This window comes from Nicotiana tabacum, chromosome 17, assembly GCF_000715075.1.
Source record: "Nicotiana tabacum cultivar K326 chromosome 17, ASM71507v2, whole genome shotgun sequence".
In the NCBI taxonomy this organism is placed as follows: Eukaryota; Viridiplantae; Streptophyta; class Magnoliopsida; order Solanales; family Solanaceae; genus Nicotiana; species Nicotiana tabacum.
Window position 1 is genome coordinate 1,372,459 of NC_134096.1, and position 144,179 is coordinate 1,516,637.

Sequence of the window (144,179 nt, forward strand, 5' to 3'; positions counted from 1 at the left end):
ACACCTCTCGCGTTCGCGATGCACACCCAGTCCACCCTTCGCGAACGCGTTTTTCTCTTCGCGAACGCGAAGAGCAAATACTGCCAGCCTCTTAGTTCCTCTTCGAGAACGCGAGGCTCCACTCGCGAACGCGATGAAGGAAACCAGATGGTGCATTAGAAAAATTCCAGCAGAGTTCCAAGTCTATAATCCAACCCGTTAACCATCCAAAACTTACCCGAGCCGCTCGGGACCTCAACCAATTATACCAACAAGTCTTAAAACATCATATGAACTTAGTCGAACCCTATAATCACCTAAAACAACGCTAAAACCATGAATTACACCCCAATTCAAGCCTAATGAACTTTGAATTTTCTAATTTCTACAAACGACTCCGGGACCTATCAAATCACATCCGATTGAACTTAAATTTTGCACACAAGTCATAAATGACCTAACAGAGGTATTCAAATTTTTAGAATCGGATTCTGACCTCGATATCAAAAAGTCAACCCCCCAGTCTAACTTTCCCAAAATTCAACTTTCGGCATTTCAAGCCTAATTCTGCTACGGGCCTCCAAATAATTTTTCGGACACGTTCCTAAGTCCAAAATCACCATATAGAGCTATTGGAATCATAAAAATTCAAATCCAAGGTCGTTTACACATAAGTCAATATCCGATCAACTATTTCAACTTAAGCTTCCAACATGAAAGTTCATTCTTCCAAGCTAACTCCAAAATACCTTAAAACCAAAATCGATAATTTACACAAGTCAGAATACCTCGTAGGAAGTTATTCAATACTTCAAATAGTTGAAAGGAGCGTAAAGGCTCAAAACAACCGGTCAGGTCGTTACAATCTCCCCCACTTAAACATACGTTCATCCTCGAACGTGCCAGGAGTTGTTTCTAAGCCACCACATTACTATTCCATCTTACCACGCACGTACCCGGGGGTAATCTCACGTCACCCTATTCTATATAGGCCTGACCACACAACATAACTGAAAATTATTAATTTAACCTTAGCCCAAAAACCATGGAGCCAAATTTCTAACATCCAAAATTCTTTTCAATACCCGAATCTCACATCTATACACTATATAAGTATGAACAAGCTGTATCCATCCATAACCATAGTCCCAGATAAAGTCACTTTCTATGCCGACCTTCAATATTATCCTCCCAATATACCGGAATCCAATATGATAGTATCCATTCTAGGTCCAATGACCTTATATTATTAAACAAAACTATCTTATTGACATGCCACACCAATACAACTCAATCCACAACTGCGTAACTTTGTACCCAAAAATGGGAAATGTCTCAAAGTAGAGATTCGTATTGTAAGTTCAACAAGCACCACCACAACTGTAATGCTATAATCTCATTATATATTTTACAATCGATAAAAAGATGTTTAATAACAGTAACCAGCTCTTTTAGAGCTCACATTAACATCACTCGCACGGACAACTCACGTTCCAATAACGTAATCTGCCAGGCATGGTCACAGGCCTCCAATCCAAGCATATCATAGAGGAGCAATCAAATAATTACACATGTACATGATAAATGAAATAAGATTCACATTCTCCTCGACTGGTATAAATAACACACCATAGCGTAAGCATGTGCAAAGTCTGGTGTCACACTTCAAATTAGCAAGTTAACGCAAAAATAGTAACTACCTTATTTATTCAGGGGAATTAACCTCTTTGAAAATTCAAATGTAGCCCAAATAGTTCTCAACAAAGGTACGAACACGTGAAACATTATAACTTTATGCTTAACAGTCAACTCTAGCCATATCATAGCCTAAGCATTCTTTTGAGTATGAGTACTTGCCCTAATGCCCGCACATTGGCTCAAACCTCATATATATGCACATTTATAGCGCGTATCTATCACAAATAATTAACGCAACTAGTGCCTCCACTGAGTAAAAACAAAATACTCACCTCAAACAGGCCGCAACCTGAAATAGTATACTTCTGAGGACTCCCAGCCTCCAAATTCATCAAACACACCGCTATGCTCAAATCTAAATTGTACCTCCCGAACAAGCTGAAGGACATGTACTCCTTTAACACAATCAACACTCAAATAAGTAACCCTATCTTAACACGACCAATCAATTTCATACTTCTTGTGCACTACACCCTTCAAAATAACAACCTACTCATTCCATAATTTTTATACTTTACTCGAGTCATCCCCGATCTCAACCTTTGCAAGTCATAACTAATCAACAAGTATGCCTCGGACCAAAACCAATACCACACCTAATCGTGCAATCAAATCGTAGATAGCAGACTTCCCCACTTAGCCCAAGGCCATATAACAAAACATCTGATATCTCACCATACCCAGTTAATATCTAAATTGACCATGCTTAGCAATAAAAGGCCAACTCAGGTCTAGTCCCCCATTAATTCCCGCACACGACCGATACACCCGGTACACAATTATAATATCGCCCCTCGGCGTAGATACATGAACATGTGAACTAAGGACTCACATGGCATATCCAGAAATGAACAAAATATGATGAAACCAGCGTCAAATAATATAGATGCCTCCCTGTGGCACACTGAGACAATACCTGTGATCACTGCATCTGAAGCAAAAACATCTGGCCTGGCAGGAAAAGCATATAATCATCCCTGACCACCACCTGATCGGCCTCCCCCTCTTGGGAGACCCCTAGCTGACTGAGCTCCACCCTCAGCTGGCGGAGCGGGTGGTGGAGCAACTGGTAGAGAAGTAGTAGCATGACTCCTCTGTTGACTGTACCTCGCGTATGGCGGGGACAATATTTCCTCACATGGCCCAGCTCTCCACACTCATAACACTCCATCTCGAAGAATGGTGGCGAGTCCTGAGGCGGACCTCGAGAACCAGAATAATTACCAAAAGGACCTGGTACATATGATCCTTGAACTGATGGTATACGGAGCGTACTCGGGGCTGGAAGTGCACTGAGAGATGACTGACTCTGAGGAGAACTGTATGAACCATGGTTAGATGATGCACCACTGTGAACTGAACGACTCGTCTGAGCGTGTCTGCAAGAACGAACCATACCGCGGTAAAACTGACCCCCTGAAGGAACACCGCTGTAATCACTTAGACCACGAGGCCTCTTAGCCTCTCTCTCTTCATGTTCCTGGCTATGAACCATCTTTATCTGCCGAGCAATGTCCACAACCTCATCAAAAGTAGCACCAGATACTCTCTTACTAGTCATAAGTAACTGCAACTGATATGTGAGGCCATCAATGAACCTCCTAATCCTTTCCCTATCGGTGGGAACCAACCAGATAGCGTGACGAGCCAACTTAGAAAATCTCATCTCGTACTGTGACACAGACATATCACCCTGGCGAAGCTGCTCAAACTATCTGCGCAGCTCCTCTCTGTGGGACTGAGGCACAAACTTCTCCAAAAAGACCACGGAGAACTGCTCCCAAGTAAGGGGTACTGCATCAATAGACCTATGCCTCTCGTAATTCTCCCACCATCTGAGTGCAGCCCCAGAAAACTGAAAAGTAGTGAATGAGACCCACTGGTCTCTAGAATACCCGCTGTCCAAAGCATCCGTTGACACCTATCCAGAAAATTCTAAGCATCTTCTGACTTAGTACCGCTAAATGGTGGAGGTCGAAGCCTTTCAAATCTCTAAAGTCTCCTCTGCTCATCATCTGCCATAACAGGAACTACTGGGGCCTGAACAACTGTAGCTGGTTAGGCTGGTAGTGCCCCCGGTATCTGGAGTCCCTATACTACCTGGTCTGGAGTACGAGCAATGGGGGTATGAGTACCTCCCCCGGCCTGAGAAGCGGCAGGTGCGGCCTGAGCCAAAACCACCTGAGCAAGACCAGTGCAAGCTGCCAATATCTGGGCCAAAGTCTACTGAACGCCTGGTATCTCAATGGGTATAGCTAGTGCCTGAGTTGATCCTGTCGGCTCAGCTATATTCAGAATCTGCTCCTGAGCTGGAGCAACTGGTGGTACTACAGGTGCTGATCCAACTATGGTACGAGCTACACCTCGACCTCTACCTCGGCCTCTACCACGGCCCCAACCTCTCACGGCCCTAGCTAGTGGCACTGGTGGCTGACCATTCGATACGGTAGTACGTGTCCTCACTATCTGTGAGAGAATAGAATAGCAGAAATTTAGTTTCCAGAATCAACAAATTCACACGACAGAATAAAAGAAAGTGAAATTTTCCTAAGGGTTCGGCAGCCTCTCGAAGATAAGTACAAATATCTCCGTACCGATCCGCAAGACTCTACTAAATTTGCTCATGACTCATGAGACCTAGGTCACCTAAAGCTCTGATACCAACTTGTCACGACCCAAAATCTCACCCGTCGTGATGGCGCCTATTTCAATACTAGGCAAGACAAAAATCTCAATAAAACACCATGTCTTTTTAATTTCAGCGGAAGAAATCTCACAATTTCAAATAAAATACTCCCAAAACCTGGTGTCATTGAGTACATGAGCATCTAATTGAATACAATGTCTGACTGATTAACATCACTGTCTGAAGTATAGAACAGTACGATAACTAAACAGGAAGGGAATCAAGTCTGCGGTCGTCAAGCAGCTACCTTGATACTCTGTAACAGAAATAACTCTGAATTCTAGCAGTCATCGTATCCGAGAACACCTGGATCTGCACACGAGGTACATAGTGTAGTATGAGTACAACTAACTCAATAAGTAGCAAGACTAATATCTGGGCTGAAAGAAATGATGAGCTTCGCAGGTACAGTCCAGTAAAAATAATGGTACAAAAATGTAGGCGTGCTTTCAAGTTCAACAGTTAAACTCGGCACAGATGAAATAGATCAATACTACATAATATGAGGCATATAACATCTTAGTAGAAAGACCTCGTGTAAATACTAGTCATAAATTATCCGGTCAATCGGTACTGTTTATGGACAATCCAGCCCAGGGGTGTTCCAACCTCATGTAAGTACACATCGACTGACAGTCAGTCACTCAGTACCGTATAAGGCCAACCCAGCCCTCGGAATAATTTATCCCTATATATAAATGATACTGACAAGATCCATGTCTAGATAACTCATTACAATACAAATAAGTAAGGCAAGTCCATGCCCTGGGAAAATCTATTCCAAATATATATATATATAAGCAGTAAGTATATAAGTAGTAAGTAAGGCAAGTCCATGCCCTGGGAAGTCCATCCCGAATATCAATGATCATCTACGCTCACTAGGGGTGTGTACAGACTCCGGAGGGGCTCCTTCAGCCCAAGCGTAATACAAAGCCAATATGGCCTACTGTAGGCGGGCAGTCCCAATCCGTATAATAACAAAGCCTATAAGGCCTGCTGCTGACGAGTAGCCCCGAACCATAAAATAGTAAAGCCAATAAGGACTGTTGCAGGCGAGCAGCCCCGATCCAGAACAATAATAATGTATAAAGTCATTCTGGCCTGCTGCAGGCGGGAAACCCCGATCCATTTAATAATAATATATATAAAGCCAAATGGCCTGCTGCATTGCGCAGCTCAATCCCGTAAATATCCTCACAATGGACAATTATTACTGGGTGTGAAATGTATTTTTAGAACAATTAATTCAACAGCATCACGACCCCATGAGTCCTAAAATATCGGCACATAGCCTAAATATGATCTTTATTACTATCCTCATCCTAATTCTTCTAACACGTACCACATGTTCAGATAATAACATGATTCTTTAATTTATTTACTTCACAGGATTTATTCAAGACACACTTTCTGTGGTGCACGTCTACATGTTCGTCACCTATCATGTGTGTCACTTCCAAACAATTCATATCATACCAAATTTGGGAATTCATACCCTCAGAACCAAGTTTGAAAGTGTTACTTACATCAAACCGTGTAATTCTTCACTCCGCTATGCCTTTACCTCGTGAATTAGCCTCCAAACGCCTCGAATTTAGCCAAAAATAATTTGTTTCAGTCAACAAAAATGATAGGAATTAATTCCATAAGAAAATATAAATTTTCCATCAAAATCCGAAATTTTACCCAAAAATCGCCCGTGGGGCCCACGTCTCGGAACCCGACAAAAGTTATGAAATCTGGAAGCCTATTGAATCACGAGTCTAACCATACTAAGTTTACCCAAATCCGACCCCAACTCGACCCTCAAATCTTCAGTTTAAACCAAGAGAGTTTTCAAACATTTCCAACTTAATTCACTAATTAAATGATAAAAACAACCATGGATTCAGGTAATTTAACCAATATTGAGTTAAGAACACTTGCCCCGTTGTTTTCCTTGAAAACCTCCCGAAAATCGCCTCAATCCGAGCTCCAAATCGTCAAAAACTAATTTTCTGAACTTAAACTCATTGCCCAGGCTTTTCTTCTTCGCGAACGCGGTCAGTGCCTCGCGTTCGCGAAGCACAAAATAGTTCCCATCCAAATTCCTCTTTAGCGAACGTGACATCACCCTCGCGTTCGCGAAGCACAAAATGCCTCTGCCTCAATGCCTTCTACGCGAACGCGTTCAACCAATCGCGAACGCGATACTTCGTTTCCCCCTCACTACGCGAACGCGACACCCCCTACGTGAACGCGTAGACCAAATGCCTGGGGTCCTCAGGTTTTTCCTCTCTTCTTCGCGAACGCGTAACACCTCTCACGTTCGCGATGCACACCCAGTCCATCCTTCGCGAACGCATTCTTTTCTTCGCTAACGCAAATAGCAAATACTGCCAACCTCTCAGTTCCTCTCCGTGAACGCGAGGCTCCACTTGCGAATGCAATGAAGGAAACCAGATGGTGCATCAGAAAAATTTCAGTAGAGTTTCAAGTCCATAATCCAACTGGTTAACCATCCAAAACTCACCCCGAGCCCCTTGGGACCTCAACCAATTATACCAACATGTCTTAAAACATCATACGAACTTAGTCGAACCCTCAAATCACCTAAAACAACGCTAAAACCATGAATTACACCCCAATTCAAGCCTAATGAATTTTGAAATTTCTAATTTCTACAAATGACTCTGGGACCCATCAAATCCCGTCCGATTGACCTCAAATTTTGCACACAAGTCATAAATGACCTAACAGAGGTATTCAAATTTTTAGAACCGGATTCCGACCTCGATATCAAAAACTCAACCCCCCGATCAAACTTCCCAAAAATTCAACTTTCGGCATTTCAAGCCTAATTCCACTACGAACCTCCAAATAATTTTTGGAACACGCTCCTAAGTCCAAAATCACCATACAGAGCTATTGGAATCATAAAACTTTAAATCCGAGGTCGTTTACACATAAGTCAATATATGGTCAACTATTTCAACTTAAGCTTCTAACAAGAAAGTTAATTCTTCCAAGCTAACTCCGAAATACCTTAAACCCAAAACCGATAATTTACACAAGTCATAATACCTCATAGGAAGTTATTCAATACTTTAAATAGTTGAAAGGAGCGTAAAGGCTCAAAACGACCAGTCGGGTCGTTACAAAGTTGTTTGAAAGATAATACACAGCTAATATAAGATAAAAGGGGACATCAGAACTATGGACGATGTGTAGTTATACCTCAAGTCTCCTCTAGGTAGCTGAATTCGAGCAAGTCTATGGTACACCGCTGAGACCAACTCCAAAATTTGCACAAGAAGTGCAGAGTGTAGTATGAGTACAACCGACCCGATGTACTCCGTAAGTGTCGAGCCTAACCTCGACGAAATAGTGACGAGGCTTTGACAAGACACGTACGTAAACAACCTGTACAAGAATATACAAATACGAAGCAACAATAACACAATAATTAACAATTATAAATTTGGGAAGGAACATGCGAAGGGGATGATATAATAATTTCAGCAGGAGAAGTGTCACGTAGCAGCTAATAAATTCATCAACAATAAAATGAGCAGCTGATAATATGAAAATGGCACGACATCACCCTTCGTGCTTTAGCTCTCTTTCTTCCCATAAATTGATAAATAAATAATAATAATTGGCACGACATCACCCTTCGTGCTTTAACTCTCTTCTGGCACGACATAACCTTTCGTGCTTTAACTCTCTTTGAAAATGGCATGACATCACCCTTCGTGCTTTTACACTCTTTCTCACCATGGCAAGGATAATATAAATAATATAAATGGCACGACATCACCCTTCGTGCTTTTACACTCTTCCTTACCATGAAAATAATAATATAAATTCGGAAGAGTATTTAAAGGGGGGGAAATATACTTATCAAACAATTCAATACCAAAATACCGACTTCACCTTCCAAAATATTCAACAATAATTAAACTAGCAGTAATCTCATGAAAATGATAAAATAAACAATAATAACTTAAGCAGGAATATCTTAATTAAATAGGCAATTATTCACAATAAAAAAACTCCACCCGCATGCTTTGACTCAACCACAACGCATAAGTACTCGTCACCTCACATATACGTTGTACCCGCACATTAAACCACGTAGCAAATAGACAAATAAGTCCCACTCCCTCAAGTCAAGGTTAACCACGACACTTACCTCGATTTGCAACCAACTCAAGATTCCAATAAACCTTTGCCTCGCGAATTGGTGTCCGAATGTCTCGAATCTAGTCACAAACAACTCAATATACTCAACACGAATTATAGAAATCAATTCTATATGAAAATACAAAATTTTCAAATTAAAATCCAAAATTTCACTCAAAACTTGCCCGTGGGTCCCACATTTCGGAACCCGACAAAAGTTATAAAATATGAACGCTCATTCAACCACGAGTCCAACCATACAAATTTTACCAAATTCCGACAACAACTCGCCCTTCAAATCCCCAAATCTTATTTTCAAATCCCTAGGCCCAAATCATCGAATTTCACCTCAAAAACACGTAATCTAGTTGGAATAATCGATGAAAATTCAATATTATTGACTAACAATGATCACAAGTGACTTACCTCAAGTTTTCCCATGAATTATCGCTCAAACATCTCCTCAACCCGTGTTGGAAATGACCAAAATGACAAAAATCTCGGAACCCCTCAGTTTTTAACACTGTCAGTGTTTCCGCATCTGCGATGCACTTGGCCGCATCTGCGGTCTCGCAGATGCGAGGGTGGAGGTCGCTTCTGCGGTTGGCTCGCTTCTGCCGACTCGCTTCTGCAAAGAAGCATCCGTTTCTGCGGTCCAAGAACCCCTTAGCCCAGGCCGCATCTGCGACCATTGCGTGACGCGCCTTTCGCTTCTGCGAGGCCTGGCTCGCTTCTGCGAGCTCGCACCTGCGGTCAAAAAGTCTGCAGGTGCGATTACACCAGAAGGCCAAAATTTTAGATTTTTCTTAAGTCCAAATTTTGATTTGTTAACCATCCGGAATCCACGTGAGGCCCCCGAGACCTCAACCAAATACACCAACAAGTCCTAAAACATCATACGAAATTAGTTGAAACCTCAAATCACATCAAACAACGCTAAAATCACGAATCATACCCCAATTCAAGCTTAAGGAACTTAACAATTTTCAACTTCTACATTCGATGCCGAAACCTATCAAATCAAGTCTGATTGACCTCAAATTTTGCACACAAGTCATAAATGACATAACGAACCTATGAAATTTTTTTAAACTGGATTCCGACCCCGATATCAATAGAAGTCAATTTGTGGTCAAACTTTGGAATCTATAAGCTTTCAAACTTCCAAATTTCAACAAATGGCGATAACTCAAGCTAGGGACCTCCAAATTTAAATTTCGGGTATACGTCCAAGTCCCAAATCACGATACGGACCTACCGGAATTGTCAAAGCACTGATCTGGGTCTGTTTGCTCAAAATGTTGACCGAATGCAACTCAAATGAGTTTTGAAGAACTATTTCACATTTTAATCAATTCTTCACATAAAAACTTTTCGGAAAATTTACGGACTATGCACGCAAATCTAGGAATCATCACATTCTCCACCTCTAAAACAAATATTCATCCTCGAACAGAATTAGAAAATTACCTGAGGTGGTGAAAAGGTGTGGATATCTACTCTTCATATCCAACTCGGACTCCCATGTAGATGCTTCAACCAGCTGATCTCTCCATTGTACCCGAACTGAAGGATAACTCTTAGAACTTAACTGTCGGACCTGTCGGGCTAGAATACCTACCGGTTTCTCCTCATAAGTCAAATCCTTGTCCAATTGGACTGAGCTGAAATCTAACACATGTGACGGATGACCATAATATTTCTGGATCATAGACACATGGAACACCGGATGAACTGTTGATAAACTAGGTGGTAGTGCAAGCATATAGGCTACTTCACCCACCCTTTCGAGAATTTCAAAGGGCCCGATATACCTAGGGCTCAACTTGACCTTCTTTCCGAACCTCATTACACCCTTCATATGTGAAACTTGGAGCAATACTCTTTCTCCAACCATGAATGCAATATCACGAACTTTACGGTCAGCATAAATCTTTTGCCTAGACTGAGCTGTATGAAGTCGATCTTGAATAACCTTGAACTTTTCCAAGGAATCCTGTACAAAATCGGTACCCAACAACCGAGCCTCTCCCGGTTCAAACTAGCTAACGGGCGAACGACATCGCCTCCCGTATAATGCTTCATATGGAGCCATCTGAATGCTTAACTGGTAGCTGTTATTATAGGCAAACTCTGCAATTGGCAAAAACTATTCCCAAGAACCTCCAAAGTCTATAACACAAGCGCGAAGCATATCTTCCAATATCTGAATAGTGCACTCGGACTGTCGGTCTGTCTATGGATGAAATGTTGTACTCAACTCAACCTGTGTGCCTAACTCACACTATACAGCCCTGCAAAAGTACGAGGTGAATTGCGTACCTCAATTAGAAATGATAGAAACGGGCACACCGTGAAGGCGTACAATCTCGCGGATATAAATCTCCGCTAATCACTCTGAAGAATAGGTAATTGCTACTGGAATGAAATGTGCTGACTTGGTCAATCTGTCCACAATGACTCATACTGCGTCAAACTTTCTCTGAGTCCGTGGGAGCCCAACAACAAAATCCATAGTGATACACTCCCACTTCTACTCAGGAATTTCTAACTTCTGAAGCAAATCACCAGGTCTCTGATGCTCGTACTTGACTTGCTGACAATTTAAACACCGAGCTACATATTCAACTATATCCTTCTTCATTCTCCTAACCTCATAAACTGATTAGCCAAAGTTTGAACATCTTCATCTAACGACCTTTAACCAACCGAAATATACGCAAGGCTGCCCATACTCACCGTCTTTCTACTCAATGTATCGGCCACCACATTGGCCTTTCCGGGGTGATACAAAATGGTGATATCATAGTCTTTCAATAACTCCAAGCATCTTCTCTGCCTCAAATTGAGATCTTTTTGTTTGAACAGATACTGTAGGCTACGATGATCAGTAAATACCTTACACGAGACATCGTAAAGGTAATGCCTCCAAAATTTTCAGCGCATGAACAATGGCTGTCAATTCTAAGTCATGAACATGATAATTCTTCTCGTGAACTTTCAACTGCCGCGATGCATATGCAATCACCCTACCATCTTGCATCAATACTGCACCAAGTCCAACGCGAGATGTATCATAATACAATGTATAAGATCCTAAACCTGTGGGTAATACCAACACTGGTGCCATAGTCAAAGCAGTTTTGAGGTTCTGAAAGCTCAACTCACACTCGTCTGACCATCTGAACGGGGCACCTTTCTGGATCAATTTGGTCAGTGGGGATGCTATGGATGAAAACCCCTCCACAAACTAGCGATAATAACCTACCAAACCCGGGAAACTCCGGATCTCTGTAGTTGAAGTAGGTCTAGGCCTATTCTGAACTGCCTTAATCTTCCTAGGATCCATTTTTATGCCTTCTACCGATATAACATGCCCCAAAAAGGCAACTGAGTCTAACCAAAATTCATATTTCAAAAATTTGGCATATAACTGATTATTTTTCAAAGTTTGAAGTATAATTTGAAGGTGCTACTCATGCTCCTCTCGACTATTGGAGTAAATCAAGATATCGTCAACGAATACAAACACAAAAGAATCCAAATAGGGTTTGAATACCCGATTCATTAAATCCATGAATGTTGCTGGGGCATTTGTTAGCCCAAATGACATCACTGGGAATTAGTAATGCCCAAACCGAGTCCGAAAAGTTGTCTTATGGACATCGGATTCCCTAATCTTCAACTGATGGTAACCATACCTCAAATCAATCTTTGAAAACACCTTGGAACCCTGGAGCTTATCTAATAAGTCATCAATTCTTGGCAGCGGATACTTGTTCTTGATAGTAGCCTTGTTCGACTGCCGATAATCTATACACATCTGCATTGAACAATCTTTCTTCTTTACAAATAACACGGGTGCACCCCAAGGCGAGACGCTAGGTCTAATGAATCCCTGATCAAGCAAGTCTTGTAACTACTCCTTCAATTCCTTCAGCTCCAGCGGGGCCATACGGTATGGTGGAATAGAAATGGGCTGGGTGCCAGAGCTAAATCAATACAGAAGTCAATATCTCTGTCGGGTGGCATCCTTGGTAAGTCTGCAGGAAATACATCTGGAAATTCATGAACGACTGGAACTGAATCCATAGAAGGAACATCCACACTAGAATCACGAATATGGGCCAAATAAGCTTGACAACCCTTCTCGACCATACGTCGAGCCTTCACATAAGAGATAACCCTGCTGGTGGAATAGCCAAGAGCCCCTTTCCACTCTATTCTAGGTAACCCCGATATGGCTAAGGTCACCGTTTTGGTGTGATAATCCAATATAGCATGATAAGGTGACAGCTAATCCATACCTAAGATGACATCAAAATCTACCATGCCAAGAAGTAGAAGATCCACGCTAGTCTCAAGACTCCTAATAGTAACCACACACGAACGATAGATATGATCCACCATAACAGAATCTCCCACTGGTGTGGACACACACACCGAAGCATTCAGAGAATTACGAGGCATAACCAAATATGAAGCAAAGTAGGAGGACACATAGGAATAAGTAGATCCTGGATAAAATAGAATTGAAGCATCTCTATGGAAAACTGGAAAAATACCCGTGATCATAGAATCGGATGACTCGGCCTCAGGCCTAGCTGGAAAAGCATTAAATCGGGGCTGGGCCCCACCACTTTGAACTGCGTTCCTGGGACGACCTCTAACTGGGTGGCCTCCACTTCTAACGGCCTGGCCTCCACCTCTAGCTGCCTGAACCCTGCCCCTAGCTGGATGGGCGGGTGGCGGAACAGCTGGTGCTGGAATCATAGCACGAGAACCCTGTTGTTGCATGCTACACTAAGACCTGGGGTAAAATCTTGCTATGTGCCTCGGATCACCACAAGTATAACCTCGGTTGTTGTGACTGCTGACCCTGGAACTGGCCATGTCGACCTGGATAACAACCCTAATGACTCTGGATTGGAGGTGCACTAATAGGAGCTGGTGGTGCACTGTAAGCTAGCTGGTCGGAATGAGGCATATGAGGGCCGGGACCACCTGAAGCATTGTGGGATGCCTGGAGAGGTGAATGAAAATGCCTGGGAGGATAGCCTCTACCAAAATTACCCCTGCCTTCAGACGAGGCACCACTGAACCCATTGATCTAACGAGGCCTCTTATCAGACCCATGCCCTCTCTCCTATGCAAGAACCATCTCGATCCTCCTAGCAACATTAGCAGCCGCCTGAAAGAGAATCCCACTTCCGGTCTCCTTGGACATATGAAGCCTGATAGGGTGAGTGAGTCCATCAATAAACCTCATCACTCTCTCTCCCTCAGTAGGAAGTAAAAGGAGAGCATGGTGGGCTAGATCCATAAAACAGGTCTCGTACTGAGTAACAGTCATACTACCCTGCTGGAGACACTCAAATTGTCTGCGGTAATGCTCTCTCAATGTGATAGCGAGGAACTTCTCTAGAAATAGTTGTGAGAACTGCTTCCAAGTCAATGCAGGCAACCAAGCCGGTCTGGTCAACATATAATCTATCCACTACCTCTTGGCGGAACCCGTCATCTGAAATACAGAAAAATCAACCCCATTGGTCTCGACTATACCCATATTCCACAACACCTCATGGCAGCGGTCAAGATAATCCTGTGGGTCCTCAGAAAGTGTACCACTAAAGTGAACTGGAAAGAGCTTAGAAACTTGTCCAACCTCAATAAAGCCTTAAAAGACATGGCGGGCCTATCACCGGCCTGTGCCGCAACAACTGGCTAAACTACCCCAATTGGCGGGGCTACTGGAGCCTTATACTGGGGAGCCATCTGCTCCGGAGAGGGAGTAGTGGTAGTCGGTGCTCCTCCCCCAGCATGTGAGACGGCTGGTGCCACCGGAAATGTACCATTCTTGCCCACGCCCTCCATAAGACTCACCAAACGGACTAGAGCGTCCTGAAGCACTGGAGTAGCTATGAATCCTTCCGGGACCTGAACTGGTCCAACAGGTACAGTTTGAGCTGGAACCTACGCTTCCAAATCCAACTGAGGTTCTACAACAGGTGTTGCTGCTCGAGCTCTAGACTGAGCTCTACCTCTGCCTCTACCTCGGCCTCTAGCATGACCTCGGCCTCGGCCTCTTCCCCTAGTCGTAGATGCCACCTGGGGCTCTGGTCCCTGTTCATCGGTAGATGTATTACGTGTTCTCGCCATCTGCGAGATAATAAGAATAGAATGGTTCAATCATTGATGATAAAATAAAATCGCACGACTGAATAAGAAAGAAGTGATATTGTTCCTCTAGAAGATAAGTACAGACGTCTCTGTGCCAATCCTTCAGACTCTACTAAGCTTGCTTATGACTCGTGAGACCTAAGTAACCTAGTATTCTGATACCAATATGTCACAACCCGAAATTCCCACCTTCAGGACCGTGATGGCGCCTAACATTTCACTCGCTAGGCAAGCCAACATTAAAATAATCATAACTAATTTTTTTTAAGCAAATCAAATTAAACGAAAGTTAATTACTAAAATAAAGTGTGGAAGACCATAACAACCAAATCATCCAAATACATCCTCGAATCTGGTGTCACAAGTGCACGAGCTACTAGAATAATACAAATATAGGTCTGAATAAAATTCAAGTTGTTTGAAAGATAATACACAGCTAAGATAAGATAGAAGGGGACTTCAAAACTGCGGACGTTGTGCATTTATACCTCAAGTCTCCTCTGGGTAGCTGAATCCGAGCAAGTCTATGGTACGCCGCTAGGACCAACTCCAAAATCTGCACAAGAAGTGCAGAGTGTAGTATGATTACAACCGACCACATGTACTCCGTAAGTGTCGAGCCTAACCTCGGCGAGGTAGTGATGAGGCTATGACAAGACACGTACATAAACAACCTGTACAAGCATATACAAATACGAAGCAACAATAACACAATAATTAACAATTATAAATTTGGGAAGGAACATGCGAAGGGGATGATATAATAATTTCAGCAAGAGAAGTGTCACGTAGCAGCTAATTAATTCATCAACAATAAAATGAGCAGCTAATGATATGAAAATGGTACGACATCACCCTTCGTGCTTTAGCTCTCTTTCTTCCCATAAATTGATAAATAAATAATAATAATTGGCACGACATCACCCTTCATGCTTTAACTCTCTTCTGGCACGACATCACCTTTCGTGCTTTAACTCTCTTTGAAAATGGCACGACATCACCCTTCGTGCGTTTACACTCTTTCTCACCATGGCAAGGATAATATAAATAATATAAATGGTACGGCATCACCTTTCATGCTTTTACACTCTTCCTTACCATGAAAATAATAATATAAATTCGGAAGAGTATTTAAATGCGGGGATATATACTTATCAATCAATTTAATACCAAAATACCGACTTCACCTTCCAAAATATTCAACAATAATTAAACTAGCAATAATCTCATGAAAATGATCAAATAAACAATAATATCTTGAGCAGGAATATCTTAATTAAATAGGCAATTATTCACAATAAACAAATTCCACCTGCATGCTTTGACTCAACCACAATGCATAAGTACTCGTCACCTCACATATACGTTGTACCCCGCACATTAAATCACATAGCAAATAGACAAATAAGTCCTACTCCCTCAAGTCAACGTTAACCACGACACTTACCTCGATTTGCAACCAACTCAAGATTCCAATAAACCTTTGCCTCGCGAATTGGTGTCTGAATGCCTCGAATCTAGTCACAAACAATTCAATATACTCAACATGAATTATAGAAATCAATTCTATATGAAAATACTAAATTTTCCAATTAAAATTCAAAATTTAACTCAAAAACCGCTCGTGGGGCCCACGTCTCGTAACCCGACAAAAGTTACAAAATATGAATGCTCGTTCAACCACGATTCCAACCATAAAAATTTTACCAAATTCCGACATCAACTCGACCTTCAAATCCCCAAATCTTATTTTCAAATCCCTAGGCCCAAATCCTTGAATTTCACCTCAACAACACGTAATCTAGTCGGAATAATCGATGATAATTCAATATTATTGACTAACAATGATCACAAGTGACTTACCTCAAGTTTTCCCATGAATTCTTGCTCAAAAATCATCTCAACCCGTGTTGGAAATGTCAAAAATGACAAAAATCTTGGAACCCCTCTGTTTTTTAACACTGTCAGTGTTTCTGCATCTACGATGCACTTGGCCGCATCTGCGGTCTCGCAGATGCGAGGGTGGAGGTCGCTTCTATGGTTGGCTCATTTCTGCGGTCCAAAGCCCTCTTAGCGTAGGCCGCATCTGCGTCCATTGCGTCACTTTTGCGACGTACCTTCCGCTTCTGCGAGGCCTGGCTCGCCTCTACGAGCTCGCACCTGCGGTCAAAACATTCGCAGGTGCGATTACACCAGAAGGCCAAAATTTCAGATTTTTTTTAAGTCCAAATTATGATCCGTTAACCATCCGGAATCCACTTGAGGCCCCCGGGGACCTCAACCAAATACACCAACAAGTCCTAAAACATCATACAAACTTAGTCGAAACCTCAAATCACATCAAACAATGCTAAAACCATGAATCATACCCCAATTCAAGCTTAAGGAACTTAAGAATTTTCAACTTCTACATTTGATGTCGAAACCTATCAAATCAAGTCTGATTGACCTCAAGTTTGCAAACAAGTCATAAATTACATAACGGACCTATGGAAATTTTCAGAACTGGATTCCGACATCGAGATCAATAGAAGTCAATTTGTGGTCAAACTTTGGAATCTATAAGCTTTCAAACTTCCAATTTTCAACAAATGGCGATATCTCAATCTAGGAACCTCCAAATTAAATTCCAGGCATACGCCTAAGTCCCAAATCACTATACGGACCTACCGGAACTGTCAAAACACTGATCCGGTTCTGTTTGCTCAAAACGTTGACCGAAGTCAACTCAAATGAGTTTTGAAGCACTATTTCACATTTTAATCAATTTTTCATATAAAAACTTTCTGAAAAATTTACGGACTGCACACGCAAGTCGAGGAAAGATGAATGGTGCTATTTGAGGTTTAAAAATATAGAAATAATTATTAAAGTTAAGGATGACCTATCGGGTTATCACAATAGTATACTGAGATTCTACAAAAATATTGTAAAATATTGGCCAAGATTTTTATTGCTATGAATAACTAGTGGCTAATACGTATGACTTTAATGAATGAATAATATATTGGCTATTATATAAACGGTCAATATAACTATGAATTTCAACGATATAATTAACATAGGTTATATGACTACAACCTTAGTCAATGGACTTATATGGTTGCTATGAATAACTAGTGGCCGATACGTATGACCTTAATGAACGAAATTATATATTGGCTAATATATATAAAACGTCAATTCAATATAACTATGAATCGCAACGATGTAATTAACACAGGTTATATGACTACAACCTTAGTCAATGGACTTATATGATTGCTATGAATAACTAGTGGCCGATATGTATGACCTTAATGAATAGAATTATATATTGGCTATTATATAAATGGTCAATATAACTATGAATCGCAACGATGTAATTAACATAGGTTATATGGCTACAACCTTAGTCAATGGACTTATATGGTTGCTATGAATAACTAGTGCCCGATACGTATGACCTTAATGAATGAAATTATATATGGGCTATTATATAGAAGGTCAATATAACTCTGAATCGCAACGATGTAATTAACATAGGTTATATGACTACAACCTTAGTCAATGGACTTATATGGTTGCTATGAATAACTAGTGGCCGTTACGTATGACCTTAATGAATGAAATTATATATTGGCTATTATATAAACGGTCAATATAACTATGAATCGCAATGATGTAACTAACATAGGTTATATGACTACAACCTTAGTTAGTGGACTTATATGGTAGCTATGAATAACTAGTGGACGATATATATGACCTTAATGAATAGAATTATATATTGGCTATTATATAAACGGTCAATATAACTATGAATCGCAAAGATGTAATTAACATAGGTTATATGACTACAACCTTAGTCAGTAGCTATTGATTATTAAAAAGGGACTAAATATGCAAAATATATAACTTAATTTATTAATATTTCATTATTAAAAATTCTACTTATGATTCAAATTTAGGATGAAAAAATGATGGAATTTGTCACGACCCAAAACCCTAACCTGTCGTGATGGCGCCTATCGATGGTACTAGGCAAGCCAATTTTTCAAAATACTTCAAATGTTTCACAAAATAAACCAAAAGCTTAATATGAAAGAGTTTTCATAAAAACAGGAGTTAAACTCAAAATACAACGCGGAAAAATAGCCCCAAACATCGGGGTGTCACCAAGTCATGAGCATCTAAACAACCAGTCTAAGAAACAATGTCTATAAGAGTATGTGTCTAAATACCAATACAGAAAAGAAAGATAACAAGAAAGGAGAGACAAGGACTGCGAACGCCGGCAACTACCTCGTGAATCTCCGATACTCAACCACGCACGAGATCAACGTCCTCCGTGACCAGATACACCTGGATCTGCACATGCAGTGCATAATGTAGCGTGAGTACAACCAACTTAGTAAGTAACAAAAATAAATAAGGAACTGAGAAGTAGTGATGAGCTATACAATTACCGTTCTTTTCAGAAATGTCATCAATGAAAGTAGACATGATTCAATTCCGGCAATATAAGTTCAGTTAGTTGTACATTTACTAAGTTCAGATAAATCGGATACAATATTTTCCAGACGTTCAGAACAATGACATAATTCAGCTAAGTGCAGCAATCAAGAAAACAAATGCAACCTCTCAGGGTAACAATCACTCAAGGTCTCAATAGCTCAAACACTCGTCTCTCAGCCCTCAATAATCACACTCAATAGGTACTTGCGCTCATTGGGGGTGGACAGATTCCGTAGGGGCTCCTACAGCCCAAGCGCTATAATTCGCACGGACAACTCACGTGCTGCTAGGGGTGGGCGTTCGGCCGGTTCGGTTCGGTTTTAAGAAATTCGGTTCGGTTATTTGATTTTCGGTTTTGTAAAAGTAGTAACCGAAACCGAGCTGAAATAAGTTCGGTTCAGTTCGGTTTTCTAATTTCGATTCGGTTTATTTCGGTTCGGTTTTCGGTTTTAACATTATCATATTGGGCTCTCTCTATGTAATAATTGGATTGACGAATTTGTTGGTTTTGTTTCAAAATTTTGGTAAATTAGACTGAAACCAACAGAAAATTAGTTGGTTTGCTAATAATTTGGTTTTTCGGTTAACGGAACCAAATAAACTAATAACCGAAAATCGAACCGAAACACTAAAATTTTAAAATTTTAAATCGAAACCGACCGAAATAACCGAATAACCGAAACCGAAATAAAAATATTTTCGGTTTGGTCGGTTTTTTTTGTTCGGACCGAAATATGCCCACCCCTACGTGCTGCACGGACAAATCACGTGCTATAGTATCATATCAAGATCTTCACGGACAACTCACATACTACATTATCATATTAGAATCCGCACAGACAACTCACGTGCTATAGTATAAATATCATGATCCGCACGGACAACTCACGAGCTATGGTATCAATACCTCACAAACAGGCCCTCGGCCTCACTCAGTCATCAACCTCTCTAATCTCACGGCCCTCAGTAATAAAGGGGAATCAGCCCAAACAGAATGATATAATGTATCAACAGGGAATAACAGAGACTGAGATATAATATGCAAGTAATACTACGATTGAGTACAAGTAACAATAAGCAGGGAGATTCAACAGGTATCACAACCACTGTGGGTCTCTACAACACCAACACATAGCCTAAGCATGATTTCTAACATGATTTACTGTCAAATTTCTATAACACAGGAAGGCACATAGCTAACGACAAGCTTATTCAACTTTTCAGTTTCACGGAATGGACCAAGTCTCAATTTCCACGGTGCAAGCCCACACGCATGTCACCTAGCATGTGCGTCACCTCCAAACAATCATTTAATACAAAATTCGGGGTTTTATACCCTCACGACTAGATTTAAAATTGTTACTTACCTCAATCCGCGCAAAACTCTACTCCAAAATGCCTTTGCCTCTCGAATCGGTCTCCAAATGTCCCGAATCTAGCCACAAGCAGTACAATACAATCAATATAGGCTAAAGAAATTAATTCCACAAGAAAAATACGAAATTATAGCCAAAATCTTAAATCGGCTCAAACCCGGCACCCGGGCCCACGTCTCGAAATCCGAAAAAATCACAAAACCCGAAAGTCCATTCACTCACGAGTCTAAACATGTCAAATTTATCAAAATCCGACACCATTTGGTCATCCAAATCCCCAAAATTCACTCTACAACTTCCCTAGTCCTAAACCCCCAAATTTCACCTCAAAAACTCACTAATTAGGTGAAAAATCAATGGGAAAATATCATTTTTGAAGATAAATGGACACAAGGAGCTTACCTCAGTAATCAATTCAAAATCCTTCTCAAAATCCTCCAAAATCTGAATTCAAAATAGTGAAAATGGTGAAAAAATCTCGAAGTCCCGTATTTATATGTTCTGCCCAGACCTTTCGCACCTGCGGCCTTATTTCCACACCTATAGATGCGGTCCTGCGCAAAAATACCCACACCTGCGGAACCAACTAAAAACACTGGGCTCACACCTGCGCTCCCGGTCTCGTACCTGCGGAGTCGCTTCTGCGGCCCTTCATCCGTTTTTGCGAAAATGCCCAAACTTTCCCTTTTCGCATCTACGGGCCATCCTCGCATCTGCGGGCTCCCAAATGCGCATCATTTCTCGCATCTGTGCCCCCTTCCCTTCATGGCCTTGCCCGCATCTGCGGCCTCCTCTTCGCCTCAGCGGGTCTGCACTTGCGGTCTCCTCACCGCAGATACGGAACACCAGAACACCAAAAAACTCAGCAATTACCTAAGTCCCAATTTCAACCCGTTAAGCATCTGAAACACACTCGAGACCCCCGGGACCTCAACCAAACATACCAACAAGTCTTATAACCTAATACGAACTTATTCAAACCCTCAAATCACCCCAAACAACATCAAAAATACGGATTACACCCGGATTCAAGCCTAATAAACTTCTAAACTTCCAAATTCCACAAACGACGTCGAAACCTATCAAACCACCTCCGATTGACCTCAAATTTTGCAACCAAGTCATATTCAACATTACAGACCTACTCCAACTTTATAAATTGGAATCCGACCCCGATATCAAAAAGTTCACTTCCGGTCAAATTTGCCAAAAATCCAACCTTCACCAATTCAAGCATAATTTTACTACAGACCTCCAAATCACATTCCGGACGCGCTCCTAAGTCCAAAATCCCCTAATAGGGCTAACAGAACCATCAAAATTCAAATCCGAGGCCGTTTATACATATGTCGACATCCGGTCGACTTTTCCAACTTAAGCTTCCAATTAAGGGACTAAGTTTCTCAATTCACTTCGACATCACTTCGGACCCGAACCAACCAATCTGGTAAATCATATAGCAGTTATAGATCACAATAGAAGCAGAAAATGGGAAAATGGGGCTACAACTCTCGAGACGACCGGCCGAGTCGTCACATAATTAGCATTAAAACACGATTTAACTAGCACTCAAACGATGGAATACAAAGCTATCAAAATTGAACAATAAAAAAACTTAAGAGGGAAAATTAGCTTTCAAAATTTTTGAGGAGGGTTTTTGAAATATTGTTTTGGACTAGGGTTTCCCCATATAGTCTCATATACTCAAACCCTAAAGACCTAAAACACACTCACCTAAAAACCCTAACTATGGACGCCTCTCCCTCTACCAAACGAGCCCTATCTCACTCTTCTACTGATGACAATGAAGAAGAGAATCATCCAACATTTGAAGTGGTTATGACTAATTCATACATCAACTACGACGATCTGATAAATTATTATGTCCTTTAAACTTTATTTCTTTGAATTTTACAATAACTTCTTGAGTTAATCCTAACTGATTTTTTTTAAGTAAAATACTTTTATTTCTTATATCTTAACTCCAGAAAAATATATGCATCAGTAGTGTATATATATTTTTTCTTGTTTCAGTTTCATATTTTCTGAAAAATTAATAGTAATGCTTTTTTTTTTACATAAAATACTTTTGTATTTTACATAAAATACTTTTGTTTTTTATACCTTAACTCCATAAAATATACATGCATTAGTATTGTATATATATTTTTCTTGTTTAAGTTTCATATTTTCCGAAAACTTAATAGTAATGCTTTTTTTTCTTTTTTCAGTTTATGCCAAGAAACATTTACAAGCATCTTCCTCCAACAGTAGAAACAACGCTTCTTCACTATTGTGGCAAAGAATGATTTGTATCTTTGAGTGTTGGTGATCGAAAACGGTTCAAAGTAAGCTGGAAACTTTTTGTTTTAGATAATTATGTTAAGCAAGGTTTTGTCGTCAAATTTGAGTTGGTTGATGTTGCACCACTGTATGTTGTCTTCAAAGTTAAAGTGAAGGGAGAAGGAACTTTTGATAATCCGGTTGAAATTGATTAGTTTCTAGGATGTGTTTATGTTGATTTATCCTTTTATTATCTTTTATTTTCATGTTGATTTAGTTATGATATTTGTGCTTATGATTTTCTGTTGAACTATTGATGTTATCAAATTTCAATCTTCATCACATTGGTCTTCTTTGCTATAACAGTTTTTTATATCATTTCAAAAGACTCTTTTTTTATGTATTCTCACCAGAAGACTTTGGACTAATTTTATACACTACTAAAACATTATTTAATTCAAAATAGGAACAGTAAATAAGAGGCGTAAATGCTCATTGAGAAGTTAAATAGTTGGTATGTGAATAGTTATGTTAGTAAAAAGGATTCAAAAATTGTAGTTATCAATACAATTTTGGTAACCGAAACAATTAATACAATTCAACTAACACCATTAATTTCGACAACAACTCTATTCAGACCAAACCAGATAGTCGCATCAGGAATAGGTTGTTCGATCACTGATAGGATTCTTTAGGCTAACTAAAATAAAGGATTCTTTAGGCTAACTAGAATGTAAATAATTTCAGTGGGTAAATTATTAGTGTAACGACCCAACCGGTCGTTTTGACTGTTAGAACCTCGTTCCCCTAAATAAAACTTTCCGTATGTATTTTTAATAATTTATGACTTGCGGGGATGGTTGGTTCGGGATATGAAAGTGTTCGGGTTGAAATCGGAACACTTGGTTCCTTAAGTTAGCCTTAAAAGGCTAAGTTTGACTTCAGTCAACCTTTTGAGAAAATGACATTGAATCGGGATTTAGTGGTTCCAATAGGTTCGTATGATGATTTCGGACTTACGCGTATGTTCGAATAGGGTTTTGGATAACTCGTAAGCGTTTTGGCGCTTAATAGTAAAAATCAACTATTTGAAGGTTTACAGTTCTTTAAAATTGGTTTGGAATAGGTTTTGGAGTAATCGAGGTCCGTTTGGAATTTCGAGTCTGAGAATAGCTCCGTATAGTGATTTAAGACTTGCACCCAAAATTTCGTGTCATTCCGAATAGTTTAAGTATGTTTTGGCGCATTGGAAGTAAATTAAAGAACTTGAAAATTTTAAGTTTGAATCAATTTTATTTGGGGTATGATTCTTAGATTTGATGTTGTTTTACACGTTCCGTGAGTTCGTGTGAGTATGTTTTATGATTTCAAACCTGTTGGTATGTTCGGGCAGGGCCCCGTGTTAACCGAATGAGGCTTAGATAAATTTTTGGAATTTTGAAGAAGAACTGAAGCCTTCTGTTTCTGGTACGTTCGCACCTGCGCTTAGACTGCCGAAGGTGCGACTCTCGCAGATGCGAGGTCTATGCGCAGAAGCGGAAAAAGGAAAGGGGAGGCCACCGCCACAGATACGGAATTTTGGCGCACCTGCGAACCCACAGGTGCGAGGCAGTACGCGCAGATGCGAGAGGGAGGCATGCGATTGAAACTCGCACCTGCGAGGATTTTCCGCAGGTGTGAAAGCCGCATGTTCGGTACCCCTTCCGCAGGTGCGAAACCACTACTTGGCAGAATGGTTATAAATCGGGGCTCACACATTTTGAGCCCATTTTTCCTCAATTTTCGGGCGATTTCAGAGCTTTTGAGAATGGAGTTCAACTAACAACTTGGAGGTAAGTTAATTCTACACCCCTTGAGTTAAATACATAGATTATAAATAGATTATAACGAGTGAATCTTAGAAATCAAAAGCTTAGATTAAAAACCTAGATTTTTATAAAAATAAGATTTTAAGCACGAAAATAGATATGGAACTAGGTAGAAATTATATATTTGAGTTCTTGAGATTTTGGGTAATGTTTTCATCCAAATATTTCTAGAATCCGGGCACGTGGGTGAATTTTAGGAATTTTACTATTTTGGTTAGGGTAATTTATTCAATTGCCTAAATTAGAATTTTTGAATATGTATTAATTATTTTGTAAAATATTTGGATACCTTCGGATTTTTCGGCACCGAATTCTGCATTTAACGCGATGTGGTAATCGGAAAGTAGACTTCGAGACAAGGTAAGTCTCTTGTGTAATCTTGTCAAGGGAAAATTATCCCATAGGGATTAAATTGAATAATTATTGCTAATTGCGGGGGCTACATACGCACGAGGTGATGAGAGTCCGTGGGTAGAAATTATAAATGCTAAAGTCCGGATAGTTTAGGACTCAAAGCATGAATTACTTGTGTAAATTGTATTATTTTTTTAATTAATATTAATTGATATACATGAATATATTGTGAATTGTTAGATAAATATACTAAAGGATGGAAATCTCATGTGCTTGATTTTCTGTTTAAATTAATTAATTGTTAAAAGAAATTATTCTTCCTCCCGAATTTATCTTATAATAAATATACTCTCCTTCCGGAGGTACATAAGAAAATGTCCTCCTTTCTTGTGGAGCTGGCCGAACGCCTCGGCAGGATAGATGCATCTATGGATCGTGCCGCACGTCCCTCGGCAGTATACACGACACAATGGATCGGGCCGAACGACCTCGGCAGAAATCGTGCTTAATAATAATAATCACACGATACCTTAATAGTTTATTGCAGCTTGTGAAGCTAATTGATAAATTGGAAATCTTTGGAATTTATTGAATTATTATTCCTGCTTGTTAAGGAATTATTGTTATTCCTGTAAATGAGACTAATTGATAAATTTGGGAATTTATTGGAATTGAAGGAATTAATTAATATATTGAGAATTACTGCATTTGAAGGAATTTAATTATTTCTACTGGTCAATAAAATTACTGTTAACTCTATGAATCACGTTGATATAAATATCTCTATTTCATGATTATTTAATATTATTGACCCATAGTGAGTGTCAAAGTCGGCCATCTCGTCTCTACCTGTTCGAGAATAGGCTTGATACTTACTGGGTACACGTTATTTTCGTATTCATACTGCACTTGGTGCACATTTTGTTGTGCAGGTACATATATGTCTAGTGGCCTTGTGGGCGCAGAGGTGTGGTTAATAATTGTGGGGACATATGTGAGCTGCATTTTATTTTACGATCCGCAGCCAACAAAGCCTCATTCAGGGTTATTATATTTTTCCTGTCTAATTTGTATTCTACACAGATGCTGTATTTTATTTTTAATTCCCTAATAAATGCTCATGCACTTATGACACAGGGTTTTGGGAATGGTTGTGAGTTGTTTAGAAGTTTAGTTGCTAAAACTATTTATCATTTACTCTATGAGTTTTATCTTTACAATTTCATTAAAGAAATATTTATTTCAAAAATACTAAAATGGGTAATTAAGTTTATTGATTATGGTTGGCTTGCCTGACAGTGGTGTCCGGCGCCATCATAGCCTTTTTTGGATTTTGGGGCGTGACAACATGGTATCAGAGCCCTGGTTCACTTAGGTCTCACGAGTCATGAGCGAGTCTAGTAGAGTCTTGCTGATAGGTACGGAGACGTCTGTGCTTATCTTCGAGAGGCTATAGGGCTGATAGGAATACTTCCCTTTTGTATTCCTCATCGTGCGATTCGATTCCTTTTAGGCTTATGCCTACATTTCCTTCCTATTCAATCTTATGCGAAGTGAAGCGCTTGTTAGGATCGAGGAAATTTTTAATGGTACTACATATGTAGTGTGGGATGCTTCTCCCTGTGTAATTAATTGGGCTATTGTCGTCGCCTTGCGGAAGGCTACTCTATCATTTCAGTTCAGTATCAATACTACCTAAGGTTTTGAGATTTGGCATTGATTGTTATGACGATTCATGCGTTGTTATTGCATAATGTTTATGTAATGGTAGAATGCCTGTCTATGTGTCAGGGCAGTAAATGACTTGAAAGAAGTTTTTTCTCAGTACATAATTCAGAGGTTCCATGTTTTAATTCCAGCAGAGAAAAGGCAACCGGACTATGAATGTTCAGGTTTGGGGTTGATGGAGTAACGAAGCTTAATATTTTCGAGTGTGGTAGAATTCTCAATTTTGATGTGGTGTCATCGCCTTGTAAAATGCGTTAAGGTTCACCGGTGTTATGGTTTTCTTCAACTCGCCTTCACGACAGGGTGTTAGGAATTTGTATAAGGGAAGTAGTCATTAGAGATCGCGGTGTGCAGTGATTCAGGATTGAAGCAGCATTCCTAGTATTGATGTCTCAAGACGGATGATCGTCAGAAAGGTTTAAAGCTGGTAATGAGCTATTGGTTTAAGTGCTACAGAGACGGATTTTTAGTAAGGCAACAACTGGGCAGCGAAGGATGAGAAAGGACATGTGGAAGGTGTCTTGTGGTGGTTAATTTCGTAGAAGGCCAAGTGTAAGAAAACAGAAGTCGAGTAGTTGCTTAAAGGAGAAGGGTTTGACCAAAGTGGGAGGGTGGCAAAGTAGCATATGGGTTACGTGGTAGGATAACTACATGTCCCGAGGAAAGTTTGAAGTGATTTGGGATTCATGGTGGACGGTGACTAAGTCTACGGGCTTAATTTGGAATATTGGCTGCTATATTGAGGAAGATTTGGTGTGACAGGAGAGAGTTGCTTGATATGAAGACGGATACAACATGACTTTGGATTGGAATGTATTGTCGCACCTTTAGATGATGTCCATGAGGAGTAAACGGGCTAGTGCAGCTGGTGAATGAGCTCGGACTCAGGATGATCTACTGATTTCGTAGTAATTGCACCCAGTGCAGCGACGCTGGAATATGTCAGCATGTAATTTCCACAGGTGGGTTATCTCCCGTGAGCAGGTTAGCGGTTGCGTGATATTGACAAAGCTTCTGCGAAGAATTCTACTGGCTACCCGATAAGAGATTTAATGTGTAAATGTGGCTAGTGATTCGGAGTATTTATTAAAGGTTAATAGAAAGATTTCGAGAAAATTTGGCGAGTTACGTGTGCAAGATCATGTCAACAATGAAGAAAGAATCTCGGTGGATTCCAAATTTGTAATTGTAGCTTCAAGCTAAGTGGGAGAGCCCCACCGTCTATGATTGGATTGTGTAGTGTCAACTTGTGCGGTTTCTGGTTATCGGTGTATTGGTGGGTCATTGCAACTAAGGAAAGAAAACATCAGTGGTAATTTGAGCAAAGTATTTGGGGAATGTGTGACATATTTGGCCTTATTAATTCATATTCAGGTTTTTTGAAGACTTAGAGTTTATGCTTCGTGTAGATGTAATGCACAGGAAAGTGAAATAGTCGGATGTTTCCTTGATAAAGTGTCCATGTGCTAGCAGGGACTTGGAATTGATCATGTTTGGGAACAAGTCAGAGCAAGTGACCCTCAATAACGGTCCTAGTGGATTCAAAAATTTAAAGTTTGGTGTCTAAGGATCTCGAGTCTGTAGTATGGTTGAGTATCGAGCTTTTGCAGTAGATTATGAAATGGGGCTTTGAGTACTCTGTGTTATCTTCAGGTTGCGGTGTAGCAATAGAGAAATGGAAGAAAAAAACTTCGGATTCATAAAAGAAGTATCAGAATGGGTGCACCAATTGAAGACGTGAAAGTGCGCACAAGAAGGGATATGAGATAATTAGTGGGTTTTGAAATAGCGTGGTCTTGGGAAATAAGGTCACTTGGGATGAGTGTGGATTTGAGTTTGTGATGTAATGAATGGAGCTATTATTATTTCTAAGGCAAGTTGAGAGTAAATTGAGAAAAAACGGATCGGCTAACAATGGTTGAATCGGCACGATGGTGGCAATGATCAGTTCATTCAGCGCATTGAATTATGCATGTGATTTGTGGCGGTACGTGCGAGATTTGACGCCCGCCGTAATTGATTTTATTTGGAGGAATTCAAGTATTACGACATGTTATGTGTAGAGGGATCCCAGAAGAGTTATGGTGGTTTAGACCACTACTTGAGGCCGGTATTTTCTGCGGATATGGGAAGTCAGTCAGGTGTTGCAATGGTTCTCTTGAAATAAGTTAAGTAAAAGTTTTCTATATAATGAAGTGTTTACCCTATTAGTGGTTCGGTAGTTATGATGGAATTCTTGTACTCCGACGCATTTGCGTGATTAAGTGCACTAAGTAGCATGGAATTCGAAAGTTGAGGATTCAAAGTTTTAGTTTGGTACTGACAAGGTTGTCATGAGCTAGGATGAGCAGGAAAAGGATTTAGATGTTTAAAGTAACATGGTATTTTTTTTGGCATCATCTAAGGTCAATGTCAGGTGTAAGAGACCTTGTGTATTGATTTTTGGATTCTTGATATGCTTTACAGCATTAGTGTAACCGGTAGCATGGATGTGCAGACTTGTTACCTGGTGCGGAAGGTCGTGGGAGCGTGTCTCACGGAAAGATTGTGTAAGAGTAACATGTAGTCACTTGATTGAGTGAAGATTGAAACCAAGTATAAAGATTGTGGTAATATCGCTGATTCGAGAATTTATGCCTGGAGGGCGCTCGGTTCATTTGGTTGTCGATTGTGGAAGTATTGTTCCAATTATGATGGCTATTCTTGTATGTTATGGGAAAAAAGGTTATTAGCCTAGTACGATGCGATCAGAATCGGCTTGAGATCTGTGGATGGATTTGAATATGAATATGGGCTCTATATCAGGTCGGATGTGTTCATTTCAGCATAACCGCTCCCTATGGAGGGGTATTCAGACGTTGGATGTCGTTTCGTCGTCGGTTATTTCATGTAATACTATATTTTCCCGTGTGAGTTGCGAAACGGCTTGGTAAATTTCTTATGTGTTGAGGTTCCGCATAGCGATGGTGTTATGTGAGCAGGATGGCTCTCGAGATTCAGATCATATATCGTACCTTAGTTGTGCTTAAGTTTTTTAACGTATGGTGTTGTCGGTCCTTCCAAGGATGGTATTATGCACTTAGCGTGCTTGTGTCCGATGTTCAGATATTTTGTAAGTAATGAGCATTCTAGCTCGGTAAGTATTTTCTTATAGATTCTTTTTGTGTGGATCGGGTTGCACACCGCAACAGTGTGATGTTGAGTACAGTTCCCTATATTCTATTTTGTATGTTTTTGTGTCCCATTTTCTGAGGGAGGTTCATGACACCTTTTCAGTTGTTTAATTAGTCACGTGGGTTGAGTAGTCCTTTCCATGGTCTATTTTCCTTATGTATCGCAATCGAGCCCGTAGCTTATTAGCTCATTGTAGCATCATATGAGACTTTTTGTCATGTCTGAGGTGGCTTATTGCCCGAGCAGCTTATACTAAGTGAGACGAGGTTATTGGATCCGGGATCAGTACGATCGGATTATATGAAGTATAATAAAGAGAAAATACCATTATTTGGTCCATAATGAGGCAATGGTTCTTGTCAGAAGGAGAAACTCAATAATTTGTTGACTCAGCAGTTGGTTATGAATTTCTACACATTTCTTCCATTGTGGAAGCAGCTCAAGAGTTGAAACAGGAATTATATGTATCATGAGGTGTGTTGTGCACATCAGATTCGTGGAATTTCGGCTATTGTTATCGGAGGATGATATTATGATCATGTGAATGGTGCGGTGCATGGTCTAAATTCAACCAAGGTATGCAACCATGTATTGGTTCATCGTGTAGTGATTGATATGGTGTTCGTAGGTTGTAAACAGGCATGGTGGAGAATTCTGGATGTTAGAATTGGGCTCTAAGGCTTAATCGCCTAAATAAAGGGGAGAATCTTCAGATTGGCTCGAGCTAAAGTGCTCAATTGGGTGTGGTAGCATGGGTAAGTGCTCGAAGTGTTAAAATGTGATTTTGGACAACTCCGGAACAGTCCTTAGTACGTTCGAGGACGAACGTATATTTAAGTAGGAGAGAATGTAACGACCCAACCGGTCGTTTTGACTATTAGAACCTCGTTCCCCTAAATAAAACTTCTCGTATGTGTTTTTAATGATTTATGACTTACGGGGATGGTTGGTTCGGGATTTGGAAGTGTTCGAGGTTGAAATCGGAACACTTGGTTCCTTAAGTTAGCCTTAAAAGGCCAAGTTTGACTTCAGTCAACATTTTGAGAAAACGACATCGGAATCAGGATTTGGAGGTTCCAATAGGTTCTTGTGATGATTTCGGACTTAGGCGTATGTTCGACTACAATTTTGGATAACCCGGGAGTGTTTTGGCGCTTAATAGTAAAAATCAACTATTTGAAGGTTTAAAGTTCTTTACAAGTGGTTTGGAATAGGTTTTGGAGTAATCGAGGTCCCTTTGGAATTTCGAGTCTGAGAATAGCTCCGTATAGTGATTTAAGACTTGCACGCAAAGCTTCGTGTCATTCCGAGTAGTTTAAGTATGTTTCGGTGCATTGAAAGTAAATTAAAGAACTTGAAAATTTTAAGTTTGAATCAATTTGGTTTGGGGTATGATTCTTAGATTTAATGTTATTTTACACGTTCCGTGAGTTCGAGCGAGTCCGTTTTATGATTTCAAACCTGTTGATATGTTCGGGCGGGGCCCCGGAGGCCCCGAATGTTAACCGGACGAGGCTCGGATCAAGTTTTGGAATTTTAAAGAAGAACTGAAGCCTCCTGTTTCTGGTACGTTCGCACCTGCGCTTGGACAGCCGCAGGTGCGACTCTCACAGATGCGAGGTCTATGCGCAGAAGCGGAAAAAGGGAAGGGGAGGCCACCGCCGAAGATGCGAAATTTTGGCGCACCTGCGAACACACAGGTGCGAGGCAGTGCGCGCAGATGTGAGAGGGGGGCATGCGATCGAAACTCGCACCTGCGAGGATTTTCCGCAGGTGCAAAAGCTGCAGGTGCAGTACCCCTTCCGTAGATGCGAAACCACTGCTTGGCAGAATGGTTAAAAATCGGGGACATTTTGAGCCCATTTTTCTTCCATTTTCGGGTGATTTCAGAGATTTTGAGAAGGGAGTTCAACTAACAACTTGGAGGTAAGTTAATTCTACACCCCTTGAGTTAAATACATAGATTATAAGTAGATTATAACTAGTAAATCTTAGAAATAAAAGGCTTAGATGAAAAACCTAGATTTTTATAAAAATGAGATTTTAACCACGAAAATAGTTATAGAATTGGGTAGAAATTATATATTTGAGTTATTAAGATTTTGGGTAATGGTTTCATCCAAATATTTCCAGAATCCGGGTAAAAGTGACCCTCAATTTTACTATTTTGGTTAGGGTAATTTATTCAATTGAATAAATTAGAATTTTTGAACATGTATTAATTATTTTGTATAATATTTGGATAGCTTCGGATTTTTCAGCACCGACGTGGTAATCGAAAAGTGAACTTCGAGACAAGGTAAGTCTCTTGTCTAATCTTGTGAGGGGAAAATTACCCCATAGGGATTAAATTGAATAATTGTTGTTAATTGCGGGGGCTACGTACGCACGAGGTGACGAGAGTCCGTGCGTAGAAACTATAAATGCTAAAGTCTGGGTGGTTTAGGACTCAAAGCATGAATTACTTGTATAAATTGTATTCTTTTTTTAATTAATATTAATTGATATACATGAATATATTGTGAATTGTTAGATAAATATATTAAAGGATGGAAATCTAATTTGCTTGATTTTCTGTTTAAATTAATTAATTGTTAAAAGAAATTGTTCTTCCTCCCGAATTTATCTTATAATAAATATACTCTCCTTCCGGAGGTACATAAGAAAATGTCCTCCTTTCTTGTGGAGCTGGCCGAACGCCTCGGCAGGATAGATGCATCTATGGATCGTGCCGCACGTCCCTCGGCAGTATACACGACACTCTGGATCGGGCCGAACGACCTCGGCAGAAATCGTGCTTAATAATAATAATCACACGATACCTTAATAGTTTATTGCAGCTTGTGAAGCTAATTGATAAATTGGAAATCTTTGGAATTTATTGAATTATTATTCCTGCTTGTTAATGAATTATTGTTATTCCTGTAAATGAGACTAATTGGTAAATTTGGAAATTTATTGGAATTGAAGGAATTAATTAATATATTGAGAATTACTGCATTTGAAGGAATTTAATTATTTCTACTGGTCAATAAAATTACTGTTAACTCTGTGAATCACGTTGATATAAATATCTCTATTTCATGATTATTTAATATTATTGACCCATAGTGAGTGTCAAAGTCGGCCATCTCGTCTCTACCTTTTCGAGAATATGCTTGATACTTACTGGGTACACGTTATTTTCATATTGATACTGCACTTGCTGCATATTTTGTTATGCAGGTACATATATGTCTAGTGGCCTTGTGGGCGCAGAGGTGTAGTTAATAATTGTGGGAACGTGTGTGAGCTGTATTCTGTATTACGATCCGCAGCCAACAGAGTCTCCTTCAGGGCTATTATATTTTTCCTGTCTAATTTCTATTCTAGAGACGTGCTGTATTTTATTTTTAATTCCCTAGTAAATGCTCATGCACTTGTGACACCGGGTTTTGGGAATGGTTTTGAATTGTTTAGAAATTAGTTGCTAAAAATATTTATCATTTACTCTATGAGTTTTATCTTTACAATTTCATTAAAGTAATTTTTATTTCAAAAATACTAAAATGGTTAATTAAGTTAATTGATTGTGGTTGGCTTGCCTGACAGTGGTGTCCGGCACCATCACGGCCTTTTTTGGATTTTGGGGCGTGACAACTAGGCTAATTAAGATTCTTTTTTTTTCAAATACTGGAAAAATTACTGCTAATCTTGATAGAGATTAAGCCTATTTGGATGGAATATTGGTGTTACTATGTCCCAAGAAAATTCATACGAGATGGTTGTATTGAATATTGGACTGTTTTGACGTGTTTCGGCACGAGTTTTAGAATTAAAATTTTCATAAATTCATTTAGTTCGAACCGAGGTGCGAATTGTAGTTTTGACGTTGTTTGATGTGATTTGAGGCCTCGACTAAGTTCGTATAATATTTTAGGACTTGTTGGTGTATTTGGTTGAGGTCCCGGGGGCCTCAGGTGGATTCCAGATGGTTAACAGATCAAAATTTGGACTTAAGAAAAATTTGAAATTTTGGCCTTCTGGTGCAATTGCACCTGCGGATTTTTGACCGCAGGTGCGAGCTCGCAAAAGCGAGCCTGGCATCGCAGAAGCGGACGAAACAACGCAGAAGCGTGACCGCAAATGCGACCTAGGCTAAGGGGGCACTGGACCGCAGATGCGGACGCTTGTTCGCAGAAGCGGACTCTTATCCGCATAAGCGATTAAGTGCCCAAAGGTGCGAAACCTCAAGACAGATTACAAAATAGAGGGGTTCCAACACTTATGTCTTTTTGAACATTTCCAACACGGGTTGAGGCGATTTTGGAGCGAGAATTCACGGAAAAACATAAGGTAAGCCACTTGTGATTATTGTTGGTCAATAATGTTGAATTATCATCGAGTATTTCAACTAGATTACGTATTTTTGAGGTGAAATTCGAGGATTTGGGCCTAGGGATTTGAAAATAAGATTTGGAGATTTGAAGGCCGAGTTGATGTCGGAATTTGATAAAATTTATATGGTTGGACTCGTAGTTGAATGGGCATTCACATTTTGTAACTTCTGTCGAGTTTCAAGACGTGGGCCCCACTATTATTTTTGAATTGAATTTCGGATTTTAATTGAAAAATTTAGTATTTTCATATAGAATTAGTTTCTATAATTCGTGTTGAGTATATTGAATTGTTTGACTAGATTCGAGGCATTCGAACACCAATTCGCGAGGCAAAGGTTTATTGGAATCTTGAGTTGGTTGCAACGGGAGGTAAGTGTCATGGTTAACCTTGACTTGAGGGAGTAGGACTTGTTTGTCTATTTTCTACATGATTTAATGAGCGGGTACAACGTATATGTGAGGTGACGAGTACTTATACGTTGTGGTCGAGTCAAAGCATGAGGGTGGAATTTGCTTATTTGATCATTTTTCAAGAAATTATTTCTAATTTAATTATTGATGAATATTTTGGAAGGTGAGGTCGGTATTCTGATAATGAATTGATTCATAAGTAAAGATCCCCGCATTTAAATACTCTTTCGAATTTATATTATCTGTAATGACCCAACCGATCATTTTAAGCTCTAGCGCATCGTTCGGCAGTTTGAGGCCTTGAGTAGTTTCACTTCAGGTATTATGACTTGTGCGCGTGGTCAGAATTGAATTTCGGGAAGTTCGGAGTTGATTTGGAAAGAAAACTCTCATTTCGGAAGCTTTAAGTTGGAAGAATTGACTAGGGTTTGATTTTTGAGTAAACGACCTTCGAATCAAGATTGGAAGGTTCCAACAGGTTCGTATGATAAATTTGGACTTGGGTGTATGTCCGAATTGGGTTTTGGATGACCCGGGAGCATTTTAACGCCTGTTGTGGAAAGTGGCATTTAGGAAGGATTTTTATAAATTTGGGTTGAAGTGTATTTTAATGATATCGATGTCTGTTTGGAATTTTGAGCCTGGGAATAGCTCTGTATTGTGATTCTGGTCTTAGGAGCGCGTCCGGATGTGGATTTGGAGGTCCGTAGGTCATTTGGCAAAAGTTGGAATTTGAAGAGTTTTTGAGAAGTTTGGCAGGCAGTGGACTTTTTGATATCGGGTTCGGATTCCGATTTCGAAAGTTGTAATAGGTCTGTAATGTCAAATGCGACTTGTGTGCAAAATTTGAGGTCAATCGAACGTGATTTGATAGTTTCGGCATCGAATGTAGAAGTTTGAAGTTCTAAAGTTCATTAAGTTTGACCTGGGGTACGATTCAGGATTTTGACGTTGTTTGATGTGATTTGAGGCCTCGAGCAAGTTCGTGTCATGTTTTAGGACACATTGGTGTGATTGGACGGGGCCTCGGGTGTGTTTCGGGGAGGTTTAGGATCAAATTTGGATGAAAAGTTGTTGCTGGTTTGCTGGTGCTGGTGTTGTCTTTCGCGAATGTGGGGGAAGGGGCGCGTTCGCGAAGAAGGATTCCTGGGCTGGTGATTTTTGCCTACGTGAGCGCAGTAAGGGTCCTGCAAACGCGTAGGTGGGCCTGGCAGTGCTTTGCGAACGCGGAGGCCCAACCGCGAACGCGAAGAGGAGATGAGGGAGCGGGGGCTGGAGTAGTTGGCCTTCGCGAACGCGGCTGGTGGAACGCTAACACGAAGGGTGGTGATCTCAAATGTTCGTGAACGTGACCTAGATAAAGCGAACGCGAATAGGAAATTGGAGGCATTGTTTCTTTGGCCTTCGCGATCGCGATGGTCTTTCCGCTATCGCGAAGAAGGGCAGACCTGGGCAGTGAAGTTTAAAACTGGAATTTGACCATCTTTCATTTCATTTCCTCCATGGGAGCCGATCTTGGAGCGATTGTGGAGCACTATTTCCAGCATCAATCACAAGGTAAGTGATTCCCACCTATTCCAAGTGAAAAACATGGTATTTGAATGGATTTAAACATGGAAATTAGTAGAAATTTGGGATTTTGAAGAAAAACTTAGAAATTTATATTTTTGGATATTGACCACATATTTGGGCATGGAATTGAGAGTAAATCATATATTTGAGTTTGTAATGTTATGGGTAATGTTTATGTTCGAAAATTTTCGGAATCCGGGCACGTGGGCCTGAGGGATGCTTTATCGACTTTTCGAGCGGAGTTGGGAATTTGTTTAAATTTATTTGTTATGAGTATTAGAGTACATTTTTATTGGTTTGCACATTGTTTGACTAGTTGTGGAGAGGCGGGCATTGGTTTGAGGTGCTAGAGGGGCTTTGGAGCCAGTTATGGAACTTTAGAGCGAGGTAAGTCTCTTGTCTAACTCTGTGAGGGGGAAACTCTCCCCTAGGTGTTGTAATTGACATTTGTTACTGGTTGTGGGGGCTACGTACGCACGAGGTGACGAGAGTCCGTACGTAGCTAGATTCATGTCATTGTCCTGGTAGACTTAGGTTCACACCATGCTATACTTGTATTATATGGGTAATCCTTGCTCGTCTAATTCTTTTATTTCACATTATGACTTGAGACTAGACATGCGTAGAGTGATGGAACTGCTATTGTAGAGTTTTCTCGAGTTTTATGATTTGCCACGGAAAAATGGTGTTCCTCTTACAGATTTCTCACGCGTTATGCGTTGCATCGAATAATTTTCCTTAAAAGTTATAACTCACATGTTCATTCATGAGTGGGGGTCAAGGACCCATTTAAACTTCTTATTCTAATGGGATCGGGTCGTTCGCCTCGGCGGGATTTATGTGCCACACTCTCATGGGAGCGGGCCGTTCGCCACGGTAGTTTAATAGATGTATCTATGGTTTGTGCCGTTCGATTCTCGGTAGTGCACAGTTTAATATTTATGTTGGAACGGGCTGTACGCCTCGGCATTTCTATAAAAAAAATATCCTCATGGAATCGTGCGTAATATTTGGCAAGAAGCCAGAGTATCTATGAGTCTTTCCCTGATTCGAATTATAACGACCTATTTGGTGAGGTCCACTATATATATATATATATATATATATATATATATGTGTGTGTGTGTGTGTGTGTGTGTGTGCGCGCGCGCGTGCTCCGGTTGAGGAGGAATTGCTAATTAAGAGCTTGAGTTTATTGTAAGGAGGAAAATTGTACCACAGATTTACACTTGTTTATTTTATTTATTTACTTTGCCTAATATTTGTTCACCTCCTTACTGTACCTGATATTATTGGACCATTAGTGAGTGTCGATATCTACCCCTCATCACTACTCCTCCGGGGTTAAGCTAGATACTTACTAGGTGCACGTGGATTTACGTACTCATACTACACTTGCTGCACATTTTTGTGCAGGTACTTTTAAGTCCGATGGTCCTTTGGGCACGGAGGCATGGATGATGCGGGGACTTGCCACGAGCTGTATTTTAGGTTATGATCCGCAGCCAGCAGAGTCTCCTCCAGGGTTATTTGTATTTTTCCTGTCTAATTTATATTTCGGACAGATACTGTATTTTATTTTACTTCCTAGTTGATGCTCATGCACTTCTGACACCGGGTTTTGTGGGTACTTATGAGTTGTTCAGTATTGTAATTTGGAAAATATTATCATTTACTCTGTAAATTCTATTTCTGATTATTTAATTGAAGGAAAATTTTGATTTCAAAGTACTAGAATGAATAATCGAGTTAATCAACTATTGTTGTCTTGCCTGGCAGCGGTGTTAGGCGCCATCACGACCATTAATGGATTTTGGGTCGTGACAACATGGTATCAGAGCACTAGGTTCACTTAGGTCTCACGAGTCATGGGCGAGTCTAGTAGAGTCTTGTGGATCGGTACAGAGATGTTTGTACTTATCTTCGAGAGGCTACAGGATGTTAGGAGCACTTTCCTTTCTTGATTCCTCATCGTGCGATTTGATTCCTTTGAGGCTTATGCCTTTATATCATTCATACTCATTCTTATACGATGTCCAACGCTCGTGTCAATTAAGCATCAAGGAGTTGTAGTGGTACTACAAATGTGGGCAGGATGTTTCTCTTATTCAAGCAAGTTATTATCGCCTTCTTGCGGAAGGATGTTCTGTCATTTCGGCTCAGTAGTTGTGTTTTCAATGGTTTTAAGGCTACGCGCAGATTACTATGATGTTCAAACGTTGTTATCGCACCGTGTTGGTGTACTGATAGGGTGTTTGTTTATGTGTTGAGGTAGTGAACGACTTGAAAGGAGGTTTTTCTCAGTGCATGATTCAGAGGTTCTGCATTCTATTTCCAGCGGAGGAAAGGCAATCAGACTATGAATGTTCAGGTTTGGGATAATGGAGTAACGATATTTGGTATTTTCGAGCGTGGTGGAATTCTTAATTGTGATGTGGTATCATCGTCCTTGTTGAACATGTTAAGGTTCGCCGGTGTTATGGTCTTCATCAATTTATCTTCGGGGCAGGGTAGTGTGAAATGGTGCCGGAGGAGCGGTTGTCAGAGATAGCGGAGTGTAGCAATTTCGGAATCAAATGGGTATTTCTAATGTTGATGGCTAGATAAGGATGATCTTCTAGGAGGCTTGGAGTTGGTGGCAATTTATTAGCTCAAGCATTACGGAGATGGATTCGGATTTGAGGCAACAATTAGGTAGCGAAGGACGAGAAAGGTCATTTGGGAGGTGTTTTGCGGTGGGTGAATTGCTATAAGGTCAAGTATGAAAAGCGAAAGTCAAGGAGTTTCTTAAAGGAGAGGGTTTAGCCAAAGTGGGAGAGTGGCAGAGTAACATATGGGTTCCGTGGTAGGATGGCCACATGCCTTGACGAAAGTTTGGAGCCATTTGGAAGTTCATGGCGGGCAGAGACTAGGTCCACTGATTTTATTTGGATGCAACATGACTTCAAGCTTGGAATGCATTGTTGGATTTTTAGCTGACGTCAATGGGGAAGAAGGGATCTCGGTAGGTCTCGGGGTTATATAATTGTAGCTTAAAGCTAAGTGGGGGAGCCCACCGTCTGCTATTGGATCGCGTGGTTGTCTGCTTGGGCGGATTCTGATTATCAGTGTGTTGGTGGGTTATTATGACTAAGGAAAGAAAAATATCAGTGGTAATTTGAGCAAAGAATTTAGGGAATGTGTGCTATATTTGGCCTTATCGATTCATGTTCAGGCTTTGGGAAGACTTAGAGGTTATGCTTCGTGTAGATGTGATGTACAAGGAAAGTTAGTCAGCCGGGTGCTTCTTTGAGAGGGTGTTCATGTGCTAGCAGGGCCTTGGAGTTTGATTATATTCGGTAACAAGTCAGAGTGGGCGACTCTCAACAACGGTCCTAGTGGGTTCAAAATTTAAGTGTGGTGTGGATTTCGAGCCCGTGGTATAGATAAGTATCGAGCTTTTGTAGTGGATTATGAAAAGGGGCTTAGAGTGTTCTATGTTACCATTAGTCTGCGGTGTTGCATTGGAGGAATGGGAGAAAATAACTTCGGATACTTAAAGGAAATATCAGAATGGGTGTACCAGTTGAAGATGCGAATGTGCGCACAAAGAGGGTATGAGATGGTTTGTGGGTTAACGTGGTCTCGTGAAATAGGGTCCTTCTGGATGAGTGCGGATTGGGTTCATTATATCTTGAATGGAGCTATTATTATTATTATTATTATTATTTCTAAGGCAAGTCCGGAGTAAATTAGAAGAAGTCGGATCGGTTAGCAATGGTTGAATTGGCATGATGATGGCAATGATCAGTTCCTTTAGCGTGTTAAGTTTTACAGGTGGTTGTGGCGGTACGTGCGAGGCTTGACGGTCGCCGTAATTGATTTTATTTGGAGGCATTCGAGTATTATGGCTTGTTATGTGTAGATGGATCTCGGAAGAATTATGGTGGTTTAAACAACTACTCGAGGTTTGTATTTTTTTTTCTACGGTTATGGGAATTCAGTCACGTGTTGCAATGGTTCTCCGGAAATGAGTTAAGTGAAAGGTTTCTATATGATGAAGTGTGTACCCTATTAGTGGTTCACGAGTTTTGATGAAATTCTTGTACTCGCGCGTATTGGCATGTTAGGTGCAGTGAGCGGCATGGGAATTGGAAGTTGAGGATCGAGGTTGCAGTTCGGTGTAGACAAGGATGTTACGAGCTTGGATGAGCAGGGAAGGATTCAGATGTTTAGAGTAAGCTGGTATTGTCTGTAGCGTCACCTGAGATCGATGTCCTATGTAAGAGGCTTTGTGTACTGATTTGCGGATTCTCGATTTGCTTTACAGCATTGTATGGCCAGTGGTATGGATGTGCAGACTTTGTTACCTGGTGCAGAAGGCCGTGGGAGCATATCCCTCGGGAAGATTGCATAGGTGTGGCATGCAGTCACTTGATTGATTAAAGATTGAAACCAAGTATGGAAATTATGGTACTATCGCTAAGGTGAGGGTTTAGGCCTGGAAGGCACTCTATTCATTTAGTTGTGAGCTGCGAAAGTTGTTTCGGATTCGATGGTTGTTCTTTTATGTCATGGGAAAAAGGTTATTGTGGATCCTTGATAGGTTATTGGCCTAGTATGGTACGATCAAAATCAGCTTGGGGTCCGTGGATGGATCTAAATGTGAGTGTGTGCTCTATATTGGGTCGGATGCACTCATTTCAGCATAGCATTGTTTACGGGGGAGTCGTCGGGCCTTGGATGTTATTTTTGTCGTCAGCTATTCCATGTGATCTATATTATGCAAGGTGGTTTGTGAGGTGGCTTGAGTATTTTCACATGTGTTGTGATCCCGTGTAGTTTGTGGTGTTATATGAGCGAGATGGCTCTCCAGATGAGAGTCATTTATTGCACCCTAGTTGTGCTTGGGTTTTGTAGCGTATGGCGCTATCCGTCTCCCCAGAGCTATATTTTTGCACTTGGTGTGTTGTGGTTGATATTCAGGTATTTCGTAGGTATGAGCATTTTAGCACGGTAAGTATTTCCTTATAGAGTATTATGTGTGGATCGGGTGGCACGTCACCACGGGTATGTTGTTTGGATCGGGTGGCACGCCGCCACGGGTATCATGGATGGATCGGGTTGCACGCCGCAACGGTATCATGTGTAGATCAGGTTGCACGCCGCACTAGTGTGATATTGAGTACAGTTTCCCATATCTATTATTGTGTGTTTTTCTTCTCATTTCTAGAGGAAGGTTCATAACATCTTTTCGGTTGTTTAAATTAGTTACATGGGTTGAGTAGATCTTTCCAGAGTTTGTTTTCTTATGTATCACATTCAAGTTTGTAGCTTGTTGGCACATTGTGGCATCATATGAGACTTTTGGCAGTACCTGAGGTGGCTTATTGCCTGAGCAGCTTGTACTGGGTGAGACGAGATTATTGGATCTGGGATCAGTGCGATCAGATTTATATGAGTTGTGATTCGACAGGTGGTTATGAGTTTCTACAAATCTCTTCTGTCGTGGTAGTATTGTGAGAGCTGGAACAGGACTTACATGCTTCATGATGTGTGTTGTGGGCATCAGATTCGTAGGATTTCGGCTACTGTTGTCAGGGGATGCCATTATAGTCATGTGAATAATGCGGTGCATGGTGTGAATTCGGTAAGAGTATACAATCATGTATTGGTACATCGTGTAGTGATGGATACGGTGTTCGTATGTTGGAAACAGACCTGGTAGAGAATTTCAGACGTTGGAATTTGGCTCTAAGGCTTATTTTACTAGATAAAAGGGAGGATTTTCAGGTTTTCTCGAGCTAATGTGCTCAACTGGGTTGTGGTAGCACGGGTAGGTGCACGAGGTGTTAAACAATGATTTCGGACAACTCCAGAGCAGTTCTTAGCGCGTTCGAGGATAAATGTATGTTTAGGTGGGAGAGAATGTAATGACCGGTTATCGTTCGGCAGTTTGAGTCCTTGAGTAGTTTCACTTTAGGTATTATGACTTATGTGCGTGGTCAGAATTGAATTTCGGGAAGTTCGGAGTTGATTTGGAAAGAAAACTCTCATTTCGGAAGCTTTAAGTTGGAAGAATTGACTAAGGTTTGATTTTTGAGTAAACGACCTCTGAATCGGGATTGGAAGGTTCCAACAGGTTCGTATGATGATTTTGGACTTGGGCGTATGTCTGGATCGGTTTTTGGATTACTCGGGAGCGTTTCGGCGCCTGTTATGGAAAGTGGCATTTAGGAAGGATTTTCATAAATTTGGGTTGAAGTGTATTTTAATGATATCGATGTCCGTTTGGAATTCTGAGCCTGGGAATAGCTCCGTATTGTGAGTTTGGTCTTAGGAGCGCGTCCGGATGTGGATTTGGAGGTACGTAGGTCATTTCGGGGTCATTTGGCGAAAGTTGGAATTTGAATGGTTTTTGAGAAGTTTGGCCGGTAGTGTACTTTTTTATATCGGGTTCGGCTTCCGATTCTGATTCCGGAAGTTGGAATAGGTCCGTAATGTCAAATTTGACTTGTGTGCAAAATTTGAGTTCAATCAGACGTGATTTGATAGGTTTCTGTATCGAATGTAGAAGTTTGAAGTTGTAAAGTTCATTAAGCTTGAGTTGGGGTACGATTCAGGGTTTTGACGTTGTTTGATATGATTTAAGGCCTCGAGAAGTTTGTGTCATGTGTTGGGATAGGTTTGTGTGATTGGACGGAGCCTCGGGTATGTTTCGGGGAGGATTCAGATCGAATTTGAATGAAAAGTTGTTGCTGGTGGTGGTGTTGTCTTTCGCGAACGCGGGGAAAGGGCGTGTTCACGAAGAAGGATTCCTAGCTGGTGATTTTTGCCCTACAAGAACACGGTGAGGGGCCTGCGAACGCGTAGGTGGGCCTGGCAGTGCTTCGCGACCGCGGAGGCCCAACCGCGAACGCGAAGAGGAGATGATGGAGTGGGGCCTGGAGCAGTTGGCCTTCGCGAACGCGGCTGGTGGAACGTGAACGCGAAGGGTGGTGGTCTCAAATGTTCGCGAACGCGACCAACATGATGCGAACGCGAAGAGGAAATTGGAGGCAGTGTTTCTTTGGCCTTCGCGATCGCGATGGTCTTTCCGTTTAATTGGAGGAAAGTGAAGGCGCTCCTAGGACCCATTTAAAATTCTTATTCTAATGGGATCGGGTCGTTCGCCTCGGCAGGATTTATGTACCACACTCTCATGGGAGCGCGTTGTTCGCCTCGGAAGTTTAATAGATGCATCTATGGTTCGTGCCGTTTGACCCTCGGCGGTGCACAGTTTAATATTTATGTTAAACTGGGCCGTATGCCTCGACATTTCTACAAAAAAAATATCCTCATGGAATCTTGTGTAATATTTGGCAAGAAGCTAGAGTATCTGTGAGTCTTTTCCTGATTCGAATTATAACAACCTATGTGTGTGTGTGCTCCGGTTGAGGAGGAATTGCTAATTAAGAGCTTGAGTTTATTGTAAGGAGGATAATTGTACCACAGATTTACACTTGTTTATTTCATTTATTTACTTTGCCTCATATTTGTTCACCTCTTTACTGTACCTGATATTATTAGACCACTAGTGAGTGTCGATGTCGACCCCTCGTCACTACTCCTCCGGGGTTAGGCTAAATATTTACTGCGTACACGTGGATTTACGTACTCATACTACACTTGCTGCACATTTTTGTGCAGGTACTTTTAAGTATGGTGGTCCTTTGGGCACGGAGGCACGGATGATGTAGCGACTTGCCGCGAGTTGCATTTTAGGTTACGATCCGCAGCTAGCAGAGTCTCCTCCAGGGTTATTTGTATTTTTTCTGTCTAATTTATATTCCGGACAGATGTTGTATTTTATTTTACTTCCTAGTTGATGCTCATGCACTTGTGACACCGGGTTTTGGGGTTACTTATGAGTTGTTTAGTATTGTAATTGGGAAAATATTATCATTTACTCTGTAAATTTTATTTCTGATTATTTAATTGAAGGAAAATTTTAATTTCAAAATACTAGAATGAATAATCGAGTTAATCAATTATTGTTAGCTTGTCTGACAGCGGTGTTAGGCGCCATCACGACCATTAATGGATTTTGGGTCATGACATTATCATTTCAGGGTAAGGAAGAGTGTAAAAGCACGAAGGGTGATGCCGTTCCATTTATACTATATATATTATTATCGTCATGGTGAGGAAGAGTGTAAAAGCACGAAGGGTGATGCCGTTCCATTTTCACATTTATTATTTATTGATTTATAAAGTGAGGAAGGGAGACAAATCACGAAGAGTGATGCTGTGCCATTTAAATTATCCATTCATCACACTGTGGCAAGAAAGAGAGTTAAAGCAAGAAGGGTGATGTCATGCCATTCATATTATTTATTTATCATTTCTTGGTAAGGACAAATGAGAGTAAAAGCACGAAGGGTGGTGTCGTGCCCTTTTATTATTTCAGCTACTTATTTTGTTGTTGGTGAATTATTTGGCAGCTACAGGACACTTCCCTGGCTGAAATTTTTATACCATATCCCTTCACATGTTCCGTCCCAAATTTGTAAAATTTGTTAATTACTGTGTTCAATATTTCTTCGTATATGTATATACTTGCACAGGTTGTTTACCTATGTGTCTTGTCATAGCCTCATCACTACTTCATCGAGGTTAGGCTCGGCACTTACGGAGTACATGGGTCGGTTGTACTCATACTACACTCTGCACTTCTTGTGCAGATTTTGGAGTTGGTCCCAGCGGCGTACCATAGACTTGCTCGGATTCAGCTACCCAGAGGAGACTTGAGGTATAAATTCAAAGCGTTTGCAGTTCTGAAGTCCCCTTCTACTTAATCTTAGTTGTGTATTATCTTTTAAACAGCTTGAATTTTATTCAGACCTTTGTTTGTATTATTCTAGTAGCTCATGCACTTATGATACCAGATTCGGGGATGTATTCGAATGATTCGGTTGTTATGGTCTTTCGCACTTTATTTCAGTAATTGACTTCCGTTTATTTCGATTTGTTTAAAAATGGTTAAGATTATTCTAACGCTGGATTGCCTAGCAAGTGAAATGTTAGGCGTCATCACGGTCCCGAAGGTGGAAATTTCGGGTCGTGACAAGTTGATATCAGAGCTCTAGGTTACATAGGTCTCACGAGTCACGAGAAATCTTAGTAGAGTCTGAAGGATTGGTACGGAGACGTATGTACTTATATTTCAGAGGCTATAAAGTTTAGGAACAATATCACTTCTTTCTTATTCTGTCGTACGATTTTATTCTATCATTAATGATTGAACCATTCTATTCTTGTTCTCTCGCAAATGGAGAGAACACGTACTATATCTACCGAACATGAGCCAGAGCCCCCCGTGGCAACTATGACCAGGGGTAGAGGTCGAGGCCGAGGCCGCGCCAGAGGCCGAGGATGAGGTCGCGCCAGAGGCCGAGGCCGAGGTCGCGCTAGAGGCCGAAGTAAAGGCAGAGGTAGAGATTAGTCTAGAGCTCGAGCAACAACACCAGTTGTAGAACCTTAGGTGGATTTGGAAGAGGAGGTTCTAGCTCAGACTGTACCAGTTGGACCAGTTCAGATCCTAGAAGGATTCATAGCTACTCCAGTGCTTCAGGATGCTCTAGTCCGTTTGGTGAGCCTTATAGAGGGTATGGCCCAAAATGGTACATTTCCAGTAGCACCAGCCGTCTCACAGGCTGGGGGAGGAGCGCAGACTCCCACTACTCCCGCTCCGGAGCAGATGGATCCTCAGTATCAAGCTCTAGCAGCCCCGCCAGTTGGGCTAATTCAGCCGGTGGGTGTGGCACAGGCCGGTGATAGGCTCGCCATGTCTTCTGAGGCTTTATTGAGGTTGGACAAGTTTACTAAGCTCTTTCCAGTTCACTTCAGTGGTGCACCTTTTGAAGACCCACATGATTATCTTGACCGCTTCCATGAGGTGTTACGGAACATGGGTATAGTCGAGACCAATGGGGTAGATTTTGCTGTGTTTCAGATGACGGGTTCCGCCAAGAGGTGGTGGAGAGATTTTATGTTGACCAGACTAGCTGGGTTGCCTACACTGACTTGGGAGCAGTTCTCACGGCTATTTCTAGAGAAGTTCCTCCCTATCACATTGAGAGAGGATTTGCGCAGGCAGTTTGAGTGTCTCTAGCAGGGCAGTATGACTAGCCTGCCATGCTACTATCTTGCTCCCTAATGAGAGGGAGAGAGAGAGGAGATTCATTGAGGGACTCAATTACCTTATCAGGCTTCATATGTCCAAGGAGACCGGGAGTGATATTTCCTTTCAGGCGGCTACAAATGTTGCTAGACGGATAGAGATGGTTCTTGCTTAGGAAAGGGGACAGGTGTCTGATAAGAGACCTCATTAGTTTGGTGGGTTCAGTGGTGCCTCGTCTGGAGGCAGGGGTAATTTTGGTAGAGGCCATCCTCCCAGGCCGTTTGAGTTAGCACTCTAGGCATCTCGTGGTGTTGCAGAGAGTTGTGGTCCTATTGTGTCTCATCCTGACCAGTTAGCTTACAGTGCACCACCAGCTCCTATAGTGCACCTCATATCCAGAGTCATCAAAGTGGTTATCTAGGTTGACATGGCCAATCCTAGGGTTAGCAGTCACAACAGCTGAGGGCTTGTTATACTTGTGGGGACCTTAGGCACGTTGCTAGATTTTGCCCCAGGTCTGAAGGCAGCATGCAGCACCAGGGTTCTCGTGCTATGATTCCAGCACCAGCTATTCTACCACCCACCAGCCAGCTAGGGGCAGGGGTCAGACAGCTAGAGGTGGAGGTTATGTCGTTAGAGGTGGAGGCCAGCCAATCAGAGGCCGTCCCAGAGATGTAGCTCCGAGTGGTGGGGCCTAGCTCTGATTTTATGCTTTTCCAGCTAGGCCTGAGGCCGAGTCATCTGATGCTGTAATCACAGGTATTGTTCCAGTTTTCCATAGATATGCTTCAGTTCTATTTGATCCGGGAACTACTTATTACTATATGTCCTCATATTTTGCTTCATATGTGGTTGTGCATCGTGATTCTCTAAGTGCTTTTGTGTGTGTGTCCACACCGGTGGGAGATTCTGTAGTGGTAGATCATATCTATCGTTCGTGTGTTGTTACTATCGGGAGTCTTGAGACCAGCATGGATCTTCTACTCCTTGATGTGGTAGATTTTGATGGCATCTTAGGTATGGATTGGCCGTCACCTTATCATGCTATATTGTATTGTCTGGCCAAAATGGTGACCTTAGCCATGACGGGGTTGCTTCAATTAGAGTGCAAAAGGATTCCTGGCCATTCTACCAGCAAGGTTATCTCTTATGTGTAGGCTCGACATATGGTCGAGAAGGGATGTGTATCTTATTTGGCTCATATTTGCGATTCTAGTGCGGATGTTCCGTCTATGGATTCAGTTCCAGTTGTTCGTGAGTTTCCAGATATATTTCCTATAGATTTTCTGGGGATGCCACCCGACAGAGATATTAACTTCTATATTGATTTGGCTCCGGGCACTCAGCCCATTTCTATTCCACCATACTGTATGGCCCCGCCGGAGCTAAAGGAATTGAAGGAGCAGTTACAAGACTTGCTTGATCATGGATTCACTAGACCTAGCGTCTCGCCCTGGGGTGCGCCAGCGTTATTTGTAAAGAAGAAAGATGGTTCAACGCGGATGTGTATAGATTATTTAAACAAGGCTACTATCAAGAACAAGTATCTTTTGCCAAGAATTGATGACTTATTCAATCAGCTTCAGGGTGCCAAGGTGTTTTCAAAGATCGATTTGAGGTATGGTTACCATCAGTTGAAGATTAGGGCATTCGATGTCCCTAAGACAGCTTTTCAAAATCGGTATGGGCATTACAAATTCCTAGTGATGTCATTTGGGCTGATAAATTCCTCCGCAGCATTTATGGATTTGATGAACCGGGTATTCAAGCCCTATTTGGATTCTTTTGTGGTTGTATTCATTGATGATATCTTGATTTACTCCAGCAGTCGAGATGAGCATGAGCATCATCTTCGGATTATGCTTCAGACTTTGAAGAATAATCAGTTATATGCCAAATTTTCAAAATGTGAATTTTAGTTAGACTCAGTTGCCTTTTTGGGGCATGTTGTATTGGCAGAAGGCATAAAAGTGGATCCTAAGAAGATTGAGGAAGTTCAGAATTGGCCTAGACCTACTTCAGCTACAGAGATCCATAGTTTCCTGGGTTTGGCAGGTTATTATCACCAGTTTGTGGAGGGGTTTTCATCTATAACATCTCCATTGACCAAATTGACCCAGAAGGGAGCCCCATTTAGATGGTCAGATGAGTGTGAGTTAAGCTTTCAAAAGCTCAAGACTTCTTTGACAACGGCGCCGGTGTTGGTATTGTCCATAGGTTCAGGATCTTATACAGTGTATTGTGATGCATATCGCATTAGGCTTTGTGAAGTATTAATGCAAGATGGTAGAGAAATTGCATATGTGTCACGGCAGTTGAAGGTTCATGAAAAGAATTACCATGTTCATGACTTAGAATTGGCAGCCATTGTTTATAAGCTGAAGATTTGGAGGCACTACCTTTACGGTGTCTCATGTGAGGTATTCACAGATCATCGTAGTCTAAAGTATCTATTCAAACAAAAAGATCTCAATTTGAGGCAGAGAAGATGGTTGGAGCTGTTGAAAGACTATGATATCACCATTTTGTATCATCCTGGAAAGGCCAATGTGGTGGCCGATGCTTTGAGTAAAAAGGCTGTGAGTATGGGCAGCCTAGTGTATATTCTGGTTGGTGAGAGGCCATTAGCTGCAGATGTTTAGACTTTGGCTAATCAGTTCGTGAGGTTAGATGTTTCAGAACTTAGTCGGGTTCTAGCTTGCACAATAACTCAGTCTTCTTTATATGAGCGTATCATAGAGCGACAGTATGATGATCCTCATTTGCGTGTCCTTAAGGACATGGTACGGCACGGTGGTGCCAAGCAGGTTGTTGTGGGAGATGATGAAGTTCTGCGGATGCAGGGTCATATTTGTGTGCATAATGTGGATGGACTTCGTGAACTAATTATTGAAGAGGCCCACAGTTCCCGGTATTCTATTCATCCGGATGCCGCCAAAATGTATCAACATTTGCGGCAACATTATTGGTGGAGGAGAATGAAGAAGGATATAGTTGCATATATGGCTCGGTGTTTAAATTGTCAGCAAGTCAAGTATGAGCATCAGAGACCTGGTGGTCCGCTTCAGAAGTTAGAAATTCCTGAGTGGAAGTGGGAGCGTATCACTATGGATTTTGTAGTTAGGCTTCCACGAACTCAGATAAAGTTTGACGTAGTATGGGCTATTGTGGATAGGTTGATCAAGTCAGCATATTTCATTCTAGTGGTAGTTACCTATTCTTCAGAACGGTTAGTGGAGATTTACATCTGCGAGATTGTCTGCCTTCACGGTGTGCCCATCTCTATTATGTTAGATCGAGGTACGCAGTTCACCTTGCACTTTTGGAGGTTGTACAATGTGAGTTAGGCACACGGGTTGAGTTGAGTACAACATTTCATCCACAGACAGACGGACAATCAGAGCGCACTATTCAGATATTGGAAGATATGCTTCGCGCTTGTGTTATAGACTTTGGAGATTCTTGGGATCAGTTCTTGCCACTTACTGAGTTTGCCTATAATAACAACTACCAGTCGAGCATTCAGATGGCTCCATATGAAGCATTATACGGGAGGCGATGTCGTTCGCCAGTTGGCTGGTTTGAATAGGGAGAGGCTCGGTTGTTGGGTACCGATTTGGTACAGGATGCCTTGGATAATGTCAAGGTTATTCAGGATTGACTTCGCACAGCTCAGTCTAGGCAAAAGAGTTATACCGACCGTAAAGTTCGTGATGTTGCATTCATGGTAGGAGAAAGAGTATTGCTCCGGGTTTCACCTATGAAAGGTGTAATGAAATTCGGAAAGAAGGTCAAGTTGAGCTCTAGGTATATCGGACCCTTTGAAATTCTTAAAAGGGTGGGTGAAGTATCCTACAGGCTTGCACTACCACCTAGTTTATCAACAGTTCATCCGGTGTTCCATATGTCTATGCTCTGAAAATATCATGGTGATCCGTCCTATGTGTTAGATTTCAGCTCAGTCCAATTGGACAAAGATTTGACTTATGAGGAGGAGCCGGTAGCTATTCCAGCCCAGCAGGTCCAACAGTTGAGGTTTAAGAGTTATCTATCAGTTCAAGTACAATGGAGAGGTCAGCCGGTAGAAGCATCTACCTGGGAGTCCGAGTCGGATATGCGGAGTAGATATCCATATCTTTTCACCAGCCCAGGTACAATATTTTCTAATTCCGTTCGAGAATGAATGTTTATTTTTAAGGTAGAGAATGGGATGACCCGAAAGGTCATCGTTAAATTTATTATTTATTTATGTGTTCTGAGACCTCGAATAGCACCATTTAGCATTTTTCGACTTGCATGTGCAGTCCGTATATTTTTCGGAAAGCTTTTATGTGAAAAATTGATAAAAATGAGAATTAGTGCTTTAAAAACTCACTTAAGTTGACTTTGGTCAATATTTTGAGCAAACGGATCTGGATCAGTATTTTGACGGTCCATGTGGGTCCATATCGTAATTTGGGACTTGGCCGTATGCCCGGAATTTAATTTGGAGGTCCCTAACTTGAGTTATCGCCATTTATTGAAAATTAGAAGTTTGAAAGCTTAAAGATTTCAAAGTTTGACCACAAATTGACTTTTATTTATATTGGCCTCGGATTTTGATTTCGAAAGTTGGAATAACTCTGTTATGTCGTTTAGGACTTACATGCAAAACATTAGGTCATTCCGGACTGTTTTGACGTGTTTCGGTGCAAGTTTTAGAATTGAAATTTTCATAAATTCATTAAGTTCGAATTGAGGCACGAATTGTAGTTTTGACGTTGTTTGATGTGATTTTACGCCTCGACTAAGTTCGTATGATGTTTTAAGACTTGTTGATGTATTTGGTTGAGGTCTCGGGAGCCTCGGGTGGATTCCGAATGGTTAACGGATCAAAATTTGGACTTAAGAAAAATCAGGAATTTTGGCCTTCTGGTGCAATCGCACCTACAGATTTTTGACCGCAGAAGAGAGCTTGGCATCGCAGAAGCGGGTTGTCCGCAGAAGTGGACGAAACATCGCAGAAGCGCGACCACAGAAGCAGCAACATGATCGCAGATGCGGCCTGGGCTAAGGGGCACTGGCTCGCATATGCGGACGATTCTTCGCAAAAGCGTGTCCGCAGAAGCGGACTCTTATCCACATAAGCGGTTGCACAGAAGCGATTAAGTGCTCGCAGATGCAAAACCTCTGGACAGATTACAAAACAGATTACGTGTTTTGAGGTGAAATTATTTTGACTAAATTACGTGTTTTGAGGTGAAATTCGAGGATTTGGGCCTAGGGATTTGAAAATAAGATTTGGGAATTTGAAGGCCGAGTTGATGTCGTAATTTGATAAAATTTGTATGGTTGGACTCGTGGTTGAATGGGCATGCACATTTTGTAACTTTTGTCGAGTTTCGAGACGTGGGCACCACTGTTGATTTTTGAATTGAATTTCGGATTTTAATTGGAAAATTTAGTATTTTCATATATAATTAGTTTCTATAATTCATGTTGAGTATATTGAATTGTTTGACTAGATTCGAGGCATTCGAACACCAATTCGCGAGGTAAAGGTTTATTGGAATCTTGAGTTGGTTGCAACGGGAGGTAAGTGTCGTGGTTAACCTTGACTTGAGGGAGTAGAACTTGTTTGTCTATTTGCTACATGATTTAATGTGCGGGTACAATGTATATGTGAGATGACGAGTACTTATGTGTTGTGGTTGAGTCAAAGCAGGCGGGTGGAATTTGTTCATTGTGAATAATTACCTATTTAACTAAGATTTTCCTGCTTAAGTTTATTATTTGCTTATTTGATCATTTTTTCATGAAATTATTGCTAATTTAATTATTGATGAATATTTTGAAAGGTGAGGTTGGTATTCTAGCATTGAATTGATTGATAAGTATAGATCCTTGCATTTAAATACTCTTCCGAATTTATAATATCATTTCCTGGTAAGGAAGAATGTAAAAGTACGAAGGGTGATGCCGTGCCATTTATACTATTTATATTATTATCGTCATAGTGAGGAAGAGTGTAAAAGCACAAAGGGTGATGCCGTGCCATTTTCACATTTATTATTTATTGATTTATAAAGTGAGGAAGAGAGTCAAAGCACGAAGGGTGATGTCGTGCCATTAAAATTATTCATTCATCATATTGTGGCAAGAAAGAGAGTTAAAGCACGAAGGGTGATACAGTGTCATTCATATTATTTATTTATCATTTCTTGGTAAGGAAGAATGAGAGTAAAAGCACGAAGGGTGGTGCCGTGCCATTTTATTATTTCAGCTACCTATTTTGTTGTCGGTGAATTATTTGGCTGCTACATGACACTTCCCTGGCTGAAATTTTTATACCATATCCCTTCATATGTTCCCTCCCAAATTTGTAAAATTTGTTAATTATTGTGTTCAATATTGCTTCATATATGTATATACTTGTACATGTTGTTTACGTATGTGTCTTGTCATAGCCTCGTCACTACTTCGTCGAGGTTAGGCTCGGTACTTACGGAGTACATGGGGTCGGTTGTACTCATACTACACTCTGCACTTCTTGTGCATATTTTGGAGTTGGTCCTAGCGGCGTACCATAGACTTGCTCGGATTCAGCTACCCAAAGAAGACTTGAGGTATAAATGCACAACGTCCGCAGTTCTGAAGTCCCTTTCTACTTTATCTTAGTTGTGTATTATCTTTCAAACAACTTAAATTTTATTCAGACCTTTGTTTATATTATTCTAGTAGCTCGTGCACTTGTGACACCAGATTCGGGGATGTATTGGAATGATTAGGTTGTTATGATCTTCCGCACTTTATTTCAATTATTGACTTCCGTTTAATTTGATTTATTAAAAATGATTAAAATTATTCTAACGTTGGCTTGCCTAGCAAGTGAAATGTTAGGCGATAACACAGTCGCGAAGGTGAAAATTTTGGTTCGTGAAATGGTTGTATTGAAAACCATATCTCAAACCAGATATTCTCACTGGTTGGATCAAGAGTTCATGAATAGAATTTTCGGTAGACGAAATGGACGAAATAGATACATTGATAATTGTAAAGACTTCTTTGAGGAGTGTAAAAGATTCATTATAAATTGGGATTAAAATTAAATTCAGGGGAACACAATTAATAAAACTCAAACCCTAACCCTAACCCTAACACTAAAGAAATTCAAACCCTAAATATAACTCTATAAATACAACTACATTATTAATCCCATCATCCAAATCATGTTACTCTATTTCAAATTCTGCGAATATAACAATGGAAAGAACTCTAATGAAGAAAATCATTGATGAACCTCTTCATGGTTCTCCAGTTAACCACAACATCATGTACCAAGATATAAGAAATCAATTGAAAAAGCTGAAGATAGAGGTGAACTTGCTGCTGCTTAGGATGACGCGTGAAATTGGCGTCAACTACGTAAAAAGACTTTTACTTGATTCATACCCTCTTACATGTTATTATGACATATTGGAGGAACTGCTCGCTGACCAAAATGAAGATATCAATAATCATGTTATCGTTATAAGCTGAGACACCGAAGCCGCCTCTAAGGCATCAAAATATGTCAATCAAAAGATAGAGTTGAGTTATTTTAAGAAGATTGGTATTTTAAGTCTTTTTGTTGTGCATGATATGTTTGTAGCATGGTATACTAAACTTATTTTATGTTAGGTGATTAACTTCCAAGTATTATTTGGAATATGTTAAAAAGTATCAATTAATCAATGAAAATTATGCTTATTTATTTCTTTATCCACTGCTTCCTTTACTTTTGGTTTTATTTTTTGCTACATGTTCAAAAATATTTTTGCTTCCTTTATTCCCTGGTTCCAAATATTATCGAGCCAAAAGCAATACACGCTTTTGATGTATAAATATAGTGAAGTTCTTTTACTTTTTCTCCCTCTCTCTCTTTCTTGAATCATTTAATAGGAACCTTTCCAATATCCCATATTACATTTATAACAAACAAACTAGTACTATTTGTGATTTTCCTTTGAAGATTTTATTGGTATAGGATATTGGATTTTAGCTTATGACAAATACAATGAATAAAAATAGTAGTGCTAATTGAATTAAAAGTTAAGAAATATTTTATTGTATCCCATTTGAAATACAATGCATGTACAACACTGGCGAAATACAAATTACAACAAAATGTACAAAATGCAAAAAAATTCCTTAGAATAATTTGCTTGAAACATGATCAAAATGCTAAAGAAGTCATAAAATTTGAACTTCATAAATAATTAACAAAGTAAACATGACATAATCATGGCCAACTTCATACAACAACAACAACAAACCTAGTAGTTTCCCACTAGTGAGATCTGGAGAGGGTAAGATGTACGCAACCTTACCCCTACCCCTGGAAGGGCAGAGAGGCCAACTTCATACAATACATGATATTCAAAAGGCAAAACAAAGTCTACAACTCTTGCACACCAACTCTTATAGCAAACACTTTTCTAATATAGGAGAAAATAAGAAATAAAATTGACATAATTAGTTTGCAATATTTTCTGATAACTTCATCCCAATAGATATTTCCGCTAACATAGCAGATGAAATAGTACTTGCTGCATTTTTATTTGTTACCACTTCTTCACTTTCTTCAACAGTCGAGCTTGAAGATGGCTCTTCATGTGAACAACTTGTTGTTTGAAATTTATTGAAGGCTTCTAAGGTTTCATCATAACATTGGAAAGTTTGAAAGTAGCTACCTTCGACTCCAATAATCATATTAACACACTCAGACCAACATTTGTATAATCCCAACTTCTTGCCACAAAATACAACAAAACCAATCGATTTGAGAATTTTTTTACCTTCAATTCATGATTTTTCAAATTCGTTGAACGCAGATATGGCCGCATCATGAAATTTGAAAGATTAGAAGATGCTATGCTTAACCCCGATAATCATAGAAGAACATTCACTCCATGAGTAGTATATTCCTAGCCTTTTACCAAAAAATACAACATATATTTTTGAAGCACTATTCTTCTTCGACTGCACCATTGTTAATTCCTTAATCTATTCACTCACACTTAGAAGAACATAAAAGAGTAAGAGATGAAGAAACAATCAAGTATTAGGTTTGTTTAAGTATTAGGATTTTGAAGAGAGATAAAATATACCTTAGGGTTATGTGTTCGGCCATCTAGTGTTGTTTAAATATTAGGGCTTTGAAGATCTTATTATACGAAAGACATACCAATTACACAATCACGTATATGTATATAGATGAATAAATTCGAAATATATACGTGTATACTATAAAAAATGAAAAAATACGTTTATGAAAAAGAGGGTTTGCATGCTTGATATTTTTCATGTATTGGGAAGACAAGCATTCAATGGATGAGAGAGAATCAAGGAGAGAAATTCAAACCCTAACGGGAAAGACAATTTTGGTATAAAGTTAGCGCAGAAACTCTAATTTGGATGTGATTTTATATTAATAATCTCATTTGGGCCATTGTGGCCAAAAAGAGTGGCAGAAAGGAATTTTCCCTTCTCTTTTATTTTACATTCTCAAGCTTAACTTTTCAGATTCTAGACGATTATTTTTGTGTAAGTCTTGAATTATAGTAAATGTAATTGTTTGATTGGCTTCATATTACTAAAGGGAATTGGAATCGGACTTCACACATGTTCATTTCTTTTGGACTCTGTATGTTTTTTGTTATCTAATTTTCTAGCTTGTACTAGATCTAGAGAAAGATCTTGAATTTTAAGAATATATTCATCCCACATTGAATACAATATAAACGTTAATTAACTCAAATTTTCGGTAATTGGGCAGGCCAGTAAAGAGAAGTGCAATAGATTTTCTTGTCCAATGTGAAATTAATTCAAAACTTTAAATGGTGGTCTCCTTAATTTCACCACAAAAAAAGTATCAGTAACTAGATAATACTACATGTTAATGACGCATGGTTTTGAAGGGAAATATGTTTCAGCTTTTTAAGAGAAGTGGAAAAATATGAAGAGTTTTTGGAAGACCAATTTGTCAAAAAGTGGTTCTTTTTCTGGGGATTTAAGAATTTCTTTCTTTATATTATTCTCAACAATCTGAGAGATTTTTTTATTTTATTTTTAAACTTTATTAGGTCTAAGTCTAAACTCTAACGATCTCAATGTACAACATTCAGTCTCTTCATCAAGAAAGACAGAACTAATAGATGACACCCCTTCGGATCGTGAGTACCATATTCCTCATTATAAGATTAATATATGTGAAAAATAATGTCAACTTATTGCTATATGCTTTTGAAGAAGGTTAAACCACTCAATCACCATGTTAAAGCTAAAGCAAAAGTTCTCAGTTATATATTTCTTGAACTACATAAAGAAATTTTCTTGTTAACGTTCTTTCAATACGAGGTAAAAAATGAACTGGCGCAAGAAAAGAAATTGGAGAAGAATAAAAAGCTGGTTCTTTTTGCTCATGTCAGGTGTAACTGATATGACCACACCGTCAGTTTGAAGCATCAATCAGATTTTTTCATTATTTAGACTAAGGGTGTGTTTGATACGAACCAAAATGTTTCCACGAAAAATGTTTTCCTAGAAAATGAGTGAGTTTATAAAAAATATTTTCCATCGGTACACTTAAAATAAATTTTTAACTTTTGTTGAACATACCGACGGATATCCATCGGAATATGAATTTATTCATATTTTAAATTTTTAAAATTTTAAATTACTAAATTAAAATTCTAAATATACCGATAGTATCCGTCGTTAAATTAAATTATTATTTTTAATTTACCGACGGATGTCCGTCGGTATTGATATTATTAATATTATATAATTTTATAATATACCGACGAATATCCGTCGGTACGTAAAATTATTTGACCAAATAATATCAGAAATATACCGATGGATTTTCGATGGGGTCCATCGGTAATTACCGCGGGAGTCCGTCGGTCGATTTTAACGAGGATAGATTTACCTACCAACCATTTACCGACAGACTTCCTTCGGGAAAGCCTTGTTACCGAAGGAAGTCCCTCGGTAATTTGCATCGGTAAACAACTATTTTTTAGTAGTGTGAAAAGAAAATATTCATTTGTTGAAATAAAAAAAAGTACTTTATCTATAACATGAAAAGAAAGTACTATTAATAATATTTGGTGGGGGTGGGGCGGGCTGGGGTTGGGTAGTGTGGGAGGGGGTGGTGAGGAGGAGGAATAGGGTAGAGAAGATTGAAAAAGAGTTTTGAAAAATATTTTCCTTTCTTTTGATAGGGAAAATATTTTTCTCCAATCGAATGAAAATAAGTTCATGAGAAAAATATTTTTCAAAATATTTAACTCAACCAAACATAAAAAATATATATATATATTTTCTTTCATACCAAACACACCCTAAATCTACTCATGTTTTACAAACGCAAGGGACAAAAGGTGCGCAGGGTTATATTCGAAGGATAATATTATACTTACCTCTAAACATAAGGCATTATTTTGGCTAAAAGTTCTAACTTCTTACATGCAGGTTATGATTGTCATTTCTCCTAGTTTCTAAAATTTCACAAATTCTTTCTGTTGTTTGTACTGAAAGCGGAAAAATTCAAATGCGTAACATTCTAAAAGACAAACATCTCCTTGAAACTGCAAAAGAATAATGAAAACTTTCCATTGGTAATGATGATCAATGCCCAGTATACACATTCCACAAGAACGGCAATGGTGTGCCCTGGACAACTTTGGCTTTGAACAATATTGACAAAATGTATAAACTTTTTTTATGTTTGACGGAGCCTACGTTGCTCGTACTCTTTAAAAATGTGTCAGATCTTCCAAAAACAACGTATATTTGGAGGATTCGATATGGGGCGGTAATATTTTAAAGAGTCCGTGCAACATTCACGGAGCACCAGCAGATCGAAATGCAGCAGCGCTAAACGCAGACAGGGTAGATATGGACAATGCTACAGCAATTATAGAGTGAGCACAACAGTATATTATTTTATAATATACGGATGTCCGTCGGTACGTAAAATTATTTGACCAAATAGTGTCAGAAATATACCGATGAATTTCCGATGGGGTCCATCGGTAATTACCGTGGGAGTCCGTCGGTCGATTTTACCGAGGAAAGATTTACCTACCAACCATTTACCGACGAGGGAAGTCCCTCGGTAATTTGCATCGGTAAACAACTGTTTTTTAGTAGTGTGAAAAGAAAAATACTCATTTGTTGAAATAAAAAAATAGTACTATATCTATAACATGAAAAGAAAGTACTATTAATAATATTTCGTGGGGGTGGGGCGGGCTGGGGTTGGGTAGTGGGGGAGGGGGTGGTGAGGAGGAGGAATAGGGTAGAGAAGGTTGAAAAAGAGTTTTGAAAAATGTTTTCATAAGTTTATGAGAAAAATATTTTTCAAAATATTTAAGTCAACCAAACATGAAAAAAATACCAAACACACCCTAAATCTACTCATGTTTTACAAACGCAAGGGACAAAAGGTGCGCAAGGTTATATTCGAAGGATATTATTATACTTACCCCTAAACATAAGGCATTATTTTGGCTAAAAGTTCTAACTTCTTACACGCAGGTTATGATTGTCATTTCTCCTAGTTTCTAAAATTTCACAAATTCTTTCTGTTGTTTGTACCGAAAGCGGATAAATTCAAATGCGTAACATTCTAAAAAACAAACATCTCCTTGAAACTGCAAAAGAATAATGAAAATTTTCCATTGGCAATGATGATCGATGCCCAGTATACACATTCCGCAATGGTGTGCCCTAGACAACTTTGGCTTTGAACAATATTGACAAAATGTATAATTCTCAAGGCCACCTTTTTATGTTTGACGGAGCCTACGTTGTTGCTCGTACTCTTTAAAAACATGTCAGATCTTTCAAAAGTAATGTATATTTGGAGGATTCGATACGGAGGCGGCAATATTTTAGAGAGTCCGTGCAACATTCACGGAGCACCAGCAGATCGAAATGCAGCAAGGCTAGACGCAGACAGGGTAGATATGGACAATGCTACCGCAATTAAAGAGTGAGCACAACAGCAGAAGTAACTGACAGAAAATACTATGGGGTAAAATGCCCAAACACCACCACCTGCACTACCCCAAAAACAAAAAGAATCATAACAGAAAGCTAAGTAAACTTAAGAGTATTAAATCCAGTAACACAATTGAGAGTAAAGCTACAACAAAGTATTAATGTATTTTAAATGCAACAAGGTACAAGAAGATATAATTAATATATAAATAGAAATGGATCAAAAATATCAAAATCTCTAATTAGCAGAATAATTCCATATTATGCTTTAAGAAGCAAGATTTAGATGCGTTCAATCATCAGACCGAGAAAAAGTAGAGGGCAATGCTGACGGGAACAAAGAGTATACCGAATCTAAGGGAGAGACACGATACAAACAACAAACACCTATACAGAGGTGTATAAAGCCGCTGCAGCAGAAAATTTTCGTACATGGTTACTATTTTATCACATGTATTACATGTGTATCGCTATGAGATATTAAAAATCCCGCCGTTCACATTACTACGTGGTGCCTTCGTGTCAGCAGTAGTCTGGCACTAAAGATTTGGAGAAGGATAAAATCCTTTAACTTTATAAATTACAATCTAAACATGATTACATGAAATAAATTCTTGATCTCATATTTTGAGCTTCCTTCAGAGTTCAGATAGTTGGCATGTGAGCTTTAAGTGATGAAGGCAAAAAAAAACTCTAGTCGTAACGATCCGACCGGTCGTTTCGAGAGTATTAGCCTTTAACCCCTATTTATTGCTCCATCTACTTCATTACTTGCCGGGAGGATTTATTTTTAATTTCGGAGTGAAATGGGTCACATAGTCCCTAAATGGAAGTTTAAGTCGTAGGAATCGACCGTAGTTCGAACTATGTGAAGACGACTCCGGAATGCAGTTTTGATGGTTCCAATAGCTCCGTAGGATGATTTTTATCTAAGGAACGTGTTCGGGTGTTGAATTGGAGGTCCGTAGGTCATTTTAGCGTCAATTGGCAAAAGTTGGAAAATTTGATGATTTTTGAAAAGAATTCCCGGGAGTGGACATTTTGATATCGGGGTCGAATTTCGATTTCGGAAGTTGGAGTAGGTCTGTAATGTCAATTATGACTTGTTTGCAAAATTTGAGATCAATCGGACTTGATTTGATAGTCGGATGTAGAAGTTTGAAGTTTTAAAGATCATTAGGCATGAATCGATGTGCAATTCGTATATTTAGCATTATTTGATGTGATCTAAAGGCTCAACTAGGTCCGTATGATGTTTTAGGACTTGTTGGTAAGTTTGGTTGAGGTCCCAGGGGCTTCGAGTGGATTCCAGATGGTTAACAGATCAAATTTGGACTTGGGAGAATGGTTGAAGGCACCAGCTCTGGTGTAATCGCACCTGCACAAGATTGACCGCAGCAGCAAGCATTTGGGTGCAGAAGCGGTCTGGAGCAGTGTGGGCAGAGGTCGTAGATGCGAGGGAAGTTCTGTATCTGCGAGATCGCAGATGCGAAGGAGGCAGCGCAGAAGCGGAAAGGACCTGGCATGAGGGCCTCCGCAGAAGCGGCCTTCGTCTCGCAGAAGCGAGTCCGCAGAAGCGAGTCCGCAGAAGCGGATTTAGGACCGCAGGAGCGGAAGGTCCGCAGGTGCGGAAAAGGAGACCGCATGAGCGAGTGAACCGCAGATGCAGGTATGTTGTCGCTTCTGCGACGCCGCATATGCGGCTAAGTGTCCGTAGAAGCGGAAGTTCTAGACAGAACACTTAGATATAAGGGTTCGCGATTTTGCCTCATTTTAAACATTTTGAGCTCGGGTTTTGGAAATTCTTGAGAGCATTTACGAGAGATATTTTTAGGTAAGTCTATTGTACTCATTTTTTTTCAATAACCTTGTTTCCCCATTGATTTTCCCACCTAGATTGTGTGTGTTTAAGGTGAAATTTGGGAGATTGAGGCTAGGAATTTAGAGAGTTTAAATTGGGGATTTGAGTGGCGATTTGGTGTCGGATTTTGGTAATTTTGGTATGGAAGAACTCGATATCGAATGGGTGTTCGTATTTTGTGACTTTTACCCAATCCGAAATGTGGGCTCGGGTCAATTTTTTGATTCTTTGCTAAAGTCGTAAATTTATTGATTAAATTAGTTTCTTATAGTTGTATTCATGTTATGTAATTTCTTCTGACTAGATTTGGGCCATTCAGAGTCGAAAAATCGAGGGAAAGGCATCCTTATCGATTAATTGAGCGAGATTTGAGGTAAGTGACTTGTCTAACCTTGTGTGAGGGAAATCCCCTTAGGTTTTGGTGTTATTGTAACAATTTGTGTTATGTGAGCGACGTGTACACGAGGTGACGAGTGCATACACGGGCTAATTGTTAAAAATTCGGTTCTTGCTGAGTTGTCTTCTTTTAAATTTCTTAACTGATAGCCTAGTATCGCATCTATACGTGCCTTAACTCTTACTTGCAATTTGTGCAACATGCTTAGTTGAATTACTTGCTTCCCTTGATTTGAATTAAATCTTTAACTGTAAGATTTCTTGCTTTAAATTTGTCGTTCCTTCGGTTATCTGCTGCATATTTACTTTGGGACTACGAGGCGATTCATCGGAAGATCCCCTTGTACTACATATTTACTTTGGGACTACGAGGCGTTTCCTCGGGAGATCCCCGTATACAACATATTTACTTTGGGACTATGAGGAGTTTACTCGGGAGATCCCATGTACTGCATATTTACTTTAGGTCTACGAGGCGTTTACTCGGGAGATCCCCTTGTACTGCATATTTACTTTTGGACTACGAGGCGCTTACTATGGAGATCCCCCCTATCTTACATATTTACATTTGGGACTACGAGCCGGTACCTCGGGAGTGCCCCTGTTGTTTACCTCTAATTACTGGACTGTTATTTTTCTGAAACTTCTTGTTGTTTAAATTCTCAGTCATTTCAAAATATTATTATATCTTGTGCGTGGATTTTCTTTTAAACCAATAGGGCCCTGACCTGACCTCGTCAATACTCTACCGAGGATAGACTTGGCACTTTTTGGGTACCGTTGTAGCGTACTCATACTACACTCTGCACATCTTTTTGTGCAGATCCAAGTTCTTCCTACCATGCCAGATTCTAGTGAGTCGGACTGTACGTGGAGACTTCAAGGTATATCTACCAGTGTCCACAGACCTCGGAGTCCCCCTCTATCCTTATTATGTTGTTTCCCTTATTCTCTTTAGACTTTGATGTATAGAGACACTTACTACTTTCTTTTAGAAGCTTGTGACTTATTTCTACCGGGTATTGGGAGTTGTAATTATGAATTTGCAGTTTTTATCTATATATCATGTGTTGAGATTGGAGTTCAGTTTATTATTCATTTATTTCGCAAATTGTTAGGCTTACCTAGACTTAGAGACTAGGAGCCATCAAGACATCCTATGGATAGAAATTGGGGTCGTGACAAGTTAGTATCACAGCACTAGGTTCATAGGTGTTATGAGTCACAAGTAGATTTTGTAGAGTCTCGCGGATCGGTACGAAGGCGTCTCTACTTATCTTCGGGAGACTATGGAACTGTTAGGAAAAGCTTCACTTCTTTGATTCCTTATCGTGCGAGATTTTGGTTCCGGATTCTAAAATTCTATCTTTCTATTCTCTCACAGATGGTGAGGACACATACAACTGGATCAGATGACCAGACACTCGCGCCCCCTACTAGAGCCGCGAGAGGCCGAGGACGTCCATGTGGTGCAGCCATAGCACCCGTATGAGCTGATACAGAGGAGAGACCAATAGCTCCAGTTGGAGTGCAGGCACCTGAGACGCCTGTTACTGCACCAGCCTTCCAGGAGACTCTAGCCCAGTTTCTGAGCATGTTCAGCACCTTGGCTCAGGCAGGATTGATACCACTTGCTCCTACTATATCTTAGGTCGGGGGAGGAGCACAGACTCCTGTTACCGGTACCCCAGAGCAGCGAGTCCAGGTTGACCAGGTTTCAGAGATCGTATCGATACAGCTGGAAGCCCAGTTCAACCCAAGGTTAGGGCAACAGCTTCTGAAGCGGAGCAGCTCAGGCTCGAGAGGTACAAAAAGTACCACCCTCCTACTTTCAGTTGCTTGACTTCATAGGATGCCCAGGGTTTTCTTGAGGAGTACCACCGTATCCTCCGTACTTTGGGTGTTGCGGAGACTAGTGGGGTTTCTTTTGCTATGTTCCAGCTTAGAGGAGCGGCCCTATCAGTGGTGGCATGCATACGAGTTGGATAGTCCGGCTGAAGCAGCTTCACTCTCTTGGACTCAATTCTCAGATATGTTCTTGAGGGAGTATGTTCCCTAGAGTCTCAGAGATGCATGGCGCGCATAGTTTGAGCAGTTGCGCCAGGGTTCTATCACCATATCAGAGTATACGGTCCGATTCAGTGATTTGGCTAGGCATGCACCAGCCTTGGTTGCTACTGTTCGAGAGTGGGTTCGTCGGTTTATTGAGGGGCTCAACCCCAATATCATATTAAGCATGGCCCGAGAGTAGGAGATGGATATTGCGTACTAGCAGGTAGTAGGGATAGCTAGGAGGTTGGAGGGTATGTTGACTCGGGATATAGAGGATAGAGAGTCCAAGAAGTCTCGAGTGTCTGGCACTTACAGTGGTACTCGTGCCCCGACAACAGCTTGTTAGGGCAGCGGTTATATGGGTTACCATGTTCATTCAGCACTTCCAGCCGCTAGCGGTGCTCCGGCCACTACTAGGCCCCAGGATCCTTATTACGTACCGCCAATGTCTAGTGTGCCTCATGTACGGGGTGCTTCCAATGGTCGGTCCAGTCGATTAGGCCCGAGCCAGTCGCAGCAGCCACATCCTCCGAGAGCTTGTTTTGAGTGTTGCGACACTCATCATGTGGTGAGGTATTACCCTATATTTAGGAGGGGTACGCCTCCACAGATTTCTCAGTCATCGCGTACTCCACCAGGTCCTCAGGCTATGGTTACAGCACCAGCTACCTCCCCACATGCACATCCAGTTAGAGGTGGAGGTCGGACAGGTAGAGGTCGCCCTAGAGGGGGAGGTCAGGCCAGATATTATGCCCCTTCTGCTAGGATAGAGATAGTTGCATCAAATTCTATTATCACAAGTATTGTTCCGGCCTGTCATAGAGATGCATCAGTCTTATTTGATCCAAACTCCACTTATTCCTATGTGTCATCTTATTTTGCCTCGTATTTGGGTGTATCACGTGATTCTCTAAGTTCACCTGTTTATGTATCTACACCCGTGGGTGATTCCATTGTTGTTGACCATGTGTATCGGTCGTGTTTGATTGTTCTTAGTGGTTTTGAGACCAGAGCCGATTTATTATTGCTCAGTATAGTGGATTTCGATGTTATTTTGGGCATGGACTTGTTGTCGCCCCATCACGCTATCCTTGATTGTCATTCCAAGATGGTGACATTGGCTATGCCAGGTCTACCGTGGCTGGAGTGGATAGGTACCTTAGATCGTGTTCCTAGTAGGGTTGTATCATTTATTAAAACTCAGGGATGGTTGTGAAGGGGTGTGATGCGTATCTGGCCTATGTGAGGGATGTTAGTGTTGATACTCCTACCGTCGAGTCTATTCCGATAGTGAGGGACTATTCGGATGTATTCCCGGTGGATCTTTTGGGCATGCCACAAGACAGGGATACTGAATTTGGCATTGATTTGTTACTGGGCACTCAACCCATTTCTATTCCACCTTATAGGATGGCCACAGAAGAGTAGAAAGAATTAAAGGAACAGTTGCAGAAGTTGCTCGATAAGGGCTTCATTCGGCCCAGTGTGTCTCCTTGGGGTGCTACTGTCTTATTTGTGAAGAAGAAGGATGGTTATATGTGAATGTGTATTGATTATCGCCAGTTGAACAAGGTTACAGTGAGTATTTCGCCCTGTTTTCTCCATTTCTGCTTATTTATGTGTCGTTCAGCTATGTTGAGTTGTATCGAGTTGGTAGGTTTGGGTTCGGAGTAGTTTTGGAGTGAAATGAACACTTAGTCTCTTAGTTAGAAAGCTAAGTTAGAAAAGTCAACCAGAATTTGACTTATGAGTAAACGAAGTCGGATTTGGATTTTTATGACTCAGTTAGCTTTGTTGGGTGATTTTAGACTTAAAAGTGTGTACGGAATGTAAATTGGAGGTCCGTGGTAGAATTAGGCTTGGATTGGCAAAAGTTAGAAATTTGGCAATTTTGGTCGGTAGTGAAAAATTAGGTATCAGGGTCGGAATGGAATTCCGGAAGTTGGAGTAGGCTCGTAGTGTCATTTTTGACGTCTGTGCAAAATTTGAGGTCATTCGGACGTGGTTTGATAGGTTTCGGCGTCGTTGGCAAATTTTGGAAGTTTAGTTCTTTGTCTTGAATCCGAGGTTGATTTGGTATTTTTGTGTTGTTTATGGTGTTCCGGAGGTTCAACTAGTTCATGTAGTGATATATGACTTGTTGGAATTATTGGTTGAAGTCTCTAGGGGCTTGAGATGAATTCGGATGGCTAACGTGAAGTTTGGAAGTTGGAAAATGCAGTTGAAGCTGCTGCTACTGTTATTTCCGCACCTGCTGAAGGAGGAGTCGCGGATGCAAGGTTGCTGGTGCGCAAGGGGAGTCTGTAGGAGAGGACAGTGAAGTCTACTGGTGTGGCTGCACCTGTGGATGGGGAGCCGTAGGTGGGATGATCGCATGTGCGTGGGAGGCTCATAGATGCGAAGATGGAGGCATGGGGCTTAGTCGCAGATCGGAAGAGAGTATCGCACCTGCGAGCCCGCAGGTGCGAAGCGTGGTCGGTTAAGTGGAATTCGCAGGTGCGCACCTAGGACCTTAGATGCGGCTGCGCAGGTGCGAAGAAGAGGGTCGCAGGTGCGGAACCTCTGGGGAAGAACATATATAAGTTGCACTTCGTGAAATTTTGCCCTTTTTCCACCATTGTTGAACGGTTTTGAGCTTTGGGGCAGTTTTTTTCAAGGGAGAATCACGAGATATCAGTAAGGTAATTCGCTTGGGTTTACTTACACGCGTTTATGATGTTTTTCAACTGATTAGCCATGAAATTAGTAAGAGTTTAGGGTGAAATTGAAGGAGTTAGGGTTTGAGTTTTGGAGAGTTTTAAGTGAGGATTTGACGGGACCAAACGGAGTCCGATTTTGACGAACTTTATATGGTTAGACTCGGGTGAGGATGAGGTTTATTACTCTGCCATTTTTGACTGGTTTCGAGATGTGGGCCCGGGGGCCGGAGTTTGGCCGATTTCGGACTTTTGGCCTATTTATATAGTTTTTATTGTGGAATTCGATTCTTAAGCCTATGTTGATAGTAGTATTCTGATTTCAGTTAGATTCAAAGCTTTTGGAGACCAAGTCCAGAGACGAGGGCATCCCGGAGTAGGATTTTACGTTGTTAAGGTAAGTAACAGTTTTAACTCTGGCTTTAAGGGTATAAACCCGGAGATTTGACATCACGTGATTGTTTGGAAGTGATACCCACGCTATGTGACGGGCGTGTGGGTGTGCACCGCGAATGAGACTCGGTCCATCCCGTGAGGAGTAATGGCCATTATCTGTGATTATTTGTTTATTTGTTGTTGAACTTGTTTGCCTTCATGTTAGAGATCATGCTTAGGCTTTATTCATGATCACATTATTTGCACTCAGTCATAGATATTATTGTACATGTTTACCTCAGTCGCTATTATTTTGTTGATATGTTGTGATACTTGATATGGGTTGTGTTTCCCTTGATGGTGAGGCTAGAGAGGTACATGACTTAGTGAGGCTGAGGGCCTATTGTGAGGTATTTGATTGAGTCACTTGAGTTATCCGTGCAACACGTGAGTTGTCCGTGCGGATCCAGGTAATGATACCATAGCGCGTGAGTTGTCCGCATAGTATGTGAGTTTACCGTGCGGATCCAGGGATTGATATTATGGCACGTGAGTTGTCCATGCTTAGCTCTTGGGCTTTGGGAGCCCCTCCGGAGTCTGTACACACCCCCCAGTGAGCGCAGGTACCTATTGAGTATTGAGTGTTGAGTGCCGAAAGTCGAGAGCCGAGAGTCGAGTGCTGAGTGTTGGAGTGACATTGCTGCGAGGTTTCATTGCTTTTGTTGTTGCTGCACTTTACATGTTAATTTCTTTGTAGCATTTATTGAGTTGATGGAATTTACCTGTTTATTTCTGTTTATTTTAAATTATGATAAAGAAATAATTGAATTGTTTTACTTAGCTCGTCACTACTACTCAGTTCCTTAGTTATTTCTGTTACTACTGAGTCGATTGTACTCACACTATACCCTGCACTTTATGTGCAGATCCAGGTGAGTTAGAGAGTAGCGATCGTTGAGTTCAGGCCGACTATCGTTGGAAACTGCAACGTAGCTTCTAGTGTCCGTAGGACCTTGTTACTCCTTTTATCATTTCATCTTTTGGACTGTATTGACAGTTAGACAGTTTTATTTCTTAGTTCATAGATTTAGACGCTCATGACTTAGTGACACCCCGATGTTTGGGGCTCGTTTCCGTATTTTCTATAATTATATTTAGAGTCGATTTAGTTTATGAAAAATTCAAATGTTGGAAATGTTTTATTAAATTCTCATAATCGATTTAGTAGTAATATTTTGGGAAATAGGCTTGCCTTGTAACACGATAGGCGCCATCACGACCATGGTTAGATTTTGGGTCATGACAAGTTGGTATCAGAGCCTAGGTTACATGGGTCTCACGAGTCATGAGCGGGTTTAGTAGAGTCTTGCAGATCGGTGCGGAGACGTCTGTACTTATCTTCGAGAGGCTGCAGAACCCTTAGGAAATTTCACATTCTTGGATTCTTATCGTGCGGTATTGATTCAAATTGAAGTGTAACTCTTTGAATTCCTTCCACGCATTCGTATGCGCACATGAGCGCTCAGTATCAGTTGTGCCTCGATGGCTTGTGATTCCCGGGATGAGGTGCGAGATGTGATTTCTGTGTCTTGATGTTAGGACAGTCTGGAGGACTTGAGGCCGGGATTTGACTATAGCTTGAGGATTGTGGTGTTATGGCGGGGCGAAGTATCAATTTGAAGGCAATTCAAAAGGGACTCAGATAGATAGGACATCTTGGTAGTAGGTTGGATCGGCATGGTAATGGGTATGATTAGTTCTTTGGGTGTGTATGAGGTATTGAGTTCTATAGGTGTTTTATGGCAATGTCCTTGGGTTTTTGGTGGCCTGCGTAGCATGGTTGAGTTAGAGGGATTCAGTCCTGACGGATTGTTTTTGAGCCATTGGGGTTCGGAGAGAGTTCTTGATGGTTTCTACCACGGTTAGAGATGTGTATTTTCTACTGGCGTGAGGAGCATGTGATTTCATCTTGGGTTATGGCTACGACTGGAGACAACTTGTTCAGACTTATACAGTGTGTAGGTTGCAGGATTCAAGTCTTATAAAAATTTATTCCAAGGCTGGTGGGTTTGGTTGAATTGAGAAATTTAACTTATGTTGTGTTATCAGACCTACATTGGATAGGGGTGGCATGGGATCACCCCAGGGTATGTTCAAGGTACGGTTATGCGGTGGTTTGATGGTTTTGAGAACAACTCTTGGCCCGTTCGAGGATGAACGTTTGTTTAAGAGGGGGGGATGTAATGATCCGATCAGTCGTTTCGAGAGTTGTAGCCCCGTTTTGTCACGGCCCGAACCTAGGAGCGAGACCAGCACCCGGTGCCTCAATTAACCTGGCATACCAAATTGCGACTAAGGCACTCGAACATATAATGTCATACTTTGGCCATGGGGCCACCTTGCAAGACAATTTGCGAAGCAAAATATAAAACTGAATAGAAGCTAACTAAACATCAATATAAAGCTAGGCCGACAAGGCCGTCACAGCTACTACAGCTGACAAACCACCAAATTATACATACCAGGCCTACAAACCCAACATACTGCACTAACCAACAGGATATGTCTACAAGCCTCTACTGATAGATGTATTGTGATCAGAACAGGGCCTCGACCTACCCATAACATATATACAGATATACATAAGATGTACACAAAACTCTAGACCTGGCAACTCCGAAAGACGTGGAGCTTACCGATCAGGCTGAACTCGGGAAACACCTACCGAGGAGGTCTACCCGTCTGTCTGTCTAAACTTGCACGCATGAAATGCAGCTCCCCCAGAAAAGGGATGTCAGTACGAAATAATGTACCGAGTATGTAAGGCAATAAAATAACTGAAAGCTGAAACTGAACTGATAATATGATAACTGAAATTAACTGAGAGTCAAAGATGATCTGGAGATATACTTACCTGCTGATACTGACTCAACTCTCTCAATATAGTAAGTAAAATAAATGTCCGGCCCTATAGGGCTCAGAACGTGTAACTACTCCGCCGTAGTATGCTCACTCATAGGCGCTCGGCCATATTAGGCTCTGTATCTTGGCCATTCTGGGCTCGCTCATAGGCACTCGGCCACAGTAGGCTTGGTATATAACTTACCATCTGATCAGAGGTCGCCCAATAGGGGCCTGCCCACCGATTATAGCTCGATGGTGGTGCAAATACTATAATACTTTATATATATAGACCCTCTGCTCTCTTGACTGAATAAATACAAAACTAAACTGAATATGAAGTCTCGATAAGGAATAATATTTTAACTTATGAGACTAGAATAATGTGAATAAATTCATGAATACAAACTTCTCTTTATGTCTCATTATTAACACATGTAGCTACGAGATCATGCCAAAATAAAGGAAGAGCTTAGCCTTAACATACCTTATCACAATCTATCCAATCACCAAGTTGAACTCACCTCTTCTCACCTTAATCTACAAGAATGATAATAATACTATTGTTAAGTTACGAAAGGTACAACTATCGCACAATGAACGACAAGCTTATTTTGTATTAAAACGGGGAGCATCTCCCCTATAATCCTTACTTCCTCCAAATTCAAGATAAAACCAACAATACAAGAACAGAATAATAAAAACATATATACATCATTTTCCAGCCCTATATACGCCATCAAATACTACAAAACAGCCCAACACACCCCAATCTCTTCATACACAAAACGACCATCAAAGTAGTGTCAAACGAACCGGAAATGTTATGACGAATGACCAGCCCACCACCCTACATTTATATGGTGTTTCTACACCCCTTTACTCCTCCAAAACTCCACAAAATAGTAGTAAAACACGCAGCCCAACAGCAACACAAAATAGTCCGCTACAAGTGAATAACTCGAACTCACGGCTTCCGATCACCGTCCCGTGAGTTCTTACAAGTATAGAACGACTTACCATGAATTTGCAGTAGAAAAAATGGATGAAATAGAGCAGTAAAATCACCTTATTTGTTGGATAACTCAGCTCCTATCTTGGTTCTTCAAACTCTAGGTTTTACCTCCAATTAGAACTTGAAAGGGAGAGAAAATCTATTAGGGTTTGTGGGAAAGTTTTGGGAGGATTTTTGCAGAGTTTATATCTGGTTATTATGCTCTATTTTAAGTCTAATATATGAATAAAATAGGCCTTTAAAATGCCTCTTTGTACGACCCTAAATGTCCCATTTTTAAGCTCTCATTTAAGCAAGTAGGTGACACACCTACTTGTCACCTAGCAGCTTGCGCAGTATCGCAAAAATGCCCATATCTCACTACTCCAATGTCGTATTGACAAACGGTTTAATGCTTTGGAAAATAGACTCATAGATATTTAATTTTATGGGTGGAACATCCCATAACGCTAAGTATATTGGGAGAAAATTGCAGTTACATTTGACCCAAATTTTCAGTAAAACTTATGAATGTAACTTGTGATGACTTTCATCGACTTTTATTCCACAACTCGCTTGAATTTAAAACATAACACACGGATGTCATACGACTAATATAAATTATAACATAATCTCCTTATCATGTTAAGCACCCTAGTCTCACCCCAAAGGTACATGTTATAACATTCCCAACTTGTCGACTTTCGACGAAACATTGTTTTCTTCAATTGCTTTAGCTTCTGAACCGTCCAGCCCTCTTTGTACTTATTGTTCATGATGTTAAATATTTGTAACCTAATAGGTATCATGATTAACTTACTTTATATACTTTTAAATATTATCTCATTTTTGGTCCTACATTAGTTTGCTTACGACGCATTTTTACGTACGAAAATATAGGGTGTAGCACGTTTTCCCCATTTTCTACTTATTTATGTGTCGTTTAACTATATTGAGTTGTATCGAGTTGGTAGGTTTAGGTTCAGAGTAGTTTTGGAGTGAAATGAACACTTAGTCTCTTAGTTAGAAAGTTAAGTTAGAAAAGTCAACCGGAAGTTGACTTATGAGTAAATAAAGTCGGATTTGGATTTTTATGATTCGGTTAGCTTCGTTGGGTGATTTTAGACTTAGAAGTGTGTACGGAATATAAATTGGAGGTTCGTGGTACAATTAGGCTTGAATAGGCTAAAGTTAAAAATTTGGCGATTTTGGTCGATAGTGAAAAATTAGGTATTGGGGTCGGAATGGAATTCCAGAAGTTGGAGAAGGCTCGTAGTGTCATTTGTGATGTGCGTGCAAAATTTAAGGTCATTCGGACGTGGTTTGATAGGTTTCGGCTTCGTTGGCAAATTTTGGAAGTTTAGAAGTTCTTAGTCTTGAATCCGAGGTTGATTTGGTGTTTTGGTGTTGTTTTGGGTGTTCTGGAGGTTCGACTAGTTCATGTAGTGATATATGACTTGTTGGAATTATTAGTTGAAGTCCCGAGGGGCTCAGGATGAATTCGGATGCCTAACGGGGAGTTTGGAAGTTGGAAAATGCAGTTGAAGTTGCTGCTACTGCTATTTCCACACCTGATAAAGGAGGAGTCGCGGGTGCAAGGTAGCTGGTGCGCAAGGGGAGTCTGCAGGAGCGGACAGTGAAGGGCTACTGGTGTGGCCGCACCTGTGGATGCGGAGCCGCAGGTGCGATGATCGCAGGTGCGTGGGAGGCTCACGGATGCGAAGATGGAGGCCTAGGTCTTAGTCGCAGATGCGAAGAGAGTATCGCACCTGCGAGCCCGCAGGTGCGAGGGATCTACCGCAGGTGCGAAGCATGGTCGGTTAAGTGGAATGCGCAGGTGCGCACCTGGGACTGCAGATGCGGCTGCGCAGGTGCGAAGAAGAGGGTCGCAGGTGCGGAACCAATGGGGCAGAACCTATATAATTTGCACTTCGTGAACTTTTGCCCTTTTTCTACCATTGTTGAACAGGTTTGAGCTTTGGGGCAGTGTTTTTAAGGGAGAATCACGAGACATCAGTAAGGTAAGTCGCTTGGGTTTACTTACACATGTTTATGATGTTTGTCAACTGATTAGCCATGAAATTAGTAGGAGTTTAGGGTGAAATTGAGGGAGTTAGGGTTTGAGTTTTGGAGAGTTTTAAGTGAGGATTTGAGGGACAAAACGGAGTATGATTTTGACAAATTGTTTATGGTTAGACTCGGGTGAGGACGAGGTTTATTATTCTGCTATTTTTGATTGGTTTCGAGATGTGGGCCCGGGAGGCCGGGTTTTGGCCGATTTCGGACTTTTGGCTTTATTGTGGAATTCGATTCTTTAGCCTATGTTGATAGTAGTATTCTGATTTCGGTTAGATTCAGAGCTTTTGGAAACCTAGTCCATAGACGAGGGCATCCCAGAGTAGGATTTTACATTGTTAAGGTAAGTCACAGTTTTAACTTTGGCTTAAACCCGGAGATTTAACATCATGTGATTGTTTGGAAGTGATACACACGCTAGGTGACGGGCATGTGGGTGTGCACTGCGATTGAGACTTGGTCCGTCCCGTGAGGCGTAATGGCCATTATCTGTGATTATGTGTTTATTTGTTGTTGAACTTGTTTGCCTTCATATTAGAGATCACGCTTAGGTTTTATTCATGCTCACATTATTTGCACTCAGTCATAGATATTATTATACATGTTTACCTCAGTCCCTATTATTTTGCTGATATGTTGTGATACTTGACGTGGGTTGTGTTTCCCTTATTTGTTAATGATGGTGAGGCTAGATACGCACATGACTGAGTGAGGCCGAGGCTATTTGTCCGTGCAGCAAGTGAGTTGTCCGTGTGGATCCAGGTAATGATACTATAGTGCGTGAGTTGTCCGCGTAGCACGTGAGTTGACTGTGCGGATTCACGGATTGATATTATGGCAGGTGAGTTGTCTGTGCTTAGCACTTGGGCTTTGGGTGCCCCTCCGGAGTCTGTACACACCCCCAGTGAGCGTAGGTACCTATTAAGTGTTGAGTGTTGAGTGTTGAGTGCCAGTGTCGAGAGCCGAGTGTTGAGTGATGGAGTGATATTGCTGTGACGTTTATTGAGTTGTTGGAATGTACCTGTTTATTTCTATTTATTTTAAATTGTGATAAAGAAATAATTGGACTGTTTTACTTAGCTCGTCACTACTACTCAGTTCCTTAGTTATTTCTGTTACTACTGAGTCGGTTGTACTCATACTACACCCTGCACTTTATGTGCAGATCCAGGTGAGTTAGAGCGCAGCGATCGTTGAGTTCAGGCCGGCTATCGTTGGAGACTGCAAGGTAGCTGCTAGCATCTGCATGACCTTGTTACTCCTTTTATCATATCTTCTTTTGCACTATATTGACAGTACGACAATTTTATTTCTTAGTTCATAGATTTAGACGCTCATGACTAAGTGACACCCCGATGTTTGGGGCCCGTTTCTGTATTTTCTATAATTATATTTAGAGTCGATTTAGTTTATGAAAAATTCAAATGTTGGAAATGTTTTATTAAATTCTTATAATCGATTTAGTAGTAATATTTTGGGAAATAAGCTTGCCTTGTAACACGATAGGTGTCATCACGACCACAGTTAGATTTTGGGTCGTGACATGATTATGGCTAGTAGTGCAAATGATTTGAGAGGATGTGATAAAGAAAATGAAATGAGACTCGACTCAATTGTTTAAAAAGGACTTCGAAAATAGAATTGCCTTAAATTATTTGTACTCAATTCATGCCCATAAGTGGCTGCTTTAGCTAATGCTTTGCTTTATAAATATATCTAGGGTGATTTGAGTTCTATATACTCATGTGTTGAAATTGTACATTGTCATTTCTGGGGAAGAGTATTGCAAGAATAAATGGCGTATTGATTGTTTATAATTTTGATATGTATTTCAATTGCTGGTTGGTATGCCTCATTCTTTAGGAAGAAACCATTTATGCTTGAAGTTTCCATTTCAAATGGATTTGAAGTATATGATTTCTGAAATATTCTATATGTTGATATTTGATGGTGATCTTTGAAATTGAAAGGGGTGAAATTGTGGAATATGAAATACAGCCATTGTGCCATGAAAGAAGAATCTTGTATATGATCAAGAGAGCCAATGAAATAATAATGTTGTAAGTGGTTGAAAGTACGGATTACGTGATATAGGGTGTGAAAGGTTATGAGATGTACGTATTTGTACTTTTGTTTCTAATGTGTTATAAGCCCCTACGTTCTTGCGAGTAAAGGCTATGATGTTCCTAAATGTTCTAAATGCTCTTAATGGTCTATGATCACCCATGGCAAGTACAAGTAAGTGATAGTATGATCACAAAATGTGATCGTTGCCTAAATGAGAATTTCGAAGTGTTGTATGTCCCAATGGTTTCAACTATAATTGTATGCTTCTGAAATAATATATGTAAATGACTTTGATTGTTAAGTCCCCAAGATTCATGAACCTAAATAATGACCTCAAGAGGTCAAGGGAGTGAATAATAAGATGGAAGGGAGATGTCCATTGATAAATGACGATGAACCTTAAGAAAAGGAATTGGGCACATGTACCATTGAAATAGACTTATTGATTTATCATGCATGCGCTAATGTAATGAGTTGTGTTTCTCCATGATGAGAATGAATATGAACATGAAATATTCCAATGATATGAGTAATTACGACGTTAAATGTAATGACAAACTATGTTGCTTTGAGTTTATATATGGTATTGTGATTGGGATTACACCTCCACCTGCGTATATTGGGGTGAGGCGGTAGGACCACTTTTTGTAGGGATTGTGGTATTGTAGAATACACCTCCACCCGCATATATTGGGGTGAGACGACACGCCCGCTTTGTGTAGGGATTGTGATATTGTGATACACCTCCACCTGCGTATATTGGGGTGAGGCGGTATGACCGCTTTGTGCAGGGATTGTTCTATTGTGATATACCTCCACCTGCGTATATTGGGGTAAGGCGGTAGGACCGCTTTGTGTAGGGATTGTGGTATTGTGATACACCTCCACCTGCGTATACTGGGGTGAGGCTATTTTAATAGCCATTCGAAGTCATTAATGATACTACATCAATTGTCCAATGTTACCATGTTACTATTCATCGTCTTCCATAATCAACACTTGCAAAATATATAATTCAGGTGATTATTTAATTGACCACTTCCAACTTTTGCTAACAAATAATTCCATAGGTTCATTGTATTCATCAATTTCATTGCCAAGATTATTATTCATCTTATCTCTCATTTTCTCAAAAGTACTATTCATGTCATGAACTAGAGTTTTATAATCCAATATTTCAACCATTAAAACTTGTAACAAATACTTCTAAATACTCATAATAAACGAGTTTGAAGCATTAGAATTACCTCTAGTAGATCAATCTTGAAAAATTACAACTTTGGAAATTTTTATGTTCTTGAGGATTTGATGATGAAATCTAGTTTATGAATGCAAGAATGATAATAGAACTCGTGTATATTGAGTAAGAATCAAACCACAATATCATTAACAACGTACCTTAGTTGGTTGGACTTGATTTGAGCTTAAAATCGCCTCTTGACCTCAAGAACCCTAACCCCTAAAGCGCAAAATACTCCCTCTCCTCGACTATGTACTTATAGGCCCAAATTTATGGGTTTCGGAAGCTACCCCGGACGCTTCGCGTCCCCAATTCACTCCTCCTCCAAGCTCGGATGCGGACTCGGACGCTATGGCAGTACTTCACTGCCAGCCTTTGGTAATTTGATCATAACGTCTTGTAGGAATGTCCAAATGACGAAGAGTTTGAAGCATTGGAAACTAGACTCGAAGATAATTTATTTGATAGGTTGTCCACCACATAACTCCTTATATATCTAGACTAGATATGCTCGTCCAAAGTTAGGTCTTGTACGTACTCATTTGGAATTTTAGCCTATCATGAAGTTTCTAACTTGACTTGTCCCAAAGGCTCTCCTTAGGCCCTATATCACTTCAAATACAACTCGTACACTTGTTATTATATCTAATTAACATCCATCATATTAATAGTTCTCGTCTACACACAAAATAATATAATTAGCACACATCAACTTTCTCAATAGCGCTTAAGGCACTTCAAAACAATTTTGGGGTGCTACATTCGCAGTGGTGGACCCAAGATTTTGTACAAGCGTATTCAATCGTAAAAGTCCATAACTAATATAAGCGGCATAATGCACGAAAAGCAAGTTGTTTTATCTTTATTGCTCACAATGTGATCTCATAATAAAATTCTCTTAAAGTCGGTTATCTATATTTTAAACAAATTTTTGCTTATTTTATTTAAAAAATCTAACTTTAGCAAATTTTTTAAACTTAAACAAAAAAATATTCATGACCATTTTTAGAATTTATTTACTCTAAGAAATTTGATATAATATAAAATCTTTTTAGCATTTATAAGTAACAAGTTATTATTTGCAAAAGAAGACAATAAGAAAAGAGTTATTATATATATATATATATATATATATATATATATATATATATATATATATATATATATATATATATATACACACACACAATTCCAACATAAACTAAATTAAATTAAACTAACAAATGACAAATAATTTCAAACAAATATACTTACAAGTCTTAGCAAATTTTATGAAAGTGAGAACTAAAATTATCTTCTGGAGTAAAATAAACTTAGCACCACGTGGGTCCGCCCTTGATAATTCGTGGTAAAATTTATTGGAAATATAAGTTTTATTTCTGTAAGTTTTTAGGAAAATTTGAAAACTTATTGCACTCATCCAAAAACACAATCTCTTCAAACACAATAAACTATTTCTCCCATTTGGTTAAAAAATTGAAACTTTTTAGAGATCTCTGTGGAAATATATGGATACTTTATACCATGATGCACTAATAACCAGGTCATATGATGCATTGGAAATAACTTCCATCTATTGCTTTTTGTTTTTTCCCCATAAATACATGTCCTATGTGATGACCCTCCATATCATCATGCCACATAGGTATCATTTGGCATATATTAATTCCATGCGAAAGCTTACATAGGAAGAAGGCTAATATTTGTCAGAAGATTCTAGAGAAGTATGAACATTTCCTTTGGAAGATCCTAGATCTCTATGGATTTTCTAGGAAAGTCCTTGGAATCTTCTAGACTTGTAGAGAATTTTAGAAAAAGTCATTCTCTTGTAAATATTAAGGACTTGTGTAACAGTTAATATTAAACACTAGCCCCTAGGAGACTAGTATATAAAGGAGGCCATCCATTTTGTAATTCACCAAGCAAACAATTCAAGTTCTCTCTAATACAAAGCTTCCTTTAACAATTCTCTTGTGTTCTTTCTACCATTCTCTTAGCGATCTTAAGTGTGGTAAGGCTGACTTACCATAGAAAGAACGTGAGAAAGTTGTGCAAGATCGTGAGCGAGTTGTCAAGTGTCGCACGTGTACTTAGTTAACAACTAAGGACGTGACAACGTGGTATCAGAGCGAAGGCTTCAACTAAGGGAATGGCGAACGATGGAGAAATTAACGCTGCCAACACCCAAGCCTACGTCATCCAAGATGCTGCTCGCAAGAGTGGCCATAACAAAAAGAGGAATGCCACCAACAAAATCCAGGAGGTGCCACCTGAGGTTGTGTCAAACGAAGGGCTTACATCCCAAGAACTATCTGTCACTGAGGCAAGCGAGGATGAAGTGGAGGTCCTGCCCGAGGACGTATCGCTCTGTAAAGAGTGGATGATGAAGATGAACGCAGGGATGAACGCCATGGAGTTCTTTGGCCAACGCTTGGGGAAGGTGGAAGGCACCCTTAGCATTCTTGAGGGGCACACTCTTGAAGAGATTGAGAGAATCCAAAATGACTTGGAAGGACGTACACAGACCGAGATGGAACTAAGGCAAGCCATCACTGCCTTAAAGTGAAGACTCATGGAGGCTTTGAGTACTATCGATGCTATGAAGGCAAAGATAGAGTCACTCGAGGATCATGTTAGTGATGGCGTGACCGAGGCAGCTAGCAATGTTGTGGTGACGAGGGAGGCCAAGATCGAGGCTTCCAAACCCCCGATGTTCAAAGGTTTTTGTGATGCACAAGAAGTGGAAAACTTCCTTTGGCACTTAGAGAACTACTTCAGGAACGGCAAAGTGAGCGACGATGAGGCCATGATCAACACTGCAGTGTTGTACCTCTCAGAGACTACCAAGCTATGGTGGAGAAGGAAGATGGCTGGCGTGGATAAAGGTCTATGTACTATTAACACGTGGGATCAGTTCAAAGACGAGTTCAAGCGACAGTTCTTTCCAAAGAATGTATTGTACGAGGCAAAGTGCAAGCATAGGGAGTGGAAGCAAACAGAGAGCATACGTATCTATGTCAAGGAGTTCACTACCCTTATGCTTCAAATCCCCAACTTGACCAATGATGACTTGTTGTTCCACTTCATGGACGGGTTACAAAATTCCGCTAAGCAGGAGTTGCAATGCCGATAAGTCACAAATATAGACCAAGCCATAGTATAGGTCGAATCATTGATTGATTTCAGGCATGACAAGCACGACAAAGGCAAGGAAAAGAAACAAAGTTTAACAATGTCAAAGGTGGGGGAGATCGTGGCAAAGGCAAGGAGATACAACAATAATACTACAAGAAGAAGGCGCAGGTCGAGAAGAAGGGATGTTACATATGCGGAGGGCCGCACAACTTCAGGAATTGTCCCGACCTAAAGAGCCTTAGCCCATGGTCCGTGAACGGAAAGAGCAGCTGCAAGGAGAGAGTTCGTAAATGGCACAATTGGGTATGAACGGATGATGCGGTGCTGTCATGAAGCAATCTATCCAACCTACCGAGAATGGCAATCAGTACATGGATCTCACCATCAACAACAAGTTTGCTCGTGCAATGGTGGATACTGGAGCAACTCATAATTTCGTGACTGAGGCTGCCGCAAAGAGACTAGAATTGAAGCTTGCTCCAACCAACTCTCGCATCAAGACCGTGAATGTCGAGGTACAAATGCTCGTGGGGTAGCTAATAGAGTTGGTGTCAAATTGGGATCTTGGAAAGGTATAACAAACTTGACTAGTAACCGCTATGGATATCTTTGACATCATATTAGGGCAAGAGTTCTTTAGACCTTGTCATACTTTGATCGACATGGAGCGAGAAGGATCTTGCATGGTACCTATAGTGACTATGCCACACAGACAGAGCCAAGCATAACTTTCAGCTATGCAAGTTGTCAAGGGGATCAAGAAGGGTGAGTCGACGTTTGTGGCAACCATCGCAAGTCTGGAGGAAGACAAGAATTTCAAGAGACAATGTCGTGTTGCATATAGAAGTTGCTTGAAGAAAATAAAGATGCCATGCCCGAGGAGTTGCCTAAGCACTTCCCGCCTAGGCGAAAGGTGGATCACAATATTGAGTTGGAGCCAGGGGATAAGACACCCGTATTTTCCCCATATCATATGGAACCACCCGAGTTGGAGGAGCTCAGGAATAAATTGAAAGCGCTGTTAGATGCTGGTCACATTCGCCCATCAAAGTCACCTTTCGGCGCACCGGTATTGTTCCATAAGAAGAAGGATGGATTGTTGTGCTTATGCATAGACTATCGAGCAGTTAATAAGGTCACAGTGAAGAATAAGTACCTGATCCCGCTCTTTGCTGACTTGTTTGATAGACTTGGGCATGCCAAGTACTTTACCAAGATGAATCTTCACAAGGGCTACTACCAGGTTCGCATTGTAGAAGGGGATGAGCCGAAGACAACATGTGTGACGATATATGGAGCCTTTGAGTGGTTGGTGATGCCATTTGTCTTAACCAATGTACCGGCAACATTGTACACCCTTATGAATGAGATGTTTCATCCCTACCTTGATCAATTCGTGGTAGTCTACCTAGACAACATAGTCATCTACAACAACACCTTGAAGGATCATATAGAGCAGTTAATGAAGGTTTTCCAAGTCTTACGGGAGAACGAGCTATACATCAAGAGAGAGAAATGCGAGTTTGCACAATCAAAGGTGCACTTATTAGGCCATGTTATTAGAAATGACAAGTTACGCATGGACGAGGCTAAGGTACGTGCTATCCAGGAGTGGGAGGTACCTATAAAGGTAACTGGGTTAAGATACTTACTTGTCCTTGTTAACTACTATCTTTGGTTCATCAGTGGCTACTCAGCAAAAGTCTCACCATTGACTGAGTTGCTAAAGAAGAACAAGCCATGGGTTTGGACGAAGCATTGTCAAAAGGCGTTTGAAGGCCTTAAGGCAGCTGTAACAGAGGAGCCAGTCTTGGCGCTACATGACATTGCCAAGACATTTGAGGTGCACACATATGCCTCAGACTTTGCCATTGGGGATACCCTAATCCAGGATAAGCATCCCATAGCGTTTGAGAGTTGTAAGTTAAATGAGACGGAGCGGTGTTACACAGTGCAAGAGAAGGAAATGACTACCATTGTGCATTGCCTTCGTACATGGCGACATTATATGCTTGGGTTGAGGTTTGTGGTCAAGACTGACAATATGGTTACTAGCTACTTTTAGACGCAGAAGAAGATCACACCAAAACAGGCTAGGTGGCAGAATTTATTGATCGAGTTTGATTATGTGCTAAAGTACAACCTGGGAAAAGGTAATGTTGTAGCTGATGCCTTGAGCCGGAAAGCCGAGCTTGATGCCATCACTTTAGCAAGTTGGACATTCATGAGGCTATAAAAGAAGGCATGCAGCATGATCCAGTAGCCAAACAGCTTATCGAGTTAGCCAACCAGGGCAAGATGAGACGTTTTTGGGTAGAAGACAACATATTGCTTACCACGACTCGGCAGGTCTACATGCCTAAGTTTGGAGACATCAGACGGTGGATCATAAGGGAGAGTCATGAAACAATGTGGGCTGGCCATCCAGGACAACGTCGCACTAGGGCCTTGGTTGAGTCAATCTACTATTGGCCACGCATGCAAGATGACATAGAATGTTATGTGCATACTTGTCTTTGTCTGTCAGCAGGACAAGGTTGAGCAACAACAACTCGGAGGACTTTTGGAACCGCTACCAGTCATAGAGCGTCCATGGGAGAGCGTGACTATGGACTTTATCACTTGTCTATCAAAGTCCGATGGTTATGGTACTATTATGGTGGTCGTAGATAGATTTTTTAAATATGCCACCTTCATGCCCGCCTCACCAGGAAGCCGCCAAGCTATTATTTAAGAACGTGGTGAAGTATTGGGGCTTACCAAGGCATATTATCAGTGATCGAGACCCCCACTTTACTGGGAACATTTGGAGAGAGTTATTCGACATACTTGGCACGAAACTATACTTTTCCACTAGTGTCCACCCACAGACGGTTGGACAGACGGAATGGGTCAACGCCTTACTGGAATGCTACTTGAGGCATTATATAAGCGCACATCAAAAAAATTGGTCAAGGCTCCTGGACATCGCCCAATTCTCTTATAACTTGCAGCGGAGTGAGTCCACGGGGCGAACACCATTTGAGTTATTCACAGGCCAACAACCACAAACTCCACATTCATTACCAGTTTTGTTTGAGGGAAAGAGTTTGGGGGCTTATCATATGACCAAAGGATGGGAGGAGCGGTTTGACACTGCTAAGTCCTACTTGGATAAGGCAGCTAAGAAGATGAAGAAGTTTACGGACCGTACGCAGCGTCCCATGGACTATATTAGTCATGAAGAAGTTTAACCCAAGACAGTTCAAAGCACTACGGGGCATGCATCAAAATGATTCACAAGTATGAGGGGCCATTTAAGATCGTCTCCAGGGTAGGCAAGATCTCATACAATCTTGACATGCCATCGTATCTTAATATCTATCCTGTCTTCCATGCCAACAAGCTTAAGCCAAATAATGAAGAAAAGGATGATCCAAGTAGGAGCCAATCAAGTTGAGCGCCTATTACTATCACCGCCTCATATGACCGGGAGAATGAGGCTATTATTGATTACCAGGCACGCGAAAACAAGGGCAAAAAGCCACCGCTATATTCCTCGTCCATTGGAAAGGATAATCACTAGAGGAGGCCACGTGGGAACGATATGAAGACTTATGGCAATTTAAAGATAAGATCCGAGAATTTATGTAGCATCATTGCGACGCGGTCGTTGCAATATTGGGTGGGGAGGACTGTGATGACCCGCCATGTTATCTTGCCACATAGGCACCATTTGGCATTTATTAATGCCATGTGAAAGTTTACATAGCAAGAAGATTAGCATTTGTGAGAAGATTCTAGAGAAGTATGGACATTTCCTTTGGAAGATCCTAGATCTCTATGGATTTTCTAGGATAGTCCTTGGAATCTTCTAGGCTTGTAAGGAATTCTAGAGAAAGCAGTTTTCTTGTAAATATTAAGGACAACAGTTAATATTTACACACTAGCCCTTAGGAGACTAGTATATAAAGGGGGCCATCCATTTGTAATTCACCAAACAAACAATTCAAGTTCTCTCTAATACAAAGCTTCCTTTAACAATTCTCTTGTGTTCTTTCTACCATTCTCTTAGCGATCTTGAGTGTGGTAAGGCTGACTTGCCATAGAATGAACGTGAGCAAGTTGTGCAAGATCGTGAGCGAGTTGTCAAGTACCGCACGTGTACTTAGTTAACAACTAAGAGCGTGACACCTAGGAGACTTTAAACTATTAAACTTAACAAATGCCCACTTCAGCTCGAGCGTTCGGGCTCTCCCTATTTGGCCAATGGAATAGAAAGCAAGACAAAAATTCGTTGGTCCACAAAATCTTTAAATCTATAAATCAAACATTGACTATTCTTTTATACATGAAAAGCTGTACAATTAATCTTTTGAGCAAAAGCAATTTTAAACAAAAACATAATTTATCCAACAAAAATAATATTTTAAGAAACCCTAGGGTTCATTCATCTTATGTCTTTGAAGTGAAAACATAGAAAAGATTTAATTACATTAGCATCATGCTGCCAATAAAAAAACGCAATCTTGTGTACAAAGCATCTCGTATTCACGTAAAGTCAAGGTAAGGACTGCACCCCAAGGGGTATGATGTCATCATGCCCCAAACCTGGGGAAGCATAGCTGGCACCCGGTGCCATACTCGGCCCGAGCGTACTACTCTGTAACTGTGAACCCTGGAGAGGTAACGAGGGGCGGATCCACCCCTTTAATAACGGGTGGTATGGCACCCGCTAAGATGATAAAATTTGTATATAGATATGTTGAAATTTTCTTAAGCTAGGTTAAATATTTTATCATTTCACCCGGAGTCGTAAACTAGACAAAGGCGCCATGACTAGTAGACTTTTTTGAAAGCTTTTCACGTGTGTAAAATTCAAGTTGGAATTTATCTTGAACCTTGTCCGACTTTCCCTTTTCTTTGTGCTTTTTATTTTCTTGTCCCGGTCATTTTCCTTTTCGGCTGCCTCCCAATTTCTTTTTGTCGTTTATTATTTTTTATATTTTTCTCTATTCTATTATTTTATATATGGTCTCTAGCAAAAACACTCAAAAATGATACTCTAAAACTTAAAAATTATATAAAATAAGCATTCCTCTTAATCTTAAATTTATGAGTTTTCTTCTTTCAAATCCGAAAAACTTGTGTCTTAATGGGAATTTTGGATTGAGATAATTTTTCTTTTTCATCTTTTTTTTTTATTATATCATAAAAAGTTGTGTTATTATATGGCTCTTAAATATAATTTAAATTTCTTTAATATTAAATCATGTTGAAAATATTGCTTAGAAAATATGAGATTTATGATTTTGATTTTTGGTAACTTGTAGTTTATTTAATTTTATACATATGGGGCATAATTTACCTATTGAAGATATTTTTTAAAAATTTTCTTATTCGGATCGATGTAAAACTCTTATTGAAGATGTTATCTTACTTGTGTAAATTTATTTTTAGTATACAAAAAAAGATGTAATTTTCTAGTGAAAATATTGATTTTACTTGTGTTGTTATAATAAATGTGTTATTCCTTATTTAAAATACTAATTACGGTTATTTTTTTATATCTGAGATGTAATTTTTATATTTACAAATAAAAAATACCTATTAGTTGACCCGAATAACTCAAAAAAAGAATAATAAATGGCCATAACAAATTCTGTATTAGTCATTACAAGGTATACATTAAAGGAAATTATGGCGTCTGCCACTTTCAAATCCTAGATCCACCTCAGGAGGTAACCCTCAACTTAGGCCGACGATGCCTACTTACAAGCAAGCAATATCAATCAAGGCAACAAGACCATACACTGAAATTATCTGAAGATAAAATCTAACTCTCCTGAAGGGTAAACACACCCAAACATATATATATATAACTATGCAGGCCGGCGAGGCCACCATAAATGTCTACAACAAGCAATACCAAAATGAACATGTACACAGGGCTAACAAGGCCACAATATTGACATACAAAATATATAGGACGTATCTACAAGCCTCTAGAGATAACAGAACTATATCATGGTCAGAATAGGGTCCCGACCTACCCATCAAGTTTGTATATACAAAATGGACTCCAAAGTCTAGACCTAGTAACTCCAAGGAAGTGGAGTTTACCAATCAAGTTGATTTCAGGCTTTGTCTATTAGGAAGGTCTATACAACTCTCTATTAGAAGTTGCAGGCATGAAATGCAGCACCCCCGTAAAAGGAACGTCCGTACGAAAAAATATGCCGATTATGTAAGCCAATAGAATAGCTAAAAGCTGAAACTGAACTGAAGTACATAGTAAACTTGAAGCCAAAGAATGCTCTGAGATACACTCACTTGTCCCGACTCAACACAATACAATATAGTAATATCATAGTTAGTCGACCACATATAGGGCTCAATGTATCTCTCACTGACCAAGTGTCCATGCAACAGTAAACTCTCGCTGCTCGTAAGGCTAGACAAATGTAAACTCTCACTAACCATAAGGTCGGGCAATAGTAACTCTCACTGACTGTATGGTGAGGCAATATGAACTCTCACTGATTATAAGGCCATGCAATAGTATATCTCACTGACCAAGTATCCAGGTGATAAATCTGAATTTTAACCACTTATTAGTACCTTTCTGCTTTAGTTCTTAGTCCAAAAGTAGTGATTTTTGTTTCTGAATCTACTGAAAATGTGTGAATTGCAGATGTGTTGGAGAATGTGAGCTCAACGAAGAAATCTAAATCAAATAGGACATGTTCCATCTCAAATAGTCAAGAGGAGAAATGCAAAGAATGGCGCGGTCCGCAGAATTCCATCTATGATCGCAAATGTAGATGCGGCCCAGAGAAAATGAAGTGCGACCACAGATTAAACCCTGAAGCTTCAGAGGATCTTAGCAGCAGCACGGTCCACACACCAAAATGTGCGGTCGCATTTGAAGCTCGCACTGACAAGATTGAGATATCAGAGAAGATGCCAAAGAATAAGTCTGAAGCCTCCTTAAAATGCGTTCCACAACCAAATTGCGCGGGAAGCTGAAGTGCGGTCACCAGAAGATTATGTGCGGCCGCAGAATCCCTCCAACTAACAAGCACTGCAAGAACAACAAACTGAAGCGCGGACCGTAGATGAAATTATGTGGCTGCAGAACTTCCGAAGGGCATTTTTGTCAGCAAATTTCAGAGCACTATAAATAGATGAGAAATACTTTTTAGGGCAACTTTTGTATTGTAGTAGCTGCTAGCAGTTAGACTTAGTTATTTTGGGCAATTTGTGACACAATTAGAGAAGACCCATTAATTTTACTCTTTAATTCTAGTTTCATGTCTTCAATTACTTCTTCTTTTTATTTTTCTATGTGTATGATTATGAGTAGCTAGATTTTATCTAGGGTTGTGATCCAACTCTAGTGTGTAAAACTTTATGGGTTTTAATATTAATACTTGTTAGTGATTGGGTGTATGTTATTTAGCCTTGTTTATACTTTTATCTAGAATTAATGGTTTCAAACATTGATTCATGCCTATTTGACTTAGTTCTTACTTGAGAAAGAAGAACTTAGTCTAGGAAAGCTAACAAGAAATTGAACTAGTTGACTTTTTGATTAGTTTGATTAAAGAATTTGAACTAGAGATAGGGATAATCCAACTTGGACTCATATTCAATTGTTTAGATTGCTACCCATTTGGTCTTGAGAAAGTCAATTTGGGCATAATCACTCTTTGGCCGAGAGGTATTGAGGGGGTACTTGAGCATTGAGAGTGGTAACACACCTCGATCTAACAAACAAGCATAAATTTAATCTACCCATTAGGTTTACACCTAGGTTAAGGTTACAACCCTAGGCTTTCCCTTTATTTGATAAAAACAGCAAAAATATTTCAATCATTATTTGCTTATTAGTTAGTTAAATCTCCTAAAAGTTATTTTAGATAACAATTACCCCCTTTTGTTTGAAAGCTAAATTTAGTTATTTCGAGTTCTTTTCTTGAGTGTTTACCTTTGCACCAACCTAAACTCCATGTGGATTCGACCCCGACTCATGATGGGATTTATAATTGAAACGACGGTTTCATACTCTTTAATTGGGTGTAAATTGGACGTGATTAATTTTTGGCGTTGCCAGGGAGTTTTACGGTGTTAGATATATAATTGAGTTTGTTTCTTGAAATATATTCTTTTACTTTCGTGATTCTAATTTGTTTAAGTGATTGCAGGTTTCAAATGGCGAACAACAAACTTAGAAGCTTTCCATTGGGAGAGGTGGATGGCGAAGAGGAGTAACTTGATGAAATGCCTCAAGCTCCACACCAAAACCATCGGTTCCGTGGGCAACAAGATAATGTACCGCCACCCCCTCCCCCCCACCACCACTACATCCACAAGAGGCGCAACATCAGATTTTGCCCAATGAAGGTTATACAAGTGCCATAGTCTCCCCTCACATTAGGGCAAAAAACTGTCAAATTACCAATATGATGCTTACTTTGCTCAAGAAACGAAGTTATTTTACCGTGGCTCCGAGTCAAAATGCTTACAAGCATTTGAAAGGTTTTATGGATACGTATTGGGGGAGCAAACAAATAAATATTTCGAAAGATGCTTTGCAGTTAAGGATTTCCCCTTCTCATTAAGGGGTAAAGCTTCAGATTTGTTGGAACGCTTGCCTAATCATTGTATCCATACTTGGGATTAATTGGCGGCGAAGTTTATTTCAAAGTTTTTCTCTCTCGGGCACATGGCTGTTCTACGCAATAAAATATTGGCTTTCAAATAAGAGCCCAATGAACTTTTGCATGAGCTTTGGGAGCGATATAGGACAATGGTGAAGGAGTTCCCACACAATGATATGACCGATAACATGATCCAAAATACTTTCTACTATGGTATTAATACTACGAATAAATGTGTGGTCAATTAATTGGCCGGGGAAAATTTTATGACAACACCTTATGCGGAGGCATGTGAGATTCTTGATGAGATGGAGAAAACTTCTTCGGCTTGGCAATCCTGAGCTAATATTCCCCAAGGTGATTCCACATGATACATCTACATAAATAGTTACAAGACCATGGGCAAGCTATGCCGAATTGACCACAACCATGACTCAACTTGCTAAGGTCCAACTTCATCAAACCCAAGTTCCTAAGAAAATTCATATTATGGAGGGAGTGAATGTCTTGGCCAACAAGAATAGGACTAAACGTCCAAAATATCAATCCCGAGTGGAGAATTATGCATAAGATGATGGTAGATATGACCAAGATGACTCTTATCAAGAGCAAGAAGAAGAGGTACAATTTGTGAACAATTACCAAGGGCAACAGGAGTAATTTTCAAGACTCCACTCAAAATCAATGGCGTTCTCAAAATAACCAAGGCAATTGGGTTTCTAACAATCAAGGAAATTGGCATAACAATAACCAAAGGAATTGAGGAGGCAATAATTAAGGAAATTGGGGAAACAATAACAATCATGAAAATCGAGCTTCGGGTTTTCAACGGGTCCCAATGTACCAACAACCGAGTAACCCACCTCATTATCCTTCCCATAGTTCAAGTTCTTCAAATAATAAAATGATATGTATTTAGAATATGTTCAAGCAAATAATGGAAAAGAATGTAGATTCGGATGCCCAACTTGCCTCGCATACCACATCAATCTGTAATATTGAAGTTCAAATAGATCAAATCTCTCAATCTCTTAATACTCATCCTAAGGGTGCATTACCAAGTGACATGGTAGTAAACCCAAAGAGTGATAATAATATGGGGTATGCTATGGTGGTTATCACAAGAAGAATAAGAGGTGGGAATGCACCCACCTCAAATGAAAGGCAATTTGTGGATGATGACTAAGTGATCCAAGAGGAAGAAATCCCACGCAATGATGTTCAAGTAAATGATGAGGTTCATATTGATATTGATAATAGTGTGGAAGAGACCTAAGAAGAGGTGAACCTCGTCTAGGGAACACATTATTGACATATCGGAATCGATAATATAAAAGGCTAAGGCACCCTTGCCAAATCATCCACCTCCTTATCCTCAAAGGCTTACTAAGAAAAATGGTGAGAATCAATTCAAGAAGTTTATTCAAATGATGAAAGGTAGCTCTATCAACGTGTCATTGGTAGAAGCTTTGGAACAAATTCCCTGTTATGCTAAGTTTATGAAAGATCTTGTGGACAAGAAGAGGTCAATGAATTTTAAAAATATAAAGGTCACTCATCAAGTGAGTGCAATATTTCACTCCATGGCTCCTGAGTTGGAGGATCCCAGTGCTTTTACAATCCCTTGTACTATTAGAAGTGTCGACTTTGCTAAAGCTCTTTGTGATCTTGGGGCGAGTATCAATTTGATGCCTTATTCGGTTTTTAAAACTTTGGGGATTGAAAAATCAAGACCCACATCCATGAGGTTGCAAATGGTCGATCACACTATGAAGAGGCCGCTGGGAGTGATTGAAGATGTTTTGGTCCGAGTTGATACATATCCTTCTGGCGGACTTTATGATTCTAGATTGTGAGGTTGACTATGAAGTGCCTATCATTCTTGGAAGGTATTTCCTTGATATGGGTAAGGCCCTTTGTGATGTGGAAGCCGGAAAACTCACTTTCCGGGTTGGTGGCGAACAAGTGGTATTTCATGTGTGCAAGTCTATGTGTCAATCAAATAGCAATGAACTGTGTTCTTTTGTAGACTTGGTGACCGATGTCATTATTGATGATACTAGTGCTACAATCAATGTTGGTGAGATACTGGAGGTCGTTTTGCTCAACTTTGATGATGATGAGATGGATGGTTTATTGGGAATTGTGAATTCATTGCAAAGAATAGAATCTTACAACTATGCACCCTGTAAGTTGTCTTTGGATTTTGATAATTGGAAGACTCCTCCTACAAAGCCTTCTATTGAAGAGCCACCAACATTGGAGTTAAAACCATTGCCACCTCACCTTCGGTATGTATTTCTTGGCCCTTGTTCGACTTTACCGGTTATTCTTTTCTCTTGTTTGTCTAATATACAGGTTGATTCCACATTGTCAATGTTGCAAAAGAGGAAGAAAGCTATTGGGTGGACTTTGGCGGATATTCGAGGTATAAGCCCCGCATTTTGCATGCATAAAATTAAATTGGAGGATGGTGCCAAACCATCCATTGAACATCAAAGGAGATTAAATGAAGCTAAGCAAGAGGTAGTCAAAAAGTAGATTATCAAGTGGTTGGATGTCGGGGGTGCCTACCCCATTTCCGATAGTTCATGGACTTCTCTGGTCCATTGTGTCCTAAAGAAAGGGGGCATGACGGTTGTTACCAATGATAAGAAGGAGTTTATTCCTACAAGAATGGTCGCCGGTTGGAAAGTTTGTATGGATTATCATAAGCTAAACAAAGTCACAAGGAAGGATCACTTCCCTCTCCCTTTCATGGACCAAATGCTTGATATATTGGCCGGTCGAGCATTCTATTGCTTTCTTGGTGGTTATTCGTGCTACAACCAAATTCTTAGTTCCAAGATTTAGAATTTAAGTTGAAAAGGTTGACCGGATGTTAACTTATGTGTAACGACCCCAGAGAAATTTTGCTAAGGAAATTAAGGTTTGGTGGTGCCGAGGTAGATCAATTAGTATAAAGATTATAGAAATTTCTCGCGGCGAGCTTGCTCGCCGTGGCTCGGACCTTTTGTGTTGAACAATGCACCAATGTGTAAAGGAAAATTTTGTCTAAAAAAGGTCATTTCTGCGACCACTATGCGGTCGCAGAATCACTCTGCGGACCGCATAATGGTCGCAAAGTGGATCAGGAGAGGGGCAAGATTGGAGGAAAATCTACGGTGCACTATGCGATCGTAGACCTGATTTGCGGTGCATTATGCGACCGCAGAACAAGTATGCGGGCTGCATAATGACCGCAGACCGGGTCAGTAACGCCCAGCTTTGGAAGCCAAATTATGCGGTCGGTATGCGGACCGCATACCTGTTATGTGATTGCATAACTGCGTCGGAGCTTCCATTCCTTCTAATTTTTTACCTGACCCAATATCGATTTATAGCCCTTGAAGCTCATTTTTTAGCCAAAATCTGATATTTTAGAGAGAGGTGAGAGAATTTTAGAGAGAGAAAGTGAAGACTTAGTCATTTATCCATCAATTCTTGTTCAAGGTTTGAAGATTTCACAAGAATCTTGCTAGGGCTTCAAAGAGGTAAGAATTTATTTTCCTAATTCTTCAATTTCGGGTTTGGAGTAAAGATGGGTGATTAATAGTATGATTCTTGGGTGTTAGAGTATTATGTATACATACCAATAAGGTTGTGGAAGAATTGTTAAGTTCAAATGGGTAAGGATTGGGTTGAAAATGGTAGAAATCTTTATAGATTTTAATTGAAGATTTGAGGATCGAGTCGATGTCGGATTTTGGTGAAATTTATATGGTTGGACTCGTGGTTGGATGGGCATTCGTATTCTATAACTTTTGTCGGGTTCCGAATTGTGGGCCCGACAAGCGATTTTTGAGTTAATTTCGGATTTTATTGAAAAAAATAGTATTTTCTTATGAAATTAATTACAATAATTTGTATTGACTGAATCAAATTAATTGTGGCTAGATACGAGGCTTTTGGAGACCAATTCTCGTGGCAAGGGCATAGCGAAATAAATAATTACACGGGTTGAGGTAAGTAACAATTATAAATCTAGTCCTGGGGGTATGAAACTCCAGATTTTGGTATACATACCAATTATTTTGGAGGTGGCGCACATGTTAGGTGACGGGCGTGTGGGCATGCACCGAGGGAATTGTGATTTGGTCCGTCCCGGAAAACTATAAAGTTAAATAATTTATTGTTAGCTATATGATCTCTATGTGTTGAAGAAACTTGACTATAAATCATGTTAGAAATCATGCTTAGGCTATGTTATAGTACTGTTGAGACCCGTAGAGGTCGCGTACTTATTGAATTATTTGCTAATTGCTTTCTTGTACTCAGCCATGATTTTTCTTGCGTATTATACCTCAGTATTTCTGGATATTTGTTGATATACTATGTTATCTTTGTTTGGGATGATCTTTGTGATTCCTGATAGCCCGAGAGACTTGAGAGGTTGAGGACTGAGTAAGGCCGAGGGCCTGTCAGTGAGGTAAGGATATTATGACACGTGAGTTGTCCATGCAGGATATTATAGCACGTGAGTTGTCCGTGCAGCACGTGAGTTACCCGTGCAGATTATGGCACTTGGGCTGTTTGAGCCCCTCCGGAGTCTGTACACACTCCCAGTGAGCGCGAGTACCCATTATGTGTGAGTGGTGAGGGCTGAGCGCCGAGTGGTTGAGCTGTTGTGATGAGCTGAGTGACTGTTGCCTGAGAGGCTGTACTTGCTTTGCATTTGTTGTTGCACTTGGTTGTTATCTGTCATTGTTGTGAAATATCTCAAAGAATTTATAACTGAATTACTTGAAATTGAATTGTATAAAATTGATTTGACTTAAACTGCCGGATTTAAAAGCATGTCTATTCTTTGCTGGAACTACTGAAAATGAACTATGACTGTGTAGCTCGTCATTATCTTCAGATCCTTAGTTATTTTTGTTACTTGCTGAGTTGGTTGTACTCATACTACACCCTGCACTTCGTGTGCAGATTCAGGTGTTCCTGAACATAGCGGGTGTTGATCATTTCGCACAGTTGAGTTTTAGGAGATTTTGATGTAGCTGATGTGTTCCGCAGACCTTGTCTCTCCTTCTCTAAACGTTACATTTTTAAATTTAAAGGAAATCGTGGGTTATTGATGTTGTCGGCTTGCCTAGTATTGAGATATGCGCCATCACGACAGGTTAGAATTTTGGGTCGTGACAATATGTAACAATAAGGATCCAAATGGGAATAGAAAACTAAGGTATTTTTATGTTAATTGCAATGTGAATGCGCCTTATAAACCGCATTCACCAAATGCGCCTTATAAACCGCATTCACCAAATTTGACCTACAAATCACATTCGCGAATGCTACTTATAAATCGCACTCGTTAAATGCAACTTATAAATCGTATTCAAACACGAGTTATCGTTAAAGCGTCCATCAGTAAATAATAAAACACGGTCCTGTTAAGTCAGCCTCAACTTATCTCCAAGTAGTAGAGAATTTTGACTTTTAGGAGAGATAAAAGAATAATGGAAAAAACAGCAAAAGTGTGAGCATTCAATGAACGTCTCAATACCATCTTAATCCTGATGCCTTCAGCATGATGTCTCAAATTCTTGAAGATGGAAGATTGACAAACAACAAGAATATATTTGTCATCATGACATCTACATAGGAAAGAGGGTTTTTGTTAAAAAAAAATAATTTTATCGGAGAATTATAAATGAAGAGATAAAATTTGATAAGAAACTTTATACGTAACAATAAGGATCCAAATGGGAATTTAAAACTAAGGTATTTTCTATGTAAATCGCAATGGGAATGTGTCTTATAAACCACATTCACCAAATGCGACTTACAAATCATATTCTTTATATGCGACTTACATATCGCATTCACCAAAAGCGACTTACAAATTGTATTTGCCGAATGCGACCTATCACATTCGTCAAATACAATTTATAAATCGTATTCAAACACGACTTACCATTTAAAACACCCTCTAGTTAATAATAAAACCTGGTCCTGTTCAGCCAGCCTCAACTCATCTCCAAGTAGTAGCAGATTTTAACTTTTAGGAGAGATAAAAGAAAAATAGGAAAAGAAGAAAAAGTGCGAGCACTTAATGAATGTCTCAATACCATCTCAATCCTGATGTCTTCAGCATGTGTCTCAAATTCTTGAAGATGGAATATCGACAAACAACAAGAATATATTTGTCATCATGACATCTACATAGGAAAGAACTATTTTTTAAAAAAAATTAATTTTTATCGGAGCATTATAGATGAAGAGATAAACTTTTGATAAGAAAATTTATATGTAACAATAAGGATACAAATGGGAATAGAAAATTAAGGTATTTTTATGTAAATCACAATGGGAATGCGCCTTATAAACCGCATTCACCAAATGTGACTTACAAACCGTATTCTTCATATGCGACTTGCAAGGTGTTCACAGATCACCGGAGTCTCCAGCATCAATTAAAAAAAAACGATTTGAACTTGAAGCAATGGAGGTAGTTGGAGCTATTGAAAGACTATGATATCACCATTTTTTATCACCCGGGGAAGGACAATATGGTGGCCGACGCCTTGAGTAGGAAGGCAGAGAGCATGGAAAGCCTTGCTTTTATTCCAGTTGGGGAGAGGCTATTAGCTATGAATATTCAGGTTTTGGCCAACAGATTCGTGAGATTGGATATTTCGGAGCCCAGTAGAGTCATTGCTTGTGTTGTATCGTCCTTGTTGGAGCTCATCAAGGCGCGTCAGTATGATGATCTCCAATTATTTGTCCTAAGGGACACGGTGTAGCACGACGATACCAAGGAGGTGACTATTGATGATGATGGTGTGTTGTGGCTTCAGGTCCGGATTTGTGTGCCCAATGTGAATAGGTTGCGAGAGCTGATTATTGAAAAGGCCCATAGTTTATGGTATTTCACTCATCCAGGTGCCGCGAAGATGTATCATGATTTGAGGCAACGTTATTGGTGGAGAAGGATATTGTTGAGCATGTTTCACGGTGTTTGAACTGTCAGTAGGTGAAGTATGAGCATCACAGATCGGGTGATTTGTTTCAGAAGTTAGATATACCGGAGTGGAAGTGGGAGCGTAGCACTATGAATTTTGTAGTTGTGTTGCCATGGACCTTGAGGAGAATTGATGTTGTGTGGGTCATTGTGCACAAACTGACTAAGTCTGCATACGTCATTCCAGTCATGACTTCCTACGCTTCAGAGCAGGTGACTCAAATTTAACTTAGAGATTATTTTCCTGCATGGTGTTCCCGTGTCTATTAACTCGGATTGGAGCACTCAGTTTACATCGCATTTTTGGAAGGTCGTGCAGTGTGAGTTGCGCACACAGGTTGAGCTGAGTACGGTATTTTATCCCCAGACAGACGGCCAATTCGAATGTACTATTCAGATCTTGGAGGACATGTTGCGAGTCTATGACATTGATTTTGGGGGTCAGTGAGATAAGTTTCTACCGTTTGCAGAGTTCGCCTATAATAACAGCTACCAGTCGAGTATCCAAATGGCTCCTTATGAGACCCTATATGTGAGGCGATGCCCTTCTCCGGTTGGTTGGTTTGAGCATAGAGAGGCTAGGTTATTGGGCACTGATTTAGTTTGTGATGCATTGGAGAAGGTGAAATTGATTTAAGAGTGGCTTCGTACAACGCAGTCTAGGCAAAAGAATTTGCTGATAGGAAGGCTCGTGATGTGGCATTCATGGTGGATGCGAGGGTTCTAGTTAGAGTTTCACTCATGAATGGTGTAATGAGGTTCGGGAAGAATGTCAAGTTGAGCCCTCGGTATATTGGTCCATTTAAGGTTTTGTATTGAGTTGGTGAAGTGGCTTCCAAACTAGCTTTGCCACCTATTTGGTTAGGAGTTCATCCACTGTTTAATGTTTCCATACTTCAGAAATATCATGAAGATCAGTCACATGTGCTGGATTTCAATTCAGTGTACTTAGATGAGAATATGGCTTTTGAAGAAGAGCCGGTGAACAGTTTAGATAGGGAGGTTTAGAAGTTGAGGTCTAAAGATACTTCATCAGTGAAGGTTAGTGGAGAGTTCAACCGTCGAGGAGGTGACTTGGGAGACCGACGTTATAGGAAAGTACATATCACTCACGAAAGGATATGGTTTTGACTTTTATATAAGCATATTATCAGGTGTTTATTATTGTATGGAGTAATTTTATTGTTAACTCATAAAACTAATTCTAAAGCGAAACTTTACATAGTTTGTTCGATTGTGGTGGAAATTAAATGGTCTCGCTCGAAACAATGCACGAAACTATAATTGCAAAAAATAATTGTAATTTGCATATTCGATCGGCCTTTGTCCAATAGCAACGTTTTATCAAAGTTTCTAATAGCACAACGCTATTTGGAGTTGAGAGAGCACCTAGCTAGTAAGGAATCAAATTAAAAATATCCACATTTCAATGAGCAATCGTCAAATAATGATAACGTTTATTTTTTGATATAGTACTATATAGCACTAGAAGTTATATATATGAGGTTCAATTCTATTCCTCTTACACATTTGTTTTTTATTTAACTTATAAATATAAATAAAATTAAAGTTAAGATGACTAGTGTTCCTCTAATAAAAGTAAACATTATAATTTCAGCTATTATCTTATAATTATAGTATAAACGGAAAAGGTCCTAAAATATCCTTTTACTATTAAAAATTTATTTAAAATTACCTTATGTTATACTATTGGCTCAAAAAATAAATTTCAATCGTTTTACTATTGAAACACATGTATCCCTAACTTGACGGACTGGACACGTGGCATCCATCCAAAGTTGCTGGTCCATGCGGTCTTAAATTAGATATGACCCGCCCCATTACCCGCTACCCGACCCATAAAGTTTGACCCTCTCCTCCTTTCCATCTAACTCTCCTACTAACCAAAATAGTTGTCTCCGCCGCAACCATCTTTTTTTTAATAGCAAAGGACTTCATCAATAAACAGTCACAAACTAATAACAGAGATAAAAAAATCTAGTTCCAACATATGACAATCAAGGTCTAAACTAAACAAGGAGTTCAAAATTAGTAAAGGGACAACAACGGTCTAAACTAAACAATGAGCTCAAAATTAGTAAAGGGACAACAACGATGGTGAAGCCCAAACTTAGAAGCTAGGAGAGCTTCTCAAATTAGCAACCAGCAGCATAAATCATTATAGTAGTGGCCTCATACAAAAATAATACTACATTCGTTTCAATTTATGTGAACATATTTTTTTTTGGTCCGTTTAAAAAAAAATGACTCCTTTCTAAATTTGAAAATAATTTTGCTTTAACTTACAATTTTATCCTTAATGAGAAACTTTTATAACCACACAAATACTCTGGGCCCCTTTTGGAATTGTTTATGACCACAAATTTCAAAAGTCTTCATTTTTTCTTAAATTTCATACCAAGTTAAACATGTTCACATAAATTGAAATAGAGGACAAAGATAATATCATTTTCATATAAATGGAAAGTGGCCGAAAAACATAAGAGGCGCCATAGCTTAGTCTTTCCGGTCGATCGATTTCGGATTTAGATCTATCTCAAGGATCTGAACAACTATTGTTACCACAATAATGGGTTTTAGATATGTTAAAAGTTTGATCTCTTGATCTTCATTCTTTAATTATGGTAGATTCTTCGAAATTCACCCCAAAAAATCACGAATCTCAATTGAGTTTCAACAATTTCAGCTTAAGAGCCCGTTTGAATTAGCTTTTTGTAAATAGCTGATAAACGTGTAGTGTTGAAAAGTATTTTTAAGTGCTGAAATTGATTTTTAAAATAAATATTTACGCGTTTGGGTAGAAGTACTGAAACTGATAATAAGCAGTTGATGTGTTTGATTAAAAAGTACTGATAAGCTATTCTTTTGTTAAAATGATTAAAATACCTTTGAATATTTTTCAAAAGATTATAAATTAAAAATTTATTTGTAAACAAAAGAATTAATAACAAATATGGAATGAAGATAAAGTCAAGAAATTTATTTTGAGAAAAGTATTTTGTGAATTAGAAAATATTATTAAGGATAAACTAGTAAAAGTGTTGGTCAAACTAAAAGTACTTATAAGCTGAAAAGTCATAAGTTGGGGGTGACCAACTTTTGACTTACGGTTGATTTTAGCTTATAAGCAGTTTGAGTGTTTAACAAACGCGTAGATAAGCGAAAAGATGCTTATAAGTCAATTTGACCAGCTTATAAGCTTAGCCAAACACTCTCTAACAAAGGCATGAAATTTAGATTTCTGAATAATATTCAAGTTCAAATTTCAAAAATTAGTAAACCCGAAGAAGCACCAAGCTTCATTAATAATGATGCTTTTCCCTTTTTACCTATAAAATTTCTCCTAAAAGTTTCTCCTTAAAAAGTAATTGATGGAGAAATAGAAAAAAAAATGGAGGAGAAGGTGTAGCAGTGAAGAAAATTTAGAAACTGGGTTTTGGGGGAAAGGAGAAGAAGAAGACAAGAGTATAGGTTTGCGGTGGGGAGGGGGGAAGGGGAAAGAAAAATGGTGCGATAGGGTGGGTCAGGCAACAGATAGTGGGGCGGGTTGCTAAGACCGGATGTTCTTGGATGGGTGTCACATGTTCGATCCGTCAAGTTAGGTGTACATATGTTTTAATAGTAATACGGTAAAAGTTTTTCTGAATAAATAGTATAGCGGATGATAATTTTAAATAATTTTTAATAGTAAAAGGATATTTCAGAACTTTTTTCTTTGTATAAAACACTCTAAAAATTTTACCACAATAAAAGAATACTTTCGAACAATGCTTGAAATTATTATGGAGTTAGAAGAAGGCCTCATTGTAAGTGACTGGGATGATTTTGAGGCAAGCAATAGATTACTGACCTTCTAGTGGCTTCCCTTCTTCTGAACCTTCCTCTGTTCCTCACTATCAGTCGTTGGATCTAATTATACTAAACACCAGACAAATCCAAAATTTATCTATCGACTCCCTTCCTAATTTCACTCCCCTCCATTGCTAGGGACTTGCAATTTTAACTAACAAATGACCTTATTTATAAGCATTGACACCAAAAAAATTCCTCATATCAGAACGACCCTAAGAACTTCTGCGGAAAACAAAATCTCAAAGGCCTCTCTGCTCTCTCATCTTCGCCTACAAAATCTCATCTTCGGATATTCCGGAAGAGCATCGTTTTAGGACCGAAAAAATCAGGTGTCATGCGAAAACTAGTAAAGAAAACCTTGAACGACGATAAATCAGACAACAAAAGAGAAATATACCAAAAGAGATTCAAACATTTAACGTGATTCGACAATTGACCTACGTCCACGGGTGGAGATGAGCAATCCACTATAATAAAAGAGAGTACAAAATATTGAGAAAACAACCTCACAAAGAGGCAAACACAAGTGACACACTAACACTTGTCCCGTAAAGCTCTCCCCCTAAACACGACTCTCAAACCCCATATGGCTACATTGTGGATGTTGTTGAATGAGAAGGAAAGATTCTCAATTTATAGAAGTCCAAATATTTTTCCTATAAGAAAAAGGACTAGCCAAATATGGAAAAATTATAATTTTTTTCTACAAAAAGGAAAACTCAATTATGGTAAATATATTGTCCTTTCCTTCAAGAAATAGAAAAACTAAATACGGAAAAAAAATCAGGACAACCCCTAATAATTCTCCCCCTTGGTCTGAATTTTCTGACAAAATAAATTTGACCCATCTTCTTCACATAACCTTCAACATGTCGTATCTTCAAATCTCCACCGCAAAGTTTGTCTCAACGTGAGTAGTACTCCGGTCAAAGTTCTTAGACAAAATCATGATTACGATCAAATAGGTTGCGGCTAGAACTAAACCCACAAAGATGAGTCTGTCTTTGTGAGAAGGAACGGAAGAAAATATGTTATTGATATTAGATGATAAATATAATACAAGAGGTCCCTATTTATAGCTATACACTACAAGGAGATATTACTCCTTTTCCAATGTGGGACAAGACTACACTATACATATCTGTAAACTAACACTCCCCCTCAAACCGGTGCATACACATCATATGTACCGAGCTTGTTACACATGTAACTAATACGAGAGCCAGTAAGAGACTTAGTGAAAATATCTGCTAGTTGATCATTTGACTTTACAAATTTTGTAACAATATCTCCTGAAAGTATTTTTTCTCTTACAAAGTGACAGTCGATCTCAATATGTTTAGTCCTCTCATGGAACACCGGATTTGACGCAATATGAAGAGTAGCTTGGTTATCACACACCAATTCCATCTTGCTAATTTCTCCGAACTTTAACTGCTTGACCCAAACTAACTCACACGTTGAAATAGCCATGGCCCGATATTCGGCTTCGGCGCTAGATCGAGCAATTACATTCTGTTTATTGCTCTTCCACGAGACCAAATTACCTCCTACTAGAACACAATATTCAGACGTAGAACGTCTATCAGAAGGTGATCCTGCCCAATCAGCATCTGTGTACCCAACAATATGCTTGTGGCATCGATCCTCGAATAGTAATCCTTTGCCTGGAGCTGACTTTATATACCGAAGAATGCGAACAATTGCATCCCAGTGACTATCACAGGGAGAATCCATAAACTGACTTATAACACTCACCGGAAAAGAAATGTCAGGTCTAGTCACTATGAGGTAATTCAATTTGCCAACCAACCTCCTATATCTCGTAGGGTCTCTAAGAGGCTCCCCCTGTCCAAGCAGAAACTTAGCATTCGGATCCATAGGAGAGTCAATAGGTCTGCAACCCATTATTCCAGTCTCCTCAAGAATGTCTAAGGCATACTTTCGCTGTGAAATAACAATACCTGAGCTAGACTGAGCGACCTCAGTACCTAGAAAATACTTTAATCTACCCAGATCCTTAGTCTGGAAGTGTTGAAAGAGATGCTGCTTCAGATTAGTAATATCGTCCTGATCATTACCAGTAATAACAATATCATCAACATAAATCACTAGATAAATACACATATTAGGAGCAGAATGCCGATAAAACACAGAGTAATTAGCCTCATTACGAGTCATGCCGAACTCCTGAATAATTATGCTGAACTTACCAAACCAAGCTCGAGGGAACTATTTCAAACCATATAGTGACAGGCGCAATCTGTACACACAACCATTAAAATCCCCCTGAACAACAAAACCAGGTGGTTGCTCCATATAAACTTCTTCCTCAAGATCACCATAGAGAAAAATATTCTTAATGTCTAACTGATAAAGAGACCAATGACGTACAGCTGCCATGGACAAAAAGAGACGAATAGGTGCTACTTTAGCCACGGAAGAGAAAGTATCACTATAATCAAACCCAAAAATCTGAGTATATCCTTTTGCAACAAGACGAGCCTTAAGCCGATCAACGTGGCCATCCGGGTCGACTTTGACTGCATAAACCCAACGACAATCAACAGTAGACTTACTTGCAGGAAGAGGAACAAGATCCCAAGTACCACTCACATGTAAAGCAGACATCTCGTCAATCATAGCATGTCGCCATCCTGGATGAGATAGTGCCTCACCTGTAGACTTAGGGATAGAAACAGTGGACAAAGAAGATATAAAAGCGTAATGAGGTGACGACAAACGATGATAACTTAAACCGGCATAGTGGGGAGTAGGATTAAGTATGGATAGTACACTTTTGCGGAGTGCAATTGGTTGACTAAGAGGAGACAAGTCCGCAGTTGGTGCAGAATCTGATGTGGGGCGTGAATCACCTGGGCCTGATGCTGGATGTGGACGACGATGATAAGTCAAGAGTGGTGGAGCTGCAGAAGGTTGAACTAGATTATGTGGAGGAACTGGAGCTATAGGTGGTAGAGCTACAACTGGAGCTATAGGTGGTGGAGCTACAACTGGAGCTGTAGGTGGTGGAGCTGGAGTGACTGAATCTCCAAAAGATGAAACTGGTAGTACCTCAGAAATATCTAAGTGATGACCTGAACCTGTGAAGTATGATTGGGTTTCAAAGAAGGTAACATCAGCGGACATAAGGTACCGCTGGAGGTCAGGAGAGTAGCATCGATACCCCTTTTGTGTTCTCGAGAAACCCAAAAATACGCACTTAAGAGCACGAGGAGCTAACTTATCTGTTCCTGGAGTAAGGTTATGGATAAAACAAATGCTTCCAAAGATACGGGGTGGAAGAGAAAACAAAGGTAAGTGGGGAAACATAACAGAGAATGGAACTTAGTTCTGGATAGATGAAGATGGCATACGATTAATAAGATAGAGAGATGTAAGAACTGCATCCCCCCAAAAATACAACGGAGCATGAGATTGTATGAGTAGGGTACGAGCAGTTTTAATAAGATGTCTATTCTTTCTTTCAGCTACCCCATTTTGTTGAGATGTGTACGGACAAGATGTTTGATGAATAATCCCATGAGATTTCATAAACTGCTGAAATGGGGAAGACAAATACTCTCGAGCATTATCACTACGAAATGTGCGAATAGAAACCCCAAATTGATTTTGAATTTCAGTGTGGAAGGTCTGAAAAATATAAAACAGCTCAGATCGATTTTTTATCAAAAATATCCAAGTGCACCTGGAATAATCATCAATGAAACTGACAAAGTAGTGGAATCCAAGGTGGAACTGACCCGACTAGGACCCCAAACATCTGAATGGACTAAAGTAAAAGGTGACTCTGCTCGATTATCAAGATGCCGAGGGAAATGGGAGCGAGTATGCTTACCGAGCTGACATGACTCACACTCTAGAGCTGACAAGTGAGATAAACCAGATACCATTTTCTGAAGTTTTGACAAACTGGGATGTCCCAACCGTTTATGTAATAAATCTGGTGAATCAGTAACAGGAAAAGTTGTAGAAGGAAGACAAGATGTGAGTCCATGTGATTTAGCAAGGATAAGGTAATAAAGTCCGTTTGATTCACCCTGGGTACCAATGATCCGCCCCGTACTACGTTCCTATATAAAAACTTGGTCATCAAGAAATAAAACAGCGCATTTAAGTGATTTGGCTAAACGACTAACAGCTATGAGATTAAAAGGACTATTGGGAATATAAAGGACTGAATCTAAAGGTAAGGAAGGAAGTGGGATTGCTTGACCTATTGCAGTTGCCATGGTTTGAGACCTATTGGCCATTGTGACTTTTGGAAGAGATTGAGAATATGAAATAGTAGTGAAAAGAGATTTGTTACCAGAATATGATCTGATGCACCTGAATCGATGACCCAAGACTCAGAGGATGAAGATTGGGAGAAACAAGTCACGCTATTACCTGTTTGAACAACAAAAGCTATCCTAGAAGATGTCTGCTTACATGATTTGTACTAAAGGAACTCAATATAATATGTTAAAGAATCCATCTGACTATTCAAAGCACTGGTTCCCATGTCGCTACAATTTGTAGTAGTAGGGTTAACTTGAAATAGTGGAAATAAGTAACTCCTGTGAGAAAACTGAAGAAATAGGATGGATAGACTCGGAATTCCCTTGCGAGCAAGCTATTCTGAAGAAATATTTTCAAAACAATGCCCAAAAAGGTCACTGTTCACGCCAGAAAATATAAAAGTGGTCGAAATTTGATTTGAATTAGATGGGTAGGCTCAGAATTTTGAGGAGAGCAGACTGTCCTGAAGAAGCTTCGCAAAAAAATGGCCGGAAAGTGGCCAGAACCCTCGCTGAAAAAGTTATTGTTACCAGCGCGTGGAGGAGCGTGGAGGCTTTTCTGCCAGATTAATTTTCAAGGATTGGTCGTCGAAGGATAATCTACCTCGTGGTGGTGTTGGTTTTAGCACAACACTGACAGAAAGTGACTTTCACTTAGACAAGCCTTAGGTCACCAGAAACAAATGCACGATGACTAAGTTCTTTCTTCTTGGTTAATGCTGGAATGACGCACAACAATCGTTTCTTACTAATGCTCTGATACCATGTGAGAAGGCACGGGAGAAAATATGTTATTGATATTGGATGATAAATACAATACAAGAGGTCCCTATTTATAGCTATACACTATAAGGAGATATTACTCCTCTTTCAATGCGGGACAAGATTACACTATACATATCTGTAAACTAATAGTCTTGAACCTTGCTCTAATACCACATTTATAACGAGGAAGTGGCAAACTTGAAAATAAAGAAGATAAAGAACACCAAATTTTAACATAGAAAACCCTTCAAATCGAAGATATAAATCACGGGATCACAAAGATAAAAAAAGCTCCACCAAAAAAATAAGAGGGTGGTTACAAAATTTCTCTAAATTGGTTATACAACAAGTACCAAACACGGAGCAACAATAGCAACAATAAATCAATTGAAGAAGGAGGAGAAGTAACAAAGCTGGAGCTACTGTTCGGGGATCGAAATCAGATTCTAAGGGTCTCAAAATCCGATCTCCACCATTCCAATCAAATACCAATATGTTACAAACACTAATTCCAAATAACAACCTGATCCAACGGTTAACGAATCGGAAAATGTAATTTGAAGTTGGCTGGTCGGAATAAAAATCCGTAGCAAAACAAATACTTTTCTTCTCTCTTCTCTTTTCTCTCTTGATGAAAGCTCTCTCAAAAATCACTTTTATGTTCTTAAGTATTCAAAGACTTGTACCAATGAGCATAGAACAACTCTCCAAGGTTGTGCTATTTATAGATAATGAGTGGTGCTTTTTCTTAAAGCCAAAACCAACTCTAAATAGGAATAAAAAACCGAATCATATTCTAATAGGAATGGAAACCAAAAGAGAATAGGATTAGGCCATGGGGCTTTGGTTGGACAACATGGCCATGTGACCAACAAACTCCCCCTCCAACCAAGGGGCCAAATGTGTCTTCAATTGGAGGAACTATAGACAGGCTTCATGCCTGCCAATGTTTTGCAAAACGCATGCTTATCTGCAACCACCGCTTTTGTCAGCATATTAGAAGGATTTTCATCAGTATGTATCTTCTCAACCTCAAATAATTTCTCTTCCACGGCCATTCTTATCTAATAATACTTTCTATTTATATGTTTGGTCTTAGATTGAAAAATGGAGTGCTTGGTGAGACAGATGGCACTCTGATTATCACAAAAGAAGATGTACCTTGGCTGCTCAAAGCCAATATCATTAATAAACTCCTTCATCCATAATAGTTCTTTGGCGCCTTCAGTGATAGCAATATATTCGGCTTCTGTGGTGGATAGAATTATACACTTTTGTAGTCTAGATTGCCAAGAAACAGCTCCCCCTGCAAAAGTGATCAAATAACCGGAAGTGGATCTTGAATTATCAAGATTTCCTCCTAAATCAGAGTTTGTGTAACAAACAAGTTTAGGCTTTCCACTGCCAAAGCACAACTTCAAATCTGCAGTACCTTTTAGATACCTTAATATTCATTTACTGCATCCCAATGTTCCTTTCCAAGATTAGAAAGGAATCTACTAACAGTACCAATGGCATGTACAATATCTAGTCTAGTACAAACCATAACATACATCAAGCTACCAACGACAGAAGAGTAAGGAATACGAGACATCTCCTTTTTCTCTTCATCAGTAGATGGACTCTGACTAATACTCAATTTGAAGTGTTTAGAAAGAGGAGTACTAACCACTTTTGCATCTGTCATATTGAACCTCTTGAGTACCTTCTCAATGTATTGCTTTTGGGACAAAAATAACTCCTTTCTATCTCTGTGTCGGTGGATTTGAATGCCCAATTTTTTTTTTGTTGGCCCCAAGTCCTTCATCGCAAATGATTTGCTCAACTGTTTCTTAAGGACTGTAATTCTGGATTTATTCTTGCCAACAATAAGTATATCATCCACATAAAGCAATAAGATAATAAAATCATCATCAAAGAACTTCTGGAAGAATACAGAGTGGTATGAAGAAGTTTTCTTGTACCCTTAGTTTCTATGATAGATTCAAACTTCAAATACCATTGCCTTAGAGCTTGTTTCAATCCATATAGGCTCTTTTTCAATTTGCAGATATAGTTTTATTTTCCCTTAATTACAAAAATATCAGGATGCTCCATATAAATCTCCTCATGTAAATCACCATGAAGGAAAGCAGTCTTTACATACATCTGCTCAACCTCTAAATCTAGACTCGTGGCTAAGCCTAGAACCATACGAATAGAAGATATCTTTACAACAGGGGAGAAAATTTCATCAAAGTCAACTCCCTTCTTCTGGACAAAACCTTTAACAACTAACCTCGCCTTGTACCTGGGCGCGGAGGTATGGTTATCTTCCTTTACTCTGAATACCCATTTGTTTGATAAAGCTTTCTTACCTTTCGGCAATTTCACTAGCTCATATGTGCCATTCTCATGGAGTTACTTCATCTCATTTTCCATGGCTTGTATCTACTGATCTTTGTGAGTATCTTACATGAATTCATCATAGCTCTCAGGTTCTCCCATGTCAGTCAAAAGTACATACTCATCAAGAGGATAGCGCATGGATTTTTGCTTCTCCCTTGTAGATCTTTTAATTGAGGTTTTTGGAGAATTCGAAGTAGTTACCTAAGCAGGAATTGGTTGTTGATCAACCACAACTTCATCAACTTGAGCATCCATAACATCTATACCATGATGATCATTTTGATATTGATCACTATCTTTACTATTGTCTTGGGTTCCTTCATGTGCAATAAGTGCCTTAGAAATAGAAACTCGATCAATATTAACTAAGCTCTCATTACTCTGAGAATCTATCTTCTCAAATTTGTCAATATCTTCAATAGTCTGGTCTTCAAAGAATATTGCATCACGACTTCTAATAAGTTTATTATCAACTGTATCATAAAACCGATACCCGAAATCATCTTGACCATAACCAATAAATATGCACTGCTTAGTTTTGACATCCAGTTTTGATCTCTCATCTTTAGGAACATGCACACAAGCTTTACACCCAAAAACTCTTAGGTGATCATAAGAAACATCTTTGGAAAACAAAACTCTATCTGGGACATCACCATCCAAAGCAACAACATGAGACAAATTGATAACATAGGCAACAGTGTTAAGTGCTTCCGCCCAAAATGTATTTGGAAGTTTAGCTTCTGAAAGGAAACATCTAACTCTCTTAACTAAATTTCTATTTATCCTCTATGCCAAACCATTCAATTGAGGCGTCTTGGGCGGAGTTTTCTGATGACGAATTTCTTGTTCCTTGCAATAGTTATCAAAGGGACCACAATATTCACCACCATTGTCAGTGCGAATATATTTTAATTTCTTCCCTGTTTGTCTCTCATCTAAGGCCTGAAATTTCTTAAACACGCCAAGTGCTTGATCTTTAGATTTCAAAGGATACACCCAGAGCTTACGAGAATGATCATCAATGAAGGTCACAAAGTAAAGTGCACCACCTTTTGACTGTACTTTAAAAGGACCACACAAATCAGAGTGTACTAGCTCCAATAAATCGAGCTTTCTTGGAGGAGGATGGCTATGAAAGGAAACTCTTTTCTGTTTGCCAGCTAAACAATGGATACACCTTTTTAGCTTTTTTTGTTTCACTCCAGAAAGCAAACTTTTCTTAGCCAAACACGTAACCCCCCTCTCGCTCATATGACTCAATCTTCTGTGCCACAATTCTGATAAAGTATCACTTTCCACCATATTTATGGAGTTATTAAGAATAGAGCCCTATGTCACATATAAATAAGAAGACTTGACTCCTCGAGCCACTACTAACGATCCCTTGGTGAGCTTCCATTGGCCATTAAAGAGGGCATTATGGTAACCTTCATTGTCAAATCTTCATGCGGAGATTAAATTGAAAGGAAAGTCTGGAGCATGCTTGACATCTTGAAGAACTAACGTTGAACCATTATTAGTTTTCAAACAAACTGTGCCAACATCAAACAAACTCAATTTGCTATGGCTTATTACGTCATTAATTATTCCAAGCTTCGCATGTGGGAGGTATGAATTATAAACTATCCTATTTTATGAGACGGTATTTGGAGAAAGAGTAACTTCTAAAATTTATAATTTGAAACAAATTGAAAATATTTATATGATTAAAAAGCATCTTAATATGAGTAAAATAAAAAATTTAAAGTTAAATTTTCCATGACTTATTTAGTAGTTAATTATTCCAAGCTTCTTATATGGGAGGTACTAACTAGGATCATCTTAGACCACGTGTTAGATTGTTCCCATTAGACGTTAGTTCTTCTAATCCCTCTGTCCTATTCCATTTGAAACTTAACATTCAAATTTTACCATTAATAATATGATTTGTTTGAATTCATTTTGATATAAAATTTATTTTTTTACTAGGACAGACAAAATAAAAAGACATAAAGCTTTTACAATGAACAACTCATTTAATTAGTAATGATACTAAAGTCGATTTGGCAATTCCCATATATTTAATTTGTGTGTCAAAACAAATTCTTAGTTTTTAAACATTTTCACATGAAATAAGACTGTCACGATCCAAAATCCAACTAGTCGTGATGGAACCTAACCCAACCCGCTAGGTAAGCTAACTTTCAACTATTCAATTCCAATAACAATTATTAAAGAAATTTAAGTAAATAATTATCTTAACCTTATACATTCCTCAAGAACTGGTAGTACAAATCATGAGCTTCTAAGAATAGAATATACAAAGCGAAAATGAAATAATACATAGTCTGTTTGAATAATACGTAGACAGAGCTTTTATAAATCTAAGGCTACCCAGAACAAAAGGCAACTACAACAGGAACGCAGGTACATCTTCAAGTCCCGCAACCATTGAGCACAGCAACAACAACAGCCAATATTTGCACGCAATGTGCAGAAGTGTAGTATCAGTACAACCGAACCCATGTACTGAGTAAGTAACAAACTTAGCCGTAGGTTGAATGTAGTGACGAGCTTCCACCAAGGTCGGGTCCAAAACTAATAGTCCACAACAATCCATTACAACATAAAGCAAATAATACCAGAAGTAACTCAGGGATAAAATACTCAGCCAAATAATGATTTCAAAAATTATAGTTCTTCCTTTCAAATACCTCAATGAAAACCCAAATCGTTTGCTGGAGTTGCCAAAAATATGAATAGTTTGAAAACAATAAATTTCTCCCAAAATCTTGTCAATAATAAATAAGATGTTTCATTTTCCTTCCGGACAACCCGTGTAAAAACAAATGCATCACTATGCCCATCTGTAAATAATGTGTGAAAAATCATGAATGTTGTGATGCAGTACAGCATGAGGAAATACATCTCTATGCATGTATGTCATGTGTGCATGCCAATGCAATGCAACTCATTGATAAAATCATAAACAGCCCCTCGGGCAGAACATCACTCATATACAGGCCCTTGGGCAAAACCTCACAGTCACTCGTGCCACTCGGGCATACCTCGCAATCACTCTTGCCACTCGGGCATACCTCACAATCACTCTTGCCACTCGGGCATACCTCACAATACCTCTTGCCACTCGGGCATACCTCCCAATCACTCATACCTCCCAGTCACTCAGCACTCGACACTCGGCACTCGCACTCAGTAGGTACCTGCGCTCACTGGGGGGTGTACAGACTCCGGAGGGGCTCCTATAGCCCAAGCGCTATAATCTGCACGGACAACTCACGTGCTATAATAATAAAGTATGCTACAGGCGGGCAGCCCCGATCCACACGCATCCTCACAAATCAGGCCCTCGGCCTAACTCAGGCATAAATATGCTGCAGGCGGACAACCCCGATCCACACTCATCCTCACAAATCAGGCTCTCGGCCGATATCAAATATGCTGCGCGCGTGCAGCCCGATCCCATAAATATGTAACATGCTGCGGCGTGCAGCCCGAACCCATAAATATGCAAGATAAATCAGGCCGTCGGCCTCACTCAGTCATAAACCTCTCAACCCACTCGGGCATCTCAGTAAAATAGGGCATTCGGCCCAAAACATTTGTATGCATCAAAATAGAGTCATAAAACTGAGTTATGATATGCAATGAAATGAATATGACTGAGTATGAATTTTCAATTTAACACAATAATTCACAGCAATACGACCTCTGAGGGTCCCAATAATACTGGCACATGGCCTCAACATGATTTCTAATATGCTTTTCAGCTCAATTTCTTTAACACATAAAACCGCATGGAATATGTCAAGATTATTTAACTATAAAATTCCACATAAACAATTACGTCACAATTTCTATAATGCACGCCCACACGCCCGTCACCTAGCATGTGCGTCACCTATCAACAATTCACAAAATACATATATTTAGGGTTCATACCCTCAACACCAAGATTAGAAGAGTTACTTAACTCGAACAAGCCAAATCCATTATCGAGCAAGTTAAGCAATGCTCCAGAAATATCATTATGCGTGTATCAACTCCCGAACGACTCGAATATACCACAATTAATTTGATTCAGCCCACAAATTTTATAGGAATTAATTCCATATCAAAATACTAATATTTTCACAAAATTCGAAATTACGCCCCAAAAATCACCCGTGGGACCCACATCTCGGAATCCGATAAAACTCACAAAATCTGAACCCCCATTCAATCACGACTCCAACCATACCAAAATTACTCAAATCCGACCACAACTCGGCCTTCAAATCCTCAATTTAAACTAAGAGAGTTTTCAAACTTTTCCAACTTAATTAACCAATTATATGATAAAAACAACCATGAATTCGGGTAATTTAACCAATATTGAGTTAAGAACACTTACCCCGTTGTTTCCTCTAAAAATCTCCCAAAAATCGCCTCAATTCGAGCTCCAAATCGTGGAAAATGGGACGAAGTCCCATTTTCTGAACTTAAACTTTCTGTCCAGACCTCTCTTCTTCGCGAATGCGACAGGTCCTTCGCGTTAAACTTTCTGAACTTAAACTTTGCTCTTCGCGAACGCGAGATACTGCTCGCAAACGCGACGCTTAACGGAGCCCTTCTTCGCGAACGCGAGCTCTCCTTCGCGAACCCGAAGGCAAAAAGTCCATGCCCACTGTGTTTCCCTTCGCGAACGCGATACCCCATACGCGAACGCGATGCACAACCCAGCTTCTCTTCGCGAACGTGAAGATTAAATCCTGCCTACCATAAATTCCTCTTCGCGAACGTGAAGATTAAATCCTGCCTACCATAAATTCCTCTTCGCGAACGCGAGGGCCCACTCGCGAACGCGAAAGAGAAAATTCGAAAAATGCAGCAACAGATATCAGCAATCTCACCAAGGCCAAAAATGATCCATTAACCATCCAAAACTCACCCGAGCCCCTCGGGACCTCAACCAAATATACCAACAAGTCCCAAAACATCATACAGACTTAGTCGAACCCTCAAATCACCTCAAACAACGCTAAAACCATGAATTATATCCCAATTCAAGCCTAATGAACTTTGAAATTTCTAGTTTCTACAACTTGCGCCGAAACACATCAAATCACGTCTGATTGACCTCAAATTTTGCACACAAGTCATAAACAACATAACGGAGCTACTCCAATTTCCAGAATCGGTTTCTGACCTCGATATCAAAAAGTCAACTTCCCGGTCAAACTTCCCAAAAATTCAACTTTCGGCGTTTCAAGCCCAATTCCACTACGGACCTCAAAATAATTTTCCGGACACGCTCCTAAGTCCAAAATCACCAAACGGAGCTATTTGAATCATCAGAATTAAATTCCGAGGTCGTTTACACATAAGTCAACATCCGGTCACTATTTTAACTTAAGCTTTAAACCTTGGAACTAAGTGTTCCAATTTATTCCCAAACCTCACCGGACCCGAACCAATTACCCCAACAATTCACACAACAACTGTAAAGTATAATTTGAGCAGTAAAGGGGGAAGCGGGGTTCTCAAAACGACCGGCCGGGTCGTTATATTCTCCCCCACTTAGACATACGTTCATCCTCGAACGTGCCAAGAGTTGGTTCCAAGCCATCAAATCACTATTCCATCTTACCACACACGTACCCGGGGGTGAACCCACGTCACCCTATCCCACATAGACTTGACTACACAATGCAACTAAAAATCATTAATTTAATCTTAGCCCATAAACCTTGGAGTTTTGATTTCCAACCTTTAAAATTTCTTTCAAGACACAAATCTTACATTTACACACTGTATAAGTACGAATAAGCTGCATCGAGATATAACTATAACCACAGATATAATCACCCAGCATATTACACAACTCGCATGCTCGTAGCACCATTCCTGATCGCAGTGACTACTCCAAAACCAAATGCATACTAGTATTAAACTCATATTGAACCAAACCTCATCCCAAAACCTTCGTACACTGTTGATAATAAAAGAAACATGCAGAATCTCGTAACCCTTATCAGACTAACAAGTCATGGAGGTCTCTTGCCCCAACCAGAACCATAATCACTTTCTGAGCCGACTCTCAATATTATACTCTCGAATATACTGAAATCAAACTTGATAGTACCCATTCCATCTCCAATGACCTTATATTACTAAACATAACTGTTCCATAGATATACCGCACCAATATAACTCGGAGCCACAACTCGTGCCATCCGTGCACTAATACGCAACAATACAAATGTACCCAGTCATGGGAAGTGACTAAAATGAGAAAACTGCCCTGCCAGATTAACAAGTACTTCCACAACGAAATGCTGAAAATACATCATACACCGTAGATTCATCACTCGATTCTAACACGAGGTTCATATTATATACTCCGAGCCACCCTGCTCCAATTTAATAATGGCGGAGAGGCAAATGACAAAAATAGCACACAAAAACCTGAAAGGACATAACCATTACGCTATCGATCATGCAATACCCAATTACTCATCACACTCAAATTCCTCTATAAAGCTCAAATAGAACCGCACCATCTGTGCACATAACTAATGAATCACAACTCATCGTAGCATAAAGGAATAACTCACAGATCATTTGAGAACACAAATAAGTTCGACATCAACCAAATGACATATCCCTCAATAATAGCAGTATGGAGCCAACCATTTCGGTTCGGTGTAGAATACACATCTTAATTGGGCCTACCTATGGACCCCCAAATTAACTCGGGTTACCCACAAATAGATAAAAAATCTTTCAAAAATCCATAATGACTGAATCATAACACATTCTATCATATGGCTAGCTCCGGCCACAACTTCACAGTCCATAACCATGAAATAATCCGCTCCTGAGAACTTCCAATCTCCAAATAAATAGAACACACGAATCACCATATTTGATTCCATCTCCACCGCCAGAATGCCTAATAACTCTCTCATACACGATCATCCCACGAGAAATACTTTAAAAGTTCTTCCGTGCCAATTGATAAAATTTGAATATCAGCAGTCTATCAACCATGTGAGTACCGCAATACTAATTTATACCTCCGTAAGTAAAAAAAATACAATGCGCCTTCTGAAGTCTGCCCCTTTCTCATACTATACCAAGTAGTAACAGTATTTATCTAGTTATTTGAAACTGTCCATGTTGTCCAACATTCATTACCTTCTCTTTAAGACTGTACTGCCACCTTGTACATGAAAATCTAGCTTTCGTACAACACATAAAATCTATCTTACCATCATGTGAAAAGAACAAGAATCTTATTATCAACTTTGAGTCACCAATAATTTACATACCATTTTAGTTAGAAACCTTTCTCTTGCTTCTTTCCAGGAGGAAATCACAATACATAACACGTTCTCCACACCGGTAGAAACCATCAAGAATACTTTGGAATCCATTTGCACATAATCAAGCCCTTAAAACTAAATTCCTCTAACTCGACCAAGCCACACAGGTCGCCAAGTCCAGGTGTATTGCCACAAAGCACCTGTAGAAAACCCCCACATCATAAGCACTCAAAGAACCGATCATATCCATTACCATACTGATCCAACCTGCTACCAAGTTGTCCTATTTCTCCAAGTCCCTTCCGAATTTATCTTCAGATTGATACTTCTTCTTTCTAAAATACCATGATCTTTAACCACAACTTACCCCACAAACATTAGCATAGAACCACAACGCCCTACGTCCCATAAGCAACTGTATTCTTCTTAAGCACCTTCAAAAATACCACAACTACAACACTCACTCTGAGAATACATTATGTGAATTTGAAATTGTTCTTCTTACCTTCCTTACACAAAAATGTAGAATCCATACACAAGTCCGGAAACATTCTCAATTGTTATTTATAATTCTCAAACCCACTGAAATCTCCTCGGGAGTCGCCCACTTTGCTCAAATCTAATTGCACCGCCCAAATGTGCCAAAAGACACGTGCCCTATTAGCACCACGACACTCAAAGAAGTAACTCTACTTTAACACCACATATCAAATTCATACTACATGCGCACTACATCATTCACCATTAACAACTCACTCATCCCGCGAATTCCATTTACTCATACGTGAAATATAATCCTTAACCAGAAATTTCCTTATTCGAGTCATCCTCGATCTCAACTTCTTCAAGTCATAGCTAACCCACAAGTATGCCTCAGACCAAAATTAAAGTTTAATACCTAACCATGAAATTGAATGGTCAATAGCAGACACCCCCACTTGGCTTAAAGCCATAAATTTAAACACTAGATAACTTGCAATATCCATACTCTATTACTGTCATAATACCGCAGTCGGTTCAATAAAAATCATTCTCAAGCTCATACAACGCCAACCATAAAATACCTCAATCATCCACTAAGCTCGCATTTATTCTCTTGACACTCGAGTCAACTTTATCAGCCAGATTCAAATTCAAATCTCCACCCATACACCCCGTCAGTAGAAAAGAAACTCTCCACTCACATTATAAGAAATACTCCTACATAGATTACTCCGCAGGGGATAATCCACCTGCTTAGCCTCAATCTGGTATCTTATTATATCTTTTCGCAGTCACAATTACTATGCAATCACTTAGTCAATCTGCGTCCAAACTCATTACCCAGACATGAGAATTTAATTTACCCCAAAAATTTAACAATATAAAAGATCCTTCAAAACATTCATACTCGAGACTGTGCGTCACATTAAAACGAAAATCAAGCATCCCATGGCCATTTCTTTACATTTCAAGGAAACACTTCTCGTCACATTCAACTCGTCTTAACACATCCCGCGGTGACATTATACCCATCATACCGCCATTCCACCGCTCATCGAGCCACAAATTTTACTGTAGGGATATTACCGGACATATGAGTCCAAATGTATAGGTTACAACTGAAGCTATCGAGCCTAAGCTGCAGTCAAAGCCTGGCCTCAAGTCCTCCAGACTGGCCCATCACCAAAACACCGAATACTCGCCTCGAACCTCGTTCATAGAATCACAATCCGGCGATGCACAGCTGATACTGAGCGCTCATGTGCGCATACGAATACGTGGAAAGAATTCAAAGAGTTTATATCTCAAGCTAAATCAATCTCGCACGATAAGGAAAGAAAAAAATGGGAAGTATATATCCTAAATGCCCTGTAGCCTCTCGAAGATAAGTATGGACGTCGTCATACCGATCTGCAAGACTCTACTAGACACTTGCTCATGATTTGTAGAACCTATGAACCTAGAGCTCTGATACCACCTTGTCACGACCCAATATCCAACTAGTCGTGATGGCACCTAACCCAACCCGCTAGGTAAGCCAACTTTCAACTATCCAATTCCAATAACAATTATTAAAGAAATTTAAGTAAATAATTATCTTAACCTTATACATTCCCCAAGAACTGGTAGTACAAATCATGAGCTTCTAAGAATAAAATATACAAAGCGGAAATGAAATAATGAAATAATACATAGTCTGTTTGAATAATACATAAATAGAGCTTTTATAAATCTAAGGCTACCTTGAACAAAAGGCAGCTACAACAGGAACGCAGGTACATCTTCAAGTCCCGCAACCATTGAGTACAGCAACAACAACAACCAACATCTGCACGCAATGTGCAGAAGTGTAGTATCAGTACAACCGACCCCATGTACTGAGTAAGTAACAAACCTAGCCGTAGGTTGAAAGTAGTGACAAGCTTCCACCAAGGTCGGGTCCAAAACCAATAGTCCACAATAATCCATTACAACATAAAGAAAATAATACCAGAAGTAACTCAGGGATAAAATACTCAACCAAATAATGATTACAAAAATTATAGTTCTTCCTTCCAAATACATCAGTGAAAACCCAAATCGTTTGCTAGAGTTGCCAAAAATATGAATAGTTTGAAAACAATAAATTTCTCCCAAAATCTTGTCAATAATAAATAAGATGTTTTATTTTCCTTCCGGACAACCCATGTAAAAACAAATGCATCACTATGCCCATCTGTCAACAATGTGTGAAAAATCATGAATGATGTGATGCCGTACAGCACGAGAAAATGCATCTCTATGTATGTATGTCATGTGTGCATGCCAATGCAATGCAACTCATTGATAAGATCATAAACAGCCCCTCAGGCAGAACATCACTCATATACAGCCCCTCGGGCAAAATCTCACAGTCACTCGTGCCACTCGGGCATACCTCACAATCGCTCTTGCCACTCGGGCATACCTCACAATCCCTCATGCCTCCCAGTCACTCGACACTTGCACTTAGTAGGTACCTGCGCTCACTGGGGGTGTGTACAGACTCCAGAGGGGCTCCTACAGCCCAAGCGCTATAATCTGCATGGACAACTCACGTGCTATAATAATAAAGTATGCTGCAGGCGGGCAGCCCCAATCCACACTCATCCTCACAAATCAGGCCCTCGGCCTCACTCAGTCATAAATATTCTGTAGGCGGGCAGCCCCGATCCACACTCATCTTCACAAATCAGGTCCTTGGCCGATATCAAATATATTGCGTCATGCAGCCCGATCCCATAAATATGCAACATGATGTGGCGTGCAGCCCGATCCCATAAATATGCAATATAAATCAGGCCCTCGGCCTCACTCAGTCATAAACCTCTCAAGCCACTCGAGCATCTCAGTAAAACAAGGCATTCAGCCCAAATCATTTATATGCATCAAAATAGAGTCATAAAACTTAGTTATGATATGCAATGAAATGAATATGAGTGAGTATGAATTTTCAATTTAACACAATAATTCATAGTAATACGATCTCTGAGGGTCCCAATAATACTGGCACATGGCCTCAACATGATTTCTAATATGCTTTTCAGCTCAATTTTTTTAACACATAAAACCGCATGGAAAATGTCAAGATTATTTAACTATAAAATTCCACATAAACAATTACTTCACAATTTCTATAGTGCACGCCCACACGCCCGTCACCTACCAACAATTCACAAAATACATATATTCAGGGTTCATACCCTCAACTCCAAGATTAGAAGAGAAAATCCAAAAAATGCGAACGCGAAAGAGAAAATCCAAAAAATGCAGCAACAGATATCAGCAATCTCACCAAGGCCAAAAATGATCCGTTAACCATCCAAAACTCACCCGAACCCCTCGGGACCTCAACCAAATATACCAACAAGTCCTAAAATATCATGCGGACTTAGTCAAACCTTCAAATCACCTCAAACAATGCTAAAATCATGAATTACACCCCAATTCAAACCTAATGAACTTTGAAATTTCTAGTTTTTACAACTTGCGCCGAAACACATCAAATCACGTCTGATTGACCTCAAATTTTGCACACAAGTCATAAACGACATAACAGAGCTATTCCAATTTCCAGAATCAGTTTTTGACCTCGATATCAAAAAGTCAACTCCCCGGTCAAACTTCCCAAAATTTCAACTTTCGTCATTTCAAGCCTAATTCCACTACGGACCTCCAAATAATTTTTCGGACACTCTCCTAAGTCCAAAATCACCATACGAAACTATTGGAATCATCAGAATTAAATTCTGATATCGTTTACACATAAGTTGATATCCGGTCACTATTTTAACTTAAGCTTTAAACCTTGGAACTAAGTCTTCCAATTCATTCCAAAACCTCACCGGACCCGAATCAATTACCCCAGCAATTCACACAACAGCTGTAAAGTATAATTTGAGCAGTAAAGGGGAAAGCGGAGTTGTAATACTCAAAATGACCGGCCGGGTCGTTACAAAGACGGATGGAGTAGGGATTACCATATGGGTCGTTGGTTCCTTAGATGTCGGCTATAATTTGGTCTATATTATTTGATAAGTGATACTTATTGATTAATTAAGGATGTTTATATTTTGTGTGGTTGCATGCAGTTTGTGGAGTACGAGAAGATGATATACCTAGACGATGACATTCAGGTGTATGATAATACTAGTAAGGGATAGCCCATGCTATGCATGGGCCCAATAAGACTATTACCTAAATATTGAAGCCATAAAAATGTGTATGATAGAGTTAGATCGAGTTCATCTCCCAAAGGATACTAAAGTTATTTTTAAATCACCTAAAGTCATTAAAAATTATAATTTTATTGGTTCCACCTATTACTTGAAAATTAAAGTTTGAAAGGAGTTTGTTTCATGATCATGTTGTGCGAAGTAGCAGGAGTTATAAAATTTTCATTTAACTTAAAAGCATTGACAATCTTCTTTTGTTATAATGTCAAGTTATCTAACACAACGACAATTAGGTTCACATTTAATATTACCTCATGTCTAAAATAAATGATGTTTTTAATTTTTGGTAAGAAAATCATATAAAACATGTGTTATAAGATTTATTTGATTAAGTTATGCTTTAAATTATAGTCAAATTACTCATTATACTCAGTAGGTCATTTATTAGATCAACAATAGATTTGGGAAAACATGACTAATGCCGTTTTAAAAGCAACATTTATCTATGATTTTAGCTTGATTATGAAATTTCATACTACTGCTACTTTATAGGAAAAATAATCCTTTGATGGGAAGAAGTTTATGTTTAAAAAGAGAACTTTTGAGAGCACATGTGTCCAACTAATTATTTGTACAAATATTAACTATTCAATTTAAATTAATACATATCAAATTAAAGTATATTCTTTGTGTGAAATTTATGAGGTTAACAACATAAAAAGTACTACCACTTATTAGCCCAGGCAAAAAAAATCAAAATATTTTACTCCTACCATATTTTCTTAAACATTGAATTTTGAACTTACCACCTTGATTTTTTTTTGTTACTCCAATTAATAAATATTCATAAGAGAGAAGATAAATCCATCAGCAGAAGTCTAGTCCTTTAATCTAAAAGGTAAGATGTACGCGTGTAAAACAATCGAGCATTAAATTTAGTCTTGTTTTATTTCGTATGATTTTTTTGAATATTTTTGTAAAAGAATGAAATCTTTGTACAAAATATTGAATGTGAAAAATAGAAAGATACAAATATGCAATAGCCAATCGATAAAATAAACACAGGACTACTTAGTGTGTCAATCAAAGAAGGTCTTTAGTGTGTCAATGAAACAACAGGGTCCCACTTGAATAGCAAAATGGTGCAAGTAATGTGTGGCATGGAAAGTTGAGGTGGACCCCACACTTCCAGCAAATTTATTGTACAAGTAATAAAGCTAGTAAGTATAATATCATGAATGCAGAAAATTATAAAAATTTAAATTTGTCCCTATGTGAGGCAGACATGTTGACCATGAGCTGCATGGTTATTCTCACTTATATTTATCAAAACACAGGACTACTTAGCACGTCAATCAAAGAGGGTCTTTAGTGTGTCAATGAAATAACTGGGTCCCACTTGAATAGTAAATGGAAGTTTTAAAATGCTGCAAGTAACGTGTGGCATGGAAAGTTGAGGTGGACCCCACACTTCCAGCAAATTTATTATACAAGTAATAAAGCTAGTAAGTACATTATCTTGAATGCAGAAAAATGTAAAAATTCAAAAGTGTCCCTATGCTAGGCAGACATGTTGACCATGAGTTGCATGGTTATTCCCACTAATATTTATCGAAACACATGACTACTTAGCGCGTCAATCAAAGAGGGTCTTTAGTGTGTCAATGAAATAACTGGGTCCCACTTGAATAGTAAATGGAAGTTTTAAAATGATGCAAGTAACGTGTGGCATGGAAAGTTGAGGTGGACCCCACACTTCCAGCAAATTTATTATACAAGTAATAAAGCTAGTAAGTACATTATCTTGAATGCAAAAAAATATAAAAATTCAAAATTGTCCCTATGCTAGGCAGACATGTTGATCATGAGTTGCATGGTTATTCCCACTAATATTTATCGAAACACATGACTACTTAGTGCGTCAATCAAAGAGAGTCTTTAGTGTGTCAATGAAATAACAGGGTCCCACTTGAATAGTAAATGAAAGTTTTAAAATGGTGCAAGTAACGTGTGGCATGGAAAGTTGAGGTGGACCCCGCACTTCCAGCAAATTTATTGTACAAGTAATAAAGCTAGTAAGTACAATATCTTGAATGCAGAAAAATGTAAAAATTCAAAATTGTCCCTATGCTAGGCAGACATGTTGACCATGAGTTGCATGGTTATTCCCGCTAATATTTATCGAAACACAGGACTACTTAGTGCGTCAATCAAAGAGGGTCTTTAGTGTGTCAATGAAATAACAGGGTCCCACTTGAATAGTAAATGAAAGTTTAAAATGGTGCAAGTAACGTGTAATGACCTAACCGGTCATTTTAATTTTTAGAATCCCGTTTCCTAAAATAAAATTTTCCGTAGGTGCTTGTAATGATTTATGACTTGCGGGGATGGTTGGTTCGGGATTTGGAAGTGTTTGAGGTGAAAGCGGAACACTTGGTTCCTTAAGTTGGCCTTAAAGTGCTAAGTTTGACTTCGGTCAATATTTTGAGAAAATAACCCCAGAATAGAATTTTGATGATTCCAACAGCTCTGTATGATGATTTTAGACTTAGAAGCGTGATCGGAATTTTATTTGGAAGTCCGTAGTGAAATTAAGCTTGAAATGGCTAAAATAGGAATTTAAAGTTCGAAAGTTTGATCGGGGAGTTGACTTTTTGATACCGGAGTTAGAATCCAGTTCTGAAAATTTTCATAGCTCCGTTATGTAATTTATGACTTGTGTGTAAAATTTGAGGTCAATCGGAGTTGATTTGATAGGTTCCGACATTGAATGTAGAAGTTGAAAACTTTTAGTTTCATTAAAGCTTGAATTGGGATATGATTCATGGTTTTAGCGTTGTTTGATGTGATTTAGAGGTTTGAATAAGTTCGTATGATGTTTTAGGACTTGTTGGTATATTTGGTTGAGGTCCCGAGGGCCTCGGGTGAGTTTCGGATGGTTAACGGATCAAAAATTTGAGTTAAAAAGCTGCTGCAATTTTTTCCTCTTCTGTTGGACATTCTAGGCTGTGATCGAGCCCAGATATCGAGCCAGATATCGAGCCCAGGTATCGAGCCCAGGGTTGACGAGGTACATGCTCGAGCTAGTGTATCGAAGCCATGATCGAAGGTCCAACTCGAGGGCCATGATCGAAGGCAAGGCTCGAGGGCCAGGATCGAGACCCAAGATCGAGGGTCACAATCGAAGGCTCAAGCTCGATGCCATGATTGAGGCTATGATCGAAGGCCCAACCTCGATACCCTGATCGAGGCCATGACCGAGGTCCAGGCTCGAGCCTGTGATCGAAGTCGCGATCGAAGGCAAGGCTCGAGGGCATGATCGAAGGTATGGCTCGAGGGCTAGGATCGAGACCCAAGCTCGATGCCCTGATCGAAGGCACAACCTCGATGGCCTGATAGAAGGCACATGTTCGATGCCACGATCGAGGCCCAGTTCGAGGACCAGTTCCGAAGGCTGCTGGGCAGTTTTATAAAAAGAGGACATTCGTCCCATTTGCCATTTTTGACGAACTTGAGCTTGAGCAGAAATGACTTTTGGCAGATTTTCAAGGAAAAAACACTGGGGTAAGTGATTCTAACTCGGATTTGATCAATATACACGAATATATCATTATTTTCATAATTTAATTAGTGTTTTGAGATTGAAATTTGGAAACAATTTAGAAATCTCATAGAAACGAAATTTTGAGATTTCGGTATCGATTCGGAGTCGGATTTGAGTGAAACTGGTATGGTTGGACTCGTAATTGAATGGGTTATCAGATTTCATAACTTTCGCCAGATTTCGAGATGTGGGCCCCGCGGGCGAATTTTTAATTAATTTCGAATCTTTTCTTTAAAATGTAGTATTTTCTTATAGAATTGATTCCTATAATATTTAGTGATTGTATCGAATTATTTTGGCTAGATTCGAGCCAGATGGAGTTGAATAATCGTGAAAAAGGCCTTATAGTGGATTAAATTGGAGCAAGACGAGGTAAGTCTCTTGTCTAATCTTGTGAGGGGAAAATTACCTCATAGGTGATTAAGATTAAATAATTATTGCTAATTGTGGGGGCTACGTACGCACGAGGTGACGAGAGTCCGTGCGTAGCTACTATTAATGCTAAAGTCCGGGTAGTTTAGGACTCAAAGCATGTATTACTTGTGTAAATTGTATTCTTTGATTAATTAATATTAATTGATATATATATATATATATATATATATATATATATATATATATATATATATATATATATATGAATATATTGTGAATTGTTTGATAAATATATTAAAGGATGAAAATCTCATAGGCTTGATTTCTATTTAAATTAATTAATTGTCAAAAGAAATTGTTCTCCTCCCAAATTTATCTTATAATAAACATACTGTCCTTCCGGAGGCACATAAGAAAATGTCCTCCTTTTTTGTGGAGCGGGCCGAACGCCTCGGCAGGATAGATGCATCTATGGATCGCGCCGCACGTCCCTCAGCAGTGTACATGACACTCTAGATCGGGCCGTACGTCCTTGGCAGAAATTGTGCTTAATAATAATAATTACACGATACTTTAATAATTTATTTCAGCTTGAGAAGCTAATTAATAAATTGGAAAATCCTTGGAATTTAATGAATTATTATTCTTTCTTGTTTATGGAATTAATTGTTATTCCTGTAAATGAGATTTAAATTGATAAATTGGAATTTTTATGAATTGAAGGAATTTAATTAATATATTGAGAATTGTTACATTTGAAGGAATTAGATTATCTCTGCTGATTAAATAAATTATTGTAAATTCTGTAAATCATGTTGATTTAAATATTCTAGATATATTTCAGTTATTATTATTGACCCATAGTGAGTGTCAAAGTCGGTCATCTCGTCTCTACCACTTCGAGATTAGGCTTGATACTTACTGGATACACGTTGTTTACGTACTTATACTACACGTGCTGCACTTTTTGTGCAGGATCTGAGACAGGTGCTAGTGGAGGACCTATCATCACATACCCACGTCATCCCGAGGCATAGTGGTGAGCTGCCTTTCTGAGCCGTTCTGCAGCTACCAGTGTCTCTTCTTATATTTATATTCTGTCTATTTCATTTCAGACAGTATTTGGAGTTTTGTATAATCTACTAGATGCTCATGCACTTGTGACACCGGGTCTTGGCACACACACATTGGTAGAAGTTGGTATTTTATTATTTTCTTGGAATAAAAGTTTAACCAATGTACGTATGACTTATTAGTTGGCTTGCCTAACTGTAGTGTTGGGCGCCATCACGACCTATAAGTGAAATTGGGTCGTGACATAACGTGTGGCATGAAAAGTTGAGGTGGACCCCACACTTCCAGCAAATTTATTGTACAAGTAATAAAGTTAGTAAGTACAATATCTTGAATGTAGAAAATTATAAAGATTCAAAATTGTCCCTATGTAAGGCAGACATGTTGACCATGAGCTGCATGGTTATTGCCACTTATATTTATCGAAACACAGGACTACTTAGCGCGTCAATGAAAGAGGGTCTTTAGTGTGTCAATGAAATAACAGGGTCCCACTTGAATAGTAAATGGAAGTTTTAAAATGCTGCAAGTAACGTGTGGCATGAAAAGTTGAGGTAGACCCCACACTTCCGCAAATTTATTGTACAAGTAATAAAGTTAGTAAGTACAATATCTTGAATGCAGAAAATTGTAAAAATTCAAAATTGTCCTATGTCAGGCAAACATGTTGACCATGAGTTGCATGGTTATTCCCACTTATATTTATCGAAACATAGGACTACTTAGCACGTCAATCAAAGAGGGTCTTTAGTGTGTCAATGAAATAACTGGGTCCCACTTGAATAGTAAATGGAAGTTTTAAAATACTGCAAGTAACGTGGGGCATGAAAAATTGAGGTGGACCCCACACTTCCAGCAAATTTATTATACAAGTAATAAAGCTAGTAAGTACATTATCTTGAATGCAGAAAATTATAAAAATTCAAAACTGTCCCTATACCAGGCAGATATCTTGACCATGAATTGCATGGTTATTCCCCCTTGTAGTATAGGAATAGATATTGATCATCTCTTCGATTTGCCCGACGGGCAATTCTACGCGGTGATAGACTGTTTTTGTGAGAAGACATGGAGTCACACGCCACAATACAAGATTGGCTATTGCCAGCAGTGCCCTGCTAAGGCCAATTGGCCAAATGATGACAGAATTTGGTCAGCCACCAACTGTCACGACCCGAAATTCCCTTCTTCGGATCGTGATGGCGCCTAACATTTCATTTGCTAGTCAAGCCAACATTAGAATAATATTCACAAATTTTAAACCATTTTTAAATTATTAATAATCAAAGAAACAAAAGCGAAAGCAAAGTTTGTAACATAGTAAAATAATCCATAAAAATAACGGTGTCTATATACTATCCCAGAATTGGTGTCACAAGTGCACGAGCTTCTAGAATAAATACAAATAAAGGTCTGAATAAAATAAAGCTGTCTGGAAATAAAAACTCAGCTAAAGTAAAATAGACGGGGACTTCAGAACAGCGGACGCCATGCAATTATACCTCAAGTCTCCTCTGAATAGCTGAAATCCGAGCAAGTCTATGGCAAGCCGCTGGGACCAACTCCAAAATTTGCACAAGAAGTGCACAGTGTAGTATCAGTATAACCGATCCCATGTACTGGTAAGTGTTGAGCCTAACCTCGATGAAGTAGTGACGAGGCTAAGGCGAGTCACTTACATTACATGTACGCAATATTAGTAACAACAACAATAATAGAAATAAATCAAGTAACTCATTTATAATAATTTAAGCCAACTCAGCAGTCATCACCAATTATTATTTCCATCAATTCTGTTGCAGCGTGCAACCCGCTCTCACAATATATTCACATTCAATTCTGTTGCAGCGTGCAACCCGCTCTCACAATATATTCACATTCAATTCTGTTGCAGCGTGCAACCCGCTCTCACAATATATTCACATTCAATTCTGTTGCAGCGTGCAACCCGCTCTCACAATATATTCACATTCAATTCTGTTGCAGCGTGCAACCCGCTCTCACAATATATTCCTTTAATTAAATCTGTTGCGGCGTGCAACACGATCCCCCAATATATATATATGTATGTCGACTTTTTAATAAGTCTGTTGCGGCGTGCAACCCGATCCTCAAATATGGACTTTTCATAAGTATGTTGCGACGTGCAACCCGATCCTCCAATATGGACTTTTCATAAGTCTGTTGCGGCGTGCAACCCGATCCTCCAATATATTCATTATAATTAATTCTGTTGCGGCGTGCAACCCGCTCCTCCAACATATTCATTTACCAATTCTTATAGAAGAAATTTTCTCAATAAATGCAAAAATTAATATAAAATTATACGACAACAAGCATACAATAATTATAAATTAATTATGAAACAAACAATGACAAATAGTAGACTATTATGGAAATCAGGGAGAAAATAGGCAGTTTAATATTTAATATGCTAAATGTCAAATAACAATTAAAACACATAATTCAAATAACATGTAACAATTAATGCAGGAATTCAAGAATTAATATTTGACAAAGAATAAGAGAGAAACAGTTATTATAATAATTAATTTATGATTTAAAACAATTTATGATTTTTCAAGTAAGCAGGCAAACAATTAATTTGACGACGTACAGACACTCGTCACCTCGCCTATACGTCGTTCACGTGTAATTCACATAACAATTAAATTAAGGGTTCTATTCCCTCAAGTCAAGGTTAACCACGACACTTACCTCGCTTTAAAAATTCCAATCAATTATTCAACCACAGCTTTTCCTTTAAAATTTGTCTCCGAAAGCTTAAAATCTATTCACAAACAATTCAATATACTCAATACGAATCATAGGAATTAATTCCATATGAATTTACACATTTTCGGGATAAAAATCCGAAATTTATTAAAATATTTGGCAGTGGGAACCACATTTCAAATCTCAAAAAAACTTACGGAATCCGAACAACCATTCCAAGACGAGTCCAACCATACAAAAATTATCCAATTCCGATGTCAAATGGACCTTCAAATCTAAATTTTTCATTTTTGGAAAGTTTTACAAAAATTCCAATTTCTTCCGTCTAAATTCGAAATAAATGATGAATATAGACTTAGATTTATGAAATACAATAACTATATGATAAAGAAAACTTACCTAGTTCGAAATCGTGAAAATACCTTAGAAATCGCCCCTAAGCCGAGTTATAATTGAGAGTTTGTGAAAAATGGAAAAAATCCCGTTTTGGTTCTGTTTTAAGTCAAAGGCGTTAGGCCTTCTTCGCGTTCGCGAAGGGCCTATCGCGTTCGCGATGAGTAGCAGTCCGTGGCTTTCGCGTTTGCGAGTCCTCCTTCGCGTTCACGAAGGCTTTTCCCCCCTGGCCTTCGCATTCGCAAGGCATTGCTCGCGTTCGCGATGAAGGAATGATCAACTCTCCCCCAGGTGTGCCTAACACTACGCGTTCGCGAGGAGATGGTCGTGTTCGCGAAGGGTAATGCCCCTTCGCTTCGCGTTCACGACCAAGTCTTTGCGTTCGCGAAGAAGAAAACTTCAGCTGTCGAGTTTACTCTTCGCGTTTGCGAGAGTACCTTCGCGAACGCGAAGAAGGACATGCCAGAACACGTGCTGCAGCAAAATACCAGATTTTCAAAGTCCAAAACATCTCGTGGCCTATCCGAAACTCACCCGAGCCCTCGGGGCTCCAAACCAAACATGCACACAAGTCTACAAATATCATACGAACTTGCTCGCACGATCAAATCGCCAAAATAACACCTAAAATTATGAATTTAGCAGCAAATCAAAGGAAGTTTTCAAGAAAACTTTAAAACATATATTTTTACAACCGGACGTCCGAATCACGTCAAATCAACTCTGATTCTCACCAAATTTGGCAGACAAGTCATAAATATTATAGTGGACCTATACCGGGCTCCAGAACCAAAATACGGACCCGAGGTCAATAAATCCAACATCAGTAATTTCTTAAAAATCATTAAGCTTTCAAGCTTTTAAATTTTCATCAAATTCCATAGCTCGAGCTAGGGACCTCGGAATTTGATTCCTGGCATACGCCCAAATCCCAAATCATGATACGGACCTACCAAAATTGTCAAAACACTGATCCGGGTCCGTTTGCTCAAAATGTTGACTAAAGTCAACTCAGTTGAGTTTTTAAAGCTCTATTTTACATTTTAATCCATTTTTCACATAAACATTTTCGGACTATGCACGCAAGTCGAGGAATAATAAATGGTGCTTTTAGAGGTCTTAGTACACAAAATTACTTATCAAATTTAAAGATGACATTTTGGGTCATCACAACCTTCCCTTTATTTTAACGCCGGCATGTTGGTTTTTGAGCCCGACCTTGACACTTATTGTCACGACCCAAAATTTCTACCTTCGGACCGTGATGGCGCCTAACATTTCACTTGCTAGGCAAGCCAATGTTAGAATAATATTATCCATTTTTAAAACAATTTTAAATTTATTATTAACAAGGAAGAAAATGCGGAAGCAATTTTTGAAATAATTCATAAAAATAACGGTGTCTAAATACCATCCCAGAATTTGTGTCATGAGTGCACGAGATTCTAGAATAAATACAAATAAAGGCCTGAATAAAATAAAACTGTCTGGAAATAAACACACAGCTAAGGTAAAATAGACAGGGACTTCAGAACTGCGGACGCCATGCAGTTATACCTCAAGTCTCCTCTGGTAGCTGAAATTCGAGCAAGTCTATGGTACGTCGCTGGGACCAATTCCAAAATCTGTACAAGAAGTGCAGATTGTAGTATCAATACAACCGACCCCATGTACTGGTAAGTGCTGAGCCTAACCTCGACGAAGTAGTGACGAGGCTAAGGCGGTTCACTTACATTAACTTGTACGCAATATTAATAACAACCACAAATAATAGAAATAAATCAGATAACTCATTTATAATAATTGAAGCTAACCCAGCAGTCATAATCCATTATTATTTCAACCAATTGTGTTGCAGCGTGCAACCCGCTCTCACAATATATTCACATTCAATTCTGTTGCAGCGTGCAACCCGCTCTCCCATTATTTTCCTTTTAATCAAGTCTGGCATATATTTATTTCAATCAAGTATATACATAGTCTTTTAAATAAGTCTGTTGCGGCGTGCGATCCGATCCCCCAATATTGACTTTTCAATATATCTATTGCGGCGTGCAATCCGATCCTCTAATATTAACTTTTAATAAGTCTATTGTGGCGTGCAATCCGATCCCCCAATATTGACTTTTAATAAGTCTGTTGCGGCGTGCAACCCGATCCTCCAATATTAACTTTTTAATAAGTCTGTTGCGGCGTGCAACCCGATCCTCCAATATATCCATTTCAATCAATTCTTATAGAAGAAATTTCCCCAATAAATGCAACAATTAATATAAAATTTTAAGACAACAAGCATACAACAATTATGATTTAATTATAAAACAAACAATGACAAATAGCAAATTATTATAGAAATCAGGGAGAAAATAGGCAGTTTAATATTTAATATGCTAAATGTCAGATAATAATTAAACACATAATTCAAATAGCATGTAACAATTAAAGCAGGAATTCAAGAATAAATATTTGACAAAGAATAAGAGAAAAATAATTATTATAATAAGTAATTTATGATTTTTCAAGTAAGCAGGCAAATAATTAATTTGACGACGTATAGACACTCGTCATCTCGCCTATACGTCGTTCACGTGCAATTCACATAACAAATAATTTAAGGGTTCTATTCCCTCAAGTCAAGGTTAACCCCGACACTTACCTCGCTTTGCAAATTCCAATCAATTATTCAACCACAACTTTTCCTTTCAAATTTGCATCCAAATGCTTCAAATCTATTCACAAACAATTCAATATATTCAATACTAATCATAGGAATTAATTCCATATGAATTTACACATTTTCCGGATAAAAATCTAAAATTCATTAAAATATTCGACAGTGGGACCCACATCTCAAATCCCGGAAAAACTCATGAAATCCAAACACGCTTTCCGATACGAGTTCAACCATACAAAATTTGTCCAATTCCGATATCAAATGGACCTTCAAATCTAAATTTTTCGTTTTTGGAAAGTTTTACAAAAATTCCAATTTCTTCCATCCAAATCTGAAATAAATGATGAATATAGACATGGATTTGTGAAATATAATTATTTTTGGTTAAAGAACACTTACCCAATTCAAAGTCGTAAAAATCCCCCTTGAAATCGCCCAAATCCGAGACTTGAAACACAAAAATGAGTAAAAATGGCGACTTCCGAATTTATGGGCTCTGCCCAGTCATTTTCGCATATGCGGAAAAAAATTCCGTATTTGCGGACTCACATTTGCGAGACAAAGCTCGCATTTGCAATGCCAGGCTGCCAGGAGAAGTTCCGCATCTGCGGACACTGCTGCCGCACCTGCCACATCCGCCTCTGTGCAAAAAGGCCGTGCCTACGAAGACCCCAGGCTAGCCCAGTCCCGCATCTGCGATGGAAGGCTCGCTTCTACAAGCTCGCACCTGCGGTCAAAAATCTGCTGGTGCGATTACACTAGAACCCAAAATTTCAGATTTTGCCTAAGTCCAATTCTTGTTCCGATTTCAATTCGAATCACACTCGGGGTACTCGAGACCCCATCCGAATATACCAACAAGTCTTGTAATATAATACGGACTGACTCGGGGTCTAAAATCACGTCAAACAACACTGAAATTATAATTCACACCCCGATTCGAACTTTGAGTTTTAAACTTTCAATTTGCAAATCTCATGCCAAAACATATTAAATAAATCCGGAATGACTTCAAATTTGGCACGCAAGTCATAAATGACATAACAGAGCTGTTCAAATTTCCAGAATCGGATTCTGGCTCCGATATGAAAAAGTCAACCCCGTGGTCAAACTTGAAATCTTTAGCCTTTAAATTTTTAGTTCTGTTACATGGTCATAACTTGAGCTAGGGACCTCCAAATTAAATTCCGGGCATACGCCCAAGTCCCAAATTACGATACAGAGCTACCGAAACTATCAAAACACTGATCCGGGTCCGGTTGCTCAAAATATTGATCAAAGTCAACTCAGTTGAGTTTTAAGGCTCTATTTCACATTTTAATCTATTTTTCACATGAAACTTTCGAGAAAATTATACGGACTGCGCACGCAAGTCGAGGAATGATAAATAGTGCTTTAGGAGGTCTTAGAACATAGAATTACTTATTGAATTTAAAGATGACATTTTGGGTCATTACATTCTCCACCTCTAAAACAAACGTTCGTCCTCGAACGGAGTTAGAAAAAGTACCTGAGCTGGAGAAAAGGTGTGGATATTTACTCCGCATGTCCGACTCGGACTCCTAGATAGATGCCTCTACCGGCTGACCTCTCTATTGCACCCGAACCGAAGAATAACTCTTAGACCTCAACTGTCGGACCTGCCAGGGGAGAATAGCCACCGGCTCCTCCTCGTAAGTCAAATCTTTGTCCAATTGGACTGAGCTGAAATCTAACACATGGGACGGATCACCATGATATTTTCGGAGCATAGACACATGGAACACTGGATGAACCGCTGATAAAATAGGTGGTAATGCAAGCATGTAGGCTACTTCACCCACCCTTTCAAGAATTTCAAAGGGTCCGATATACCTAGGGCTCAACTTGCCCTTCTTTTCGAACCTCATTACACCTTTCATAGGTGAAACCCGGAGCAATATTCTTTCTCCAACCATGAATGCAATATCACGAACTTTTCGGTCGACATAACTCTTTTGTCTATACTGAGCTGTGCGAAGTTGATCCTGAATAATCTTGACCTTATCCAAGGCATCCTGTACCAAATCGGTACCCAATAACCGAGCCTCTCCCGGTTCAAACCAACCAACTGGCTATCGGCATCACCTTCCGTATAATGCCTCACATAGAGCCATCTGAATGCTCGGCTGGTAGCTATTATTATAAGCAAACTGTACAAGTGGCAAGAAATGATCCCAAGAACCTCCAAAATCTATAACACAAGCGCAGAGCATATCTTCAAATATCTGAATAGTGCGCTCTGACTGTCCATCTGTCTGTGGATGGAATGCTATACTCAACTCCACCCGCGTGCCTAACTCACGATGTACATCCCTCCAGAAATGTGAGGTAAACTACATACCTCGATCTGAAATAATAGACACGGGCACACCGTGAAGGCGGACAATCTCACGAATATAAATTTCAGCTAACCTCTCTGAAGAATAGGTAACTGCCACTGGAATGAAATGTGCTGACTTGGTTAACCTGTCCACAATGACCCAAACTGCGTCAAATTTTCTCTAAGTCCGTGGGAGTCCAACAACAAAATCCATAGTGATAATTCAGACACTGAGCTACATATGTAACTATATCCTTTTTCATTTTCTAACTTCTGAAGCAAACCACCAGGTATCCGATGCTCGTACTTAACTTGCTGACAATTCAGACACCGAGCTACATATACAACTATATCCTTTTTCATTTTCCTCCACCAATAATGTTGCCGCAAATCTTGATACATTTTGGTGGTACCTGGATCAATAGAATACCTGGAACTGTGTGCCTCTTCAAGAATTAATTCACGAAGCCCATCAACATTAGGCACACAAATACGGCCTTGGATTCGCAGAACCCCATCTTCCCCCACAGCAACCTGTTTGGCATCACAGTGCCGCACCGTGTCCTTAAGTACAAGTAAATGAGGATCATCATACTGCCTCTCTCTGATGCGCTCATATAAAGAAGACCGAGCGACTGTGCAAGCTAGAACCCGACTGGGTTCTGAAATATCTAACCTCACGAACTGATTAGCCAAAGTCTGAACATCTGTAACTAATGGCCTCTCACCAACCGTAATATACGCTAGACTGACCGTACTCACAGCCTTTCTACTCAAACCATCGGCCACCACATTGGCCTTTCTGGGGTGATACAAAATGGTGATATCATAGTCTTTCAACAACTCCAATCATCTCCTCTGCCTCAAATTAAGATCTTTTTGTTTGAACAGATACTGAAGGCTGCGATGATTAGTAAATACCTTACATGAGACATCGTAGAGGTAATGCCTCCAAATCTTCAGCGCATGAACAATGGCTGCCAATTCTAAATCATGAACACGATAATTCTTCTCGTGAATTTTCAACTGCCACGACGCATATGCAATTACCTTGCCATCTTGCATCAATACTGCACCAAGCCTAATGTGAGATGTGTCATAATATACCGTATACGATCCTGAACCTGTGGGTAATACTAACACTGGAGCCGTAGTCAAAGCGGTCTTGAGCTTCTGAAAGCTCATCTCACACTCGTCTGACCATCTGAATGGGACACCTTTCTGGGTCAATCTGGTCAATGGGCTTGCTATAGATGAAAATCCTTCCACGAACTGACGATAATAACTTGCTAAACCCAGGAAACTCCGAATCTCTGTAACTGAAGTAGGTCTAGGCCAATTATGAACAGCCTCAATATTCTTAGGATCCACCTCTATGCATTATGTCGATACAACATGCCCCAAAAAGGCAACTGAGTCTAACCAAAACTCATATTTTGAAAACTTGGCATATAACTGATTATTCTTCAAAGTGTGAAGCACACTTCGAAGATGCTGCTCATGCTCCTCTCGACTGCTGGAGTAAATTAAGATATCATCAATGAATACAACCACAAAAGAGTCCAAATAAGGCTTGAACACCCGATTCATCAAATCCATAAATGTTGTTGGGGCATTTGTCAACCCAAATGACATCACTAGGAATTCGTAATGCCCATACCGAGTTCGAAAAACTGTTTTAGGGACATCAGATTCCCTAATCTTCAATTGATGGTAACCAGACCTCAAATCGATCTTCGAAAATACCTTGGCACCCGGAAGCTGATCAAATAAGTCATCAATTCTTGGCAGCGGATATTTGTTTTTGATAGTGGCTTTGTTCAACTGCCGATAATCTATACACATCCGCATAGAGCCATCTTTCTTCTTTACAAATAATACTGGTGCACTCCAGGGCAAGACACTGGGTCTAATGAATCCTTGATCAAGCAAGTCTTATATCTGCTCTTTCAATTCTTTCAACTCTGGCGGGGCCATACGGTATGGTGGAATAGAAATGGGCTGAGTGCCCGGAGCCAAATCAATACAGAAGTCAATATCTCTGTTGGGTGGCATCCCCGACAAATCTGCAAGAAATACTTCCGAAAATTCACGAACAACTGGTACTGAGTCCATAGAAGGGACATCCGCACTGGGATCACGAATGTAAGCCAAATAGGCTAGACACCCTTTCTCTACCATACGCTGAGCTTTCATATAAGAAATAACCCTGCTGGCAGAATGACCAGGAGTTCCTTTCCAATCTAACCGAGGTAACCCCGGCATAGCTAGGGTCACTGTCTTGGCATGACAATCCAATATAGCATGATAAGGAGACAGCCAAACCATACCCATGATGACATCAAAATCTACTATATCAAGAAGTAGAAGATCCACACTAGTCTCAAGATTACCAATAGTAACCACACACGAACGATAGATATGATCTACTACGACAGAGTCTCCCACCGGTGTAGATACACACACAGAAGCACTCAGAGAATCATAAGGCACAACCAAATATGAAGCAAAATAGGAGGACACATAGGAATAAGTAGATCCTGGATCAAATAGAACTGAAGCATCTCTATGGAAAACTGAAAAGCAGATGACTTGGCCTCAGGCCTCGGCCTCAGGCCTAGCTGGAAAAGCATAAAATCGGGCATGGGCCCCACCACTCTGAACTGCGTCCATGGGACGGCCTCTAACTAGCCGGCCTCCACCTCTAATGGCCTGACCTCCACCTCTAATGGCCTGACCTCCACCTCTAATAGCCTAACCCCCACCTCTAGCTGCCTGACCCCTACCTCTAGCTGACTGAGTAGGTGGTGAAGCAACCGGTGCCGGTATGATGACATGAGAATCTTGCCGAGATCTATTACTCGCCAATCTAGGGCAATACCTCCTGATGTGACCAATGTTCCCACACTCATAACACCCATACTTATGTCGTGGCTTCTGAAGCTGAAGCTGACCTAGATGGGCCGGATAACCACTGTAGAAACTTTGGAGTGGTGGTGCACTGATAGGAGCTGAATGTGCACTGAATACTGGCTGCACAGAGTAAGGCATAATAGAACCGTGACTCCCTGAAGCACCGGGAGATACATGTAGTGCTGAATGAAGTGGTTTGGGAGGATGAACCCTACAAAAATTACCCCTACCTCCAGACGAGGCACCACTGAAACTACCAAACTGACGAGGCCTCTTATCAGACCTCTTCCCTCTCTCCTGTGCAAGAACCATCTCGATCCTCCTGGCGACATTAGCAGCCTCCTGAAAAACAATTTCACTTCCGGTCTCTTTGGCCATTTGAAGCCTGATAGGGTGAGTGAGTCCCTCAATAAACCTCCTCACTCTCTCTCCCTCAGTAGGTAGTAAAAGGAGAGCATGACAGGCCAAATCCACAAAACGTACTCATACTGAGTAACAGTCATATTGCCCTGCTATAAACGCTCAAATTGCTTGCGGAATTCCTCTCTCAGTGTGATAAGGAGGAACTTCTCCAGAAATAGCTGAGAGAACTACTCCCAGGTAAGTGCAGGTAATCCGACTGGTCGGGTCAATGTATAATCTCTCCACCACCTCTTGGCGGAACCCGTCATCTGAAACACAGAAAAATCTACCCCATTGGTCTCAACTATACCCATGTTCTGCAGCACCTCATGACAACGTTCAAGATAATCATGTGGGTCCTCAGAAGGTGTACCACTGAAGTGAATTGGAAAGAGCTTGGTAAACTTATCCAGTCTCAATAAGGCCTCAAAAGACATGGCAGGCCAATCACCGGTCTGTGCCGCAACAACTGCCTGAACTACCCCAACTGGGGGGGGGGGGCTGCTAGAGCCTGAGTCTGGGGAGCCATCTGCTCTGGAGCGGGAGTAGTGGGAGTTTGTGCTCCTCCCACAGCCTGTGAGATGGCTGGTGCCACTGGAAATGTACCATTCTGGGCCACACCCTCCATAAGACTCACCAATCGGACTAGAGCGTCCTGAAGAACTGGAGTGGCTATGAATCCTTCTGGGACCTGAACTGGTCCAACTAGTACATTCTTAACTTGGACCTCGTCCTGAAGGTCTACCTGAGGTTCTACAACAGGTGCAGCTGCTCGAGCTCTGGACTGAGCTCTACCTCGGCCTCTAGCACGACCTCGGCCTCGACCTCTACCCCTGGCCATAGTTGCCACCGGGGGTTCTGGTCCCTGTCCATCGGTAGAGGTATTATGTGGTCTCACCATCTACGAGAGAATAAGAGTAGAATGGTTCAATCATCGATGATAGAATAAAATCGCACGACAAAATAAGAAAGAAGTGATATTATTCCTAAACTTCATAGCCTCTGAGAGATAAGTACGGACATCTTCGTACCGATCCTTCAGACTCTATTAAGCTTGCTTGTGACTCGTGAGACCTATGTAACCTAGTTCTTTTATACCAACTGTCACGACCCGAAATTCTCACCTTCGGGACCGTGATGGCGCCTAACATTTCACTTGCTAGGCAAACTAACGTTAGAATAATATTATCCATTTTTAAAACAATTTTAAATTTATTATTAACAAGGAAGCAAATGCGGAAGCAATTTTTGAAATAATCCATAAAAATAACGGTGTCTAAATACAATTCCAGGATTGGTGTCACGAGTGCACGAGCTTCTAGAATAAATACAAATAAAGGTCTGAATAAAATAAAGTTGTCTGGAAATAAACACACAACTAAGGTAAAATAGACAGGGACTTCAGAACTGCGGACGTCATGCCGTTATACCTCAAGTCTCCTCTGGTAGCTGAAATCCGAGCAAGTCTATGGTAAGTCGCTGAGACCAACTCCAAAATCTGCACAAGAAGTGCAGAGTGTAGTATCAGTACAACCGACCCCATGTACTGGTAAGTGCTGAGCCTAACCTCGACGAAGTAGTGACGAGGCTAAAGCGGTTCACTTACATTAACCTGTACGCAATATTAATAACAACCACAAATAATAGAAATAAATCAGATAACTCATTTATAATAATTGAAGCCAACCCAGCAGTCATAATCCATTATTATTTCAACCAATTTTGTTGCAGCATGCAACCCGCTCTCACAATATATTCACATTCAATTTTGTTGCAGCGTGCAACCCGCTCTCACAATATATTCACATTCAATTTTGTTGTAGCGTGCAACTCGCTCTCCCAATATTTTTCTTTTAATCAAGTTTGTCATATATTTATTTCAATCAAGTATATATATAGTCTTTTAAATAAGTCTGTTGCGGCGTGCAATCCGATCCCCCAATATGGACTTTTCAATAAGTCTATTGTGGCGTGCAATCCGATCCCCCAATATTGACTTTTCAATAAGTGTATTGCGGCGTGCAATCCGATCCCCCAATATTGACTTTTAATAAGCTTGTTGCAGCGTGCAACCCGATCCTCCAATATTAACTTTTTAATAAGTCTGTTGCGGCGTGCAACTCGATCCTCCAATATATCCATTTCAATCAATTCTTATAGAAGAAATTTCCCCAATAAATGCAACAATTAATATTAAATTTTAAGACAACGAGCATATAAGAATTATGATTTAATTATAAAACAAACAATGACAAATAGTAAATTATTATAGAAATCAGGGAGAAAATAGGCAGTTTAATATTTAATATGCTAAATGCTAGATAACAATTAAACACATAATTCAAATAGCATGTAACAATTAATGCAGGAATTCAAGAATAAATATTTGACAAAGAATAAGAGAGAAACAATTATTATAATAATTAATTTATGATTAAAAATAATTTATGATTTTTCAAGTAAGAAGGCAAACAATTAATTTGACGACGTATAGACACTCGTCACCTCGCCTATATGCCATTCACGTGCAATTCACATAACAAATAATTTAAGGGTTCTATTCCCTCAAGTCAAGGTTAACTCTGACACTTACCTCGCTTTGTAAATTCTAATCAATTATTCAACCACAGCTTTTCCTTTTAAATTTGCCTCTGAAAGCTTCAAATCTATTAACAAACAATTCAATATATTCAATACTAATCATAGGAATTAATTCCATATGAATTTACACATTTTCCGAATAAAAATCTGAAATTCATTAAAATATTCGACAGTGGGACCCAAGTCTCAAATCCCGGAAAAACTCACAAAATCCGAACACCCGTTCCGATATGAGTTCAACTATACAAAATTTGTCCAATTCCGATATCAAATGGACCTTCAAATCTAAATTTTTCATTTTTGGAAAGTTTTACAAAAATTCCAATTTCTTCCATCCAAATCCGAAATAAATGATGAATATAGACATTGATTTGTAAAATATAATCACTTTTGGTTAAAGAACACTTACCCAATTCAAAGTCGTGAAAATCCCCCTTGAAATCGCCCAAATTCGAGACTTGAAACTCAAAAATGAGTAAAAATGGCGACTTCCGAATTTATGGGCTCTGCCCAGTCATTTTTGCATCTGCGGACAAAAGTTCCACATTTGCGGACTCGCATTTGCGAGACAAAGCTCGCATTTGCGATGCCAGTCTGCCAGGTGCAGTTCCGCATCTGCGGACACTCCTGTCGCAACTGCGACATCTGCTTCTACGCAAAAGGGCCGCACCTGCGAAGACCCCAGGCCAGACCAGTCCCGCAACTGCGATGGAAGGCTCGCTTCTGCGAGCTCGCACCTGCGGTCAAAAATCTGCAGGTGCGATTACACCAAAACCCAAAATTTTAGATTTTGCCTAAGTCCAATTCTTGTTCCGATTTCGATTCGAATCACACTCGGGGTACTCGGGACCCCGTCCGAATATACCAACAAGTCCCGTAACATAATACGGACTGACTCGGGGTCTAAAATCATGTCAAACAACACTAAAATTACAATTCACACCCCGATTTGAACTTTGAGTTTTAAACTTTTAATTTGCAAATCTCGTGCCAAAACATATTAAATGAATCCGGAATGACTTCAAATTTGGCACGCAAGTCATAAATGACATAACGGAGCTGTTCAAATTTCCAGAATCGGATTCCGGCTCCGATATCAAAAAGTCAACCCTGTGGTCAAACTTGGAATCTTTAGTATTTAAATTTCTAGTTCCGTTAAATGGTCATAACTTGAGCTAGTGACCTCCAAATTAAATTCCGGGTATACGCTCAAGTCCCAAATCACAATACAGAGCTACCGAATCTGTGAAAATACTGATTCGGGTCCGTTTGCTCAAAAATATTGACCAAAGTAAACTCAGTTGAGTTTTAAGGCTCTATTTCACATTTTAATCCATTTTTCACATGAAACTTTCCGGAAAATTGTACGGACTGTGCACATAAGTCGAGGAATGATAAATGGTGCTTTTCGAGGTCTTATAACACATAATTACTTATTAAATTTAAAGATGACATTTTTGGTTATCACTCGTCCTACTCCCTTTTGCTGAGCAGGTAACTATTCTCCTTAATGCCATTCACTACTAGAAAACTGACAAATTCCGTCCAAGGCATTCCGATCGACTTTCGGTCGGAAAGAAATACCGACCGAAATCAATCTGAAACAAAGTAAAATGGTCAAAAAATCAAATAAAAAATTATAAATAAGAATACCGATCAATATCGGTCGGTTTTTGTGGTCCCACAAAAAAATAATTAATTTTCTTACCGCCTTCGGTTGGAAAATGATCAATCTTTGAGCAAAGACTGTTCAGACTTGCATACTATCTACAAAAATAATGATTAATTAAAAGAAATATAGAATACCGACCGATGTCGGTCGGAAATTTTAATTTAATTTTTTCTCGCCCTACGTCAATTATTATTTTTGATAATAAATAGTTATTTATCATATAATTATAAATTTTCCGACCGATATCGGTCGAGTGTGTGTGTGTGTATATATATATATATATATATATATATATATATATATATATATATATATATATATATATATATATATACATATACACACAAACCAACAGCACGCACTCATGCACAGTACACACACATACACACACACATATATATTCTCAAATTGTGTGATTTGACCGACTATATATTGTTATTGCTACAACTTATGCTTTAATATAACACTACATCTTATAGCACTATAGATTGTATTTTTAAATAAGTTATCAACCGAAATCGGTCGGTATTAATGGTCAAAATGGTCAAACACTTATACACACACACACACACACACACACACACATATATATATATATATATATATATATATATATATATATATATATATATATACCCAAAATGTCATATTTAAATTTAATAATTAATTATGTGTTCTAATACCTCTAAAAGTACTATTTATCATTCCTCGACTTGCTTGCGCAGTCCGTAAAATTTTATGGAAAGTTTTTATGTGAAAAATGGATTAAAATGTGGATTAGAGCTTTAAAACTCAATTGAGTTGATTTTGGTCAACATTTTGACCAAACAGACTTGGATCAGTATTTTGACAGTTCCGGTAGGTCCGTATAGTGATTTGGGACTTGGGCGTATGCCCGGAATCAAATTCCGAGGTCCATAGCCCGAGATATGAAATTTTGAAAAACAATTAAAATGTTTAAGTTCGAATAGTGATCGGATGCCTAATTATGTGAAAAAGACCCCGGAATAGAATTTTGATGATTCCAACAGCTCCGTATGGTGATTTTGGACTTAGGAGCGTGTTCGGAATTTTATTTGGAAGTCCGTAGTTAAATTAGGCTTGAAATGGCTAAAAACAAGAATTTAACTTTGGAAGTTTGACCGGTGAGTTGACTTTTTGATACCGGAGTTGGAATCCAATTCCGAAAATTTTCATAGCTCCGTTATGTCATTTATGACTTGTGTGTAAAATTTGAGGTCAATCGGAGTTGATTTAATAGGTTCCGACATCGAATGTGAAAGTTGAAAACTCTTAGTTTCATTAAGCTTGAATTGTGGTATGATTCATGGTTTTAGCATTTGTTTGATGTGATTTAGAGGTTCGACTAAGTTCGTATGATGTTTTAGGACTTGTTGGTATATTTGGTTGAGGTCCCAAGGGCCTCGGGTGAGTTTCAGATGGTTAACGGATCAAAAATTAGACTTAAAAGTTGTTGTAGTGTTGTTTCCTCTTCTGTTGGATATTCTATGTTGATATCTTGCCCAGGTATCGAGCCCAAGGTTAACGAGGCTCAGGCTCGAGCTTGTGATCGAAGTCACGATCGAAGGTCTAGCTCGAGGCCATGATCGAAGGTAAGGCTCGAGGGCTAGGATCGAGACCCATGCTCGATGCCCTGATCGAAGGCCCAACCTCGATGTCCTGATCAAAGGCCCAACCTCGATGCCCTGATCGAGGCAATGACTGAGGTCCAGGCTCGAGCCTGTGATCAGAGACGCGATCGAGACCCAGTTCGAGGACCACTTTCGAAGGCTGCTGGGCAGTTTTATAAAAAGAGAGCATTCATCCCATTCGCCATTTTTAACAAATTGGAGCTTGAACAGAGGCGATTTTTGATAGATTTTGAAGGAAAAGACAGTGGGGTAAGTGATTCTAACTTGGATTTGGTCTATAAACATAAATATATCATTGTTTTCACAATTTAATTAGTGTTTTGAGATTGAAATTTGGAAAAGTTTAGAAATCTCATAGAAAACGAAATTTTGAGATTTCGGTATTGATACAGAGTCGGATTTGAGTGAAACTGGTATGGTTGGACTCGTAATTGAATGGGTTGTCAGATTTCATAACTTTCGCCGGATTCCGAGATTTGGGCCCCGCGGGCAAGTTTTTAATTAATTTCGTGATCTTTTCTTTAAAATGTAGTATTTTCTTATAGAATTGATTCCTATAATATTTAGTGATTGTATCAAATTATTTTGGCTAGATTCGAGCCAGACGGAGTTGGATAATTGTGTAAAAGGCCTTATAGTGGATTAAATTGGAGCAAGACGAGGTAAGTGTCTTGTCTAATCTTGTGAGGGAAAAATCACCTCATAGGTGATTAAAATTACATAATTGTAGCTAATTGTGGAGGGCTACGTACGCACGAGGTGACGAGAGTCCGTACGTAGCTACTATTAATGCTAAAGTCCGGGTAGTTTAGGACTCAAAGCATGCCTTACTTGTGTAAATTGTATTCTTTGATTTATTTATATTAATTGATATCTATATGAATATATTGTGAATTGTTAGATAAAGATATTAAAGGATGGAAATCTCATAGGCTTGATTTTCTGTTTAAATCAATTAATTGTTAAAAGAAATTGTTCTCCTCCCGAATTTACTTTATAATAAATATACTCTCCTTCCGGAGGCACATAAGAAAATGTCCTCCTTTCTTGTGGAGCTGACCGAACGCCTCGCCATGATAGATGCATCTATGGATCGCGCCGCACGTCCCTCGGCAGTGTACACGACATTCTGGATCGGGCCGTACGTCCTCGACAGAAATCGTGCTTAATAATAATAATTACACGATACTTTAATAATTTATTTCAGCTTATGAAGCTAATTAATAAATTGAAAAATCCTTGGAATTTAATGAATTATTATTCTTGCTTGTTAAGGAATTAATTGTTACTCCTGTAAATGAGGTTTAATTGATAAATTGGAAATTATTTGAATTGAAAGAATTTAATTAATATATTGAGAATTGTTACATTTGAAGGAATTTGATTATTTCTGCTGATTAAATAAATTATTGTAAATTATGTAAATCATGTTGATTTAAATATCCTAGTTTTATTTCAGTTATTATTATTGACCCATAGTGAGTGTCAAAGTCGGTCATCTCGTCTCTACCACTTCGAGATTAGGCTTGATACTTACTGGGTACACGTTGTTTACGTACTCATACTACACTTGCTGCACTTTTTGTGCAGGATCTGAGACAGGTACTAGTGGAGGACCTATCATCACATACCCACGTCATCCCGAGGCATAGTGATGAGCTGCCTTTCTGAGCCGTTCTGCAGCTACCAGTGTCTCTTCTTATATTTATATTCTGTCTATTTCATTTTAGACAGTATTTGGAGTTTTGTATAATCTACTAGATGCTCATGCACTTGTGACACCGGGTCTTGGCACACACACATTGGTAGAAGTTGGTATTTTATTATTTTCTTGGAATAAAAGTTTAACCAATGTACGTTTGACTTATTAGTTGGCTTGCCTAGCTGTAGTGTTGGGCGCCATCACGACCTATAGGTGAAATTGGGTCGTGACAACATGGTATCAGAGCACTTGGTTCACGTAGGTCTCACAAGTTATGAGCAGACCTAATAGAGTCTTGCGGATCGGTACGGAGACGTCTGTACTTATCTTCGAGAGGCTATATAGTGTTAGGAAACTACCTTTTTTCATATTCCATCGTGCAATTGATGTAGTACTAAATATCCTTCTCTTATTCTCTCACAGATGGTGAGAACACGCTCTAATGAGATTCCAGACCAGGGAAGAACTACTCCCCTAGTTGCTAGAGGCCGAGGCAGAGGCCGAGGGAGGGCTCCAGGCCGTGGTAGAGGGCGAGGACGTCCTAGGACTGTTCCAGTTATGCCGCCAGTGAATCCAGCAGAGAATCCCATTATTGAGGAGCAGGGTGAGGTGCCTGTGGCAGAGCCAGCTCCGGTGGACTTCATATCTGCACCGGGATTTCAGGATGTCATGGGTCATATGCTGCGATTCATGGACAATATGACTCAGGCCGGTTTATTTCTGGAAGACCCAGCCACATCTCAGGCGGGTGGGGGAGCACAGACCCCTACCGTGCAGGCTCATGGACAGGCAGCTGCTGTATATCAGACCCACGGTGAACTACCCATGGGTGGAGTCCAGCCAGTGGCAGCAGCTACACCTGAGCCCAGGCCAGCTGTAGCCGCCGATCCTCAGAAACTATTGGACAGATGGACTAGACTACATCCTCCTGTCTTCGGGGGTGAGCGACATGAGGATCCACAGGATTTCTTTGATCGTTGCAAGGATAGACTGTACAACATGAGGATATTTGAATCCCATGGGGTTGATTTCGCTACTTTTCAACTAGAGGGTAGAGCCCGTAGATGGTGGCAGTCTTATGCTCTTGGCAGACCAATAGATTCTCCTCCCATGACTTGGGACAGGTTCACCCGTATCTTCTTGGACAGGTATATTCCACCCTCCCAGAGAGAAGAGTTGCGGTTTCAGTTTGAGCAGCTCCAGCAGGGTCAGATGTCAGTGACTGATTATGAGGCGAGGTTTTCTGAATTATATCGCCATGCACTAATGATACTCCCTACTGAGGCGGAGAGAGTGCGAAGGTTTGTAGCCGGTTTACATACTGGTATTCAGGCCACTATGGCTCGAGAGGTTGAGATGGGTACTTCTTATGAGCGAGTTGTGGAGATTGCCAGGAGGATTAAGGGTGTACGTCAGCGGAGCCGAGAGCAGATTATAAGAGATAATCGGTTCAGGTACTCTGAAGAGTTCAGAGGTGCTCCGTCCGGCACCACTATATCCAGCACCACCACCTCCTCGAGGTGCTTTAGTACGACCTTATTTCAGTGCTATACTAGAGAGTTCTTATCGCCCACCAGCTATTCAGGGTTCTTTCCATGGGTATTCAGGTCCCCAGGGCCAGACACTTAGTCAGCAGCCCATCGCACCGAAGAGTTGTTACAAGTGTGGGGATCCCAGTCACATGCGGAGGTTTTGCCCCAGGCTTCGAGGTAAACCAGTACAACAGGGTCAGCAGCGTATGCTTACCAGACCAGTTGCTCTACCAGT